Source organism: Theobroma cacao, chromosome 1, assembly GCF_000208745.1.
Source record: "Theobroma cacao cultivar B97-61/B2 chromosome 1, Criollo_cocoa_genome_V2, whole genome shotgun sequence".
In the NCBI taxonomy this organism is placed as follows: Eukaryota; Viridiplantae; Streptophyta; class Magnoliopsida; order Malvales; family Malvaceae; genus Theobroma; species Theobroma cacao.
The window spans coordinates 27,697,358-27,841,536 of NC_030850.1; the positions used below are offsets into that span (position 1 = coordinate 27,697,358).

The 144,179-nt window shown below is 34.1% G+C and overlaps 10 protein-coding genes and 1 pseudogene across 13 annotated transcripts; 7 read left to right on the plus strand and 4 right to left on the minus strand.

Moving 5' to 3' along the window:
• On the plus strand, positions 31,538 to 37,222 carry LOC18613167 (CDT1-like protein a, chloroplastic). 2 transcript variants are annotated; one of them, XM_018114129.1, is made up of 7 exons: positions 31,551 to 32,511; positions 32,606 to 32,725; positions 32,830 to 33,064; positions 34,687 to 35,538; positions 36,350 to 36,551; positions 36,649 to 36,739; positions 36,980 to 37,222. In XM_018114129.1, exons 1-7 carry the CDS (start codon positions 32,219 to 32,221, stop codon positions 37,035 to 37,037), a joined length of 1,851 nt encoding a protein of 616 aa, XP_017969618.1. In that variant the 5' UTR covers positions 31,551 to 32,218; the 3' UTR covers positions 37,038 to 37,222. The 2 variants fall into 2 exon arrangements, with proteins under 2 accessions (XP_017969619.1, XP_017969618.1); XM_018114130.1 differs by lacking the exons at positions 36,350 to 36,551; positions 36,649 to 36,739; positions 36,980 to 37,222 and adding an exon at positions 35,856 to 36,329 and having other exon boundaries at positions 31,538 to 32,511.
• On the minus strand, positions 37,294 to 39,611 carry LOC18613169 (WAT1-related protein At2g39510). Its single transcript, XM_018114131.1, has 7 exons — positions 39,048 to 39,611; positions 38,862 to 38,924; positions 38,633 to 38,749; positions 38,294 to 38,525; positions 37,964 to 38,125; positions 37,718 to 37,869; positions 37,294 to 37,636 (listed from the first exon to the last, which is right to left on the minus strand). Exons 1-7 carry the CDS (start codon positions 39,242 to 39,244, stop codon positions 37,471 to 37,473), a joined length of 1,089 nt encoding a protein of 362 aa, XP_017969620.1. The 5' UTR covers positions 39,245 to 39,611; the 3' UTR covers positions 37,294 to 37,470.
• On the minus strand, positions 40,442 to 42,456 carry LOC18613170 (WAT1-related protein At1g43650). The gene is made up of 7 exons (XM_018121221.1): positions 42,136 to 42,456; positions 41,925 to 41,987; positions 41,685 to 41,801; positions 41,360 to 41,591; positions 40,991 to 41,152; positions 40,742 to 40,893; positions 40,442 to 40,651 (listed from the first exon to the last, which is right to left on the minus strand). Exons 1-7 carry the CDS (start codon positions 42,330 to 42,332, stop codon positions 40,486 to 40,488), a joined length of 1,089 nt encoding a protein of 362 aa, XP_017976710.1. The 5' UTR covers positions 42,333 to 42,456; the 3' UTR covers positions 40,442 to 40,485.
• LOC18613171 lies at positions 58,402 to 70,852 on the minus strand (annotated as a pseudogene).
• On the plus strand, positions 78,605 to 79,429 carry LOC108663555. Its single transcript, XM_018128558.1, has one exon. The coding sequence runs from the start codon at positions 79,310 to 79,312 to the stop codon at positions 79,412 to 79,414; it is 105 nt and encodes a 34-aa protein (XP_017984047.1). The 5' UTR covers positions 78,605 to 79,309; the 3' UTR covers positions 79,415 to 79,429.
• Positions 79,524 to 85,830, plus strand: LOC18613174 (transcription factor bHLH155). 3 transcript variants are annotated; one of them, XM_007050274.2, is made up of 12 exons: positions 79,524 to 79,660; positions 80,318 to 80,488; positions 80,787 to 80,871; positions 80,979 to 81,020; positions 81,525 to 81,584; positions 82,282 to 82,401; positions 82,565 to 83,447; positions 83,535 to 83,740; positions 83,827 to 83,928; positions 84,324 to 84,464; positions 84,791 to 84,916; positions 85,511 to 85,830. In XM_007050274.2, the coding sequence occupies exons 1-12, from the start codon at positions 79,551 to 79,553 to the stop codon at positions 85,589 to 85,591; spliced, it is 2,127 nt and encodes a 708-aa protein (XP_007050336.2). In that variant the 5' UTR covers positions 79,524 to 79,550; the 3' UTR covers positions 85,592 to 85,830. The 3 variants fall into 3 exon arrangements, with proteins under 3 accessions (XP_007050336.2, XP_007050338.2, XP_017984028.1); XM_007050276.2 differs by having other exon boundaries at positions 82,565 to 83,740; XM_018128539.1 differs by lacking the exons at positions 84,324 to 84,464; positions 84,791 to 84,916; positions 85,511 to 85,830 and having other exon boundaries at positions 82,565 to 83,740; positions 83,832 to 83,919.
• On the minus strand, positions 86,019 to 87,930 carry LOC18613175 (1-aminocyclopropane-1-carboxylate oxidase homolog 1). Its single transcript, XM_018128548.1, has 3 exons — positions 86,875 to 87,930; positions 86,474 to 86,795; positions 86,019 to 86,361 (listed from the first exon to the last, which is right to left on the minus strand). The coding sequence occupies exons 1-3, from the start codon at positions 87,399 to 87,401 to the stop codon at positions 86,110 to 86,112; spliced, it is 1,101 nt and encodes a 366-aa protein (XP_017984037.1). The 5' UTR covers positions 87,402 to 87,930; the 3' UTR covers positions 86,019 to 86,109.
• Positions 91,783 to 92,851, plus strand: LOC108661409 (uncharacterized mitochondrial protein AtMg00810-like). The gene is made up of 3 exons (XM_018118007.1): positions 91,783 to 91,846; positions 92,236 to 92,588; positions 92,681 to 92,851. The coding sequence occupies exons 1-3, from the start codon at positions 91,783 to 91,785 to the stop codon at positions 92,849 to 92,851; spliced, it is 588 nt and encodes a 195-aa protein (XP_017973496.1).
• Positions 116,292 to 119,050, plus strand: LOC18613176 (pentatricopeptide repeat-containing protein At1g06145). The gene has a single exon (XM_007050279.2). It carries the CDS (start codon positions 116,296 to 116,298, stop codon positions 118,096 to 118,098), a length of 1,803 nt encoding a protein of 600 aa, XP_007050341.2. The 5' UTR covers positions 116,292 to 116,295; the 3' UTR covers positions 118,099 to 119,050.
• Positions 121,593 to 126,740, plus strand: LOC18613178. Its single transcript, XM_007050281.2, has 8 exons — positions 121,593 to 121,803; positions 122,069 to 122,383; positions 122,594 to 122,793; positions 122,893 to 123,243; positions 123,426 to 123,626; positions 123,780 to 123,850; positions 125,749 to 125,888; positions 126,190 to 126,740. The coding sequence occupies exons 1-8, from the start codon at positions 121,608 to 121,610 to the stop codon at positions 126,531 to 126,533; spliced, it is 1,818 nt and encodes a 605-aa protein (XP_007050343.2). The 5' UTR covers positions 121,593 to 121,607; the 3' UTR covers positions 126,534 to 126,740.
• On the plus strand, positions 138,015 to 138,961 carry LOC18613179 (LOB domain-containing protein 29). The gene is made up of 2 exons (XM_018118013.1): positions 138,015 to 138,419; positions 138,536 to 138,961. Exons 1-2 carry the CDS (start codon positions 138,141 to 138,143, stop codon positions 138,959 to 138,961), a joined length of 705 nt encoding a protein of 234 aa, XP_017973502.1. The 5' UTR covers positions 138,015 to 138,140.

A 144,179-nucleotide genomic window follows, 5' to 3' on the forward strand; every position in this document is an offset into this window, starting at 1 on the left:
TTAAATTTGATGATATGGTAATGACAATGTGACATTTCACAAATGATGTAATAGTAGTGCCATCATGACATGAACAAACACTAACATTGATCTTAAAAGTGCAGACGTGGAATTATCCAATATGAACTAATAGTTTTAAATAGGATTGATAAAGAAACAAATCAAAAATATGAATAGGTTTCTAGGATTTAGGAAAAAAGTGTTGTGAGGTAACGAAGAATTGAATTTATGTGCTCCATAATTTAAAGTTGTGAAATAGATAAAAAAAATGCCACATCATCATTAATAGATTATCATATTCATTACCACATCATAAAGAAAATACCATGTCAGCATAAATAACAAAAAAATTTAATATTGTTAGCAATTGTATTGACATTGTCAATTTTAAAAAAAATAAAGATTCAATTTTTATTATATAGGAAATATTTTTACTAATTTGTTAGAGTATAGAGATTACTTACATAATTTAACTATTCAAGAATTTAATGAGGAGGCTTTGGCTTCTTTTTATATTTTTTCTTCCTAGAAATAAATGAGGGAAACGGAGATGTGAAAGTGAATAATACCTCTTTTCTTGGGTTTTTAGATTAAGTACTCAATTTAAATACCTAAGCAGAAGGAATTTTGTTTTGGTTTTATTAACATTAGTCTATATTTTAATGAAAAACTTTTCATCCAAAATTTTTCATTATTTTTTTGGTTAAAAATTTTAGCTTGGGTCGTAATTAACCAATTGGTAATATGACCAAGTATCATAGAATTCACAACAAGCCTTTCATAAGATATTTGGGAAGTCTCTATTTTGTTCAGCCTAATATTCTTAACTCTCTTTGTTGGGTCGTGGATTATACCTTTTTGGTTTAATAATTTTTGCCTATCATTTGCGTTAACATTTAACGTGATTATGTGACACTTTTTTCATTAGTTGATGTCCATTTCCATATAATTTCATATCTCGAATAATTCACTTGATTTGGTAAAAATATTTTAGTGGGTTTGTGAATTTTTCATTTTGTTATTGCAAGTATAATTTTTTAGAAATTATTATTCTATCTATCGAGTTTTTAAATTCTATAAATCGGACATGTCTATGTAATTATTTTATTAATTTTTAAATATAAAATAATGTGATATATGATAATTTTTCAATTTTATATGTGAAATTTAAAAATTCTGTCATTAGTATATAAGATAATTTTCCTTTCAAGTATTAAAAATTTTTCAATTTAATATTCACGATAAAAGTGTAGAAAATATACCATACATGTTTTCCAATCTACCTTTGCTTAGATACATACTTTAATTAATTTTTTAAACAATTATATTAGACATAAAAAATCATTCTTTTTTTTGAAAAAAAATGAAAAACAAACCTAAAAATATGAAATGGAAAATGAATAATATTTAAAAAGAAAAAAAGTTAGATGTTTTAAATTTATAATAAATAGAAAATACTCATGTTAAGCAATGATATTTATCATGATATTTTTAAGTGTTCGATTGAGGTGTATTTTGTAAAATTTTTTCAACATTTGATATTAAAAGTTGTGAATTTATGCTAAGAATGTGAATAATATTACATACTATAGCAAAAAATTAAATATCATATATGCATCTCTAATTTCTATTAGGATGAGCCTTGCAGCTAATTGAGATTAGTTAAGGCTTAATTCCAATCATGCAACAATATCATTTATGTTGAATGATTAGAGGTTTTCCTCCATTAATAAGATGTTAATTATAAAAGGTTGTAAGTCTAATTGGATGAAGTCCATGAGATTAATATGCCTTGCAAGGGAACTATAATGGGTTGCAGTTACAAGATCCTTATGCATCAAAGCATAATCTCTAAATATTCTTGGTCGATGTATCATTGAAACTGGACATCAATGATACCTAGAGACTGTACATTCTATGTTTTTTACTTGGGAAGGAAGCAACCAATCTCATAGATTAAAGTATAGAGATACTTGAAACTAGAATGTAATTGCTTGCCAAAGAGAGCAAGTTCACTAAACATTACCCGCCATGAGAAGTGCATTTGGTATTTCACTTAAGTGTCTATGCAATACTTCTCATGCCTCAGTTGTGTAAATACTGTCACGACTCGGAACTCCCATCGAGCCCGTGACAACCGTCGCGACGTCTCGATCGACATTCATTATCCGGAATGTCAACCGGAACCCTGCAAGGCTTTAATATCAACTTCTCATTTCCCCTGTGGGTAACTGTTTCCAAATATCACATTCTAAAAGATTTTAAACTGTTTCCAACTTAAACAAATAAAATAATAATTTTTGTCTCACAAGGGTATTTTGGTCATTTATCCCAAAAATCTCAAAATCATCTAAAAATATAGTATGTAAGTGGAAAACACATATTTCATAATCAAAAAAAATTTTGGATGTCTAAAACATTCGTTTAAAATGGAATTATGACTGTTATAATAAAATAAAAATATTAAATAAAATATTCAATTTTCACATAAAACGATATTTTAAGAACATTGCATAAATAATTTTTATACCGTAAAAGCAAAATAAATTCTTACATATCGTAATACAGATAACCAAAGTATAGAATTTAATTTACAGTGACACGTGAGCCCACGAATTACCAAAAGTATCAAAAGAAATGAACCTACAGTCTTTGGATGTGGCAAGTTCAACTGTAATCCTCGTCGATATTAGTTATCTACAATCTATTCTGAGCCTGAAATGGGTGTAAATGAGGGTGGTGAGATTATAAAATCCCAGTGAGTAAACAAACATCACTCAAAATATCTAAAGTCGAGTAAAATGAGACTATTAAAACATTTCATCAAACTGTAATTTATCATCTTTCAACTTATTTCAACCAAATGAAATCAATTTATTTAAAGCAAGTAATCAGTATGGCTTATGAATTTCTTAAAAAGCTTGGCTCATGCCAAAAATTATTATCATACTCAGTTATCTGGGATACCTTGGCCAAGGGCTATCCCAACTAAGTCCGCCAAGGCTATTAGAAAGTTATGTTTTTATTTTGAAAACATAGCCATTCCTTGGCGTTGGCCGAGTTCCCCTTCACGTGGTGGTTTGGCGTGAAGTGAACTTTAAAGTTATACCTCGGGAGTTACCCTACTTGCCTCTCCAACCGAGGTAAAAATATAACAAGATTCTGTGCCCCTCTAATAGGCTAGTTCATAGAACCCAGCCCACTGCAGCAGGTCAAACCCACCATACAATAAAATTTTGACAGCATGACAGGGCTAATATATTACTACCCAACCTGCAAGGGTAAAATAAAGCAATTCATACAATTCATAAAAAACACAGCCCAGCTAGTCATGCCAATACAATAACATAAGCCATTAATTCAATTTTAAATTTACAACATATCAGTGGTCTCCAATTACTCTATTTTCAAAATCGTTATTTCGTTTCAAGACAATTTATAAAATATTTTCATTTAAACTTATTTTGTTTACAAAACATAAAAATTTACCATTTGAACTCATTTTCATAAAATTCACCAAAACCGAATAAAAACATACTTTAGATAATTAAAATGATGGTAAGGTTACTCACCGTGTCTAGAGTGAGGATTTTCGAAATACTCAGACTATTGGTCCTCGGGTGCAATTCCCTTGCCTTTATCGGAGGACTCACCACCTTGACACAGTACAAAATCGAGAAATTCACCACATTGGTACTAAATTGAAATTAAACTAATTTAGACTACTAATGCTTGATATGGAATGCAAAAATGTCTAAATTTTTGCCTAAATGCGGTGTTAGCCTATTTCGGTCTTTTACCCGATAAATCGATATACGCGTCCGTTTAAACTCCAAATTAATTTTTTTCAGTTTCTATACCTCAATTGCACCCAAATTGACTTAATGTCCCTCAGTGTGGTGCAAATTATCAGTCCCGATAGCAAATTACGAAAATACCCCTAGTGGGTAAAAATTCATATTTTTGCTCCGAAAATTTCCATTATTTTTCTAGGCTCATAATTCATCATTATTCATCATAATTCCTCAAATAAACATCAAGATCAGCAGCCAATATTCCCCTAGAAAATTCGGCATAATGGGTTTCAATGGGAGAAAATTATTTCTCTAGCTTATTTTTGCTATATTTCAATATAACCTAACTAAAATCACTTAATTCAATTAAAATCAACCAAAACTCAAGCTCAAAACTCATCCATGGAGGTTTGGCCAGCATGGGTGTCCATACCCACTTTCTAATTTTGCATGGAAATGAGAAAAAAATGCATGGGTAGTGAAAATCACAAGGAAAATCAATGAAATTTACCTTTTCAATGCTTGATTTCTTGATTTCTCTTGATTTTTCCCAAATTTTCAGGTAGGATTCTTTTTTGTTTTTTTCCCCCTTTTCTCCCCTGGTTTGGACAGCTGAAGAAGATGAGAATTCTGGAATTTTTACCTTTTTAAAGGCTAAAATAATATAATATTATTTTATTTATTTTTTTAATGTTTTATTAATTCCTTAAATTCTAGCCATCCATTTGTTTCCAAATTTTCACCATACACTTGTCCCACATATCCATAGCTTAGATACAATTCTCAGACTTATCCAAAGGCTTGGTGGAGTAATTTTTGAAATTTACACTTTTACCCCCGTAAAAGTCAAAAATTACATTTTTGCCTCAAAAACTGAAAAATTGCCCATAGACATATTTTTCACCCCTTATACTCATGCCATTCTCCAATTTGTCAAATTTGATCTAAATTCTCTCAAAATCTCAAATTTTATCTGCGGGTGGCAAAATTACGATTTTGTCCCTACACTCTAGAAATCACCGGAATTAAACTTTTTCACTGCCAAACCCTCAAATTATACTCCAATACTCAAATAATACTCCAATAAGTCAAATGGGGCCAAAAAAATAAAAAAATTATTTTCTAAAAATTCTCATTGTGTCCCTAGGTGACAAATGACCATTTTGCCCCTAGATAGTAAAAATTTCGGTTTGACTCCAAATTGATCCTCGAACTCCAAATCACCATATTAAACCATTCTGGGACTTTAATATTCTTAATTTCATTTTAAATTCTCTATTTGATCTAGTTCGAGGCTTAAATTAACTTAATTGTACCATTTGGTACATTGTCGTCTTTTAACGATTTTTCTTTCGGGACTTTCCAAGTATGCAAGCATATTGTCAATCATATGAATGACATGGAAAGTATTTTATAAGGTCGGGCTTGACAAATACTCCCTAGACTTGAGACATCGGGTTGTTTTATGTGTGGAATGCTATGCTTTAATTTCATCCATACGGCTGCTTAACCAAGGATGCCAAAATAGGATGCTTTTGAGTATAGCATCAAGCATGTGAAGGCAAATGAGTGGCCAATAAAGGAATCATCACCCAAAGTGATTTAGGGGACATATCCTAACAATTCTTGGTTGATATTAGTTTATTGAAGTCCTTGGCCAAGGCAACTTAAAGATTATAAAAAGAGTTTCATAAGTCTTCATAAAACTAATGATCTAACTATAGGAAAGAATATGGAGATCAATAAGAGTAGACACTGCACCATGCTCTTATCATCTCTTGGATATATGATGAGGGAATGAATTACACTGATAGACTGTACATTGAAAGGTTGTCAAAGAATCCTCTAACTCTTCTAACAATTTAGTGGCCATGATGCATTGCTAGATGCCAATCTTGGTCTATGAAATTGAATTAATTGATTAATAGTACAATTTAATTCCATTGCCAACTTGTTAGGAACTTAATGGGTCATACACAAAAGTTGACCTATGAACTAAATTGGGAGTGTGATGATTTAAGTTAGACTTAAATCATACTTTAGGTTTTAACTTCTAAGGACTTAATTAAAATATTTAATTAAGATTAAGGTTAATATTATAATATTTATAATATTAGAACCTTAATTGCAAACGTGACAAAAGGAAATTAATTTGATTTTAATTTCCAATGACTAAATTAAAATGGTTTAATTAAGTGTTGGGCCAATATTATAATGGATTATAATATTGGGCGCTTAGTTGCAATTATGGATGTTGTTTAACCTAGGTATATATATCACCTTTAACTACTCACATATGACTATGAAAATCTAGTTGTCAAAAACAACCAAAAATTATCTAGCCTTCTATTGTGGTTAAGAGAAAAATCTTGTGATGAATTTCTCTAGAGTGATCTGGCTTATAGTTTGTGTGAAGAAAAGGACAATTGTTGTCCACTCTGCTAGCACAGAGAGTAGTTAAAAGCTCCTACCTTGTTGAAGGTTCAAGTGCAATTGTGTGGATACCATTGGAGGCTAAACGCTTGGGTGGCTTGGGTTTTTCCTCCCTTTGTGATGTAAACGGGCTTGAGTCGAAATAAGAGTAGTGTCGTATTTTCTTTCAATCAAAAGGATTTGCCATCGTGATTATGACATCACTTGGCTAGGTAATATTTTTTTTACTCCTCTTAAATTTTGTTTGTATTAAAACAACCAAGGTGATCCATGGGTGGTGGCATGGCATGGTATGTTTAAATTTTATTTTCCGCTACGTATGATAATTGTTATCTCTGATTTTCATGCCATTCCAACAGTTTCATCCTACCGATTAACATTTTGCACTTGTATAAAGATAATTTGTTACAAAAGTCTATAATATTATTGTCAAATGCTTCTTTATTCCTTTCAACAACATTTATCTAAATTGTATTGATTTTAATTTGACATAAATTGAACTACATGAGACTAGGAGCAACTAAGGATGACAAGGAAAGTCAAAACGACCTAGAGGCATCTCATGCCACGTTGGAAGTTGTTAGTGTAATAATCTCAAAGTGTATAATTCTAAGAGGAGGTGAATTGGAATGTTTTAAATATTTTGAAAATTTTCATTTCAATTTCAAGAAAGAAAATAAGGTTTCTTCAAGTCAAATCCCCTTTTTGTGAATACACAAGATGATTGATTTCTTTTCTAATAAAAGGAGTTAGAAACACAAATAAGATTAAATGAGTGAGAGAGAAAAATCAACGTAATGAGTTTTATAGAAGTTCGTCCTATTTACCTACGCCTTCTCTCTTATATTCACTAAAGAGTTTAAAATCCATTATTTAGAAGAAAATTCAAAACAATGCCTTTTGTGGATCAAGCATAGCCTTTCAATACAATGCCTTATTATGGTATGACCACTCTACCTTTTATCTTGGTTAAGGTATAAGCATTCAAAAACTACTTTTTTAATTGGTTAAGGTATAACTACTCAAGTGAATACAATGAGAGAAATATAAATGTAGCTAGAATGCCTCTTAAAGGTTGAGTAACAAGTTAAGTACAATGTTTGGTGAGGAAAAGAACAAGCAATGAAGGCTCAATAAATGATACAATAGAAGACTTAAATGCTAGAAGAAGAGTGCAAAGAGTATTGAATGATTTTAGCTGAATTCTTCTTTTTAGAGTTGTGTTTCAAAGTCTTCCAACCTTCATAAATGTTGTGGGAGTCAAATTTATAGTTGTTGAAGCTTTAGAGGTGGTTGGAGGTGCATTAAATGTGAAAATAGTTGTTCAGCACATTGTTCCAAGCTCTAACAGTCATCATTTATTGATAGATTTCTTAATCTATCGATAGATTACCTTTAATAATTTTCAAATTCATGCCCATTTATTGATAGATGTAAGTATCTATTGATAGATTCAACTCAGGATCATTTTAAAGTATATTTGGGTGGCTAATTATCGATAGATGCTGTGCATTTATCAATAAATGCAAGTCAGGGTGGTTTTAAGCTGTCCTCAAGTGCTTGTCTATCGATAGATACCGTGTATCTATCGATAGATTCAAGTCACAGTCCTTTTATATTGTTCACGGTTGATTACGGTTGATTATCTATCGATAAATGCCTCTATCAATAGAGTCAAGTCGCAGTCCTTTTATATTGTTCACAATTGACTATCTATAGATAGATGCCGCACATTTATCGATAGACGTTCATAGTCTCTGATGTCCAAGTGCTAAAACAGCTAACTATCGATAGATTTTCTTCATTTATCTATAGATGACCTTATCTATCGATAGATGAAGAATATCTATCAATAGATTGAGAGTAGTTTTAAATTTAAAGAGGCTTTTTGCTTGTTTTTCATTTAAAGCACTTAGCTTTTTCATTAAACTTTTTTCAAGGACTATTTGGACTTGTTTGAACATCTAAAACAATTTTGATCACTTGTTTGTCAAATCAAAACTTAAAGTCAAATGAAACGTTAAATTTACAATTTTTCCTTTTTTGATGTGACAAAATAGTTACGCAAAATTTGTTTTGTTTCTTTGAAAATCTCCTCCTGATTTTATGTGCTAAGGTGTTGAAAAATTACTCCCTCTGAAACCTTGCATTTAAAAACTTTTGTTTGTGGAGATCAAATACAAATTTTAACTTATTCTCCCTTTTCTTGTTATATTAAAGATTAAGTGTTGTGAACTAGAAAGAGATGGAAAAACACCGTAAATGGAAAAGTGGATAAATGTAAAGCAGTAATTAGTGAAATATATTGAGCATAGCATCCATGTAAACATTAAAGAGTTTAAAATAGCCACAATCTAAACATATCCAAAATGACAGAAAAACAATAAACAAATAGCCAAATACATATATGAAAAACAAATTAAGTATATCCAAAATTACATGATGCATGAAAATGAGATGCACATGTAGCCATTCGACTAAGCAGTTCAAGATGGAGGCGAAAAGATGTTTCTCGTGAGAACTCATTGTGGCGGTGGAAATCGAGAACGGAACTCATCCTTCAAGTCTTGTTGGCATTACAATATCTCACGATTTTTCACCTCTCAGACATCCATACACACAGTTAACCTAGAGTCCATTGTTTCCATATAGGAGAAAAGTCTAGTGAAGGCTTGCTCAACATTGAAGGCGGTGGACATAGGTGCACTAGGTTGGGCACTAGATGAGCCATTGGGATATGCTTTTGGCTCACCTTCATGCCCTTCATTTCCTTCATGACCTTCTCTATCAAAAATCGAAAGATTGACTATCCCCTTTCTCACTTAAGTGCCATTCTTGAACTCAAAACCCATCTTTTTAATGGTGTGCTCATCAATAGGATTGAATAAGGCATGGGTTTTGGGTGGATCATAATGGGTGTCAACAATGAAGTAGCCAATAATCTCATTAACCAACATGCCGTAAAGTAGGTTTTTAATGCCTCTTTGTATGGTGCGAAGCATGTCATCCATGATAAATTTGGCCATATCAATGCAGCAGTTGAATTTGATATTAAAAAGGAACTAAAGATCCTCTTAGGTGACAATGGAGTAGTTTGAGTCGTGAGGGCAGATGGTGTGGGTCAGGATAAAGTGTAAGACTTGCTCGAAGAAACATAACTTTGTACAACTAGAGTCACCTTTTTCATTTGGTGGAGGATAGAAGAATGAAGAATAGAGGTTACCGTCATAAAAAACATACCGAAGATCATCTTGACGGGTGTGAATGTGAAGGATTCGATCAATGAGAACACGAGTGACAAGAAAATGTTTTTCAATGACATGAGTGACAAACCTATTATCATGCTTTACTAGTTCACCCGGTTTTGGGTCAGGGAATTTTTGGGTGGCATTGAAGTAAAAGACTCGAACTAAGTTCTCATAGTATATCTTATTCAGTTTCAGATAATGGGTTTATCCTAAATATTCGAAGTTAGCAAGGTAAATAAAACTAATGGACTCTAAGTAATCAAAATCAATGATGTGTCCGAGTATTACCTTATATTTGGCAAAATTGTCATTGAATTTTTGAGCATGCGATGGATGAGTGAAATTTTGTAGGAAAAAACTCTCATTTGAAGTGGAGGATGTCCCAATACCACCACAGTTGCTTAAACTTCGGTGAGCAGTCACTTTTTACGTTTGGATCTTTGACTCATTTTGGGATTTTGTGAGATAGAGAGGATTTGAGTGATTTAGTTAAAAAAGATTTAGTGGAAATGTCAAGGGAGATGAGGGAACGGAGTTAATTAGAGAACTTTCGTCCAAAACACACAACGAAACTCAAGAATTTGGAGAAAAGGGACTTAGGGTTTTAGGGAATCCAAACTCAAGGTTGTAGGAAATTTTGGAGTGTTTTTGAGAGAAAGTTTAGGTGTTAGATGTCAAAAATCAAGAAAAAAACATGGTAATCGACACAGAAATGGAAAATTTTACAAAAAGGTTGAGAGGATTTAGGAGGGAGAGTGGGGTGGGAGTCATGTGTTTGAGAGGAATAAAGCGTTAGGTATGTTTAAAACAGTGCATCTATCAATAGATTGTAACGTCTATCGATGGATCACATGTAATCATTTAACCGCGAGTAGCAATCTATCGATAAATCGCGGTATCTATCGATAGATTTTTCATGTAGGCATTATTTTTGGTCACGTTTCCTCATCTATCAATAGATGTAGTCGTGCTGACTTAGTGTTGGTGACAATAACCCATCTATTGATAGATAGTGGGATCTATCGATATATTATGCCTAGTTATTTTTTTGGAGCCTACATCTGCCGATAGATAGTGTGAATCTATCGATAGATTATGCATGAAATGGTTAATGTTGGCCTTGGCAAGTAATTAATCGATAAATAATGGTAATCTATCGATAAATGTTTTATGTGGCCTCTAAAAAATAGAGTTTGACTTTCAAAATCGTGCAAAAAGGTCTAAAATTGAATTTTTGATCAAGAATAAGTTCAAAAATATGATAGAAACACTTCAAACATCATTTTGGACTAATGCAAATGCTACTTTTAGAATCAAAAACTTGGATTTTGTAAAAAAAATATGATCTCTTCAAATTTTGTGAGGTACTTCTTGAATTGGATGGCTATGCATGTGTATGCAAGATTGAGTGAAATGCATGAACATACATCTTACTATGAAATCAATCATTTGGCATAATTGTCATCTACATCATCACAAAGTCAAGAAATTTCTAAGTAAGTAAGTGGACTTCTTTAATTTAAATTGTTCACATCAAGGTTCACCAAGAGCATCCAATTTTCATCATCTAATTCATCTAAGGTGGGTTCATGATACCTAATTCACTTTTTTATTTTGCAAAATTGTTCTTTATTAAGAGATTTAGTGAAAATATCAGCTAATTGGTCTTTGGTACCAATATATTCAAGAATAATGTCATCTTTTTTAACATAGTCTTTAATAAAATGATGCTTTATTTCTTTATGTTTAGTTCGAAAGTGATGGATGTGGTTTTTTGTGAGATTTATGGCACTAGTATGATCACATTTAATAAGAATTTTTTTATACCTAGTCCATAATTGTTGTCGATTTTTCACACGCAAATATACATATCGAACAAGTAATATAGACAGTAAGTCCAGAATTGTATCCCAGAAAAATTTGTTCCTAAATTTTCATTAAGTACTAAAATTATGATAAACTAATCTTATTCAACTATTAAAGTTTTTAAAAAATTAATTAAAACTAAATTAAAGCAAACAACAAATTATTTAATAGAAACTAAATTTTAAATTAAGAAAGGTAATAGATTAAAACCTAGGATTATGGGTTTATTCAACTTTTTATCTAATATCAGCTTTTTCTATTATTTACATTCATGGGTGGTTTTACTAACTTAAAATCCAAAGCTATATACAAGTCTCCATTGAGATGCTTGCACAAATACCTAACTTAATTGGGTCACTATATGTCTATCGTAATAAACTAAATAAGGTTTTTTTTTAATTAAGGAAATGGGGATTCGAACCCTACTCTTTAGGCAAGGGATCATGCATCAACTGATGAGTCAAATGCTCAGATGCAATCAATTAAATAAAGTTCATTAAGCTAATGTTCTAACTTGGCTATGTATAGCAATTGACATATGTCTAGCCAAATCGTGAATTAGATCACCTAAGTGACATGAACATACACTATTCAAATCTTAGTCTAATTTAAAATCTCTATGTCGAGTCTCAATTAGATTCATAAATCAGTTAATTGTTGGCCAGGCAATCATAAACATTAAGAACATATTTGAATAAGAAAAATTATACCCATTCTAGCAAATAAAAGAGAAACTAATATTCAAACTATATGTTGAAATCTACTACAATCCTAGAAAAATAGTTTAGCTCATAATATTTAATAAATACTTCATCCAAAGAAAATTAGTCATCAATCCAAGTCAAAGAAAATAAGTGAAACACAAAAGTAGAGAAAGAAAACTAATAGTTGAAGCTTTGTGCTCTTGATTCTCTCTCAAATTCTCTTGCTTTCTTGCTTTGTTTTTGGCTCTTTTTCTCTAGAGAAATTGCTTGTTGCCTCCTCTAAAAACCTTTAAAAAAGGCCCTTTAAATAACCTCCAAAAGCACTACCTTCCAAAATCCTATAAGATTGATAATTCTATTTTATAGAATTATTTTAGTCCAATTTTGTTATTAAATATTAGCTAAGTCTTTAATTTTTAATTTAAATTTAGTCATTTTTAGTTGTTTTTATAATTATTTAATTTTTATTATGTTATTTTAATTTTATGTTTATTCCCTTTAATTTGGTCATTATTTATTACTTTTTATGTTTTGCTAAAATTAAGAGAATTGGATTTAATTTTGGAAAGTAAGGTGTTGAAAGATCTAGAAATTTGCTTGCATATGCTTTAGTATTTTGCTCATAACTCTTGCTATAGAACTCTAAATGATGCGATTCTTAGACCATTGAAAAGTTAAGGGATAGAACTACAACTTTGATAAGATTACTTTGCCCAGTTCTACATCGAAATAGAGAAAATCGTGTTAAAAAATGACAAGGCGTATTGCAATAAGAATATGAATTTTAAAAGATGATATTTGAGTTTTTGGGCCTTTCATTAGACTTTTAGGCCCAATTAGAAAAAGTAGGTTAATTTAGGGGATTTTAGGTTAAGTTCGTTAGTATAAATAGGATATTTTTATGAGACATTGGGGAGACAACCCTAAAAGATTTAATAAGCTAGAAGTTGAGGTTGAAACTTGGAGAGCAAGGCTGCAAATATTTGTTTTGTTTTTTTTCCTTAGCTTTTATTTTTTTGTTGTTACTCTTAATGGTTAAACTTCACATATTTTTTTTTATCTTTACAATTATGTGTAGCTAATTTTCTTTTTTTAGGATTACAATTGAACTCACATGTAATCTAAATTTTTAATCTCTTTCTTACTTATGTTTAATGGGATTTGAATTGTTTATTCCAATTTGTTCTAGATACTTTTAATTGCCTGATGACCAATTAAATTGATTTAGGAACCTAAACAAATTTGGAAAAAAGAGTTTAGTGTAGACTAAAATTGGGATAGCATATGATCATATTAATTGCTTTGCGTATAGGATAGGGATATACTTATTGGCCATATGCAGCCAAATTAGAGTATGAACTTAATGAGTCAATTTTAACTTCAATTCACATAGAGATATAGTGCTTGATTAAAATAGATATTTTTATAAGACAAGTCGAGAGATTTTTATAAATAATTGAGGATTTTAAGTTAGCAATTCAACCCATTGAAATAAGTTAAGGAAGAGAGGTATGATTTAGATGAAGTGTGAGAGATACTGTAATCCTAGGCTTGTTTGATTTGCTTTTTACTCAATTATCTTGCTGCTTTAATATTTAATTAAATTAGTTTTAGTTGAGTAATTTGTAGTTTAATTAGAATTTAGATTTTAATTATTTGAATAAAACTAAATTGTTCTAATTTTAGTATTTAGTAAAATTTTATATTAATTCTCTGTAGGATCGATACTCTGCTTGCTTATATACTATCTATTCAACACGTATACTTGTGTAGTAGAATTTTAACTAATGAAGATCTTTATTTTTGGAAAAACTCCTTGAGAGCTATGGCTTTCACTTATTTTGCCTTGTTTTCTTAGCTTTTGGTACAGTACTTCAACTTAAACAAGGATTTTGACCATCTTCCAGTTAGAATTGGGCAAAGTTGTAGCCCTTCCTCTTAACTTTCTAGTGGTTCAACAATCACTTCATTTGGAGTTCTGTAGAGAGAGCTACGGTCAAAATATCGCAACATATTTAGAAAATTCTGCATTTAATCATCCTTGCTCGGTTCACCTCTATGAAGTTTTATGCACTTGCAAACCTTCAAAACAAAGGCTAAATTAGTGATGGATCAAATTAGGACTTTTAACATAAAAATGAGCTAAAATTACTAAAATTAAAATATTCTAACATGTATTAAAATTTAATAATGAAAAGTATAAAAACTACTTAAAATTACTTAAAAATACAAGGACTTAGCTATTTTTAATAATCAAAGTGTGGCAAAATAACTCTATATCATAGAGTTATCAATAATCTTTTAATTGTTGCTTCATCCATAACACTTGAGCATAACAATTCCTAACAGCCACATATTTAGCTTCGGTAGTGGATTGAGTTACATTATTTTGTTTCTTTGAAAACCAAAAGATCAACATGCTACCTAAAAATTGGCATGTACCGAATGTGCTCTTCTTATTTATTTTGCATCCACCAAAGTCGGCATTCAAATATTGGTGGAGATCGAAAGTGGAACTTCTTGGATACCATATTCTTAAACTAGCTATGTCTTTTAAGTACCTTAAGATTCTTTTAACAACACTTAAATAAGGCTCTCTAATAGATGATTAAAACTTAGCACATAAACTTATACTAAAGTTTATGTCTGGTCTACGAACGATGAGATAAATAAGGAACCAATCATAAATCTATAGAGCTTTTGATCAATGGGCATAGCTTTTCCTCATTGTCAAGCATTGTTGAAGTGCTCAGTGGTGTGTGGTGTGTTCTTGTGCCTTTCATACCAAACTTTTTGAGCATGTCTTTTGTATACATGGCTCGACTTTTCAATGTGCCATCTTCTTTTGTTTGATTTACTATCCAAGAAAATACTTTAGCTCACCCATCATGCTCATCTCAAATTATCCTTGCATAGTCTTAGCAAACTATTGACAAAGAAGCTTATTAGTAGCACAAAATTAATTAAGTTCTTGGAAATTAAAATCAAAATTAATTTCCTTTATATTTTGCAATCAAAGCCTTATAATTATAACTATTTATAATTATACCCGAAACTTAATTAAACTCTTTTAATTAGGTTTTTAGAAGTTAATTACCTAGCATGTGATTTAAGTCTAACTTAAATATCACTCTTCCAATTTTACTCAAAAGCAATCATTGTGGGTGACCCATTATGTAAAACCCGACCTTATAAAATACTATTCATGACATACATGTGATGATAGCATGATTGCATGCTAGGAGAGTCCCGAAAAATTTACAAAAGTCGGTATTGTACCTAGAGGTACAACAAAGTTTATTTAATCCTCGAACTAGATCAAATAGGAATTTTAAGGTGAGATTAAGAGTTTCACAGTTCATGGATGACTTAAAATGGTAATTTGGAGTTTGAGGATCAATTTGGAGTCAAATCGGAATTTTCACTAACTAGGGGCAAAATGGTCATTTGCCACCTGGGGACAAAATGGGAATTTTAGAAAAGATTTTTTTGACCCCATTTGACTTATTAGAGTATAATTTGACTTATTGAAGTATGATTTGAGGTTTAGAAGTGAAAAATTTTAATTTCGGTATAATTTGGAGTATAGGGGTAAAATGGTAATTTTGCCACCTCAGGGGCAAAATTGTAATTTTCCACCACCAGGATATTTTTTCCAGCACATGGTCTTCCTTTGTCTTCATCTTTGACCCTTGACTAAACATGTGGTGGAGATAAAATGTTTAAATTTTTAAAATTTTAAAAACGGGCCAATGACATGATGCCATGTGTCATGCCTTTATTAATTTATTATTTTCCTTTTTAAAAGGCACAAAATCAGCCCATCTTCCACCCCATGGCCGGCCAAACCAGCAAGAAGAGAGAGAAAACAAAAACAAAACCCTAGAGAGAGAAAATCAAAGAAAAAGTGTGAATTTTCAAGGAAATTAAGTGAAAAAGGTGAGTTTTTTCTATTAAGCTTGAGTTTTCTTATTCCCAAGCATTTCTCTTTATTTTCCATGATTAAATTACATGTTTTCATGATGAATTCAATTCTGAAAAAATGGGTTAGGAGAGAGAAAGTTGTTGGATTTATTTGATTTTAATTTATGTTAGTGTTTTTAGTTAGTTTAGCATATTTAGAAACAAAACAACAAGAAAAGAATTTATTTTCTCCCCCAACCATTAATGGCTGAATTTACCATGTAGTGAGTGAGGATGAGTTTGATTTTATTCTAGGAGAATTGGTTAAGGAATAATGAATTATGAGCCTAGAAAAATAATGGGAATTTTCGGAGCAAAAATACGAATTTTTACCCACTAGGGGTATTTTCGTAATTTGTTATTGGGACTGATAATTTGCACCACACTGAGGGACATTAAGTTAATTTGGGTGCAATTGAGGTATAGAAACTGAAAAGAATTAAATTGGAGTTTAAACGGACCCGTTAGGAATTTAATCGGGTGATAAGACGAATTAGGCCAATACCGGGTTTAGATAGTTACCAGTGCATTTTTGCATTCCATATCATGCATTGGTAGTCTAAATTAGTTTAATTTTGATTTAGTACCAACTTGGTGAAACTCTCGATTTTGTACTGTGTCAAGGTGGTGAGTCCTCCGATAAAGGCAAGGAAATTGCATCCGAGGACCAGTAGACAGAGTGCTTCGAAAGTCTGCATTCTAGACATTGTGAGTAAACTTACTGTCATTTTAATTATCTAGGGTGGTTTTTAGATGCTTTCATGAATTCTATGGAAAAAGGAATTTAAAAAGATAAATTTTCATGTTTTATGAATAAATGAGTTTCAATGAAATTAAATTATAAATTGTTTTGAAATTAATAGTGATTTTGAAAAATAGAGTACACGGAGACTGTTAATTGTGGCAATTTGATTGTTTAAATTAACTGGCTTATGATAAATCGAGCATGATTGGCTAGTTGGCAATTGTATTGAAATGCGAATTGTTTGGTTACCTTGAAAAACTACGAATTACAAAATTGCCATATCATGTTATTGAGTTTTATTATATGGTGGATTATATATTAATTAATCACTGCAGTAGGGGGTTTCTGTGGACCAGCCTTTTAGAGGGGCACGGTAAACCCCATTATATTCTTACCTCGAACGGAGAGGCGCGTAGGGTATCTCCTGGGGTAAAGTTTAGGGTTCACTTCACGCTAAACCACCACGTGAGGGGGAACTCAGCCAACGCCAAGGAACGGCTATGTTTTCAAAACAAAAACATGATTTATGTGAAATGTGAATTTTAATAGCCTTGGCGGTCTCGGTAGGATGCCTCGGCCAAGGTGTCCCCGAGAATGGATTTATGGCACAAGCCTAGATTTTTATGAGATTCATAAGCCTCTTTACGTGTTTTGAACAAAATGTGTTCTAATGCTATAACCCAGTTTATGATGATTTACTTTATTGTCTCCATGTACTCAACTCTAGATGTTTATGATGATGTTTGTTTACTCATTGGGATTTTATAATCTCACCACCCTCCTTTCCACCCATTTCAGGTTCAGTATAGACTGTAGATAGCTGATCTCATCGAGGACTACAGTGGGATCTGCATTTTCCAAACCGTAGGTTCACAGTCCTCTTTACTTTTGTTTATTCGGGGGCACTCTTGTTATTGTAAATTAAATTAAATATTTTGGCTTACTGTATTTAAGTATGTATAAATTTATTTAGCTTTTACGTTATAAAAATTATTCACGTATAACTCTATAAATATTGTTTTATAAGAAAATAGAATATTTTACTTAATATTTCTTTTATTTTCTTATTATATTCAAATAACCATAATTTCGTTTTAAATGAAGATTTTAGACTTTTAAACTCATTTTGAATATGAATTGTGTGTTTTGTACTTGTATATTACGTTTTAGCCAGTTTTAAAATTTTTGAGAAAAATGACCAAAATACCCTTGTGAGACGAAAAATTAATATTTTATTTGTTTAAAGTTGGAAACAGCTTAAAATATTTTAGAACACGATATTTGACAATGGTTGCTCACAAGGGAATAAAGAAACTGATAGTAAAGCCTTGCGGGGTTTCGGGTTGACATTTCGGGCAATAAGTGTCTACCGGGACACCGCGGCGATTGTCACGGGCTCGAGGGGAGTACCGGGTCGTGACACATTAGGTTTCTAACATGTTGGCAATGAAATTGATTAATGACTCAATTAATTAATATAAATTTCAATCAATTAATTTATAATCAATTTCATAGACCAATATTGGCATCTAGCAATACATCATGGCCACCCAATTGTAAGGAAAGTGATAACTCTATGATATAGAGTTATTTGAGCATAATTTCGATAATAATTTAGTTTAGTTTTTGTAGTAATGTATAGAAATTAGTAGATTTTATTTAATTATTTTAAATTAGTTATTTAGGTGAGTCAATCTAATTTTAGTTAATTTTATACTTAATTTGGTGTTAATGTGGTTAAGATAGGTTGTTATTAATTTATTTGTGCTTTTGTAGGTGTTTGAAAGAAGAATTTTAGTAAAAGAATGAGAGCAATTTTGAGGTGCAGACTAGCACTATATATGTTTTGGTATTTTGGCCATAACTTTCTCTACAAAGCTCTAAATGAAGCGATTCTTAGACCATTGGAAAGATAAGAGAAAAATATACAACTTTAATGTTTACCACTTCACCTATTTCAGCGTTTAGCATGGTCAAAAAATCTTATCAAAGTTGACGCACTACAGTAGTCCTAGAGCAATTACGATTTCTGTTAATTAATTTGGCAAAGCTGTGACTTACATAGTCTGATAAAGAAATCCCAGCTGAAATTGACTTATTTCTTCACCAAACTTGGTCTAACTTCAAAGCTTATAAAAATAATCTTTCGGAGGACTTGAGAGAAGGGAACGAGGAAAAAAACACCAGATCGAAAGTTGAGAGTCGAGCCACAAAGTCATTGAAGCTGAGAAGATTTTGAAGGATTCAAGAAGACTTGGAAGATCAAGATTATAGTTCTTGAGTTTATTCTTTTTTATTATTCTTTATTTTCTTAGTTTGATTTTAATGTTTAAATTTTATTCAATGATGATGTATGACTTGATGGAGAACTAAATTTTTAATCTAAGATTATAATTGAACTCAATATATAGTCTAAATTATTTATCTCTCTTTTACTTATGTTTGATGGTTTTAAGTTGTTTATTTTATTTTCTTCTTAATGCTTCTAATTGCCTGGCCACCAATTAGATTGAATTGAAAACCTAAGTTAAACCTTGACGAAGGAGATTTAGGTAGACCTTGAATAGAATAACATATGATCGAATACACTTAGTTGATTAGGTGATTTGATTTGCATATAGGGTAGACATACACTTATAAGCCATACATAGCCAAAATTATAGCACAAACTTAATGAATCTTTCTTCAATTTAATTTGCATAGACATAGAGTAAATTAATTGGGGAGGTATTTTTATGAGAAACTCAATAGAAACTTGTAAATAATTTAGGACTATAGGTTAGCAATTTGATCCATTAAACTAAGTTAAGAGAGAGAGACAATAATTAGATAAAGTATTGAGGGATATCATAACCTTGAATAGAAAGTCAAAGGGTTCTTTGATAACCTTTTAATGTGTAGTCTATCAGTGTAATTCATTCCCTCATCATATATCCCGAAGATAATAAGAGCTTGGTACAATGTCTACTCTTATTAACCTCCATATTTTTTCCTACAGTTATAACATTAGCTTTATAGAAACTTATGAAATATTTTTGTAATCTCTATGTCGCCTTCACTAAGGACTTCAATAAGCTAATGTTAACCAAGAACTGATTGTTTTCTTACCATTAGATAGCTAGGCTCACCTTCTTCAACAATTTGTTTAATTTGTTGCTTTTCTTTTTGTGTTGCTTCACCATTCACTTTAGATCCTTCAATACGAAGATCAAGTTCCTTAATTTATTCTTAGATGATACCTAAATCATCATCATAATTTTCCTTTCTAGGAAGAGAGTTAGCTTCATCAAATAAAACATGAATAGATTCTTTAATAATCAATGTCCTCTTATTCAACACTTTATAAGTTTTAGAAGTCAAAGTGTATCCTAGAAAGATTCCTTCATCACTTTTAGCATCAAATTTTTCAAGGTTGTCTTTCCCTTTGTTTAATACATAGCGTTTACAACCAAATGGATGAAAGTAAGCAATGCTAGGTTTTTTTCCTTTGTAAAATTCATGGGGAGTTTTCTTTAATGTTGGTTTAACCATTATCTTATTTACAAGATAACATAAAGTATCAATGGCCTCAGCCCAAAAGTACTTAGGTAAATTGTTCTCAGATAGCATGGTTCTAGCCATATCTTCTAAAGTCCTATTTTTTCTTTCCATTACTCCATTTTGTTGTGGAGTCCTAGGAGTTGAAAATTATGGCTATACCCATTTTCATCACAAAGTTGCTTAAAACCTAGGTTCTCAAATTCTTTTCCATGGTCACTCCTAACATTTATTATTTTATACCCCTTTCTTATTATCAACTCTTTTGCAAAAAGAAATAAAGATTTTTAAAGTTTCATCTTTGTGAGAAAGAAAGAAAATCCAAGAAAACCTAGTATAGTCATCCATAATTACTAAACCATAATTCTTTCCACCTAAGCTAATGGTCTTAGTTGGTCCAAAAAGATCTATGTAAAATAATTGTAAGGCTATAATAGTAGTTACATCTTTTTTGGATTTAAATGAACTTCTCCTATGTTTGCCTTTAGCACCAGCATCACGAAATTTGTCATTTTCAAAGTTTAGTTTAGGAAGCCATATTACAAGATTTAGAGATAATAGTTTTGAAATTGTGTTCATGCTAGCATGTCTTATTTTCCTATGCCATAACCAACCATCTTCATTATTTTTAGCGATGAAACATACATTGTTAAAAGATAACTCATCTAAGAAAACAACATATGTATTACTTTGTCTATAACCAACAAAGAGAGTTTCATTGGTTTTCATATTAACAACATGACAAGTCAATGATTTAAATATTACTCTAAGACCCTTGTCACAAATTTGACAACACTAAGGAAGTTATGCTTAAGACTATTTACAAATAAAGTTGACTAACACTTGTGAAGTCTTTTCCTAATGCCTTCAATCCTCCAACAATGTTTGTGAATATCTTATACATTTTGTTTATAGTCTCACTTTCTTTCATTCTAAATAACTCATAGTCATGTGTGAGAAGTCTTATATTGGATTCCTTAACTTGGTTTGCTCCCTCATAGATTGTTTTTCAAGTATCCCAAATTTGTTTTGCAATCCCACACATAGATACTCTATTGAACTCACTAGCATTAAGAGAGCAAAAAAAGGTATTAAAAGCTTTGCAATTTGTTTGTATCAACTTCTTTTCCTTGTCATCCCACTTTTTCCTAGTTGTAGCAATTGTTTTTTCATCTACTTCCTTAATGGGGACATGAGGACGATCTAAAATCATATTACAAGCATCAAGATCTACTGATTAAATAAACATCTTCATTTTTTCTTCCAATAAGGATAATTCATACTTGAAAAGAATGGAGATTATTGAGTTGAGTGTCCTTCACCAAGAATAGCTAAGGTGGATTCCATCTTGAAATGTTGAGCTTTGCTTTTAGATCACTCAAAGTTGTTTAACTTGCAAGATTGAGCCCTAACTATGATACCAATTTTTAGTGCAATAAGCTCAAGGTGTATATTTCCAAGAGAGGGTAAATTGGAATATTTTAAATATATTGAAATTTTTCTTTTCAATTTCAAGAAAATAAGGTTCCTTCAAGTCAAATCCCCTTTTCATGAATAAACAAGATAATTGATTTCTTATCTAATAAAAAGAGTTAGAAACACAAATAAGATTGAATGAGTGAGAAAGAAAAATCAACACAATGATTTTTATAGTGGTTTGGTCTCCTTGCCTACGTCTTTTCACTTAGATTTACTAAGGAGTTTACAATCCACTATTTAGAAGAAAATTTAATACAATGCCTTTTGTGGATCAAGCACAACCTTTCAACACAATGCCTTTTTATGGTTAAAGCACAACCACTCTACCTCTTATCTTGGTTAAGGTATAACCACTCAAAAACTATTTTTTTAATTGGTTAAGCTATAACCACTCATGTGAATACAATGAGAGAAATGTAAGTGTAGCTAGAATGCCTCTTAAAGGCTAAGTAACAAGTTAAGTACAATGTTTGGTGAGGAAAAGAACAAGCAATGAAGGCTCAATAAATGATACAATAAAAAACTTAAATGCTAGAAGAATAGTATAAAGAGTTTTGAATGACTTTAGCTAAATTTTTCTTTTTTAGAGTTGTGTTTCAATTTTCCAACTTTCATAAACATTGTGGAAGCTTGAATTTATAGTTACTAAAGCTTCAAAAGTGGTTAGGGGTATATTAAATGTGAAAATAGCCCTTCAACACATTGTTCTAGGCTCCCACGGTCATTATCTATCGATAGATTTCTCGATCTATCTATAGATTGCCTTCAATAATTTTCAAATTCGCACCTATCTATCAATAGATATAAGTATCTATTGATAGATTCAACTTAGGATCATTTTAAAGTATCTTCGAGTGGTTATTTATTAATAGATGTTGTGCATCTATTGATAGATGCAAGTTAGGGTTTTTTTTATCTGTCCTTGGGTGCCTATCAATCGATAGATACTGTGTGTTTATTGATATATTCAAGTCACAGTCCTTCTATATTGTTCACGGTTGACTATTTATCGATAAATGATGCACATCTATCAATAGATGTTCATAGTCTTTGATGTTCAAGTGCTAAAACAACCAATTATCGATAGATTTTCTTCATATATCGATAGATGAGCTTATCCATTGACAGATAAAGAACATTTATCAATTGATTAAAAGCGGCTTTTAAATTTAAATAGGCCTTTTACTTGTTTTCTATTTAAAGCATTTAGCTCTTTCATTAAACCTTTTTCAAGGATTGTTTAGATTTGTTTGGATATTTGAAAAATAATTTTGATCACTTGCTTGTCAAATTAAAACTTAAAGTCAAATGAAGCGTTAAATTTAATAAAAGCTATATTTTTTCTCTTTTTCCCTTATTGACAATGGCAGTAAAAAAACATAATCTCCAAGTAATTGTACAAAGGCACCACTTTTGTGGCTTAATAGGCATGACCATGAGGATGAAATGCAAACTTCAATATTTTTCTATATCATATAAATGTGGATACAAATAAAAGGCTCATGTCAATGGATAACTCGAATTTATTGGGAATGTTTAATAAAAACCCATTTCAATTTTTTCTCCAGTTTACTATTTAGTTTGTTTGGTCAATAATTATAGAGTAAAGAGAAATCACAAATCTAATTTTATTGACAATTTAATCGATGAAAATCAAGAATTTTTTTAAATAACTTTTCTAGACCTGTTTTTTATCACTTTGACAAAAAATAAAAAAATTTTAAAAACTTTCCTTGAGTTTTTCAACCACTCTGATGAAAACCAAGAAATTTTTTTAAAAACTTTCCTTATTATTATTCTCTTTTAAAACGTTTCTAACAATAATAATAAATTACATTTTTTTAATTTTTATTGTTTCTAAGAATTTTAAAATAATTTCATTGGTTTAAATATGTACAAAAATAAATAAATAAATGAAAAGAAAAATATTTTTATTTATTCTTATTATTCATAGAATTTTTTAAAAAAATAATTTTTTTACAAATTTAAATGTGAATGAAAGAAAGAAATTTAATACATGAATTTAAGAAAAAAATCAATTTAAAGAACTTCAAAAGAAAAACAAAGAAAAATGACCTTGATAAGTTTAAAACCCAAATTAGAGAGGGCTTAATGCTTTTGGGCTAGAGTGGTTATAAATATGGGTCAAGTCAGTCGGATCTGACTCAAAAACATTTTTGCTTTCCTTCCTTTGATTGAAACGGCGTCGTTTTGATACTCCAAAGTAATCCTCAAAACAACGTTTTTCATTGGTCTATAAAAGTAACCAAAATCTTATATATATATATATATATATCTTATTTTTCTTTTTCCCTCTCTCTTTCTAGGTTTCCTTCCTTTTTTTTACCCAGAGCCCAGCATGGGACCATCACTGGCTGCCATTCACTGATTTCGAACTTTGCCCCAAATGCACCCATTTTTGCATGTGCTCATTAAGGTTGCTATTTCTTGTTTGAAAGGTCCTTGTTATGGCTGTAAAAGGTGGTCATGATGCAATATTGGAAAATGGGGTGATCGTAAGCAGACTTTCTGTTGAGGCTATGCAAATCCTTGAGAACAAGATTCGTGCATTATTCTTAAGGTCTAGAAGAAACCAAATGAGGGGGCTTTATCGATGTGTAGCTGGTTTAGGTGACTTGATTGGTTATATTTTTACTGAACTAGTTCAAAATTAAGTGCGAGTGATAGGCACATGGTGAGAAATATTTTTGCTGCTTAATATTGGAGTGTGGAGTCTAATGGAGGTGGAGCATCAAATAAAAGACAAATATTGCCATGTAATCTAGCTGAGTTGGCTACAATAGAGGTGGGTGGATTTTCTCGATGCATCCATTGATTATGTACTTATCCTCATTTCTATTTCTTACAAGAGTGTTATGCTACAAGTAAAGGTAATGGAATGTATCAAGTAGTTGCTTCTTAGGCCTATTGAAGCTCTGTTTACTACAGCTTGTTTCTCAACATCATGTAACATGCTTGTTTCAAGGGTTTGATGTTAATCTCCGCTAGGCATTGCTTCAATTGACATTTCACCAACTTGCTTGTTTTAAGAAGGGTGATCGCTTTGCTATAGGGCTTATTTTCTGCTTTGATGGAGATGGAGTTAATTGACTCTTATATATGGTATTATAGGAAAAGTTATAGTTAATGAGCTTTTTTCTACAGTCTCAAGATCGTCTTGATAAACAGGATCCAAGAATAAATCTAGAATTGTTCAAGACTTGAGTAAAGTGTTGTAGAGAAAAACAAAAGAAAAAAGGTCAAGTCAAGAAGGAAGAAAGATGGACAAAGCCATACACAACGCATTGTTTAATAGAGCATCACTTGTATGCAGTGTTTTGTTTAAAGAAATCCAACCTCAAGCCTACACACATGAAACACATTGTTTCATTTATGTTAAGTTTAAAAGTTAGTTAGTGTAGTTAGTTAATTGTATAAATTAAAATAGTTAGTCTTCTATTCTTATTAATTACACATTGCCATATGTATATAAGACAATGTACAAATCATTTTTTTTTGTAATGAATTCTTCTGACACTTAATTAGAATTCCCTCAACTGCCTTAGCCTTTTCCCTGTTTTTTATATCGTCATGGTACCAAAATAGTACGACTGAGGACTAGATGAATAGGGCTTTGCTAGCAAAATCTTTGGACTGATTGGTGTTGAATTCATAGATTAGTAAGTATACCAATTTTCTTCCCATATTTCATTTACTTGTTTATTAGTTGAGAAAATGTCTGAATCAAGTGAATCCATCATTAGAAACACTACACTTACTCCATAACTCACATCACAAATTTCACCAGCTAAGGATCCCTAATCACTATATTACTCATCACATTGACCATTTTGGTTCAATGGTTATAAACCCCAAACTCACCACAAATAATTATGTTGCCTGGAGTCGATCTTTCTTACTAGCTTTATCAATCAAGAACAAGGTTGGATTCATAAATGGCTCCATTCTTAAACCTTCGATCATTGATGATCTGTATCTTGCTTAAAACAAATGTAATAAACTCATAGTAGCTTGGTTATTACACTTCATCTTCCAACCAATAGCCTTTAGCATCTTCTTTATGGATTTTGCTACTAAGATTTGGAATACCCTGTAATTGAACTATGCCCAAACTGATGATATCTGTGTTTGTAATCTTCAATACGCACTTGGAAGTGTAACTTAAGGAACCAAAATAGTATATGCCTATTTTGTAAAGCTAAAAAGTATATGGGAAGAACTAAAAAACTACAGTCCTCTGCCACATTACGAGTATGGAAAATGCAATGCCAGTTGCTTTAAGAAATTCTCTTATCAATACTAGAAAGATATGGTATTTTGGTTCCTCAATGGTTTAAATGAATCCTTCTCAACCATTAGGTCACAAATTATTCTAATGGATCCAATACCAATACTAGATAAGGTTTATAGTATGGTACTAAGAGAGTAGTCACATAAAAATATGTTCCTGCAATCCTAACCTTTCCTTGAGTCTTCAGTAATGCTAGCTGCTATTGATGTTAAGAGAAAGTCAAAGAAAGATCTTACTTGTACTCACTATGGGAAGAAAGGACATGTAAAGGAAATGTGCTATAGGATAATTGGTTTTTCAGAGGATTTAACATTCACTTAAAGAAAGCCTCATGTGAAGAAAGGGGCAACTACAAACAATGTCACTACAGTAGTTGAGACACAGTCAAATGACAATTAAGCCAATCATGTGGAAGAGATAGGAGGTTCTAGTTCCATGTCTTAGATGATAATGCTTAAGCAATAGGTTAATAGGTTAATGGATCTCTTAAATGAGAATGGCTTAATCACCAATGATGGTAAGAGCAACCTTGTAAACACTCAACCCAACAAACACTCACTTGTCAATTCTGCCTTTGCAAGTATAATTTCCAATTACCCATGCTTCAATACACATAATAATTTGCCAATTAAATTCAAGCATGTTAACACTGTCATGATTAAACAAAGACATTGGATCATGGACTCTTATGCAACAAATCATATAGCCTATTCTTTAGACAAATTTGTTCAAGCTAACCATATAAATAATTACTTTGTTCAACTGCTAAATGATAGAAAAACATTAGTCTTTCATATAGGCACAATTAAAATAAACTCTTCATTGGTTCCATATGATGTCCTGTGTGTCCCAAGCTTTAAATTCAATATGATATCAGTAGGTAAGCTTACTTGCACCAAGAAGAATTGTATGCTATTTACTGACTCACATTGTATTATCTAGGACATTCTCTCTTGGATAGTGATTTGGGTTGCTAAAGCTTCTTCAAGGTAATATTTGATGCAAGACAATAAGGATGAGCAAGATATGTCTAGATTTTGTTATGATAAAATTGTAAAGTTTCCTTTAGTTTTTTCCGTTAATTCCTGTAAACCAAAAAACAAAAACAAAGGTTTTGATATTCGGCACTTTAGGTTAGGCCATGGACCTTTAGAAAGGATTAATGTAATCCACCAACATTATCCAATTTTTGACTATTTAAATGAATTAATATGTGAAATCTGCCCTTTGGCAAAACAATAAAAGCTTCATTTTCTTGTTCATGTTCAAAGTGCAAATGTTCCTTTTTAATTAATTCATGTTAACATTTGGGGACTTTATGAAGTCCCAACTTTGTTAGAACAAAGATATTTTCTAACTATTGCGGATGACTTCTCTCAATTCAGTTGGATTTTCTTAATGAGAAATAAGCTTGAGGTCTCAACTATTATTCGTTCTTTTGATACATATGTACAAAAATAGTTTAATGGCTTAATTAAGGGCATAAGATCAGATAATGAGAATGAGTTTAGACTTATAATTTTTTCATCAAAACTGGAATTATTCATCAACTATCTTGTGTAGATAACCCTCAGCAGAATGGTGTTGTTGAGAGAAAACACTAACATATTTTAGTGGTTGCAAGAGCCTTAATACATCAGTTATGTATCCCTCTTCACTTCTGGGGAGATACAGTCCTCACTACAGTTCACATAACTAATAGGGTACCTAGCAAGTAATTCATAACAAGTCACAATTTGAATTGTTACATAGAAAACCACCATCATATGACCATTTTAACGTCTTTAGATGTTTATGCTTTGTTTCCACAACACAAAATAGAAAGAAATTGGATTTAAAAGCAAGCAAATATATTTTTGGGTTATCCAAATAATGTCAAAAGCTATAGGGTATATGATCTTTGTGCACAAAAGGTCCTGATATCAAGGAACATTGTTTTTCATGAGCATGTGTTTTCATCAAACAACAATATGCAATCTGATGCATTTTATCAAACACATAGTCTGCATAATGAATACATGGAAGATTTTGATGTTAATCACCATATCAACCTTACTAATAGCACACAACACCTGAATTGCATTCCTTTAAACCTTTTTCATCATCTAAACCATTTTCTCCATTGAATTCAAATAACATTTCCCTCAATTCACCCTCAATTGACAACATACTACTTACTGCAGACAGTCTTAATGTTGATATAAGCACTTCTCAAGAAGTAAAGGTATCAACCAGAAGAAGCATAAGACAAAGACAACCCTCTAAGTACCTTAATGCATATTATGTTGACATACCTTCACAATCTAATTCTGTCACCTTTCATCCAATAACCAAGCACCTATCAACTAAACAACTCTCACTTGCACACAAGACATTTACCATTGCTTTATCCCATGTTCATGAGCCATATCATCAAGCTATAAATTATTCTCATTAGAGAGAAGCTAGGGACTAAGAACTAAAAGCTTTGCAAGACAATGGCACATGGACCATAGTACCTCTGGCTTTAAATTCACATGTAATTGGCTAAAGTGGGTGTATAAGATCAAGTTGAAGGCAAACGGTGAAATTGAAAGATATGAGGCAAGATTTGTTGCGAAAGGGTACAATCAAGTAGCAAGTTTTGACTACTAAAAGACTTTTAGTCCTGTAAGAAAACAATCCACTGTTAAAGTGTTTTTTACTCTAGTTGCAACCAATGGTTGGTCTTTGTCACAATTAGATATTAAAAATGCCTTCCTTAATGGTCATTCAGATGAAGAAGTTTATATGGAGATTTCACAGGGTTATGTTATCTAGGGGGAATGTCCAAAAAAATCTAAACTTGTCTACAAACTAAAAAAATCCTTATATGGTTTAAAGTAGGCTTCTAGACAATGGAATGCCAAACTTACTGCTTCACTCTTGTAGTTTGGATTCTCTCAATCATTAGCAGATCATTCTTTATTTACTATGAAGACTCTTACTAGAAATTTCATTACTCTCATTGTGTATATGGATGACATGTTAATTGGGAGTACATCTACTAATGTTGCAACAAAAGTAAAAGAGTTTTTAAACTCAAAATTCAAGCTCAAGGACCTTGGAGATGTCAGATACTTCCTTGGACTTGAAATCATTGACATACTAGAAAGAATCTCTATAAGTCAAAGAAAGTACACTTTAGATCTTCTTGAAGATCATAGGATGTTGGGAGCTTAACCTATAAGCACTCCCATTGACTACAATCATAAATAGCAAAAAGCACGAGATAGAGAATTATTGAAGGATCCAACAAGCTATAGACAACTCATAGGTATACTGCTATATCTCACCTTTAGCAGGCTTGATATATTTTATGCAATGCATACATTATCACAATTTATGGATAGACCTAGTCAGATGCATTTGATGGCAGCTCACAAAGTATTGAAGTATTTGAAAAATGCTCCTTGACAAGGAATTTTGATGAAAAGAAAATCAAATCTCAAAATCACAACTTACTCAGACAGCGATGGCAAATGCCCTTACAGCAGGAAGTCAATCACAAGATATGGTGTGTTTATTGGAGACACTCTTGTCAACTGGAAATCTAAAAAGCAAGCTATTGTAGCTCACAATTTTGCTGAGGCGGAGTATCGTTCCATGGCATCCACCTGTTGTGAACTAATGTGGCTTAAGCACTTGTTGACTGATTTTGGGATAGATCATGACGGTCCTATAGACTTGTATTTAGACAATCAATCTGCTATCCATATCAATAAAAATTCGGTGTTTCATGAAAGAACAAAACACTTCGAGATGGACCATCACTTCATTCGAAAAAAGGTGTCAGCAGGTATAATTAAACCTTTTTACATATCCATTAACTTGCAAGTAGCTAATATTTTTACCAAAGCTTTATTACCAAAACAAATTCATAAGCTACTGGGCAAGATAAGTGTTCATGATATTCACACCTCCTCTTGAGGGGGAGTGATAAACAGGATCCAAGAATAAGTCCATAATTGTTCAAGGTTTGAGTAGAGTGCTGTAGAGAAGAACAACAGAAGGAAGCTCAAGTCAGGAAGGAAGAAAGCTGGACAAAGCCGTACACAATGGACCATTTAAGAGAGCATCACTTGTACGCAGTGTTTTGTTTAAAGAAATCCAACCTCAAGCCAATATGCATGAAACACACCGTTTCATTTATGTTAAGTTTAAAAGTTAGTGTAGTTAGTTAACTGTATAAATTAAAATAGTTAGTTTTTTGTTTTTATTAATTACACATTGCCCTATGTATATAAGATAATGTACAAATCATTTTTCAGTAATGAATTTTTTTAACACGTGATCATAATTCCCTTAGCTGACTTAACCTTTTCCCTCTTTTTCATATCTATCACGCCTCTTGATCTCCTTTTAAATATTTATTAGAATTGTTGGATTATTTCATTGATAAATGTTGTACATTGCTCCAATATTATATTGGCCTTGACTGTGAATGATATTAGTGGGAAATTACATGAGGATGTCCAAGCTATTTCAAGGAGTCTGACTATAACTTCTTCTTAGTGGTGGAATGTCATGAAATAGCTGTTGTAACTGTTGACCTTGATGTAAAGGAAAATCTTGCTAGGGAAGCCTTCAATTTCCTAAGCTAAGCAAAGTTCTAAAATCTATTGATTTAAGAACCATTTGTTTGAGGACTTGAGGTGAGCTTATCATTCAATTAAGAGGCTAGAATAAGCTCTTTTAATGAGATATTACTTAAATAAATATAATTTTTTAATTTTTATTGTATCTTAAAATTTTGAAATAATTTCATTGGTTTAAATACGTACACAAATAAATAAAAAGAAAAAAGATTATTTTTAATTTTTCTTATTATTCAAAGAATTTTTAAAAAAATGTATTTTTTTCATATTTAAAATGTTTCTGAAAGAAAGAAATTAAATACATAAATGGAAAAAAAATAAAGTTAAAGAACTCTAAAAACTAGAGAAAAATGGGTAAAAGAAAACATACCTTAATGAGTTTGAAAACCCAAATCAGAGAGGGCCCAATGCTATTGGGCTTGAGTGGTGTAGGAACACGGATCGGGTCGGTCGGATCCGGCTCAAAACTACTTTTTCTTCCTTCCTTTCTTCGAAACAGTGTCGTTTTGATGTTCAGAAGTGACCCTCAAAACGGCGTCGTGTTCTTGGTGTATAAAAGTAACCAAAATCTCTTTTTTTCTTATTTTTCTTCTTCCGTCTCTAAGTTTCCCTCCCCTGTTTCTGCCCAGATCCCAGCGCTGACTATCACTGGCCGCCGTTCATCGGTGCCGAATTTTGCCAAGAGTGCACCTCCTCATTCCTTTCGAGCCGCTCATCACTCTAATCGGACAAAAGCGGTTCGGATTTCCCAAAAAAACTAGAAAAGAAATCCAAAAAAAACCGTATTTTTTTTTGACTGATTTTTCTTTTTTCTTTTCCTTTTCCTTTTCTGGAGAAGGGGTTGTTTTTGAGTTTATCCCCTTTTTCCATTTTTCTTTTCAGTCATTACTTTTTGTTTTGTATTTTTCGTATTTTTAGTTTCTATTTTATTATTTTTTGTACCGGGACCTCATCTGAAAGTATGGATTGAAGTGTGGCTTGATCTTGAAATTAACATGCAGTCAACTAAAGCATCAAATTTCATAAGACAGTTGTGCTCAGCTGCACTTGTAACTTGTCAACAGCCAACCTCAGCATCTCTCCTACAATATCTCTCATGTGTCGGACGAATCCACCTTTTGCAATTTCATTTTTCCAACAGTTATGGCCCCGGTCGACAGAGTTAAGGGGAAGGGAAAGGGAAAGGGCATAGCAGAACAGGTCAAAAAGAGCGAAGGGAAAAGTCGAAAAAACCCTTGACATCAGGTTAGGTTAGATTGGACACACAACAAGCAGTAACCGTTTACGCCACTGTCCAAACAAGCCTTAAAGAAATTCCGCGGGACGCAACGGACCAATTTGGCGGGAATACGCGTGTCAAGCATCGATAGCAGTTCCAGCTCAGATTTCCCGCCAGAAAAACCCTCCTATATACTTCCCCCTCAATCCGCCCCAAACCTTCCCTCATTTCCACTCCTCCGCCCACCCACTCCTTCTTCTTGCTCCACCTCCTCCTGTTTCCCTTGTATTTCTCTGTAAGCGATGAGCTCCTCCGATTCTCTCAAATCGACCCCTCTGAAATCCAAAAAATCTCTAAACCTAGCCTGCGAATCTCCCGTTTCAAAAACCCCAGAAAAGCACGCCTCCCTCGTCCCCAACCGTGCTCGTAACCGTGGCGTCGCCCTCTCCATCAAGGAGATCCGGCAAGTGGCCCAGACCCGGGCCAAACCTCCGACCGACCAGATCAAATCGGCTCGGAAACAGATCTTATCCTGGCCCACTGAGTCTCCGGCACCCAAAACCTCCGGTGACCGTCCCGATAAACTCCCTGAAAAGTAAGTCCCATTTCTTCTTAACCTAATTTCTTTTATTCTTTTTATTTCATTTGAGAAAATGGTTATTCTTATTGATTGAATACTTGTTGGACAGGTACGAGATATTGTGTGAGTTTTTCGATAGCTTGGACTCTGCAATCCGGCTGATAAAATTGAAGGGGTCAATGCCAACTTTTACTAATATCAGCCCCAAAATAGAGTGTTTGACCGAGAGGTAACTTCACTTAATCTTGTCAAGTAGTGCTAATTCATGGGTTTTTTCTGTGTCATTTGGTTTATTTACTTCTATACGTTTGGTGGTTTTATGTTGATTTACAGGAGGTTTTCATTCGGTCACTTGGCTCAATTGAAGCATATATTACCAGAGGTGATTGAGATAAAGAGAATGCTGATCTTTGATGAGAGGACTAGTTGTATGAAACCAGATCTCCACATTAGCATCATTGTGGATGCGATTGACTGTGGGGACAAGTCAAAATCAGGAACTAAGAATCTAAATGTTAGGAGGGTTTTTCGAGCTCGGCTTGCGGATTTTCTCAAGGCTCATCCTGAGGTATTCATTTCTGTTTAGTAATTTTGGTTGTGCATCTCGTTGCTCTGTTACAGATTAATAATCGTTTATTAATGTTGTACTTTTGTCTGCATGAGCATATGCAAAACGCTTATGAAAAACTTAGCAACATGACAACCTGCAAGCCATTAGCTTCAACTTATTAGCATCAAACAGTTGCCTTTGTTAATAACGCAGCAAAGGTCCTATAGCGTCAAAGTAAGATAAACACTGTATATTTACTATTCACTATTCACATTCACACAATCATTGCAACTGGCATCTACCTAGATCTAAAATCTAATGGATATTTAACACAGCCATGAATTGTGGACAGGCATCCCCATTGAAGGGAGCATATTATGTGTATACATAACATAAAGGCAGTATTTGGGATGGGGTGATCACCTCAAAATCCATGGCGATCTGTACCTTATGATTAGATCACCTTGTTTGGTAGGAACTTGGTGATCCTATATGACAGCAATGTTAGATCACTGAGGGTGATTAGATCACTAACTTGAGAGGTAATTTATTTCCCATCCAAAAGGGTGGGGAAATCTTTTCACCTAGGTTTATGTGCACGATTTTAACCTTTTTAACATGAGCATAAAAAACTTGCTTCCTACCAAATTAAAAAAAAATTTACACATATAATACTAAGTTTTTACTTTTTCAAGTATTCTTTGTAGCAACTACAAGGATAGTACATAGTTTTCCACATTTTCTTTGATTATGTATATAATCTTTGTTTATTCACTATTATCTTGATAAATTAAATACATTTTCCATTCAAAGGTTTTTCATCTAATTTAAAAGATTAGAAGTTAGCTTATCAAAAATAAATATATTTCTCATATTTCTTTATTGATTCAATTAATTAACTTATTTAAGAAATAAAATATTAATATTTCACAACTTGTTATGTTAATATAACATTAAAATTATGAGTAATTTTTAACTTTTAGAACATGGTTATTTACTTATTTTGGTACTTATTACAAAATGATATTTGATTTTTGCATGATACCAAATATGGTGATTTATAATCCCTAGTAATTAATGATTACTAACTAGAATCATACCAAACATGGTTATCTTAAATTATTGATAATGGCAGTACCATAGTAATAAGACCACCCCTTTGATTAGATCACTGTGATCTTGAAAAGTATGCTGTTCCCTTGTACAAATATGGATCAGTCAAAGAATTTCGTCTGTTTGGTTTCTTCATCTACCCCCAAACACCACCAAAATAGTCCAATATAATCTACTATAAGGCAGAAAGGACTTGTCTCAAACCTATCAGATGCCCAAAAGTTGTAGATGCTTCTTTCCCACATGTTTAAAATGGGCACACAAATGCAACCTGGCAGGAAACACGTCTTTTTTTGTTATGCATGTTTATATACCAATTGGCTATGTTGAAACATTTGGAGCATTACTTTTGGTTTTAGTTTTGAAATTTCTAGTCGACTTTAACCTTTTTTTATGTGGGAATTGAGTTGTAACTTTTAAGCTTGAAGTTTTCTAGCTATAAAATAAAGTTATGAAGCTCTAAAAAACTAGCGATATAAAGCTGTTCAAGTATCATGTTGTGTTGAATTTAGTTATGGTGTTTTCAGGGTGATGACATTCCAGAAGATGACCTACCAGAGCCGTTCAATCGTTTAAAGCAGAATCTGCGATTGAACATGATCAAAGGACCTATATCATTTTCATCTGATGAGTCATCAACTGATTCACTTACAGAGCAGCAATCATTGACAGGACAAGGTGAAGTTATTCAAGAGGAAACTCGACCACAGCCATCCAATCACTCAGATTCCAATTCAAAATTGTCTATGGAGACATTAGCTGATGTAGTTAATGAGCAGCAACCTGTGGTGGCATCTCATGTATCTCAATCATTTCGAAAGCACTTTTCCCAGAAAGTCACAAGCAAAGCTCAGGAGGCTGTCCAAAAATGTTCAAAGGTTTCCCTTCAGTCTTCAAATTTTCAAGTTCTAGACATATGTGCTGACGGATTTGCCTTCAGTGATGAAACTAGCTCTGCTTCAACTCGATCCCCAACTAAATTGTTATCTGAACCAACTACCAGGGAGATGAGTCATAAAACTTGCCTACCTGCAACTCCAGTTAAAGAGATAAATCCCTTGGAAGCTGAAGATGGGTCCCCTACAAAAGCTGGCACTATTCTGTCCACTCCTGCAAAACTAGCTTCAACTCCTGCTAGGCTGATGACTGCCACCCCTACTCTACAGCCAAGGAAGAGATGTTACATGAGCCCAGATGAGGTTTCTTCCAGTTCATCAAACAAGTTAGTTAGGCGGCCACCACGTACTAGGTCCTTGAAATTTGACACTCCTGTGAAGGAAGAGAATATTGTTGATGAAGTACAGGAGATGGCAGGCAAACCACTTGATGATGACGAAGATAATGCTCTTTCAATTCTGCCTGAGAGCCTTCTGCATTCAGTAAGCCCGCTACAAATTCTCTTGGCTATCATCGTTTTTAGAGCTTGAATTCCATCTGCATGCTTGACTAACTAGTCCAAAATATTAGTCACCTAATGTTAACTTACCCACACAAACATTATTTTTCTCTTTTCTAGTTGTTATCCAGTAGATTTCTTTTTATCATTTAGCATGACATCTAGTTGGAAGTGAACATTGAATTGTGCATGGAGCAGTAAGGGTTAGGATTTGATTGCATGAGTGCATGGATGGCAGATCCCGAGGCATTTTGGTCATTTATTTGATTCAGCACCTGCTGCATGTTCTCTGACTCTCAGGTGGATTCTCTTGTCACTACATGATTTCCTTATTGCATGTTGTGAATGGATGACGAGTGGCTTCTACGTCTGTAGCCATCATCAGATTGGTATCAAGGACCTTTTGACAGATTGGTGCTGGGTTTGTGGTTATGCAGTACTTTAAATTGAATATTGTGTTATGTGGCTGGTAACATTATGTCTGATGCAGTACTTTAATAGTGGTCTGTGTTATGCAGCCAATATTCCTCTATCATCAGATGGGTTTGAGTCCTGTTGGTTGTGTCCTGTTTTCTTTACTATGCTGTGTATGAGGCTGAGTGATGCTGTGTAATATCAGTCATGTTAGGCGTTTGAATGCTTAGTTAGAATGTGACCAGTTTAGACAGGTCCACTATGGATCTGTTCTGTATGCTCTCTTGTTTTGACCAAAATTGTATCCACTTAGGATGATCAACAAAATTCTAATTTGATGGAGCCAAGAAAAAAAATGTAACCATTTGTTATCTTTGCAGATAAGGGAGAAAGAGAGGAAAGCGATTGAGGAGCGAGATCCAGCAATCTCGCGAGCAAAGAGGCGACAACAGATGATTGCCTGCCTACCTAAGCTCTTCAACATGATTCACTATCTATTTCAGTCAATAAAGCGCTCTGTTATTACCAAAGAGGAGCTTATGCACAAAATAATTGCTGGCCATTGTGAAATTGTTGATAGAGGTAAGCCTTGATCCTAAACAGTAAATAGTTAGTACCTCATGGTATTTGTTTGGTTTAGGAAAGCATTAGCTCAGCTAAATCTTTAACTGTTTCACAGGAGAAGTTGAAGAGCAGCTAAAACTATTGCTAGAGCTAGCTCCGGAATGGATATCTGAAAAGCAGGCCTCTGCTGGGGATTTACTTGTTTGGTGAGTCTAACATGGTTGATACTTGATATTGGCACTTTTTCCCCCATTTGGCATGGTCATGATTGCAGATGAATGTGCACATATTTTATTACGAAATTTAAAAAAAGTGGGTATTTTGTAAGACATTTAGAAAAATGATAACATATGTTTGTATGTTTATTAGATAAATCATAAAGTATGTTTGTATGTTTTAGAAAATGCTTCTAACTGATGGACTTGTCTATCTTAATTTATTTTCAGCATCAATAAAGTGTCAAGCCCAGAGTCAATACGAGTGCGGCTTCAAGAAGCAAAATGAATGGGAGGATTAGTGCTTAGTTCCATTAAATTATTCAAGAAATCATATTGACAGCTGGAGTTCAAGTTTCAGTCTAAATTCAGCTTTTTGTAAATTTTTGGTACAAGGCTGTTTTATGTATGACCATACTTAGGTAACAGATGTAGGAAGGTAAGATGAAATCTACTATTGAGTTTGATTCACCATGTCAATACAAGTGATTGTTATTGACTCTGTGTTTAAAGTTGCCAAAAGAAAAATGAATCATTCCAGAGCCTGCCAAATTATTTGAGATGATTTATTAAGCATGCAACAACAGATCAACGTAAATGAGTTTTTGATACTGATCTATATGTGCTTGTGGCTACTGTGTTAAAAACAAATCAACTTCGGAATAGAATAGGACAAATTATTTAGCCAATCCTACACTGCCTGCAGCTCTTTGATGTTTCCTTCAAGGTACCTCCTTTTCTCCTGATGTTAGGTCCTCCTTGTCGGTTCCCTCTAGCCCATGACAATGTGAAGAAGGTTGCTCTTGGGTATTGATGTAAGCCTGATCTCGATCCTTCCCCCACAAAAGCAAGTACAAACCAATGATAACGAGGACTCCTCCCAGTATCCTGAATGATAAAACAAAAATTAAAGAGCATCCAAGGGATTGTGTGGTGCTTCTGTAATTACGAAATGCACCATGGCTTTACCTGCCCACGTATAGTTTTTCACCAAGAACAAAGTATGCTGAAATAGCCACCATAACTGTTGCTAGGGGAGAAAACATGGAGACAAAGACTGGCCCTTTCTCTTTCATGCACCAAAACTGAATGAAGATAAAAATACCAGAGCATACTATTCCCTGGCATTCAATTTCATCCTACCAGGCTCAGAACAATGTTTTGAACAAATATATAACATGTTTAAACTGTTCTAACAGCCATGAGATTGCTTACAGAATATGTAATGGTCCAGAAACGAATACTGAACATATTGATCGACCATGCTTTTGGTTTGTGCTGTAAGAACACAGCAAAGACGGCTGATTGTCCGCCTCCAATACAGTTCATCCATGCTGTCAGCGACAGTTGCGCAGGATATTTCTTCAAAGTAACTGCCTACAAGGTCCACATGCATTTGCAATGCCTTCAATTCAGGAGAATTTCCACAATCATCTTTTACTTTTAGAGATTATATCCTTTGTGACTTCTTTTTGTCTAGTAATACTGCATGTTTCTTTTACAGTTAACACAACTCAACTATGTGATTTTCGTTGAAGTAACTACCTGCATAATGAACCATAGAGCCCATGATGTGCAACTAGCAATAGTAAGGATTGATCCTTTCACCAAGTTCTCATGAACAGAAGGAAGTCTTTCCATGTGAATTGGAGCAGTCGACAAGCTGTGAACTGCAGGTCCTTTGTACAAAGTGATGATCGTGACACCTGCCAAGGATGTTAAGGTTCCAAGGATTTTAGCTATCCCACGAGGGCTCCTGACATTAACAACCTCCATCCTGGGCCAAGTAGGTGAAGCAAATTGATTGTTCATGAAATCTCTTATCCAATTATAATATTTGAAGTATAGATTTCTGTGCTATGTGCCATGGAGTCTTATCCCTACCTGAGTATGACGGCTACTACAAAGGTTAAGATAGAAACGGTGTTGAACACAGATGCAACGAATGTTGGAGAAGTGTATCTCAAGCTTGCATAGTACATGTTCATGGTGAAGCCCACTCTGTTTTTCCATTTAAGAAAATCTGTAAGTGCTTTTAACTTTTATGATGCAAATTAAACTTTGGAACTTATTTGCATGTTAAGAGCAGAAGATTATTTATGGCCTACTCAACCCTATGAGGGAAAGCAAAAATAACTCCAAAAACATTGCGACTGTCATCTTTGGCCTTGATTTTCTGCACAAACATAACATAAAACATCAACCTTGCTATATTAGTAAAGCTAAAGACTTTTTGATTTTATGGCGCATAAGTATAGCCAGGTAGAAAGTTGATGAGTAGTATCAATTTGTACCAAACCTTTCAAGGAAATAGGCAAAAGGAGACATCAGCAAGCCAGCAAGGATATACCGATAAGTTACATAGACATGAGGATTCAGCCCTTGATTGAAGGAAGCTTCCACGAAGAAATATAGAATTGTGTAACCTATCTGAGCTAGAACCATACTCAGATGTGGCTTATATCTTGCCAGAGGCACCTTGAATGCCCATGCCATATTGTGTGTATGGTGAAACCTCTTTGCTTCCTGTTTGCTTATAAACGGAACAGAAAACCCATCTATTCGGATTTCCTGCAGATACGATTTTGCTGTTTGATAGGCTGCTTCGTTCTCTCTGGTCCTTTTGTGAGCTCTCTTCGATGCTCTCTTGCTTTGTTGTCTGATTTTTGTGGCAGTAATTTTTTGTGTTAGGCTGCCATGCTTTTGAGCAATTGGCTCGTTTCTGCTTGGCTTTGTTTTATTAGGTTCTTTGCTCTATGGGGCTACAAATTTCTTTTTGAGTAGCAGGTTCTGGTGGGTAATTGTACTGTCTGCTTCACCCTCACGAACCTTTAGGTCATGAGAGTCTCTTGTGAAAGCTTGAGACTCGAAACGGCATGCTAGTGATGAGAATAATAAAAATTTACCTTTAAAAAAAAATAAAATGCATGTTGAGCATCATATTCTCTATGGAAATTCTGATGTTCAAAATTAACAGTAGAGTGCAAAAAGGTTATAGAATGGAGAAAATTAATAGAGCATAAATCATTCAGGATTTTTCTTACTATTTAGCTACGTACCCAACTTATAGGTCTCATTCTTTGCCCTTCCCAATATTGTCTAAACTTTTTCATTGCAATATTCGGGGATTAGAATCTGGCTGCAAGGAATGATAGTACTTAACAACTTTTGCAAAAGGCATAAAAGCTTAAACCACCATTAATGTTTTCCCCATTCTTTCCATTATCATCAGAGAAATTAAGTGACACTCTTTCTTGGATTTAATACCTAATAAATGCCATTGAAATCAAACCTGGGACAGGTATATAGCATATTAGCATCTGTCGTGATTATGAGCACTAATATGTCATCTTGTCCAGTGAATATTGTAATGCTAGAATAATACAGAAAAGAAAAAGGAATTGAATAATTTAAGCAAGTTGGAGCAATACGCAAGTAACGATCAACATTGGTTTTCTTTTTTCTTCTTCTTCTTCTCCTCCATTCTATTTTAGCAGAAATTGATTCTGTTGTGATTTAGTACCAAGTTGTGAAATGAGATGAAAAGTAAACCAAATGGAGGAAAGTAAAGCAATCACCCGAAAACAACAATACAATTGTTATGTCCACATGTGAAGATAATGAAAATACTTCATATAATCAAAACAATTAAATTTACGAAGATTGTTGCCCTCAACCTCGTGAAATCTTAAAGTCTTTTTTCTATGGCATTTTGATCTTTTCTCTATAAGTCTCCTTCATGCTCCCTCCTTTTCTGCTGAAGCTACCTCCTCCTCGTCTGTGACCTTTATAACATCACAATGCGAAGAAGATTGCTTTTGGCTCTTGGTGTAACACTGATCTCTTTCCTTGCCCCACAATAGCAAGTATAAACCAATGATAACCGTGACTCCACCCAGTACACTGCACGGTTCAAATAAAACGAAGAATCCATTGCAGTGTGATTATAGTGCTTTGTCAAGTTTGAAATGAAATATGTATTTTACTTCTTACCTGCCTGTATGTAGTTTCTCACCGAAAACAAAGTATGCTAGAACTGCCACCGTAACTGTTTGAAGAGGATTAAACACGGTTGCAAAAACTGGCCCTTTCTCCTTCACGCACCACAACTGAAGGAAGACGATGAACCCGGTGCCAACAATTCCCTGGCGTTCATTTTCATCCTACCAGACTTAGACATGATTCTGAAACAAATAGGTAACATATTTAAACTGTTCTAATTATGGCTATGAAATTACTTACAGAATATATAATGGCCCAGAAATTGATACTGAACATAGTGATCGACCATGCTGCCGGTTTGTGCTGTAAGAACACTGCAAAGACAGCAGATTGTGCTCCCCCGAGACAGTCTATCCATGCTGTTAGAGACAGTTGTGCCGGATATTTCTTCAAAGCAAATGCCTACAAGGTTACATGCTTTTAAAATATTGTTAAGAATTTCAGAGTTAGCTATCACAATCATCCTTTAGTTTTTAGAGAATATAACCTTAGAGACATTCTTTTTACTTAGTAATACAATGTAAGGAAATACCATCTCCTTTGGTTTAGGGGGGGGGGGGGGGGGGGGGGTTGCAAAAACCAATTAAAATTTAGTTATCCATTAATTACCTGCATAATGTACCATGAAGACCATGTCATGCAGCTAGCAATAGTAAGGATTGACCCTTTCACCCAGTTCTCACGAATAGAAAGTACCCTTTTAATATGAATTGGAGCATCCCGCAAGCTTTGTAGTGCAGGTCCTTTGTACAAAGTGATGGTCGTGACCCCTGCCAAGGATATTAAGGTTCCAAGTATTTTAGCTATCCCACGAGGGCTCTTTACATCAACAACCTCCAGCCTGCACCAAAGAGCATGAAGAAGATTGATCATGAAATCGCCTTTTTAATCTTTAAATAAGAGAAGTCATCAATTATTGATTCCTAGCCTACACCTGAACAAGATGGCAATTACAAAAGTCAAAGACGGAACATTGTTGGACGCTGCTGTAACGAATGTTGGAGAAGTGCATCTCATACTTGCAAACAACATGTTAAAGCTTAAAGCAATCCTGTTTTTGCATCAAGGGGAAAAGTAGGAAGAAAAGTTGTGTTTAAGTATGAACAAAATAATCTTTGAATTTCTTACGCATTAATTATATAGAAGTGAAAGAGTAGTTATGAATATTGTCTACCCTAAGAGAGAAACCGAAAACAACTCCAAAAACAATCGTAATGTCAGCTTTGGCCTCGATTTTCTGCACGAAAAAGTAAAATCAATTAGGCAGTGAACCTTTCCATTCTAATTAGTCTGTTAGTCATCAAGCGAATAGTTTAAACTAGTGTGTTTTCTTGTAGTTAAAGGGGTACAATAGGTGGAAGTCGATAAGTTATTGTTTATCCGACCTTTCAAGAAAATAGGCAAAAGGAAACATCAGCAAACCAGCTAGGCTAAGTCGATAAGTGACATAGACATATGGATTTAGCCCTTGATTGAAGGCAGCTTCTGTAATGAAAAACAAAAACGCTGAACAGATCTGGGCTAGAACCATGCTTAGATGGGGTTTAAATCTTGCAAAAGTAGCCTTCAATGCGCATGCCATATCTCTTGCTCGTATAACGGTAGTGTTTCTGCCTCTTTCTGTTCGCTTATTGATGGAGCAGGAAATGATATAGAACAAAGAAAAAATGGAATTGCAGAAAAGCAAAGAGTCTCTGTTATGTCTCTGTTATGAGAACAAAGAGCAGGGACAAGCAAGGGAAGAAAAGTAGTCAGATGGAAACAAGGTTTTCATACATACTTCTGAAACATATATGTTAACACTCGTAAAAGCATTAAGACAAGTGTTCAATACAAAGCTTACTTTGGCATGCAAGTCAACACGTCGTACACACAACCGCTTAAATTTGTTAATTCTAAGTACAACGAAGCTACCTGAATTAAAGTAAAAACACATGTTATTCAAGGCGAGTATCATCTTAACTGGAAATGCAGTCACACTGTTATTGAAATGATATCAGAGTTCTGGCTTTGATGTTGTAAGCATCACGTTCTCCATGAAAGTAGGTTTTGGTTAATGGCAGCAGCAGAAACATAGAAAGGTGAAAATCAATGGAGTATCCTTGTTATAATAACTGAGATTTGTATCATTTTAGCTACCCTTGTTATTACTCTTTTGTCTGGTACAAGTAGCTTTACTAATATTATCAAACCTTTTTCATTATAATTTTTCAATGGGGAAAAGATTTTGGGCAACACTTCTTCTCTTTCCCATTACACCATAGTGAAAACCCTGTCAAAAACATGAGAGAATGTGACTTGTCTCTCCTTGAATTTCAATACCTAAATTCTATTATACAAAACAAAGTAAAAACTGTTACATCCGGATTAGTCTCAAGAAAATTAGCATCTGTCATATTGATTTATAGGCACAAATGTCATCTTGCAAAGTGATCAACTGTTGTGATGTTAGGAATAATTCGGAATGCAAAGCAATTCTTTTTGTGGGTTTTCCACTATCTATTATTTTCAAACATCTAAAGAAAATGAATTGACGGATTTTGCAAGTTGGAGCACTACTTCGTAAGTTAAATATTAATATTCTTCTAGTGGTTACTCTTTTTGGAGTAGAAAAAGGTGTTGAGACCATCTAGCAGCTCTCAATCATTGCTTTCACAGTAATTAGCATTTTGAAAAGCTATGTTTGTCATATTTTTTCTTCAAGAAAAGACAAGAAATCTGAGTGTAAAACATATGTGATAATGTGGCCAATTCAACCTCTGTGATATAAAAATGGGTAATACTGTTGAAGCATGATATCAAATCTGGCAAATCAGAATAGCGTAGTTTTGGAGAGAAGAAACAACCGTTTGAAGAAGAAGGAAGTTGATGTAGACGTTAAAACGGGGAGTTTTACCTTACCAATCTGTTGCTTCTAAACGACTTATTGTAGTACCGTTTTAGTTAACTAGTGTTTTTGTATTAGGCAAAACATCACTATAGTAGTGTTAGTATAAGCCCTACAAGCCAATCTGTGGTTGTATGAGAATTGCAATTTTGAGATATTCATGTATGACATTTTGTTATTCATAATAACATTGAGATAGTTCTTTATCCGTAAGTTTGTAATTTAATTACTTTTTGTTTTTATGTAGATAAAGCCCATGGAACTATATATGCCTTGCAAAGGAATTGTGTTGGGATACAATTATGAGATCCTTATGCATTAAAACATTATTCCCAAAAGTTCTTGATCATTGTATTATTGAGACAGGGCATCAATAATGCTCAAATATTGGCACATGTTATGTTCCTTACTTGTGAAGTAAGCAATCGTTCTCATAGGTTGAAATATAAAAATACTTAGAACTAGCATATGGGTGCTTGCCGTGGGAGAGCAAGTTCACTGAACATGACCCGCCATGAGAAGTGCATTTGGTACCTCACTCAAGTGTCTACACAATACTTCTCATGTGTCTATACAATACTTCTCATGTGTCAATTGTGTAACTACTCCCTAGACTTGAGACACATGGTTGTCTTGTATGTGAAATACTATGATTTGATTTCATCCTTATGGGTGCCTAATCAAGGATGCCAAAACAAGATGTTTTTGAGTATACTATGAAGCATATGAAGGCAAATGAGTGGTCTAGATAGGAATCATCACCCCAAGTGATTCGAGGGAAAATATGTCATTAGTTCTTGGTTGACATTAGCTTAATCAAATCCTTGGCCAAGGTGATTAGAAGTTTATGAAATGAGTTTCATAAGTCTTCATAAAGCTAATGATCTAACTACAAGAACAAATATGGAGATCAATAAGAGTAAGCACTGCACTAAGCTCTTATTATCTTTGGGATATATGATGAAGGAATGAATTACACTGAAAAACTGTACACTGAAAGGTTGTCAAAAAATCCTTTGACTCTTCTAACAATTGGGTGGCTATGATGTATTGCTAGATGCCAATCATGGTCTATGGAATTGAATTAGTTAATTTAAAATTGAATATGATTCATTTAAATTAATTAATTAATAATATTATAATTCAATTCCATTGCCAACATGTTAGGAACTTAATGGGTCACACACAAAGGTTGTAATTTAGATAAATTGAGAGTGTGATGATTTAAGTTAGACTTAAAATAAATTCTAGGTTTTAACTACTAAGGACCTAATTAAAAGAGTTTAATTAGATATTGGTTAAATATTATAATTATTATAATATTAAGGACTTATTTTTTAAATTTTAATAAGTTAAACCTAGATATAAATATCACGTTATAACCACTCTTTTTTTCTAAGAGAGGAGAAGGAAACAAAAAAAAAAAATTTCTCTTTAGTGTTGCCACTCTTGAGAAGTTTATTTTTTTTTTATTTTGAAAAACTTCTCCTTTGATTCTTTGCTACAAATCAAAGAAGAAAATAGGACAAATCGTTGTCCACTTGTTAGCACAAGCCCGTGGCATAAAGCTCTCTCCTTGATAAGGATCCGTTGCAATCGTGTGTGCATCATTGGAGGCTAAGCGATTGAGTGGCTGGGATTCTTTCACACCAAAGGTGTTCATGTTTTATCACCAAAAGGAATCAATTTGATTAGGATATCACTTGGAAAGGTACATTCTTTGTCTGATTTTATGTGGTACATAACTTTGCATTAAACAACCAAAGTGATCCAAAGGTAGGAGGCATGATTTTTTTTATTTCAATTTTTTTTCTATTCCGCTGCGTTGATGCTCTAATCATGCCATTCCTAGCAGTGGTATCAGAGTCTCCCTTGGCTATGTCTTGTTGTTGTTAATACTATGTTCAACATAGATGTGAAAATTCGAGTATCAAATGGTGAGTTCATATTTACATAATTCTGTTTTGAAATTGTTTGATATTTCTGAACAGTTTTATTTTGTAAATATTATATTCTTATTAATGAACATTAAACAAGTTTTAATGTCAAGAATTTGCATATTAAAGTTTGCATAAGATGCACAAAAATCAGCAAAGGAATTCGGGTTCGTGGAGGAATGGAGATATGGGTATTAAGGGCAGATTTTGATTCTGTCCAAGTTTAGTTTTTGCGTCATTTCAGCAAGCAAATGAGTCCTAAAAATTCTCAAAATTTGTAGAAATGATGTTAAGTTGATATCCTTTGAAAATGTTTCAAATGTGGCTGAAAACCAATACCACAAAGTGTGCATGAAGCCTTGAAACCATGACTAGTCGCTGCTGCCAACAGCAGACTTTAGGTCACGGTTTTGCTTGTTTTCAGCAGGCAGAAGGCATCCAAAATTGATGCTAATGATGATGAAAGAGGTTTCATACCTTAGCTAATTGGAGGATTATGATAAGGATAAAATCCCAAATTTTATGCCACTTTAATGACCAAGAAACGTGGTCAATAAAATTGCTGCAAGCAGTTTTTTGAATGCCACGGTTTTAGCATTTTGAATTGCCTTATCAATTGATGGAAGTAGTTCCATAAAATCATCATATCAAAATGGATTTTGAAAGTTTCCACAAAATAAGGAATTTGATTCCTACAAAATATGGAAATTATTTTAATCAATTGATAAATTAAAATAATTTGACATATTAAATTTAGGAATTGGTTTCTTAATTTTATTGAAGTCAAAATTATTTTAAAATCTTCCATAAATTAAGGAATTAGATTCCTATATATTATGGGAGTCTAAGAATAAATAGGCAATTTAAAATCAGAGGAATATCTCCATAATATTAGCTATGGAATTCGGATTTGACAATTGGATAAATGAAGATTTTATTGTCTTAAAATTACCAAATGAGATTAGGTGATCTAAGACATAAAATCTTTAATATCTGATTGGTGAAAGATAACCTTAAATATTTTAACAAAGCAAATTAAAATTGTTTTAATTTGTAATAAATCCTATCCTAATAAGATTAGAATATGGATAAAGGTTATTTATATTCATTAGTAAGGACTTCTATATATGGAAATTGTTTCTTTATATATGGAAAGAAATTGATACCCAAAAATTTGAAATTAAGTTAATTCAAAAGTTGAATTTAACTAATTTCAAATAAATCATGTGATTAACAATTTGAACAAGACATAGATTTAATTTTATGTTCATGTGGATGAATGAATATGGATGATTATGGACTAGGCCTAATTTGATTGTGGATGTATGGTTAAATTTTATCATGATATTTATTTATTAAATAGAGTCTATGCACCTTGCCTTTCTCTCGATTTTCTGGAATTGTAAAATTCTTTTCTCACTTAACTCCCCTCGAATGTACCACGAGGTTTCTTTACAAAAATGTAATTAGTTACATATAAGTGTAGAATTAGGATTGGTTTAGGAGTTATTTTACAATTCGAATATGAAGACCTAAAGGAGTCGTGAAGATACAAGGAGGAAGATTACAATATGTTGTATGTTATCCCTTAGGTTTGACCAATCTAATTTCCTTCGATGGCTCAAGAAAATTAGTATAGATAAAGTCCATAATCATCCATAGTAGTATGCATGGGATAGATTTATTTATGCAATTAATAAATACTTTGCATGCAAAGATGAGACCTTAACTAAGTTAAAAATAAGAAATCACTCGATAAATATTGAGTCACATGCCATGCATGATTAAGTTGCCTTCCACCATATAGCAAGATAACATGGCTGCTCTTTTAATCGAAGACTTGTTGAGCACACTCAAAGTCACTTTTATACGAGTATGTTTGAGCTATTGGTGGGTCTTACTCAACTAGTTTCATAAAATTCAGGTGCTTGGAAACTTGATTGTTATGGAAACTAAAGGTAATGGCTAGGCGAAACATATATGATATGTTTCGGCAATGTGTTGTCACCTAGCTGATCTAGGAGTTGTATAGAGATACAATTGGTAAGCTCAGTTACCTACCCAATCCAACTATCATGGTTTGTTGAGCACACTCAAGGTCATGATTAGAATGGAGAAAGATCTTAGCCCACTAAGAGAATCCTTGTAGAGATCTCTCGAGGTGATATGAAGGGTTATCATCTTGAAGAAATTAGTGGGAGCAATCAATTTAAGATTTATTATCTCATCTTAATTGATTATAATACATGATCACTCATAAACGTTCTTTAAATGTCTAGGTTGTTAGAATGCGAATACACATTACTTTGCGTGGCATACTTGATGTCATCATGAAATTTGGGCCAAAATGTTTGGACTGGTATATCAAGTTGAGAAATGTTCTCAAATATCTATTTAGAATAGATGTTATTAAGGAATATATCCTTGCCTTCTTGACAAGGTCAAAGAATGAGAAACTTGTAGAAGTTTCACCTTTGACCATGTATATGATTGAAGTAAATCTGTCTACTATTGATCCATCATCATGGGTATTAAATACTGGATGTGGGTCACACTTATGTAATGACATGAAGGTGCTGGAAATGAGTAAAAGATTAACGAAGGGAGAGGTGGTCCTAAGAGTAGGAAATGGAGCAAAAGTTGCTGCATCGGTTGTGGGGACATTTACCATACCTTTACCTTCTAGGTTGATCTTGGAATTAAGAGACTGCTACTATGTTCCTTCCATATCTCGAAATATCATATCTGTGTCATACTTGGCATTATATGATGATATGAAATTTTGCATTAAGGGCAATTGTGTTCTTTCTCGAAGAGAGAGATGCATTATGGTGCAAGGACACATTCAAATGGTCTCTATATTCTTGATCCTAAGATACCCATACTCAATATAGAGGTCAAGAAAGCAAAGAAATATGATTCAAAACTATCTTACATCTGGCACTGTAGGCTTGGACACATCAATGAGACTTGCTTAACCAAGTTACACAAACAAGGTTACATCGATCCATTTAATTATGAATTTTATGGAACATGTGAGTGTTGTCTCCTTGGTAAGATGACCAAGTCACCTTTCACCAAGAAGAGTGAACAAGCTAGGGTGTTACTAAGACTTGTACATTCAAATGTATGTGGTCCTATGAATACAAGTGCTAGAGGAGGATACTCCTACTTCATCACTTTCACAGATAACCATTCTTGCTATGGTGTTGTATATTTGATGAAATATAAATCTGAATCTTTTGACAAGTTCAAAGAATACATAGCGGAGGTTGAGAAACAAACTGGGAAGAGTATTCTCACTCTTAGATCTGATCGAGGAGGAGAATATCTTAGCTAAAAGTTTCAGGATTATCTGAAAGAGAATGGAATTCTTGCACAATGGACTCCTCCAGGGATTCCACAGCACAATGGGGTGTTTAAGAGAAGGAATCGAACATTATTGGACATGATTCGATCCATGATGAGTCATGTAGATCTTCCTATATCTTTTTGGGGATATGCCCTAGAAACTGCTGCTCACATATTGAACCAGGTTCCTACCAAATCAGTTGATAAGACACCATATAAGATATGAAGTGGGAAAAAGCCTAACTTATCTTATTCTAGGATTTATGGATGTACTGCTTATGTGAAGCGTATAATGTTTGATAAGCTAGAAGCGAGATTAGACAAATGTAAATTTGTGGGATATCCTAAAAAAACACACAGATATTATTTCTACAATGCCACTGAGCAAAAGATGTTTGTCTCAAGGCATGCCACTTTCCTTGAGAAAGAGTTCTTAAATGAAAGGGCTAGTGGGAGTAAAGTTGTACTCGAAGAAGTTCGAGACCCACAAATTGACATTCCATTGGAACTTGGACCTGAGATTGTGACATCTGATATACAACCACAATCTCTAGAGGCACAACCACTCAAAAGGTCTAGTAGAATACTTCAAGCTCTAAAGAGATATGGATTTCTCTTGGAAAGGGACGCATTGCCCATAAATGATGAGCCTACAACTTATGAGGAGGCGATGTTGGACATTGATTCTAAGAAATAGCTAGAAGCCATGAAACCTGAAATGGATGCCATGGATACTAACCAAGTATGGACTTTGGTGGATCCACCTGAAGGGATAAAACCCATTGGGTGCAAATGGGTCTTTAAGAGAAAGACTAATGTAGATGGCAAGGTGCAAACCTTTAAAGCTAGACTGGTAGCAAAAGGTTACAAACAAAGACAAGGTATTGACTTTGAAGAAACCTTTTCACTAGTTGCTATGCTTAAATCCATTAGGATTTTGCTTGCAATTGCTGCATACCATGATTATGAAATATGGCAAATGGATGTAAAAACTACATTCCTTAATGGAAATTTGCAAGAGGAAGTATACATGACACAACCTGAAGGTTTTATATCCAATGCTAATGCTAATAAGGTGTGCAAGCTTCAAAAGTCCATTTATGGACTTAAGCAAGCTTCTCGGAGTTGGAATATCCATTTTGATGAAGTTGTAAAAGGGTTTGACTTCATAAAAAATGAGGATGAACCATGTGTCTATAAAAAGGTTAGTGAGAGTGCCATAATTTTTCTAGTGCTATATGTTGATGACATATTGCTCATAGGAAATGATATACCATTGCTGCAATCTACAAAAATTTGGCTGTCTAAACAATTCTCCATGAAGGATTTGGGAGAAGCAACTTACATTCTAGGAATAAATATCTATAGAGATGGATCTAAAAGGTTGCTAGGTCTTTCTCAATCCACATACATAGACAAGGTGCTAAAGAGGTTTAGCATGATGGAGTCCAATAAGGGACACTTGCCTATGTCACAAGGCATCTACCTCTCCAAGGACACGTGTCCAAAGAATCAAGAAGAGAAAGATCGCATGGATAAGATCCCATATGCTTCAACAATAGGATCTATCATGTATGCGATGCTTTGCACTAAACCATATGTATCTTACGCTCTGAGTGTCACGAGTAGATACCAAGCTAATCTTGGTGAAAGTCACTAGATAATTGTGAAAAATTTCTTGAAGTACTTACGAAGAACTAAGGATGTATTTCTGGTTTATGGAAGAGGTGAACTCCAAGTTAGGGGCTATACGGATGCAAGCTTTCAAACTGACAAAGATGATAGCAAGTCGCAAAGTGGATATGTGTTCCAAATCAATGGAGGTGCAATGAGCTGAAAAAGTTCCAAACAAGAGACGACTGCAGATTCTACAACTGAGGCCGAATACATCTCTGCGTTTAAGCCAGTGAAAGAGGCAATTTAGATTAAGAAGTTCATTACTGAACTAGATGTGGTTCCTAACATTGTTGATCCAATACCTTTGTATTGTGATAACAATGGAGCCATTGCACAAGCAAAGGAACCAAGGTCTCATCAGAAATCCAAACATGTATTGCGGCGTTACCATGTGATCAGGGAAATCATTAGAAGAGAAAACATTTGCATAAAGCGTATACCCACTGAGGATAATATTGCTGATCCTCTCACTAAAGCACTATCCCAGCAAAAGCATAATCGTCATGTTGAGAACATTGGTATTAGATACATAGATGATTGGCTTTAGTGCTAGTGGGAGATTGTTAGAATAAACTCTACAAGCCAATCTGTGGTTGTATGGGAATTACAATTTTGAGATATTTATGTATGACATTTTATTATTCATAATAACATTGAGGTAGTTCTTTATCCATAAGTTTGTAATTTAATTACTTTTTGTTCTTATATAGATAAAGCTCATGGAAGTATATATGCCTTGCAAAGAAATTTTATTGGGATACAATTATGAGATCCTTATGCATTAAAGCATTGTTCCTAAAAGTTTCTGATCATTGTATTATTGAGACAAGGCATCGACAATGCTCAAAGATTGACACATGTTATGTTCCTTACTTGTGAAGTAAGCAATCGTTCTTATAGGTTGAAGTATAGAGATACTTGAAACTAGCATGTGGGAGTTTGCCGTGGGAGAACGAGTTCGCTGAACATGACCCACCATGAGAAGTGCATTTGGTACCTCACTCAAGTGTCTATGCAATACTTCTCATGTGTCAATGTGTAACTACTCCCTAAACTTGAGACATCAAGTTGTCTTGTATGTGGAGTACTATGCTTTAATTTCATCCTTATGGGTGCCTAATCAATGATGCCAAAATATGATGTTTTTTAGTATAGTATGAATCATATGAAGGCAAATGAGTGGTCAAGATAGGAATCATCACCCCAAGTGATTCGAGGGGAAATATCTCATTAGTTCTTGGTTGACATTAGCCTAATCAAATCCTTGGCCAAGGTGATTAGGAGATTATGAAATGAGTTTCATAAGTCTCCATAAAGTTAATGATTTAACTGCAAGAACAAATATGGAGATCAATAAGAGTAGGTGCTGCACCGAGCTCTTATCATCTTCGGGATATATGATGAGGGAATGAATTATACTGAAAAATTGTACGTTGAAAGGTTGTCAAAGAATCATTTGACTCTCCTAACAATTGGGTGGCCATGATGCATTGCTAGATGACAATCATGGTCTATGGAATTGAATTACTTAATTTAAAATTGAATATGATTCATTTAAATTAATTAATTAATAATATTATAATTCAAATCTATTGCCAACATGTTAGGAACCTAATAAGTCACACACAAAGGTTGCAATTTGGATTAAATTAAGAGTGTGATGATTTAAGTTAGACTTAAATCAAATTCTAAGTTTTAACTACTAAAGACCTAATTAAAAGAGTTTAATTAGATATTGGTTAAGTATTATAATTGTTATAATATTAAGGACTTATTTTGCAAATTTTAATAAGTTAAACCTAGATATAAATATCACGTTATAGCCACTCTTTTTTTTAAGAGAGGAGAAGGAAACAAAAAAAAAAGATTTTTCTCTTGAGTGCTACCACTCTTGAAAAGTTTATATTTTTTATTTTGAAAAACTTCTCCTTTGATTCTTTGCTGAAAATCAAAGAAGAAAAGAGGACAAATCGTTGTCCACTTGCTAGCACAAGCTCGTGGCATAAAGCTCTCTCCTTGAGAAGGATCTGTTGTAATCGTGTGTGCATCATTAGAGGCCAAGCGATTGAGTGGCTGAGATTCTTTCACAGCAAAAGTATTCATGTTTTATCATCAAAAGGAATCCATTTGATTACGATATCACTTGGAAAGGTACATTCTTTTTCTGATTTTATGTCGTACATAACTTTGCATTAAACAACCAAGGTGATCCAAGGGTAAAAGGCATGATTTTTTTATTTTAATTTTTTTTATTCCTCTGTGTTGATGCTCTAATCATGTCGTTCCTAGCAAGTAGGTCATTTTGTCATGGTATGTTATTTTGTTTCTTTAAATGCTTGTTGTTGCTGTCGTTTTACTTTCTTCAAGGCTTAGCAGCCATTTTGTTTTTCTATTTTTACTATCCGTTGTATTGCACAAAAATCCAAGCTTGTTTTCTGTGCTTTGTGGTTCTTGATCCTAAATTCCCCGTGTGGGTATTCCAGAGGCTAAAATGAAGCTTTGGTGATTCTTGTTTTCAATGCTTAATATATAACCTTTATATGAAATAAAAATTTTGTGAGCTTTTACTACCCAAAAATCTATTATTTTCTTTCCTCGGTTCATATCTATTTTTAAAGATTTCTAGATTTTGAGAAATCACTTTTCAGCTAAAAACTAAAATGGTATCAAAGCAAACTTCTTGAGGGACTTGTGACTTGTCAATATCTTTTGAATCTTTTCCGAATCGTCCATATTTTTAGTTCAAATGGCAATTGCAGGCTTCAACACCTTAACACCTCCCATTTTTCAGGTATGAACTATCCATTCAAGGAAGTCAAAATGAGAGCTTATTCGAAGGCTTTTGATCTTTAGATAGTGGTTGAAATAGGTGGAGAACCTCCTGTCTAAAGGCATGCCAATCCAACTTTGGCACAAATTAAACAGCACGGTCAAGAAGTTGCCAAACGTTATAAGGCATTTTCTTACCTTCATTTGCTGTGTTAGAAGCTATCTTTGCTAGGATAATGAATTATGATGATCCTAAGCAGGTATGGGACACGTTAAAAGAAGAGTTTCAAGGGAGTGATGGAACTAGGCAGATGTTGATTTTGAATTTGTCTAAACAATTTGAAATGTTAAGAATGATTGAGGAAGAGAATACCCAAGATTCCTCTGATAAGGTGATGAAAATGGTAAATCAGTTGAGACTTTTTCGTGAAGATGTTACTGATCGAAGGGTTGTGAACAAAATTTTAGTAAGTTTACAAGAGAAATTCAAAGCAAGATCTCATCACTAAAAGATTGAAAAGATCTTACTAGAATTTCAACTACAGAGTTAATAAATGCTTTCTTGGCCCAAGAGTTGAGGAGAGCTTTCAAATTAGAAGACCTTGTTGAAAATGCTTTGGTTACTAAAACCAAAAGCTTAAAAGTCAAGGGTGAAGGATCAAGAAAGCATGAAGGTAGGAGAAGTACGACTGGTGATGGTAAGCAAGGAAAGTAGAAGGATAAGTTTCCCTCATGCCCCTATTGTAAAAAGAAAAATCACACTCCCTAATAATGCTAGTATAGGCCCAACATGAAGTGTAAAGCCTGTGACCAACTTGTTCATGTTGAAAATGTTTGCGAAGTAAAGAAAATATGTGGTGAAGTCAAAGCTGCAATGGCAAAGTAGACTTAAGAAGCTGAAGAACTATTGTTTATGGCTAAAATGGGAATTGATTCATATATGAAGAATGCGTGGTTATTGGATAGTGCATGTTTTTAACTCTCACTGGTAATGAAGAGTTGTTTTTAGATCTTGACAAAAAGCTTCATAGCTCGAATTAAAATTAAAAATGATGTATTAGAAAATTGTTGGCAAAAGAACTGTTGCAGTTGAAACAGTCTCAAGCATTAAATATATTACTAATGTTTTTTATGTACTAGAAGATGATCAAAACCTACTTAGTGTTGGTCAATTAGCTAAAAAACATTATGCATTATTGTTTAAAGGTGAGTTATGCACTATATTTTGACCTTGCTGGAGTTGAGATATTGACTGTTGAAATGAAAAACAAGTGTTACCCTTTAAACTTAATGAAAATTGAGCATAAAGTTTTTATTAGTGAAGATGATGTTTTTGAACTATGGCATAAGAGGCTAGGTCATGTCATTACAAATCATTAAATAAGATAGTTACTGATGAATTAATTGAAAGCTTACCTGATATTAATAGAATAGAAAAATTGTGTCAAGTGTGTTAATTCGGAAAGCAAAGTGAAAGACTTTTTCTAAAACAAAGGAGCTGGTATGCAAAACAAAAACATGAGCTTCTACATACTAACTTATGTGGACCTATGAAAACACTTCACTAAATCACAATAAATACTATATTGTGTTTATTAATGATCTGACTAAGTTTAGTTGGGTATATTTTCTGAAACAGAAATCAGAAACGTTAAGTAAGTTCATAAGGTTCAAGGCATCAGCTGAAACTCATTCTAAAAGAAAAATCAAGACTTTGAGGACCGATAATGGTTTAGAGTATACTGCTGCTGAATTTGAGGACTTGTTGGCCAAACTACATGTCAAGCATCAACTCACAATAACATATTACTCTCATCAGAATGGGGTTTTAGAGAGAAATAACAAAACCTTGGTTGAATGGCAAGCTGTGTCTAATGTTTCAAAAGAATATGCCAAAGGTATCTTAGGCAAAAGCTGTTAACACGGCTAATTATATTATGAATTTGACCCGTACAAGAGCTTTGTCAAACAAAACATCCTATGAGATGTGGTTTGAACACAAACCAAATGTTTCACATATTAAAACTTTTTGTTCTGTGCGTTGTGGAAAGATATCATATCAAAAAAGGTATAAATTTGACCCAATGTCTGTTTTGGCTATTCATATTGGCTGTAGTGATCTTTCTAAAGGTTACAGACTCTATGATGTGGAGTCAAAAAAGGTCTTCATTAGTAGGGATGTCAAATTTGATGAAGGGCAAAAATGGAACAAGAATAATGGAACTATGGAAAATTTTGAAAGTGTGTTTCCTAGTACTAATGAATAGCTACAAGGTAAATTTTTCTTAGTCAGTTAACTTGAAGGATGAGAGTTTGGCAGTTAGGGGCACAAGGTCATTGTAAGACATTTGCAACAGATAGAGCTTGGCAATTACAAATCCTATAAGTTTTGTAGAAGCTCAAACTGATGCAAATTGGAAGGTAGCAATTGATGTAAAGATAACTATGATTTTGAAAAATGTGGAACTTCGGTACTAGTTGATAAACCAAGCAATCAAAATGTGATTGGGTTAAGTGGATCTACAAAACCACATTAAATCTAGATGGCATAATCAATAAATACAAGTCTAGGTTAGTTGTGAAAGGGTATGCACATACTTATGGCATTGATTTTTTTTTTTTGAAACTTTTGCTCCTTTTGCTAGGCATGACACTATTAGACTATCGACTGCTTTATTAGCTAAAGAAGGCTAGAAAATATTTCATTTGGATGTGAAGTTAGATTTTCTAAATGGCATTCTAAATGAAGATATATATTACACAACTTGAAAAGTATGGAAATAAAGTATGCAAGCTTGTTAAAGCTTTATATGGTCTCAAACAACCTCTGAGAGCTTGGTATGAAAGATTTGATGATTATTTTAGAGGTCAAGGGTTCAACAGAAGCATAACTAAACCTACTATTTATGTGAAAAGCTCTAATGAATCAGTTATGCTGATTGTTGCTTTGTATGTGGATGATTTGTTGATTACAGAGCTAGATATTGAATATCTGAAAAAGTTTAAGGCATAAAAGATGTTTGCATTTGAAATGACAGACTTCGGTTTAATGTCATACTTTCTTGGAATGGAAGGTCAACAAAATTTTGGACAAATTTTCTTGCATCAATCTAAATATGCAAAAGATCTATTTAAGAAGTTTAACATGAGTGCTTGTAAACCAGTACTTACTCCACTTATTATAAGTTGTAATTTGAGTAAAAATGATGATTAAGAAAAGGTAGATGGTCCTACTTACAGAAGTATGATAGGACCATTGTTGCATTTATCAACTACAAGACCTTTTCTAATGTATGCTACAAGTCTACTGTCTAGGTTTATGCAAACTCCATCATTGTTGCAATTTAAAGTTGCAAAGAGAATTCTTAGATATGTGAGAGGGACTGTTGATTTTGGTTAAAAATACTTGAAGAATGATAGTGGTGAACTTCAAGGTATTAGTGATAGTGATTGGACAAGGTTCATTGATGACTCTAAGAGCACTGGTGGTTTTTGTTTCTCATTGGGAAATGTTGTTTTCTCATGGAATTCGAAGAAGCAAGAGATTACGGCTCAATCTTTAGCTAAGTTGAGTGCATTGCCATATCTGTAGTAGCAAACCATGTTCAATGGTTAAGAAAGATACTGTTGGATCTTAGATTCAATCAAGAGAAAGGTATTGTATTACATGTGGACAATAAATTTGTAATTTCCATAGCAAAAAACCCAATTCACCATGGGCGTAGAAAGCATATTAAAGAGAAGTATCTTGCACTCAAAGATGTAATTAAGGGGCAAGAGATTGAGCTTAGGTACTACCATACAAATGTCTAGTTAGCAAATATCATTACAAAAGCCTTGAGCACATAGAGGTTTGAAACCTTGAGATCTGGCTTGGGTATTCACTAGATAATCGATCACAGGGGTGTGTTAAAACATGATCTCAAATCTAGTAAATCAAAATAGCAAAGTTTTAGAGGAAGGAAGCAATCGTTTGAAGAAGAAGGAAGCTAATGCATATGTCAAAATGGGGAGTTTTTAACCTTTATTAATCTGTTGCCTCTATACTACTTGTTTTTGTACCGTTTTAGTTAAGTAATGTTTTTTTGTAAGGCAAAACGTCACCATAGTAGGTCATTTTATCATGGTATGTTATTTTGTTTCTTTAAACGCTTGTTATTATTGTCATTTTACTTTCTTCAAAGCTTAACAACTACTTTGTTTTTCTGTTTTTACTATTCGATGTATTGCACAAAAATCCAAGCTCGTTTTTTGTGTTTTGTGGTTCTTGATACTACATTCCCGTGTGGGTATTCCCATGGCTAAAATGAAGCTTTGGTGATTTCTTGTTTTAATGTTTATTATATAAGCTTTATATGAAATAAAAATTGTGTGAGCTTTCAGTACCCTAAAAATCTATTATTTTCTTTTTTCAGTTCATCTCTGTTCTTCAAATTTCCAGATTTCTGTAAATCATTTTTTATCTTAAAACTCAACAAAAACATATTTCTTTGGTTTCCAATATAAATTGCACATTCCAAATCAAAAATTATAATTTACATAATTACAAGTGAGGTAGTCTCGGATAAGCGATTGTATTAAGTCTTAGAGCCAATCCAGTATAGGCTTAAGTTATGTAGAAACCTCCTTGTTTGTTTGCTATGGCCAAAGATATAAAAAGACAACTTTCGCCTTGTGGATGCTATCTTTAATGGACTCTTTACTTAGCTAAGGGTCCAAAAAATGAAATAAAAGAGACCGACTTTGGATGAATGAGTGTGTGGTTTAAGTTGATCCATCATGTCAGTAGAACAACTTTCTTTAACTTGCTTATGCTTCTCTAGTTATGTTTACGGTTAGATATGTGAATTCGTTATTTGTACAAATTACTTCACATGTTTTATTAGCATGCAACATCCACATTAACAATTAGAGACAAACATAGCTATTACATTTTATTACTCTTTTGGCTACTCTTCGAAGCTATTAAAAGTAAATCAAGTTTGTTTGCTATGGCATTTCTTCCTCTATTATGTTCTTTTATTTTTCCTTCATGGTTCCTCTTTTTTGGCTAAAGCTACCTCTTCCTTGTTGGCTACCTTTATCTCATCACAATGTGAAAAAGATTGCTCTTGGCTCTTGATGTAAGAAACATCTCTTTCCTTGCCCCATAATAGCAAGTATAAACCAATGATAACAAGGACTCCACCTAGTATGCTGAATGGTCAAGTAAAATATAAAAGGGATCAATAACTTTGTATAATTTATAGTTCTTTAACAAGCTCAAAATGAACATTGAATTTTACATTTTACCTGCTTGTGTATAGTTTTTCACCAAGAACAAAGCATGCTAAAACCAACACCATAATTGTTTGAAGAGAATTAAACATGGCCACAAAGACTGGTCCTTTCTCTTTCATGCACCAAAATTGAAGGAAGATAAAAACACTGGAGCATATTCCCTGGCATTCAATTTCATCCCACTAAGTTCATGACATGATTGTGAACAAATACATTTAAATTGTTTTAAGAACCATGAAATTACTTACAGAATATGTAATGGACCAGGAATTAACACCTAACATTTTGATTGACCATGTTGATGGCTTGTGTTGCAAGAACACTGCAAAGTCAACCGATTGTGCTCCCCCAATACAGTTCATCCATGCTGCTAGTGACACTTGTGCAGGATATTTCTACAAAGTAATTGCCTAAAAGGTTTATAGCCTTTAAAATAATGCCTTAAACTTTTCAGAGATGTTATTTCACCTTAATCTTTTGGTTTTTAGAGAGTATATCCTTAATGACATTGTTTTTACTAAGTGTTGAAAATTGATCCCTCAATCTGGTATTTGAAGCAAGGAGTTCTTAATGGGAACAAACAACTTTGAAGGAGGAAGAGGAAAGACTTCGAAAAAGCAAAATGTTAGCATTTCAACTTTACTAAATCCAAGAATGTTGAAACACATGATTTACATGTTGTTCAAATTACGTTGCTTGTTCTTTTATTATATAAGACTTGTTTATGTGTCATTTAGGTGTCTTAGGTCCTAAACGAGCTTCTTAGGTTGCCGTTTTGTGTGTTTAAAAGCTTTAAGTCATATTTTTTTTTCTTGTTGTTATAGTCGTTGCTTTGAATTGTGTTTTATGCCAAGATTTATGCGTTTGGCCAGCAAGTTTGCTTTTGGTTTTCACATTCTTGAGGATACATCTCATGCTCGAGTTAGTTTTTATTTTTCTTGTTATGTAGATATGCTAGAAGCTCAATGGAAATTTTTTTTAATGCCTTTATCTTTAGATTAAATTTTTTTCTCTTTCCTCTCTTTCTCCATTTTTCTCTTCTATTTCTTACTTATTCATCACACTTTTTGGAAATTTCTTACAAAACTCAGCATGGTATTAGAGTGATTTTCTTAAGGGCGTTGTGACTCAATTATTGTTTTGATTCTTCTTCAAATCAGGAGTTAAATTAAGTTAAGAATGGCAACAGTTGGTTTTAGTGTTGCAACTCCTCCCATGTTCTCTGGTGCTAATTATCCCTCTTGAGCAGTCAAGATGCGATCATACCTTAAGGCGTTTGATATTTGGGATAATATTGAAATTGGAAAGCTACTTGTGCAAAGGCATGGCAACCCCACATTAACTCAAATTAAATAGCATAATGAGGTGGTTGCAAAGTGCTACAAGGCCCTCATCTGCTTGCAATCAGTTGTGTCAGACACAATTTTTACCAAAATCATGAATTATGAAGAACCCAAACAAGTCTAAGATAGTTTGAAGGAAGAATATTAAGGTAGTGATTGAACTAGGAAAATACGAGTGCTGAATCTTGCCAAGCAGTTTGAATTTATGAGGATGAAGAAAGATGAAAGCATCTAGGTTTACATAGACAAAATGATGAGTTTTTAAATCAACTAAGGATTTTGGGGAGTGCTTAACAAAACATTAGTAAGTCTTCTTGAGAGATTTGACTCAAAAATATCATCTTTGGAATACTCAAAAAATCTAACCAAGATCTCTGTAAATGAATTGGTTAGTGCTTTACTTGTTCAAAAGCAAAGGAGGGCTCTCAAGTGTGAAGATACTAGTGAAAATGCTTGGTTGCAAAAACCAAAGGCTTAAGTATCAAGTGTGAAAGCTTAAAGAAACATGGAAGCAAAGGTAGTAAAACTGGTGAAGGGAAGCAGGGGAAGAAACAAGATAATTATCCTCCTTGCCTTCATTGTAAAATGAAAGACCATACTCCTAAGTGTTGCTGGTACAGGCTAAATGTGAAATGTAGAGCCTGCAACCAATTTGGACATGTGAAGGAGATATGCAAGGCTAAGAAACTGGAGACTGAAAGCAAAACAGTAGTAGTAGAAGAAGATATGACGTTGGATAAGCTACTGTTTATGGCAAAGCTTGATGATCAGTCAGTTGAGAATAATACATGGCTAATTAACAATGGCTGCTCGAACCACCTAACAGGTAATGAAAGTTTATTCACAAAATTGAATAGAAATTTTAGAGTTAGGATGAAAATAGAAAATGGTGTGTTTCTAAAGATCCTTGGAATTGGAACATTAGCTGTTAATACTCCTACTGGTATGAAATTTATTACTGATGTGCATTATATACTTGAGGCTACTAAGTGTAAGCTAGTTAGATGAGAACCATTATGCTTTGTTGTTCAAAAACTAGTGTACTATCTTTAGTCCTAATAGTTTTAAGCTAATGACTGTTAAAATGAGGAACAAGTGTTATCCCTTGAATTTGCTGGAAACAAAACATAAGGCTTTTGTCAGTGAAGAAGATGTATCTGATGCTTGGCATAGGAGGTTAGGGCACAGGAACTTTGGTTTATTAATAAAGATGTCTTATGGTGATGTTATTAAAAGACTTACTACAATAGTAAAAACAGACAAGGTTTATGAAGCTTGTCAATATGGTAAACAAAGTAAGAAATCAACTCCTAAAGAGAAAAGCTGGAAAGCAAAGCCAAAATTAGAGTTAGTGCACATTGATATCAATTGTTTGATGAGAACTCTGTCTTTAAATGGCAGTAAGCTTTTCATAATATTCATAAATGACTTCACACAGTTTTGTTGGATTTTTTTTCATTAAACATATATTTGAAGCATTGAAGAACTTCATTAAGTTTAGAGCCCTGGTTGAGAACTATATAAAGCTGAAAATCAAAACACTAAGGATTGACAATGGTGAAGAATATACCTCTGCTGATTTTGAGAAGTATCTTGAAGGTTTGAGGGTGAAACATCAACATACAATTCCTTATAACGTTCACCAAATGGCACTGTAGAAAGAAAAAATAGGACATTGATGGAAATGGCCAGATGTATGCTTTTCAGATGAAGTTGCTTAAGAGATTTTGAATAAGGTTTAGTCAAGAATGCTGGCATCAAAAACATCAAATGAACTCTGGTATGGACATAAGCCTTCAGTTTATCACTTTGAAACCTATGGTTGTGCTTGTTTTGCAAAGGTTGCAGATGATATAAGAACTAAACTAGATGCCAAATCATAAATAGCTATTCATTTGACCTATAGTGATGTTTCCAAAGGTTATAGGCTTTTTGATGTCACTTTTGGAAAGGTTTTCATATGTAGGTTTTGATGAAAGACAATATTGAAATTGGGAAAATAATACTGCTAAAGCTATCAAGAAAGTGAAAACACTACAAAAAAATAAGCTTTACCTATGAGATCAATTCTATTGATAATAATCCATCGATAATTATTGACAGGAGAAAAATATACAGAATACCGGATTATCGACGAAAAATTCCAACAAAACTCAATCCATTGGTAATTCGTTGGTAATATAATGGCATGCACGAATAGCAAAATGGAACAAAGTTTATCGGCGGAATTATTTTGTCATTAATATTTTACCAATAGAATTTACCAACCATTTTATCGACGGACTAAATGGTCGGTAATTTAGTGAGACATTGATAACATTACTGATGGATTTAATGGCGAAAACTTCATCGGTATTATTTTTTTTATTTACCAATAAAATATTTCGTTGGTGATTTTATCGATAATTAATAATTAAAATTCGCAAGTAAGAGTTTTCCCCCATTTATCCCTATTTTAGTTATCGACGAAATCCTCCATTCGTGAGTAAAATAAAAATCCCCACATGGGATTTTTCTCCTAATTTTTTCCTTTTCTCTTCTCTCCCTTCTGCTCTATCTTCACTATCCTGCTACCCTACTGTTCGCCCCACTTGAGTGCGTCTTTTGCCGACGACCAATGTGTAGCACCCTGTATTTTGATTTGGTGGCTAATAAAGTTTACGGATGCTAATTGAGGTTGATTACTGAGTTAAAAGGGTAATTCATAAGTGAACCTGTGAAATCTCGATCTCCATAGGCACATAACTAGAAGTAGACGCGATAATGTGGACCAGGGGTAATTTCGTAATTTCTCTTGGTGAGCTCCTACAAGTGGGTTTTTAATGCTATTAAGGTCTAAATAGGCCTAAGGAATGAATGAATGATGTTTATGATGGTAAATAAATGAGAACGATAAAAATAATGATAATTTTCATGATAGGGGCAAAATGGTCATTTTGCATCTCACTTAAAAAGTCTTACTTCCATCTTCCTCTCACTAGCTTGACATGCAGAGAAAGAGAGAGAGTGAGTGATTTCCCTTGTTAGTCTGAAGAACTTTTGAAATGGAATTCAACTACAAAAAAACCACCAAGGTGAGTAATGAATTAGGTTTAATTTTCAAGTTGTTGATAATGGTTGATTATTAGAGTGATGAGTGAATCTATTGTTGATGTTGTTAATCACTTTTAAAGTGACTAGGGTAGAGTAAACAAATGGCCACTTAATGCTATTGTGTGTATGGGTTCCAACAAGGCCTCACATGTCCATTTGAAGCATTAGTTGAGGCTAGAGTCAAGCAAAAGAATCAACAAGACCGGTGAGTGAACTTGCATCAAAGTGTTTTTGGGAAATACATATGTGTTGGGATGAAGCATTTAAATGATTTTACTTGGTTTTCATTAAATTATGCATGGGAACAAGCCCTTGATAAAATGTTTTGAAGTTGTGAAAATGTGAAATATGTAAAAAGATAAATCCATGTGCTCCTATAGTATATTGGTATGTATATATATGAATATGTGTTGTGCATTGATGAATAATGTGCGTGATAATGATGACCCCGCTATGTGCCATGTGGGATATCACATGAGTTGATGATGACCCGGCTATGTGCGAGTAGGAGTGCGCATAAGTTGATGATGACCTAGCTATGTGAGAGTAGGAATACGCATAAGCCAATGATGACCCGGCTATGTGCAAGTAGCAAGTGTGCATAAGCTGATGATAATGACTCGGCTATGACAATGAATGATGTTGGGTGGTGTACGTGTTTATGTATTTTTATATATGTATATGTGATAGAAAGTTTATGATTATAATATGTGATTGAAATGAATAATGAGAAACTTGATTATTGTCAATGTGTTCATTTTGATGTGCAATATGGTCGGAATGAATTTTGTGGCATGTGAAAATCCCTTAATTTATCATTTGCCCTTAATCTCGCTGCAGTGAGAATGCATTCTTGCTACCGCGAGAAACTCTCGGGTGGTGGGGGCACAAACCAGCCCTGTTTCTCACTACAGCGAAAAAGAATTCTTGCTGCAGTAAGGAATTTCGCTGTAGCGTAAATGGATTCTCCCTGCAGCGAGAAACTCTTGGGTAGACCAAANACTTCTCACTGCAACGAGAAACATTCTGTTTTGGCAGCTAGCAACTCGCTGCAATGAGATTTATTTTCGCTACAGCGAGAAACTCTCGGGTTTTAATGTAGTGCTTTCAATTTGATGAAGATTTTGACCACCTTTTCGTCCGAATTGGGAAAAGTAATAAACATCAAAGTTGTAGCCTTGCCTCTTAGCTTTCTAATGGTCCAAAAATCAGGTCAATTGGACTTTTTTAGGGGGAGACATGCTAGAAAAACTGAAACACATGCAAACTAACACTATTTCTCGCTACAGTGAGAAACTTTCTGTTTCGGCCTCCTGAATCTCGCTGCAGCGAGAACAAACTTCACTACAGTGAGAAACTTGCTGCCATGGTTGCTACCTTGCTTGATTTTGACATATTTTTCACCCATTTAACTTCATGGATTGATCTTGGGTTTTTGCAACACCATGAGGTTATTAATCAAAGTTTGAAATGAGGGGTTTTTAGTAAGAAACTAAATCAATTGCATTGTTTTTGAAACAAGTGCATCACGATTTCCAAATTCTTCCTATTGATTGCTTGTTCCCTTCTTATGTTCACTCACTGAGTTTTATACTCACGTTTTTAAACTTTATGTTTTCAGATTTGGAGGCAGTTGGGACCTAGATTGAGTCGCACACATATGCTCACCTTCTTGGTAGGTACTATGGCATCTCAGTAGTTGTACCCTCACCCATGGTCACTCCGTTGACGGTCAAGAGTCGTATGCTTGTGTATACATATAAGTAATGTAGACCACTCAGATTCATGTTACAAAAATCAAATATGTATAATTGATTACTGATGCCATTATAGGCTAGCAAACGAGTAACATTATTTTAACATAATACGAATGTGAATATTGGGTTGCTATAAAAGGTTACTAAAATAGTTATAGTGGAGAATTACAATATGTAGTTTTAAAAATGATGGTGGAGAATGATGATCGGAATTACATAAAGAGGCTTGCTTGAGCTTAGTGGGCTATGCCCATTAGGCCTATTCGCTTGTCATGGCCCGAAATTTGGGTTGTGACACAATGCCTCATGCCAACCACCGCCCAGCCCTCCCACTTTTGAGTCCCTTTCCTCACACTTCTCCCGCTTCTCCAATCACCCCTTTCCATTTGAGTCTCTTGATTTTGCTTTGGCTAATGGTGCATTTGTGTTGCCTAAAAGGTAAGGTTTTCTTGCTTTTAATTTACTATACATTGGGCTTTAGATTTTGTTATTATATTTGGGAATAATCTCGTTGGTAGATTTTGTTGATATTTAGGATTTAAGTTTGCTTGTTTTTTTGAGATTGTTGCTGGCATTTTGGTTGCTCAGAGTGTTGATTCATGGTTGTTGTTTATATTTTGGGAATAATGTGTGGATTCATGGTTGGATTGACTGATTGCTGATATTTTGTATTGATTCTAGTTGTTTATGTAATTCATTGTTGCTAATATTTTAATGTGTTGGTTCATGGACGCTGGCATTTTAGCTGTTGAATATGTTGATTCATGGGCATAAGTAAACATTTATGGATTTGTAGGCATAAAATCTTTTAAATTTTTAGTGATTAAGAAAATTAGTAAGGCTATATTAAATATAAATTTAATAATAAAGAAAATTAGTAATTAAGCAATCAAGAAAATTAGTAAATACCTTAAAATTTATAATTATTTAAATTAAGTAAGGTTTTATTAAATATATGAAAGAATTTAACTAATCAAATTAAAAATGTTTTAGTAATTAAGGAATTAGTTAAATTAGTTATTAAAAATAAATTAAATAAGTAATATAAGATAATATTTTATTTAATTAAATTAATTAAGGGTTTAGGGACTTAATCACACAGTTAATTAATTATGAATAATCATGTATTGATAATTAAGAAATTAATTAAATTAGTTAATTTAGTACAATTTAGGGTGTATTTAAAATAATTATGGATTTATTAAATTAATTACATGTTTAGTAATTAAGCAATTAATTGAATTAGTAATATTATTTCATTTCAAAAATATTTAAATAAATTAAGATGTTAATTAATGAGTTAATTAAATAATTTATTTAATTAAGTAATGTAATGTGTTATAAGTAATTAAGCAATTACTTAAATTTGTAATATTATAAATAAATAATTAAACTAATGAAATGAAAAAAAATGTTTGAGTACTTAAGCAATTAACTAAATTAGTAATATTATTTAATTTTAAAAATATTTAAAATAAATTAAGGTGTTAATGAGTTAATTAACCAATTGTGAAGAATCTTGAATTACTAATTAATCAATTAATTAAATTATTAAATTTAGCAAAATTTAAAATTGTTTAAATTAATTAATGTTTTATTAAATAAAATAAATAATTAAATTAGTCAAATGAAAAAATTTTAGTTCTACTTAAGCAATTAACTACATTAGTAATATTATTTAATTTTAAACATATTTAAATAAATTAAGGTGTTTAGTGAGTTAATTTAATAATTTATTTAAGGCTTAGGGTTTAATGAAACATGTTATAATTAGTAATTAAGTAATAAATTAAATAAGTAATATTATATAATATTATATTTATTTGATATATTCCTTTGACCTTTGATAGATTAAATTTCTGTAGACGAAATGGGTGGTCACATGAATTGGTTTGCAACTGAAAATTCTGTGATACATATGAGTTAAAACTTCTTTATTTTCTCAAATTGAAATTTAGATTAACAACTTAAGTTTTGGTTTTAATATTTGAGAAGTATGTGGCCTGCAAAAGCTAAAGTTATGGCTTCCTACCATGGCCAAAGATCAGATGCTCATAACAGCCTCAACTTTAGGTCCAAAAAACCTCGTCGGTTCAAGATAATTCTCAAAAATGCTGTTTAGCAAAGAAAACTGGTGAGATATCTTTTCTCAATTATAAAACATAAGTTTGAATGTGATTCTAAAGTCTGCTACATGGAAGATATTCTTGGCATACAACAGCCTTCAAAATCACATTCAAAATTATGTTTTATAATTAATTAAGAAAAGATTACTCACCAATTTTTCATGATCAATAACATTTTTTAAAATTATTTTAAAGAAATGAGGTTTTTTGGACATAAAGTTGAGACTGCTATGATCATATCTCTGGCCACTGTAGGAAGTCATAGCTTTAACTTTTGTACACAACTTCTCCAATATTAAATCTATAGTTTAGATTGTTAATTTAAGTTTTAATTTGAGAAAAAAATAATTTACCGATGGAATTTTGTTCGAAAAATATCGATAGAAATTAGTGACAGAACTTTTCAATTACTGACTAAAAAATCAGTTAATGGAATGGACTCTTTTGCCAACGAAATTACTGACAAAAAATTTGGTTGGTAAATTACCAATGAAATTTTCTATTATTGATGGATTTGCTTTTACCGACGACGGTATCTACAATCAAATATCGACAAAAATTTTTGTCGGTAATGTAAGATACCGACGGAATCATAACCATTAACAATGAATAATTTTGTCGATAATACCTTGTTTTCTGGTAGTGAAATTCTTGTTGAAAATGCACAATTTGATGATTTTGAGACTATTGACAATGAAGATGAAGCCTTGGTTGTAAGAGGAGCAAGGTCCCTGCAAGATATTTACAGCAGATGTAACTTAGCAATGGCTGAACCTACTTGCTACACAGATGCTTACTTGGATAGAAATTAGAAAGAAGCTATGAATGCTAAAATCAAAACGATAGAGAAAAATGGCACTTGGATCATTATTGATAAGCCTAAAAATCAAAATATAATATGTGTCAAATGAATATTTAGGATCACATTGAATCCGAATGGCTCAATGAACAGGCACAAGGCCAAATTAGTGGTGAAAGGGTATGCTCAAGCATATGGAATAGATTATTTTGACACGTCTACACCTATAGCAAGGTATGATACTATTAGAATGCTTGTTGCACTATTTGCAAAAAAAAGGGTGGAGGGTATATCACTTGGATATCAAGTCTGCATTTCTTAATGGCTACTTGAATGAAGACATATACATCGAACAGCCTGAAGGTTATGAAGAGAAAGGCTTTGAAGGCAAGGTATGTAAGTTAATTAAAACCTTGTATGGTCGCAGGTAGGCTCTTAGAGCCTAGTATGAACGAATGGACAATCATTTAAAGAGTCAAGGATTTGATAAAAGTATCATTGAGTCAACCTTATATGTGAAAAAGTCAAATGAATCTGTTGTGTTTATAGTTGCTCTATATGTTAATAATTTATTAGTTGCAGGACCTGAGAATGATTACTTGGAAGGTTTCAAAAGTCAGATGAAGACTGATTTTGAAATGACTGACTTGGGATAAATGGTTTACTTTCTGGGAATGGAATTTGTTCAAATTAATAGTCAAATTCTTGTGCATTAGACCAAGTATGCTAAGGATTTGTTCAAGTTCAACATGGAATCTTGCAAGCCTGTGCATATGCCACTATCAACTGGTGATAAGTTGTGCAAACTTGATGGAGTAGTAAAAGCAAATGGCTTAGTTTTCAGGAGTTTGATTGGTTCATTGTTGTATTTGTCAACTACAAGGCTTGATATCATGTTTCCTACCAGCTTGTTATCTAGATTTATGCAGACACCCTGAAAGATGCATTTTAAAGCTGTTAAACAAATACTAAGATATGTCAAAGGTACTGTGAATTTTGGCATTCATTTCTGTAAGTCGGATAGTGGAAAGCTTCAAGGATATGCAGATAGTGACTGGGCAAGCTCATTAGATGATTCAAAGAACACATGAGGTTTTTGCTTCTCGTTTGGTAGTGGAATTTTCTCATGGAATTCAAAAAAACAAGAAGTGGTGACACAATCTTCCACAGAAGCTGAATACATTGCTACTTCAGCTGCTGCAAATCACATCCAGTGGCTTAGGAAGATTTTATCAGACTTGAGATTTCATCAGACTAAATGTATTATCTTTAATGTTGATAACAAATTTGCTATTGCTATTGCAAAAAACCCTGTGCAACATGGTCAAACCAAGCACATGAGGGCTCTGAGAGAATTAGTGAAGAACAATGAGATTGACCTCCAATACTGTCCAAAAGATGAGCAACTAGCAGATATCTTCACTAAAGGTTTATGCAAAGATAGATGTGAATTTTTGAGATCATGCTTAGGTGATTACCAGATCAGCGATCATGGGGTGTCTTGAAAAGTGATCCCTAAATCTAGTAATCGAGCAGGGAGCTTTTGGTGGGAACAAACAACTTTGAAGGAAGAATAAAGACTTTCAAGGAATAAAACGTTAGCGTTTCAACTTTACCACATCCAAGAATGCTGAAACGCATGCTTTACATGTCGTTCAGATTACCCTAGTTGTTCTTTTATTATATATGACCTGTTTGTACGTCGTTTAGGTGCCTTGGGTCCTAAACGACCTTCTTAGGTTGCCGTTTTCGCGTCTTCAAAGGCTTTAAGTCACATTTATTTCTTTGCATAGTATTCTATGCCAGGATTTCTGTGCTTTGCCGGCAAGTTTGTTTTTGGTTTTGACATTCTCAAGGCTACCTCACACGCTCGAGTTAGTTTTTATTTTTCTTGTGATGTATATATGGTGGAAGCTTAATGGACAATTTTTTTGATGCCTTCATTTTCAAATTAAATATTTTTTTCTTTCCTCTCTTTCTCCATTTTTTTCCTCTGTTTCTTAGTTATTCATCACACTTTTTGGAAATTTCTCACAAAACTTAACAGTACTAAAATTTTACAATAAACATAACTATCTGATCTTTATTCCCAAAAAAAAAAAAAACAGGAAAGGTTAGTTACTTGTTACCTGCAGAATGTACCATATAGCCCATGATATGCAGCTAGCAACAGTAAGGATCGATCCTTTCACCCAGTTCTCATGAACAGAAAGTCTTTTTATGTGAATTGAAGCACCCCACAAGCTCTGCACTGCAGGTCCTTTGTACAAAGTGATGGTCGTTACCCCTGCCAAGGATTTTAGCTATCCCACGAGGGTTCTTTACATCAACAACCTCCATCCTGCACCAAGAACATGAAGAAGATTGTTTATAAAATCTCGCAAACTGTTGATAAGATTTAAAGAAAAGAGATAGTGCATATGGAGTCTTAGTCTCTACCTGAGCATGATTGCAATTAAAAAAGTCCAGGAAGGAACAGTGTTGAAAATAGATGCAACGAATGCTGGAGAAGTGTATTTCAAACTTGGAAAATACATGTTAAGGGTTACGCAGATTCTGTTTTTACATCAACAGGATGAAACAAGGAGAAAAATTAGGAATCCTTCTACATTTATGATTTAAAATCTTCCAACATAATTGGCATTAGATGGAAGTGGAGGAGTTACTCTACCCTATGAGAGAAAGCAAACAGAACTCCAAAAACAGTGCTAATGTCAACTTTGGCCTTGATTTTCTGCACGGAAAGAAAACATCAAGCAGACATATGTGAAACTAGTCATAATTTTTTTTACACTATAAAGTCTTCGAACACATAGTTTAAATAGGTGTGTCCTTGTACTTGAAGGTACAATGAGGTGGAAGCCGATAAGCGCTTGTATAACCTACCTTTCAAGAAAATAGGCAAAAGGAAACATCAGGCAGCCAGCTAGGCAAAATCTATACGAGACATAGATATGTGGATTCAGCCCTTGACTGAAGGCAGCTTCAGTAATGAAATACACAATCGCATAACAAATCTGAGATAGAAGCATGCATAAATGGGGCTTATATCTTGCGAAAGTTGGCTTGAATGCGCATGCCATATCCCTTGCTTTGTGCAATGATAGTCCTTTCGCCTCTATCTGTTTTCTTGTAGATGGTCCTGCAGGAAACGCACCTATAATAATGGAGTTATAAAAGTGTTCTTTACAACCAAAGAAATATGCTTACGTCTTTAAGTATCGCGTTCTCCTTGAGATTCTGATTGGGAAAGGGCTGCAAATAGAATGGAAAGTGCATGTCTTTGTTAAAACAACAGATATCTGTATCATTTTAGCTACCTTTCTTATGAGCTATTACTCTTTCTTTGCTTTGTAGAGGCAGCTTTCTTTCTGAATATATATTGTCAAATCTTTCTCATTACAGTTTAATTCAGGTGTGGAATGTCATGTTCTTCCCATTCCTACAGTAGAGAAAGATAAGCAATCACAATCATGAGAGATTGTGACTTCTGCTTGATTTTGACAACATTATAATTTTGTTATACAAAACAAAGTAAAAATGGGTACAGCAGGATTACTGTCGAGTAAAAGGGACACACAGCATATTAGCATCTGTCAAAGTGAAGTTTGCACTGCTGCAATAGTGATGAATGTAGTACTTCGTACAGGAATTGCTTTGGTGGGTTCTGATTACCAAATATCTTCAGATATTTAAAGCCAAAGAATTGAATAATTTTGCAAGTTGGAGCACCACTTTAAGTAGTGCTTACTTGATTTTCAATATTCTTCTTGTTGCCTTTTGTTTTTTCTTCCCCTCCATCCTTTTGGAGTAGACAAATGGGATTGAGACCATCTTGCTGCTTTCAGTCACTTGCATTTGACTGTGTTAGCAATTTAAAATAGTTCATCTTTTGATAGGTGCATAATGTTTCTCATTTTTCATTGAAGAAAAAGACAAGGTGTTCTTTTTAAATTTTAATTAAAAATTAGAAAATAAAAAAAAATAAAGTGACATTCTTTTAAACACATGACACATTGTGATTAAGTATTTTTCGACACATCACTCGTTTAATTAACGAAATTAAAAAACAAAATTCGAATATATAATTATAAATTTGTTCTTCAAATTAGTAGCAAAAGTTAAAATACCAAATGTGTAATCACTTCTATAATTATAAAATTTATTTTTAACTGTTTTAATAATAATAAAAAAGGAAAAAAACAGAGGGTGTATGAGGCAAACAAATGGATACAGATTATAGAATCAACAAGTATTAAAGGACCAATGAAGTAGGCCATAACTTTGTTTCTTCAGATTGGTTGGCATCTAAACCTTTTTCCCCCGATAAAAATTGACGTCTACATCATCCACGTTGTTGAAAGAATCGCCTTCCTCTGTCTCCAGCGACTCTAAACATATGGTGCATTGGTATTTCGTGTATACCTCTCCATTTCTACCAAAAAACGAAATCTCTTAATGCTTTACTCAAGATTAAAACAATAATTATTGTCATGGTTAGTTTAAGTAAAATGGTGAATGTGCATTCTGTTGGCTTAAAAATAAAACTTTGGTGCTAATGCTGCTACTGCTGTTTCCTGAACTAGGTTAAGCAGCTCTTTCCAACCAATGATGAAGATTCTTATAGTCCATGATTCTACACGGAACTTGACTGCTTTGAAACTTATTATTCCAAAATGTTGAAGAGAATCAAAAGTTGGCTAACATGTGTTTAAAAGGGTATGATAGTGATTTTTTGCACTAATCTCTGTGAGACGACAAATTATTTATTGCTAAATATTGGAGAGCAGCCCGATGTGGTCTTGAAATTGTCTCCCATGCATAGAAGATACCAAGGATACTGGTACAAAAAGGGTGGGCGAAGGACTTTAAGAGCCAAAAGGAGGAAATGAGGCGAAGGGAACTTTTGGAATTTAGAACTCCGCAACACCCTTCTTTGGGAACCAACAACTGGGGTGGTGCTTCTCCTTTGTTAGCAAGGGATATACCAAAGGAGTCACTTGAGCAAAGGTACACAAGGCTAAATTCTATTCGCACTCGAGATGAGATCTTTCCAACCGATGGTGATTTCAACCACATTTCTCATCATAATCATGCACCCAAACACGAAGAAGCCCCTAAACCAAGCCGCAGAAGCAGAGGATTCCTATCAAAGCTAATTTTGCTGCGGAAAGAGACGGTTACCTTGGGTACAAATTCAAGGAGAAAGAGATGGCTCCCGAGATGGGATCCTAGAAATAGATGGCCACAAGGTTGGGGCTAATAATTCAGTTTGACGTAGGCAACAGGCCACTTACCATGATAAATTCTATCCAAGTGAGCCTTGATATGTTTAAGCTATGGCAGGTGTGGAGGGTAGTCTTAAATGGCCATGGCATAAGATCATCCGTGGCCTTAAATCTATATGCATTGGACTACATGTTAAGCTCTGTTCTGTTGAAGTACTGGAATACGTATGTCTGATTGTTTTTACATTTTCTTTTCCCCCATGTGGAAGTACTACAACTGATGATTGAATCAAGAAGCAGTTTGCTATTTACATATAGGATGTCATGCAATTTGACAGCCTGAAATGCTGTCGGTGTAAGCTGGTGCATACATATAATCGTGTTGAGGAGGTTATGTTAATTCCAAAGGCAATGAATGAGTCCCTAAAACACTAGAATTCGATCATACAATCTGCTTATCGGAGCTGAAGGCTCTGCTAATGTATCAACTATAGCATCTTGCTGCTCTTGCACTGCATAAACCTCCATGCAATCAGCTCAAATTCACAACCACTGAAACTATTTTCTTTTCTTTGAAACTAAACTGCACATTCTTGCTGGCAATACTTATCTGCTTTAGCTACAAAAATGTTCGACTTAAAGCAAATCCCACAAATAGATACAGTCCAGATCATAAACTAATAATTTCTGATGGTGAATATTCCTATTGATATGATCCTCCTGCCTTTGGTCTCCTTTCGGAGTACCCAAATGAATGTTGGGGCCTAAAATCCATATCCCCTAGAAGAAATCAAATTGTTTTGACTATCCCTAACTAAATAAATCATCTTCTTTCTCCTAAGTATGAGTCTGAAATATTATTTTCCATTTACCTACAAAGTACTGAAAATTATTTTTAACAACTGACGAGATTATTGAATTCTGGATTCAGACTTGAACCAATACATTGTTATAAATTGATGATGAACCAAGCCCAGTTCAATTCCTGAACAAAAATCTTTTCTTGCGGTGCGCGGGCCCCTTAGGTAACCCTAAGGCCCTAAAAACGATGAAGTTAACCTCATTAGCCTCCTTCGTTATGGGCTTTCAAGTTTATGGGGGGATGGGCTATGGCTGACAAGGAACCCTCAACTTTGGTGCACTATTTCCTTCTACTCTCCGCTTTCCTTGTCTCCACTTTTTCCATGCTAAACAAGAATCTACAAGTGTATTCATTGTTTGTACACTATTTGAAAAATTGAAATGTCCCGGTTATTCAACAACTTAGAGATCGAATCCTAATTTCACAAGGGCCTTACCTACATATGAAAGCCCAACCCTTCAACTTTCCCTTAGAACGAAGTCAAAGAAGGAAATGATTTGAACTCAAAGATGATCTAAAGGGAATAAAATGGTGGACTTTTGTAGTCAAGATGTCTGGTTTGCTCGAGATGCAAATGTGAACTGACAACGGAGTGTACAAAGTGCATTTGATTCGCCTATGTAACCCTTTAAAAAGGTCCGCTCACTTTTCCCCCACTAGATTATTAGGTCATTGCTTATGTAAGACTTTCCTGCCAAAGCAGCCTCGATTTCCAAAGCAAGTTCCTAATGTCACTGCTGCAATTTCAAAGCATCCATTGTCACTTTGCTTGCAGATTATCATCAGCTATGGCAAAGCTAAGAGTGCCAACCACAGGTTTTGACAAGGACAACAGCTGCTAGCTTCATTCATCCTTCACTTACTATTGGACACATAAAAGCATTAGTTAACTATAGCAATTTCAGCCTGCATAGTGCTTTTGCAATCCAAAGAATTTCTTAGCGTCTATATGAACCAATGCTTAGCATGGTAAACCACCAATTGCTCGTTTATAGGATTTTTTTTTCTTGAGATGTCAGTTCATACTTGAGACAACGGAAAAAACACTGGAGTGTACTATTAAACTCTTTAGCTTTGCGTTATTTTAATAATAAGTTTATAATTTGACCAAGTCCAAGCTTTGTTTTGGTAGGAGGTGCAGCAGCAGGCCGTGGTTCATGCCAGTGCAATTGGTCCTATCTATTGTTGCTAGGCCTACTGATGAATCAGTTTGAGTGGAAGTGGTTTGGGCAGAAACCTTTACTAGCGGCCTTGTCTCCAAGAGGGAACAAAATTATTCATTCTGTTTTTGTTGTTGCGAAGGAATAAACTGATCCCATTAGGACTTCTTTTCTCTTCATTATTCCCTTGTATTTTATGCCCATTTCCTGTCTGCACAACTGACTCGTCTTATCATTTGGAGGGACAGGGATGGTTAAATATGATAATATAGTACTAGTAAATGAAAAGACATTGTACAAGTGCAAGAAAAATGTTACTATTATCAGATGAGTGTTGCTGGCTCTTCTGAAATGGCAGTTGATTATTCTGCAAGCGTAGAATACCTGAGGTACCCCAACAACTTGCAGTTTGGTTTGATGTGGAAAGTTTCCTACCAAAGGGTGAACATGATTCATTCTGATAAAGAAAAGCATACAACAGTCTCAGTTAAGAGAAATGAAGAAAAAAAAAAACAAAAGAACCAAACCTATATATGAGACAAATAACCCGATTTTATTCAGGTTATTCATCTTTTAAAGTGTCAAGGGATATGTATGTAGAATGACAAATGCCACTAAGACCACCTTATCTTCCAAGTGTACTTTCACATGGGATTAAGCACCTAATCTTACCAAAAATATATATTACAAGTGGTTTCCAAGCATCTTGTACCTTCCATGGTGGGTAGGAAATCAACTTTTCAGAAAAACAAAGTTAGTTTTATTCTGTAAATATAATCATCTTTGACTTTTTCTACCCAATCCTACCATTCTGTATCACATGATAGACGACTATACTGATATGTGAACGAAAGGGTTCCCTTTCCTTTGCCTGACTTTTTTACCTTCCCTATACTACTTTTTATCTTTCAATCATTGTAGTGTAGTAAAAACCTTGTGGCTTAAAGATGAACTGCATTCCAAAATAACATAAAAGGAAGTTAGTTTACTGCTAGTCTTAACTTTGATTACACTTCCTCTTACGTTAAGTAATGCATTTTAATCGAAAGATGAGCTATTAGTTGATCCGTTTATCACTACGTGACTTTGCTTGTAAAATTCAGTTCAATCACACCAATCATTATCCTGCATAAACTATATATATATACATATTATACTAATACCAAAAGAGATCTTAATCACAAATGCTAATCATCATTAGATTCCCCATTCATAGATTTATTGGGCCACCACGAGTCATAAACCGAGTTCATTTGAGAGTGAGTTGAAAAGCTAGAGAAAAATTGCAGCCTTTTTGGCACCAACTATATATCTCTTGAATATATATTTGAATTTAGAATGTAGATATATATATATATATATATTTACTTATCTTTTGGTTTTATCATAAAAAATTTGTGGGAACCAATAGGTTACTTGAACCCCACATCCAAAACTTAAGTAACACTGAGTTTGAAAGAAAGGTGATGATACTTGAGAAAGTAGGTAAAAACTCAAGTCCTAAACCGAGTTATCTCTTGTGCATGCTAAAGCAAACTTTTTAGGTAAAGCTTTTGTGTGTTTGTTGCATGCTCTGAATCCTAACAAGGATACTATCTGTTCAGGTAATGGCAACTAGGGTCACCCAGAAATCATCTGTAAACATTGGGTTTCGAATGGTCTTCCATTTTCACGCCCATCTATATTGACCTGAGAGAGGGGATCAAACCGCCACTCATGACCCTAGAGACTAATGAGTCAGCCTCCTAGATTACATGTTAGTAAAAAGCTAAGCTACAAAATCTAGTTGGATGATTATGGTTTCCCAACCCTCTTCCAAGAAAGAAAAGAGCGAGAATAACTATAGATGATAGAAATGATAAAAGGCAGCCCTGGAATCCATAGCTATCCAAATTGGAAAATTCATTTTAAAGGAAATTAAATAATTGTCACACCAATCTTTTTCCTCTTTACGTTTTAATTTGCACCATTACATAGCACTTACCTCATACGGGAAGGAATGAGAGAGAGAGGTGTAATGGGTTTATTCAATTAGGAGATTAGAAGTAATCAAGTTTTTCAGAGACTGGGGGAATAAAGATGGAGAAGGCCATCATTCTCCTTTGTCTCTTTGCATTCATGATCTTACTCATTTTCTTTCACTATTCTTTCCTACATGAGAAAATGACCCATCATTCCTATATCACTATTCATGCATAAGCCCAGTTGACTCCATTTTCTATAGATTAACATCAAAAAGCCTGGCAGACATTAATTCATCATGCACCAAAAATCAACACCGTCCAAAAGCATTTTTCAATATTTTAATTGGCATTTAAGTAGAATAAGCAACGATAAATCAGGGTCAAATTTTTGCATCATGTTCTCGATAACTTAATGTTTTGACCAAAAACTTTTGGATGATAGCAACAATACCTAATGGTCAGCAATTTCTCTCTCTTTCTGTCAATTGTAAATCAAGTTATTCATAGCCATGGCCAATAATTATAAATGATCAATAATTGAGGAAATCTCTTACTTAGCATTTTTTTTAATTACCTATATATCATCTAAGTTATAGAAACTGAAATAATCTCCTCCCTGGCTTCACGTGCTAATTTAGTCTGTCTACCTTATGTTATGTTGATCATATTTAATTTTAGTGCACATAGAAATGAAAATGAATATTATATATTTAATTAAAACCAAAAGAAAACACCATTAGAATGCTAGTTTATTATTGACAAAAGGGAATTCTTTCTATTATTATTATAAGTTTGTAATAATGCCATGCATAAAAAAAATATATAGAAATGAACAAAATCATGATTACGCCTGTTAATACAGCCGGTAAACTAGGTGAAATCTCTTGAATTACTTCCGACAAATTGCATCTTTTAGCCTAAAGCAACAATGCTTGGTGATTATTTTCGATGATATTGATCACATAATCATTCTCCTTTTAACCTTCATTTGTATTTTTGTTCTTCATGGTGAGTAAGTTTTGGCCTGACTCTCTTATTTAATGTCACGAAACGGGAAATAATGAGCTTAAAAATAGGAAGAAAATGATTAGAAATCAATGGCAATAATCACTAAAGATGGCCACTGCAAAACCATATCATGGGATCCGGAGAATGATGTTGAGTTGGTGTGGTGCAAGGGGCTCAAAAACTAATGAACATGTCATGAGAACAACGTTTGAACCCAAGAAAAAACTCTTTCAAGCATACTATCACGATTGAGTTGTTCCACATCTCCAGATGTGAACACAGTATCACAACCCAGACTAACCAACTACACTACATTAAAGTCATAATACTTGAAAAGATCAAAAAATTTAAATAAATTGTTATTCTTTTGTTGTAGTTTATTAAATTTATATATTTTTATTTTGAATCAAAACTCGAAAAATACAAGATAGATAGATAGAGAAGGATATAGCATGAATAGTGAGAAACAGATGAAAGCAAAGGTGTCACAGGTTTTGGGCAATAGAATGATAGTTGAGAAAAGAAAAGAAAAGAATGGAATGAAAAGATAAGATGCAAAATCCTCTAAGGGGACATCATTTTGTTGGCCATAAAATGACACTAGTTAGAAAGTGTACTCAATTACCCCATTTGGTTTGGTTTTCCCCATTTCACATCTCTACATCTACACTACATGCATACATAGTCCCTCCTCCCCTCCCCCGTACCAATACCAATTTCTTCTTTCACACCAAAACAAAAGCATTAACTGTTTTAACCCAGTGGAGGGCCCTAAAATGCGCCTGGTGCGTGCAGGTCAGGTGCAGCTTATAAAGTTACGCCGCGCCCGGTTTCGTCGAGGAAGCTGCTGATCTATTAACAAGTAAAGGCGGTAGAAAGCCAAATAAACATGTCCACAAATGTAGCACACGCCTTGGAATTCGACTTCCTTGAAAGCTGCTCTTTTCAGCCTTGATCCTCTTCTTCTTCCTCCTTTCTACTACAATTATCATTTGTTGATCCTCGCTATTTTTCTTTTGGAAAAAGAAAAGGCAAAATTGATCTCCAACGAGTTCAACGATCCATGTCGTCGGATATAAGCTAAACCTTTCTGCACAATCTTCCTTTCTCTTCAACGACTCAAAACTAAGTTGTTTTCATTCTTTGTTGCGAGAACAAAAAATATGGTGGCTAAATGCAGCAACTTTAACGGAGTGTACTGCGACGAGAGTTTCGTGACTGATCTCGCCAGTTCGATCTTGTAATCGGCATCTGCGGCGAATCTTTTAAAAGATCGTTCCTTCTTTTTGGCTTCCTTTTCTTGTTTGCCGAAGAGGGAATGGGAACGGATAGTCTGTTACTGGCAACGGTGGGACCGCCGATAAAACCACGAGCGGGGTTGAGGAGAAAACAGGCTGGAAGAGGCTCTTACAGAGGAAGCTAGGGGCCTTATTGCAAACAAATAAAGACTTAGTTTGGGGGGTGATTTTGATTGAAATTTTGCTGTTTTTGGGTGGAGTGGCGTGGGGGGGCATTTTTGAACAAAATAAAAAGTTGGGTTTTTTTGACGAGAGATAGAGATGGCTAGCAGTACAAGTAGCAGTGGTTTGCACCAGATACTGAGAAGTCTCTGTCTCAATACGGAGTGGAAGTACGCCGTTTTCTGGAAGCTTAAGCATCGAGCTCGAATGTAAGTAAACTTCCGTCTTTCCATCTTTTCTGGTTTTTTTTTTTTTTTAAGTTGATCATTGTATTTGTTTAATTTTTTAATTTGCAGTGTGCTTGTTTTTAGTATAGATTACGAAAAAGCTTGTGAACATATCATCGCGTTGCTTGAGGTCACCTAGTTCGGAGTTTGGGTGCATCAGCATCTAATTATTTGGACTTTATGATCTAAAGTGAATAAGGTTTTGGTTAATTTTAGTATTCCAGGTATAGTTGTCATGTTCTGAAATAGGTTGGAATGGCTTCGACCCCTGGAATTGGCATAGGATATAATTCACACCCTTTATTTTCTTCCCATCTACCCTTTTTAGTATTTATTCGCAGGCTGCCGCTTTGAGTTCCTGAAATTAGCATACTTTTTTTTTAGTTTTTTTAAATACTTTTTCTTTATAAATGAAAAAGACCAAAAATGGGCCAATACTACTTGATTAGTTCAAGGATCCTTTTTTTGTCAATGATGTTAAATTTTTTTGGAAATATTGATACTGAGATTATCAGAAGAGAGTATAAGTAATAGTGACTCTGTACTACCTTTAATTGTGTGGGATAGTATGCTGGCCTTTGGTGAAAATAACTTGCTGCGTTTGCTTGATTGTCATTCTGGTTGTTGAACTTACTGCAGGGTGCTGACTTGGGAGGATGCGTACTATGACAATCATGACCAACATGATCCTTCGGAGAATAATTGTTTCCATCATACACTAGACAACTTGCAGAGTGGATATTGTTCACATGATCCCCTTGGTTTAGCTGTGGCAAAGATGTCTTATCATGTATATTCTCTAGGGGAAGGGTATGGCTCAATATTCTTCAGTTTTTGTATGTTTTTGCATTTTTACTGCAGTAGTTAAAAAATTATGATCCAGGATGGAAGGGTTTGAAGTTGGGGTCATGTTACCCCCTTCAGTCTTTTTGCATTTTCTTCTGCTTAAGTCTGCACTCATCAAATAATTTCAAGTTCCAAAACTCTGTTTAATTCTAATTATGATTCTGGTTATGAATAATCAAATTTCTGAATTGGAAAAGAAGTGGTTAATCAAGCATGTAGCTTATCCAACAATTCCTATGAGTATTTATCCCTTGTTTTACAGGATTGTTGGACAGGTGGCAGTTTCTGGAAAGCATCAGTGGATATTTGCCGATAAGCATGTGAACAGCTCCTGCTCATTGTTTGAGGTGAGGAACTTTACCAAGCAATGATAGCAAACATACTGTTTCACAGTTGATTTTTGTTTCCATTATTCTCATACTAATTTTTCTGTCTTAATTGGGTTGAATTTCAGTTCTGTGATGGTTGGCAAAGTCAATTTGCAGCAGGGATCAGGGTATGCATGCATTTTTCCACCTCTAAATATCTCTAGTGCAACGTATTTTAGTTGTGATGATAACCATGGTTCAACGCACGGAAGTCAAAAATTGATTATGTTTCTTGGTCAAAGGTCAAACCTTTTTGGTAGAGCTTGTACTTTTTTTTTTATAAAATTAGGGGATGGGGGAATTCGATCCCTACTCTTTAGGTAGGGGGATTCAAACCCCGCTTTCAGGTAGGGGGATCATGTACTAACAAATGAGTCAAATGATCGGGTGTTGGTCGAGCTTGTACTTTGAATGAAGGCATTTTGTTGTCCTTCACTTACACAGGGCTAGTTTATTTGACGTCAGCATAAAGTGAATATAAGTTTTACTTTTCTTTATTTGTCTCCTGGACAGTTTGGAAGTAGATGCACTTCATAATGTTGTCTAAACCTATTTTTTACCTAGAGTTTCTTTTCCTTTATTATATATATGGTTATTCTGTTAATAGAAGTACTTTTCATATCTCCTTGTAGACCATTGTTGTTGTTGCTGTTGTTCAACATGGAGTTGTGCAGCTTGGCTCCTTAAATAAAGTAAGATGAGTTCCAATTGTTTTGGTGCATTTCTACTTTATGGATGCTTGTCAATGTATTTACTTTGAGTTGATGTTTGTGCAACTTTATTTGGGGTTCTGGAATGGATATATTTAACCTTCTAAGGTTCTTGTTTTATGTGAATGTATTGGGCTTGTTTGAAAGATGTTATCTACTTTTGAAGCAGCATCAATAAAGTAGTTGGATTTTTTTTTTTTAAAGTAAGTAGTTGGTTTTTGAAAATATTAATTCTTGTGTGGCTTTGTCCTTGTAATTTTGATACATTTTCTGCAGTATTTCTGTTACCGGTTGAATTCTTTTATTTCTCTGAATTCTCAACTCTAGACGTTTATTTTGGATGGAATACACTGAAAATTATGGATTAGAAATATTCATGATTTAATTTGTTAAAGGCATTTTTAACATGGTAAAGAGTTATTAAGTCATGTCTTAATAAGGCAGCATTTTTATAATTTAATTTCAATTATTTGGTTTGAGACATTTCATATGCTTCAGGTATTTAATTAGGCTCTAGTAGATTTTCCACTTGATTATATGTAATACTCCCAATTATGAAGCCTTCTCCAGATTTGACATTTATTATCATTGGTAATAGTGTGTTGTTACTTGCTGTAGTTTTTAAAGCTCATTGTCTATACTGCATTTATGTCTAGTTTTATTTATTTGAATGGAGCAGGTATTTGAGGATGTGAAGCTAGTAAGTCACATCAGAGATGTTTTTTTTGCTCTTCAAGATTCTTCTGTAGGGCATATTGCCAGTCCAATAGAATGTAGCATGAAGAGTTCATTATTTCAGGTATAACTCTCTTTCTCTCTCTGTGTGTGCATGTCAGCATGTGTGTATCCACCTCACACAAAATTACATGTGTACGTATTAATGAGGCCTTGTTGTAATTTTCCTCTCTTTGGCCCAAAAATATATTTTATGGTAATCATGTTTCTGTATCTTCATTTTGCAGCTAGATTTACCTACAAAACTTTTAGATTCAGATGGTATTCCTTTAGATAAAACTGTAGACGAGCAAGGGCCAGATGCTTTGTTGCCTGAGTTTTCACATCCCAGGAAGTACAGTGATAGATTGTTTGTTCTTCCACTGTCCAATAATCATCCCAAAGGGGCAGTGGAAGTGGAAAATAAGCATGAAGGACTTGAACTATCCTCAGCAAGAAATGATGAGAGTGCTAAGTTACTGACACCAAGATCCAATGTTTCCAATTTGGAGCATCAAAATCAGTTAGGGAGGATTTTGATAAACAATGGGGTATGGAAAGGGGAGAATAGTGGATGGAAAAATTCAAGTTTGGTACCAGAAAATGTTTATGCTAACAATCCTGTTGGTGGCAGGGAACGGTATGGAGTTGATCATGCATACTTCTCCTCAAACTTCCTTAACTCTGCACATAGTGATACGGTTAAGTCAAGTAGTTTGAGTTCTTATCCAAATGAGGTGTTGGATATACCTGAATCTTCAGACATGAAATTTCAAAAAGACTTAAAGAAGTTGGGGAAGCAAAATGAGATAAGTCACTTGGACCCGATGAACACTTCCTTAAAGTTTTCTGTTGGCTGTGAGCTTTATGAAGCACTGGGACCAGCTTTTATCAGAAAGAGTATCTATGCTGATTGGCAGGCAGAGAATATGGAGGCTGGAGGTAATATCGAAATGCCAGAGGGAATGAGCAGCAGCCAGTTGACTTTTGAATCTGGTTCAGAGAATCTCCTAGAAGCAGTAGTGGCAAATGTTTGCCATAGTGGGAGTGATATCAAAGCTGAAAGATCATCTTGCAGATCAGCACCATCATTGTTGACAACTGGAAATACACCAGAGCCTTCAAGCCAAAGTAAGCATACTATTAATTCATCAGGTTATTCAATTAACCAGTCCTCTCTTGTGGAAGATAACACACAGCACTGCCTGAATTCATCAGAGTTATGTGGTGCAATGTCTTCCAAAGGATTTTCTTCAACTTGCCCCAGCAATTGCAGTGAGCAGTTTGAGAGGTCTTCAGAGCCTGCTAAGAACAACAAAAAGAGGGCTAGACCTGGTGAAAATCCCAGGCCTAGGCCAAGGGACAGACAACTCATTCAAGATCGTATTAAGGAGCTAAGGGAGCTTGTGCCCAACGGAGCAAAGGTAAGTTTCTTGCGGTAGGATTCTGATGGTTACTGTTTCTGTCCTTATATATGTCAATCTGCTAAAATTTGAAGAAAAATCTTCAGTGCAGTATTGATTCATTGCTGGAGCGCACAATCAAGCACATGGTCTTTCTGCAAGGCATCACTAAGCATGCGGACAAGCTCAGTAAATGTGCTGAATCAAAGGTAAAGGCCCAGGCAGTTTTCTAGTAAATAATCTTTCTTTTTTTGGCTCAGTAAATTCGATACTGAGAGGATCTCCATGATATGTTCAAGTGTTGGGGCATATGAATTAAATGATCTCATTTAAGTTTTATTGGAATTTTCTTTATTGGGGTTGCACTTGTGAGGCTTGTCGACATATTTGTATAGATTGTTGTCATTTGTCATGAAACGGCAACATAATTACTGAGCAGTAGCTGATATCAAGTGGTCACAATTTTTCAAGCCCCTATTACTGCAAAAAATGTTTGAATTTACTGTTGATGTAGAATTAGGTGGACATAGTGGAAACACTGACCAATGGTGAGAGCGTACCACGTTTTGTTCTGTCAGTTTATGTCTTATTGCTGAATTTTTAGATTCATCACAAGGGAGCTGGCATGCTTGGATCATCCAATTATGAACAAGGTTCAAGCTGGGCAGTGGAAGTGGGAAGCCATCTAAAAGTTTGCTCAATAGTAGTGGAGAATACAAACAAAAATGGGCAGATGCTTGTAGAGGTGTGTACAGATTCTGTGTAGGTTCATGAGAATTGTTCCTGTTGATATCATTATAGTTTTTGTTTGCTAAGTTTAGGATTTCATTGGAAGGTTGCCTCCTTAGTGTAGGTCTGATTAGGTAGTTTTTTACATTATTTCACTGCTATCAAAAATATAAAATATGTTAGAAATTAAAAAGAATTAAGCATATAAGAAATGGGAAAATCTGAAAATATGACAACCAAGGATCATGTTAGCTTTAATACAGTCAAAGTTTTGACTTTACATTTGACTCTTTGATTTTGGTTTCCTCTTGGTGTTAAAAGTATTTTAGTTGATCCGTGCAGATGTTGTGTGAGGAGTGTAGTCATTTTCTTGAAATAGCAGAGGCGATCAGAAGCTTGGGCCTGACAATCTTAAAAGGGGTTACAGAAGCACATGGTGAGAAGACTTGGATATGTTTTGTGGTTGAGGTAGTATTTCTTCTCCATGATGAATTATATGGCATATTAAGCAATAAATCCACATATGAGTTATTGCCCTTTTGTAGTACCATTTTGACATCTCAATTTTCATCTTTAATAGTTAGTATTGGCTAGCCACAATATTAAAGCATTTCTTGCTAATTTGTAAGTTTTCAAAGTTTCATTACCCACATGCTGGATGCTGAAGATTAATGTCGAAATTGCATGCACTGATGGAAGCAATTATGTCAACAAAAAAACTACATAACAAGGGGACATGTTCAACATCTTGTGAAGTGTTGTGTCATTGTTGTCTTTGCATTTTGAGCAAAAAACAATTGTCTTTGCATTTGAGGCTGTAATCCGTGTGTACCATCAGTTAAGTGCCTGCCCAAAACATACTCATAGGATGCCAATAGAAAATGCCAATGTTTTTCTTTTGATATGTATGAAATTTATACATTGAGTCGATTATAAGCCATACCTCCTAAACCCCATGCATGTATGAATTCCATTTTTAAGTGCCAAATAATTCAATTTTTTAATCCTCTTTGAACGTTGTTTCTTTTTTCTATACTAATTTCCCATTCTGAACCATTGCAGGGACAGAACAATAGAGTTATGCATAGAATGGATATCTTATGGTCACTTGTCCAAATTTTGCAATCCCAGGCTACAAACTAGCAGCAATGGCTTGTCACCTCTTGCAAGCAGTCATTTTGGCTCCTATGTAAAATATTGTGAGTGGTTTGTGATTTTGATTGGCTGAATGGTTTTCGCTTCTTGTCTTTGTCTCCCTGTCCCCTAAAAAATATTTAAGGTAGGGGAAACGGAGACAAAGCATTGCTTAAGAAACATTTTGTGAAGAGTATGTTGCTTCTGTTCTTCATAGTGTGTGGGAAATACCATCTATTGTTTTCTTCCCTCCTTTCCCAGTTTACATTAGACATCATGAGTTATTTGTAAGTGGTGATAATATTCCAATCTGGGTTGCCTTGGTTGGATATTTTCCATCTGAAACTGCTACAAACTTTGGTTCTCTACTTATTAACATGTATAGTTTAACATTTGCCATTAAAGGCGCCATTGCACATGAGAAAGAAAAAATTGGACATCAAAAAACATTATTAGCTAAATTACAGACTACTTTTATATTAATGCTTCTCAAAATAATGATCTTGTAATATCATTGCATCATAAGGTTATTGCAATTTAAAATGAGGAAGGCTTGAGTTTCCATCCAGACCTTTGGACCTGAAATAGGCCATATATTCAGTGACATGAGTTTCTCGGTATATAGGTGGATTATTTTCTGTCAGAAGCTCTTTTATTGGTGCATATGGTTTAAACTTATTTGCTGTGCTTGGATAGAAAAAGCACGCGACTGATGCCCTCGGTACTTGTCCTGCTAGCACCCTGTGCTCCACACTTCTGAATTTGCCATTTGTGATGAGCTAGTAAAAGGAGAAAAGAGAACCCTAAATTGTCATTCTAGTCTAGGGGAAAAAAATTTGCTTGCATCTCTGTCATGTATAAAAATCAAATGTCGTGATAATAAGACTATACCTGAATGAAGTCGCCAATGTTTATTACAAAAGCGCCTGGTAGAGAAGGAACATCAACCCAGTTATTTTGATGAAAAACTTGGAGCCCTCTGACATTTTCTTGAAGGAGAATGGTCAGGAAAGATGGGTCTGAATGCTTGGTAGCACCCAGCGTTAAGTCTGGCTCAGGGCAAGCTGGGTAGTAGTGGCACACCAGTGACTCAGTTTCCATGCATCCTGTGCTGGCAAGGTAGTCACTATGAAGCCCCAAAGCCTCTGATAGCAGTTCGGATAGTGTCTTTCTAAGCTTCATCATGTGTTTTATGTATTCACTTACAGCTTCCCTGCGAAAGTTTATTCAAAAATTTTCAGTTTGCATCTATACTTACACTCTTGGTTCTTAAATTGCATTTTTCATAATACCTGCACACTGGTGGAAAAAATTCGGGGTCTAGTTGGCCATCATGGAAATCAAAAGCTATTGAATCCCTCCAACTTGCAGCTCCTTTGTTTACAAGGAGATTTCCATTGCAGAAATACCTAACAGGTTGCTTATAATCCCGGGAGTACCATTCCATCTTCACTTCCTTTGGTTGCTCATGGAATTGGCGTACGCCTTCCAGCATGTTATCCATAATGCAAAGAGGAACTCCATGGTTAACCACTTGAAAAAAACCCCATGTTTCTGATGCGGCCACAATTCCATCCAATATCTCCTTCCGTCGGCTACCTTGAAAGCCTTCCATATCTATCACTGGAACTCGGAAACAAACTGTACTGGGACCACTAGCATTTGGTTTTTGCAGGTTTTCCAGGGGATGGATGAAGAACTTGGGAATCTTGATAGCGCCAGAGTCGACAAGTCCTTTAACCCCGGCTTTAGTTTCATCGAAGTCTTGCACTTCCTTTGCTCTGTCATAACTTGAACCCTCTTCAGAAATCACTTCCATGTCAACAAATGTCAGCCGGAAATTACTTAGTGCAACCAAAGCGCAAATTTTAGCTATTGGTTGTGACCATTTAGGCAGGAAAAAAGAGTGCAAAGATGCTTATTTGAATGAATTGAATGGCGTTTAAAAGAGTACTTGGTTGTGACTTGTGACCATTCATGCATGGAAAGGGTACAAAGATGCCTGGTTGAATGAATGACTAACTGAAAATGGTTAGAACAAATTCCTTTGAGCTTTGATATAGTATTATATAAAGAAAATGTAGCAAGGAAATGTGTAGTTGAAAAAGACCAAACTCAGCACGATGCCAAAAGGCTCCTTGAAAATCACCGTCTTGATACGTTACTACACAGCTTTCATAGGCACAGATTAAACAAATATCTTTTCCTCAGATTGTATGGCCTTTTCATGTATCACGACTATACCCAAAGCAGAAACACTTTCCTTAGCCAGGGAAAAGACGAAACAGGGAAGATGAAGGAGAAAATGGCATTTTTATCTTGATGGGGAAATATTCTTCAAAATCCAGCCAGGCATAATGTATAGTCGAACATGATTGTACAAGCAAACAATTTTTTTACACAAATTGACATAGGCCTCAGCAAGTGAGCATCTTACAGAAAAGATAAGATAAATAAAAAGATAAGGAGGGAGAATAGTCCAAGCTTGACTTACTATTGGGAATTGATATAAAATTTGTTTCAAGGCAGGCATATAAAATCGATGGCATTCAAGATACTATGGTGGATGAGTTGAGTGCCAAACGACATTATAGGCTAAAGCCTAAATGAGTTGAATTTAGCCTTTTGTGGTTGGAAGTGGGAATAAATGTTCTGAAGATCAGTAGCACAAAATAATAATTAAGTAGCTCTTTCAAAAAAAATAATAATAATTAAGTAGCAGCTGTAAGTTTTTATTGGTTTAATTTCAGTTTACAAAGTATTCCATTCCCTTTTCCTTTCTTAATTGTTCATGTCTGTTTCACCGACCATAAATTGTTTAGAGGTTCATAGTTTTTGCTTACAAATTGAAAATAGGAACATATATATATATGGGTAGTTACTTAGGAGAAATATATGTTAAAGCAGCAATAAAAAGCTTGACAAGTTGAGGGCTACATAGCACCATCCACCTGGATAAATCAAAGCCAACAAAACAAAGTTAAGTGGAGTAGTGTATAAAAATAAAATACAAAGACCTTCTTCACATCAATATGACTACAAAAGGGTCAACAATTACATCAGATCATAAGTTGCTTTTGCTTTTAGCTCAAAATCGAACAAATTTGCGTTCTTTAATTTTGTGCTATTATGTAGTTTATTAAATCATAGAGAACAACATGAACTCCCTCTCTTCTCCATTACATCATAGGAGTAATGGTGAATCTGTTGAAAGATGGCTTCATCTTGCTCCAAGCTGATTCAAAGGCTAAAGGTTATAGGAAAGTCATAGTTGTAGAAAAAAGAATGGTTGATGTCGGTTGATCCTTATCAGTTTTATGTGTTATCCTTTTTGTTTATCAGCAATAGTTTTTCTTTCAAATGCTGTGTCGTTTTACTTGTACAGACGTTAGCCTTGTGTGGTTGTCTCTCTATGCACTATTCTTTTAGATGTTTCTAGAGAACCAAGTGTCCTTAGCTGGCTATCTATTTTGTCTCTTATGTAACCACCTATAAATACCATTTTTTTCTCTTTGTTAAATGGAGGGTGTGTGCAGCACACTGTTTTGTGCTCATCAAGAATTTTTCTCTTTCTTCTTCCTCGATAAGAATTTTCTCAGCTTCTCTGTTTTTTAGCTCATTCATTTTTTCAGATTTCTTAGTCAATCAACATGGTATCAGAGCTCTGCAACGGGTCTTAAGGGGCTGTTTACTTCTTTTTCTCATCATCATCCTTCAAGTTTGATCATCTTTTTTTTGAGTGGTTTAGTGTTCATGGCTGCTGCGAGTTTCAGCACCTTTGCTCCACCAGTCTTTGCTGGTGAAAATTATGTTATTTGGTAAGTGAAGATGAGGTTGTATCTGAAGGCTTATTGTCTTTAAGAGGTTGTGGAGATTGGTGAGGAGCCTATTCAATGTCATGCTAACCCTATTCTTGCTCAGATTCGACAGTTTAAAGAGGACAAAGCTAAAAGTTACAAAGCTCTGTCCAGTTTGCATTCATCTGTTTCTGATGAAATTTTCTCTAGGATTATGCATTTAGATAGTCCTAAGGAGGTATGGTATCATTTGAAGGATGAGTTTTTTGGTAGTGATAGGACTAGGTGTATTCAGTCTTTGAATTTGTCTAGACAGTTTGAAATGTTAAGGATGAAAGATGATGAGAATATTAGGGAGTTCTCTAGAAGAATGATGAGTATTGTGAATTAGTTGAAGTTGTTGGGAAAGGCTGTTACAAAGGAGAAGTTGGTGCACAAGATACTAGTGAGTCTCCTAGAAAAATATGAATCCAAAATTTCTTCCTTAGAAGATTCTAGGGATATTACTCAGATGACTATGAAAGAACTGGTAAATGTTCTAGAGGGTCTGGAGCAAAGAGGAGCATTTAGGCAAAGAGGTATAGTTGATAGTGCCTTGGTAGCTCAGACTAAAAATCTCAAAGTAAACAGTAGCAATACAAAAAAGAGTGAAGTTAATAGGAAGGATAAGGATAAGAAAGAAGCTGATGGTAAACTTGGAAAACAGAAGCAAAAGTATCAACCTTGTCCACATTGCAAGAAAACCACTCACTCTGTAAAATTTTGTTGGTACAAACCAAATGTGAAATGTAGGTCTTGTAACCAATTTGGACATGTTGAAAAGGTCTGTAAAAATAAAAAGAGTTAAGTCCGAAGAGAAGGTTGCAGTGGCTGAGCAAGTTGAAGAACCTGAGGAGGTGTTATTCATGACTAGAAAAGTGGGAGGTTCATTTAAAAAGAACTTGTGGCTGTTAGATAATGCATGTTCAAATCATTTAACTAGGGATGAGAGTCAATTTTCTGTCTTGGATAGGAGCTACAGGTCCAGAGTTGAAATTGGCAATGGAACTTTCTTAAAGATACTTGGATTAGGGACTATTATCGTAGAACTCAGTCTGACATCAAGTATATTTCAAATGTCTTTTTTGTTCCTGAAGCTAATCAAAATCTGCTTAGTGTTGACAGCTTACTGAGAGTCACTATGCTCTCTTTTTCAAAGATAAATGCTACATAGTGTTTGATCCTAAAGGTGATGAACTGTTCACAGTGGAGATGAAGAATAGATGCTATCCGATTGATTAGAAGCATACAGAACAGAAGGCCTCTATCAGTACTGTTGATGAGTCAGAACTGTGGCATAGGAGGTTAGGGCATGTGCACTACAAATCTTTGCAGGATATGGCTACACAAGAGATGGTTGAAGGATTGCCTAAGATCATTAAGCCTGAGTATGTGTGCAGCATTTGCTAGTTTGGAAAACAAAGCAGAACTTCATTTCCAAAAAACAGGAAGTGGAAGGTTACTGAGAAGTTACAGTTGGTCCACACTAACCTAAGAGGACCTATGGAGATTGTCTTCCTTGGTGGCAGCAGGCACTACCTAGTGTTTATTGATGATATGTCTAGATACTGCTGGATATATTTTCTTAAAGTTAAGTTTGATGCATTAATGAATTTTATTAAGTTCAGAAGTTTGGTTGAGAATCAGGTTAACACTACCATTAAAACACTTAGAAGTGATAATGGGAAGGAATTCATAGTTATTGAATTTGAGAAGTTGTTAACTCATCTTGGTATCACTTATCAGCTTACAGCAACCTATAGTCCTCAGCAAAATGGAGTTTTTGAAAGGAAAAATAGGACACTCTTGGAGATGGCAAGGTGCTGGTTGTTTCAAAAGGATATTCCCAAGCTATTTTGGGCAGAAGCTGTTAATACAGCAAATTATTTATTGAACAGAACCAAGACCAGGTCAGTATCAAGTAAAACTCCTTTTGAGTATTGGTTTGGTTACAAACCGTCAGTAACACACTTGAATATCTTTGGTAGCATTTGCTATGTAAAGATTCCAGATAAGAAGAGGTCAAAGCTTGATGAGAAGAGTGCTGTGACAATCTTCATTGGATTTAGTGAGGTTACAAAAGAATATAAGCTGTATGATGTGAAAACTAAGAAGATATTGGTCAATAGAGACACCAAGTTTGATGAGTTTTCAAAATGGAATTGGGAGAAATCAGTGATTGAAAGTGCTGATCGATTAAAATCAGTTTATGAAGATGAGTAGGATGAGACAGATATTGAGGATGAGAGCCTTGCAATCAGAAGAACTAGATCCTTGCAAGATATATATGCAAGGTGTAATGTTGCTATCACAAAACCGAAATGCTATAATGAAGCTATTAAAGATGTTAGATGGGTGCAAGCAATGGAACAAGAGATGCAAATGATTGACAAAAATGGGACTTGGATACTGGTTGACAAACCAGAAGGTAAGCACATTATTAGAGTTAAGTGGATATATAAGACCAAACTAAATGTTGATGGATCAGTTACAAACTTAAAGCAAGGCTGGTGGCTAAAGGCTATTCTCAAATTTATGGTATAGACTATTAGGAGACTTTTGCTCCAGTTTCTAGATAGGACACTGTCAGGATGCTCACTGCCTTAGTTGCTAGAGAGGGTTGGAAAATATTCCACCTTGATGTGAAGTCAGCTTTTTTGAATGGTCACCTTATTGAGGATATCTACATTCAGCAACCTGAGGGTTTCATTAAACCTGGAAATGAAGAGAAAGTTTGTAAGCTTGTAAAAGCATTATATGGTTTGAAGTAGGCTCCTAGAGCCTAGTATGCTCAAATTGATTCTTTCTTACTTGTAGAAAGGTTTTTGAGGAGTGCTAATGAACCTACGTTGTATGTCTACAAATCAAGTGAACTGGTTAGAGTGATAATCTCATTATACGTGGATGACCTTTTGATTACTAGTGTTGATGACAATATTCTGTCAGATTGCAAGACAAAATTGATGAGGGAGTTTGAAATGTCTGACTTGGGGGAGATGCATTATTTCTTGGGACTGCAGTTTATTCAAAGTGCAGATTCAATTTGTATTCATCAGAAGAAATATGCTACTAAATTGTTGAAGAGGTTTCACATGGAGAATTGTAAGTCTGTTGAGACTCCTCTCACTTCCAACAGTAAGCTGAGTAAAGATGATGGAACTCCTAAGGCTGTAAGCTCGAATTACAGAAGTATCATAGGGAGTCTACTGTACTTGACTGCATCAAGACTGAACTTAATCTATCTTGCAAGTTTGTTGTCTAGATTTATGCAAAACCTTCTCATAACCACTACTTGGCAGCAAAGAGAGTCCTGCGGTATATTAAAGGGACAGTAGATTATGGTTTGAGATTTGAGAAGGACAAGAGCAGTGAATTGGTTGGTTTCTGTGACAATGATTGGGCAGTGAGTTTGGACGACTCTAAAAGCACATGAGGCTATTGTTTTTCATTTGGAAGTGCTGTTTTCTCTTGGAACTCTAAGAAACAGGAGGTGGTTGCAAATCCTCAGCTGAAGCAAAGTATATCTCTACTGCATCAACTGCAAATCAAGGCATCTGGATCAGGAAAATGTTAGAAGATTTGGGGTTCAAGTAGAAATTAGGAACACCATTGATGATACACAATCAATCAGCAATATCTATTACTAAGAATCCAGTACATCATGGAAGGACAAAGCACATAAAAGTGAAGTTTCACTTTATCCGGGATGCTGTTAAAAAAGAGGAAATTGCTATTCTACACTGTGGTACCTTTGAGTAGGTGGCTGATATATTTACAAAGTGCTTGAATAAGGAGAAATTTGTTTATCTTAAAGAACTATTGGGAGTTAGCAAGATTAAAACCAAAAAGGTGTGTTGAAAAATGGCTTCATCTTGCTGCCAAGCTGATTCAAAGGCTGAAGGTTATAGGAAAGTCATAGTTGCAAAAAAAAGAATGGTTGATGTCGGTTGATCCTTATCAGTTTTATGTGTTATCCTTTTTGTTTATCAACAATATTTTTTCTTTCAAATGCTGTGTCGTTTTACTTGTGCAGATGTTAGGTTTGTGCGGTTGTCTCTCTATGCACTATTCTTTTAGATGTTTCTAGGGAACCAGGTGCCCTTAGCTAGCTGTCTATTTTGTCTCTTATGTAACCACCTAAAAATACCATTCTTTCTCTTTGTTAAGTGGAGAGTGTGTGCAGCACACTGTTTTGTGCTCATCAAGAATTTTTCTCTTTCTTGTTCCTCGATAAGAATTTTCTAAGCTTCTCTGTTTTTTAGCTTTTTCATTTTTCCAGATTTCTTAGTCAATCAACAGAATCCTATGTGCCTGGTCCCTGTAACATATTGGAAATGAGTCAAATCTACCAAAAATGGATCCCAGTAAGCTTTCCATGTAAATGTACATTTTGTGTCAAAAATAAGACAAAAATATTTTGAAGATAAATAACAATTTAATTAATTACAATTTCTACAAACTCTTTAAAATGAATCACTTTATGAGTCTTCATGACTTGATCTTGAATAAACATAAATGATCTGAATTAAAAAAAATTAAAAAAATAATTTCTTAAAAAAACTTAAAACCTAATATTTACTTTTTTTAAAATTTCTTTACTTCTTCAAAATTTGATTCGTGAGACTTTAGAAATGTTTTGAGTTTCAAAATCTTCTTCTTTTGACTTGTGCCTTTTGTACTTCTATAGACTTTATGCTTCTGTTCTTCTTTCTTTGACTTAATTATAAGTTCGAACCCTAGAGAGATTTTGGTTCTCAAGAATCTTTCTCCTTGGATTTGTTTGTTGAAACTCTAGAGATTTTGTTCTCTGGTATTTTTTTTGACTTGTGGGTTGGAACTCTAGAGACACTTGATTCTTTGAAATCATCTTCCTTGAATTTGTTTGTTGAAAGTCTAGAGACTTTGTTCTTTACATTTTCTTCAAATCTTCTTTCTTGGACTATTAGAATTCTAGAGTCTTTGTCCTTCACATCTTCTTTCTTGGACTTATGAGAGTTTTCGAAACTATTATTCAAAATCTTATTCTTCCTAATTGTATGTCAAATATTTTGAAGGAGCATTTTATTTATACTATTAGATGAGAGAAATCAATGAAAATTTAATCTTTTTGATCATCAAAAGAATCGAGACCTTTACTGACAAATTGAAAATCCGTTGGTAAATGAAATTACTAACGAAACACTGACAAAAAATTTCGTCAATATTTGGTAGGCAATGTCGGTAAAAGTGATTCTGTCAATACATGAATTTTTCATCAATAAATATTGATGGAATATTTTGTCGGTATTGTTAGTGGATAAAATGTTAAAATCGTTAACGGTCGATATCAGATGATGTTAGTCAATAAATTTCATTAGCATTGTTTCGATGCACTTGTCAATGGGTAAATTCTGTCAAAATTGCTCCAACAGACTTGATGATGGAACTGAGAGCTTCGAATTGTGTCAAATTCCATCGATAATGCCCTCTAATCTGTCAATAGTGAGGTTGGTCCGTTGGTAATTCTATCGATAATGAGGTTCATTCTATTAGTAATTTCGTTGGTGATGATGTCAATTATGAAAAGTTTTTTTTTTCAAAAATTTAAATTAATTGGTTCCTGTTGTCATTTTAAAAGAAAAAAATACAAATGTTAAATAATTTAAAATATTACAAATATATACAAAAATATTTTTATTAATAAAACTAAGAATGCAAATTGTATTAAGTTTATATAATCATTAAAAAAATATTTTTGATGATCCTAAGTGGAACAGTATAGCAAATACAATAGACAAAGTCAAATGTTGAGATATGGTTGCAAGGTGGTTGAAAAGAATACCCAATCATCATTAATAGTGACATGGTAATGATGATTTTTCCCTTATTTTTCTTGCTTGGTGACATGTTATCCAAGATTTCAATAAAGGTATTATCATTCTTTTTTGTTGTTGCTCTTTGATATTCTCCATTAAATTTAAAACTTCCAAACAATAAAAACTTATAGACTAGAAGACTCCATTGGATTTTCCTGTTTATCATTTACTTATTCCATTGTTATGTATCTTAAAGCTTTTTTATGAATTTTCAATTTCAATGGAGAAAATCCTAGATTTTGACTTTAAAATTTCGACATGGATCTTTTTGGCCAAACTTTTTGAATTTTGGTGGAATGTTGTGCAATGTCTTTATTTAGTTCAATTGATTTGTATACCAATTTGCATCATGCTTTTTTTTGTATCCAATCCTTTTTAGAAGTACGTAACATTAAGATCAAAATTATTAGCTTGTTGAGAGAAAAAATCATCATATTCAACCAAAGGTCCTTCTAATGGTTTTACAAATCCTTTCAATGAAAGTTTATAAACTTTTGACTCTTTTTAGATAATGAGTGGAAGAGTCAATTTCTTTAAACCTTAAATAATTCCATCATCTCCCTCAATAGATGAAGAAAATTTCTTTCCATTTTGCTTTGATGATTTTCCTTTAATGTTGTTATTAACTCAATTATAATGAATAATCTAAGAAGGGGGTGAATTAAATTTCTAAAAATCTTCTTGACAATTTTAACTTTCAAACAAAATATATCAAATATGAAGATAATAACAATTTGATAAAAATTTAATTGAAAAATAAATGCAATAAGAATATAGAGTAAAAAGTAAAGAGAATTACAAACGCAATTTATCGAGGTTCAACTCTTCCTCTTAGAGCCTATGTCCTCTACCTTTGCTTGCTAAGAAGTTCAAATGATTATTCAATTCAACTAATACAAATATCTTTGGAACGCTAAGGTATAACCTTTTTATATTTCAAAAGCTTAGATAGAACCTTTAACATTACCTTTTGAAGGTTAAGGTATAATTAAGCTACCTAGCTCTCAAGGATTTGTGTGTTGACTCAATCTATACAAGCAAGAAAACCTCTAGTAGGTAGATATTACTTAGTGAGTGCAAAACAATATCAAAATGGTTACAATGACAGCTCAACTGCTATGAAAAACTTAAAAAAATGTGAGAAGCGTTTGTTTTAAATGTGTATACTGTTTATGCTCATTTTCTATTATGAAAAAATCCAAAATTGGTCTATTTATGCTTGCAATTCCCATTTGACTCGTTCCATATCATTAACTAAGAAAAAAACCATTGCCTAGTTAAAGTTCTACTTTCATTGCCATTAAAGGATACCTTGTATTGATCCTTTTTTAATGAATTGATCTTTGCATTTGAAATTCAAAATCTTGTAAGAGGGGGATCTATAACACTTGTACCGTAGTTACATGCTTGAGAAAGACCTCCAGGGTGATAAGGTCAATTGAGTTTGAATGAGATGCTTTTGAGCATCGAAAGGTGTAAGGAGTATTTTTGAAAAAGATCAAATAATATTATCTCGATTGATTGTTGTCAAATTTTGGCTATGAATGTGATGTGCATGATTACTATAAGTGGGAGAGTGAAAATATGCATATGAGATGCATTGTAATGCATACATATTAAAAGAGTACGATTCAATGTGATAATAGCTTAAATGTGTGTGTGTGTGTGTGTGTGTGTGTGTGTATTATTATTATTATTATTATTATTATTATTATTATTATTATTAGTTATTAGTTAGNATTATTATTATTATTATTATTATTATTATTATTATTATTATTATGTATTAGTGGCATGCATAATGGATATTTTGCAAGTGCATAGGTAAAGGAAGAAAAAAAAAGATAATTGAAGTAAAGAGAATGGTTGAAGGACCTAATTGAAATAAAGAAAAGTTGGAGGACTTAAGGAAAAATGAGAGAAATGCATGTGAAATGCAAGTGGAATGCTAATGAAATGTAAATGGAGTGAATTGTAAGTGAAATGTACATGAAAAGAAGTGTAATTATGAGTTGACATTTGATGTGATGTAAAGAAAAATATGTAATCATGGCACTTGATTTGATTCAATAAGAAAATGAAATAAAGAAATTAGAATTATGAAATTGTGGGGAACTTTGGGTAATCCGCCAATGCATGAAAGAGGAAGGTATAAAAGGCCATTTCAAGCTTATTTTTAATAGTGTTTCGCCCATTTTGAGAAAAAAAAAAAAGAGTGGAGCCTTTATTAAGCTCCCGTCTGAGAAAAGAGAAAGCATTTAGTAAAAAGAGAAAAACAAGCTTGGCTTGATTTTATGAGCTTTTGGAGTACCTATGAGCTTTCTCTTCTCTTCCTTTGCCATATTCTTCACATTTTACTTTCAGTAAAGCTATATACATTCAAGGAACTCGAGAATAGCTATAGAAGTAAGGTAGTTTTACTTGAAAACTTGTGATATATTGACGTTTATTTAAGACAAATTGAGGTAATCATGGTTTGATACGAGTTTATGAATTTTGATTGAAACGATTGATTGAGAAATTGCTTTTATATAATTATGGCAGTGAGTTGAGTTGGATAAATGGTGCATGCAACCATGGAATGGTTAAGCTCACTTGAGTATAAATAATTGGTGAAGAAAAATCCCACCAAACTAAGGTGAGTGGGGTTATAATTTGAATATTGAGGTTAATGCATGTAATGCATAATGCATGTAAATGCCCTACCATGGAACATGATTAGGTGATATAGTTTCCTAAATGGATTATGCCTAGGTCAATGAGTTAATTGTGTTGTGCTTTATGAGTAGTACTGTTTGATATTAAGCAAGCTACATAGTGGTGATTATGCTTGGTTGTTTTTTGTGTTGAGAATTAAGGCCTATGGAGCCCATTGTTTTGTTGATTTCGATTTTGTGAGCATAAATGCTTTTATGTCTTGATAATTTCTTGAGTATTGATATGCTATGTTTGGTGTCACCTTTTGCCAGAAAGTGGAAATACGTTGATATAGTATCACCTTTTGTCGGAAAGTGAAAATACGTTGGTATAGTATCACCTTTGATGGGGAAGTAGAAATATGTCGATACGGTATCACCCTTGGTGGGGGAATGGAAATACACCAGTATTTATGGGAGTTCGCCTAATGAATGCATTATGGGTGATGATTTGGATACTGAATGTGTCTTTATGATTCTATTCGATGAGTATATTTTGGATGATGATGTTAACACTGTATGTGTTTCTGGGAGTTTGCCCAATGAGTGCATTTCGGGTGATGATGTTAACACTATATGTGTTTTTGGGAGTTCACCTGATAAAAAAAAATTTGGGTGATGATTTGGACACAAAATGTGTCTGTGATTCCATCCGATGAGTATTCCGAACAATAATATGAATCGTCATATATGTGTCTGTTAATATGGCATATCTTGTGATATTTAACTGGATATTAAAATACTTCTATAATGCTTGCTTGTTTTCTGCCCACTCATTGAGTTTATAGAAACTTTCCCCCAATGTTTGTTACCATGCGTAAAAATGTAGTTTATGGGCTTCCCATATGGGAAACGAGTGGCTAGCGTTATTTGATAGATCGACTCTTTTGGCATCTGATAGGAATCCTGAACTACGAGTTTACTCTGTTCGTCTTGAGCTTGAGTCTAGTTTGGTATTAACGTTAGTTGTTATGAGTTGATGGTGTTCGTGATGCCTCCATTATGTACAAACCTTCTCTTTGAATTAGTACGGGTTTGGACCTATTATGTTAGCTAATATATGGCTTTTGTGATTAGTATTGGTATGTACTCTTGATGAATAAAATGTAAAGGCAACTTGTAAAGGTTTTATTGAACTTATGATATGAAATGCACTACTTTGGGTTGTAAACTTCTGGAAATGTCATTTGGTCTGCTTAATCTATGTGAGGCTAGCTCAAGACTTGTCGGCCTTGCTTGCAGGACTTATGCACTGGTAGCAATCCTTGAGTTTAGGTTGTCACAAATTTGGTATCAAAGCCCTAGGTTAGAGTGTCCTAGGATTTCTTGTGTTTGTCAACGGAGTGTCGGGATTAGTGTAGTGTCTTGTCTTTGGATTGTGACGGTTGCACAAGTTGAGGACGAGAAGCTACATGAATTCTCATGTTATTAACAAGCCAACCTACTTTGAGTTTTGTGTTTGAGTTTGATTAGTGTTGTTACTGTTCGGGTAAGGATGCCACCTCGAGGCACAAGCCATCATTAAATTGATACTGGGGCAAGACACTCATAATGGAATGTTAACATGCAAACATGCCCTTACAACTAGAATTCATGGTGAATGAGATAGAACTAGTAAGTCCGTTAGAATTGGATTATTTGTTAGAGTAATAGTTTTAACCTTTGTTAATAAATTGAAATATTGGAATTACACTAAGGTAAGTGGATTGTGTTGATCGTATAAACGAGATACATCTGATTTGTTTGAGTGCTAGATTGGGCACGAGGAAATATGCTTGAGACAAAAAAGGTAATGATTCAGTTGGTATGCCATGGTAACATGCATTTTCTAGATTTTGGACTTAGTCATTAACGATAATGTTGTAAGTTACCTTAATGTGATTTTGTATTTGACCTTGCAACCACAAAGACGGTGGTGTAATAGATAAGTAAAATGTTCACCTTACTGGCATAATTGATTGAGGATTGATAAGTAAATCCAGAATCTTGGTACTAAGATAAGTATGATTTGATGTTTATATGCATAAGAGTTGTTTAGAGGCCACTGCCTAACAATGCTTGTATTGAATATTATAATAGTGGTACATGATCGTTTAGTGGCAAAACATGCTTGGAAAGTTAGTTTTGGCATACAATATAAATGTTGGATAGGTACATCCAAGTTAATATTTTGAGTATGTACTTGCAATGAAAGTTAGTTTTGCAAATTGTGATTTCCATGGTTATGGAATAATTGAAGCATAGCTAATGAGTAAGCATGTTTTTGGAATTGTACAATTGTGAGTCCACATGTAAATGTATGAAAAAGAGACATCCTATAAAAAGACTTATTTTGATTAATGGTTAAATGTCTAGAGGCATGTATATAAGGTATGATATGGAAGGCCTAAAGGCATATAAGTACATTAATGAGGTTAGTAAGTTAACTAATGGGGGAGATATGGATGCCGTTACGACGAGCATAAAGAATTTAAGGCTAATCAAGGTTAACAAGCTAAATTAGTCCAGTATGGTCCAGATAAAAGACAAGGGCACCTTGAGAGATTTGATATTAATGTCTATTAAGATAAATAAGCTAAAATGCTATTAAGCATGATTTAATTTGTTAAAGTTATAAGTGGCTTTGAAAGTAAACCTTTGATCATTTAAAATCCTTAAGTGGATATCAGTTAAAAATGTGAACCACAGAATGACGGTTTGATGAATAGTTACCCTCGGATTAAATGGCTTGATTAAAGTTTAAATTGTACTTGTTATTATCAATAACTGGCGTACTTGAAGATGATTATAAAATTGGGATACCATGACTTTAATTTTTATGGCTCAAATCTGAAGTATGTTTAGAAATCCCCTGGTTTAGTGGCTACGGTTTAAATGAGTTTATCTCAAGGTAAAGTATTGACAATATGACTGTAAGCATAATCTTGTGCCTTAAGTTTAGATCCCACCGCTACGAATTAAGTGTTGACCCTATGGGAAAGATGATTACATACGACACAAGTTTTGTAGAGTGGAGATTCCTACCTTGTGATTCTATTGTTCCGTCAGTGACTTTAACACTGAACATGTTTGTCTTGGTGAAAGAAATATTTGTTATTATCTTAGGAGGATCACTTTTTTGTATTTTTTTTATGGCCATTTTTATTTTGGATAAGCTTCCCGGGATCAGCTTTGTTCAGTCATTCTAATTTAATATATTGGATATGAGCCTAGATAATGAGGCTGGTTACCAAAGTGAAATATATATTTAACATGAGCCTAATTGAGAGGCCAAATTCTGATAGCCATGAGTGGTTTATGCATGCACTGGATTTAGTGATATTGTCGAGATTCTGGTAAACTTGATCTAAAAAGTTGAAGGAACAAACACTCTGGATTCATGGCATGTTTGTTATGGAAATGTTGATCTGAGGCGATGATTTTCTTACCATTATGTAGACCCAATGATATTCTGGCCCTGATATGCCTTTAGATGTAGGGCATAAAACTGTGAAAAGTGCTTTTCCCACATGTTTTATTTTAATCTAAGTAGTTATTGAGAAAGAGTTCCTGTTAAGGAAGGCAAAAGTTGGATTGTGATCCACTTGTACTTGGTGTTATGATCTGATGGATTGAATAAGTTGCAAAGGCAACTAGATAAATTAGAGTCGTAATAATATATGACATTCTCGGGCATTTGAAGAGGATGCCTATTAGCTTTGTTGTTCTACGCCGCATAAGCTATTGGGCATTATTACTTTGTAATGAGAATGCTAGCTAAGTAATGTCAGTTTTTAGGACACTTGGTGTCTAAGGATGGTGCTAATTGGTGATTGACAGTTGTATAAGAATATAATGTCGAGATCAGCTTTATGCATGCCCCATATGGTGGTGAGCATGACCCGATTAACTGTAAGAAGGTGGAGTCTTGAACTTGATTTGTTGGTTATTCTATATTGTATATTGGCATGAAAGTTCATATGTAGCTAATTATAATCCCGTCTGATGACTGTGATTTTGAATTAGTTTGTGTAGTTTATCATTCTGTTAATGGCAACGGCACAAGATGATGGTTATGATATTTCATCGATGGCTACAGCTTTAGACAATGACATGAGTATTTCGTCAGTGGCTATGACACTGGACGATGACATGAGTATTCTGTTAGTGGCTACTGCACTGAATGATGACATGAGTATTCCATCGATGCCTTTGGCACCAGATGAGTTAGTTATGATTTGTTGACTTACAAATAAGCCATAATTATGATTTGTTGATTTTGATGTATTTCTGTTACATTTTATTTTCTGTTTATGAGCTCTATCTCAATAATTTTCAAAGTTAGTATGCTATGTTTAGATCTGATTTGTTGTGCTTGACAAAGCCTCATAGGCTTAGCACTTGAATTAGCTTAACGATAAGCTTCCACACTTCTGTTATATACTCATATAATTCTTTTTTTTTTCAATTAAAGTTTTGCCATTGGCATAGCTAAATTCTAAATTTGGTATATTTAATTTAGCTTGAGAGGCTCGACACATGAACTAGCATAAGGGTAAGCTAGAATCTATTAGACCATCATGAAGTATATGAATAAAAGGCAAGCCATGGATTTAAGTTCCTAAGTGCCAATGGAATAAAATGTGTCAATTCTGGTATAGCTCCAATTGAGAGCTTCTATATATGGAGATTTGGAAAAAGAAAATTAGAGCCTTATGCATGAAGGCAAAGCATCTGGATTTGTTTGGCATGTGCCCCATGATTGGGAGTGATTAGCTATGGATTGATTTTTTAAGGTAAATAAGCTAGAAGATACTAGCTTTGGAAAGCCATAGTGGATGATTCTCTATTTTTAAAGAGCATCTAAGAAAAGATATGTATCTAGTTTCAATTTTAAATTGATGAATTGATGTGGCCTTGAGAATTGACATTTGAGATGGCTTTGAGGAAATTTTTGCTCAACCAAAAGTGGGAATTCATTAATTCAGGAAGTTAAGTATATAAAGATCAAACAAAATGGCTATTCGCCATTACATACATCCACTATTTTAAAATACCACAGAAAGGAATAAAATTGTAGTATAGTATGAATATAAAATTAAAATATTTCTAAAAGTGTCTCATGACTAAAACATTAAACATATGAGTTTAATGGTTGCCACCATGTTGAAATCATGGACTTCACATCAATATCATACTTTGCTAACACATTTCCAAAAATATTCTCTTCCTACCAAAGGCAATGCCTTGAAAAGTTGTCCTAGTTGTTGGAGATTTTAGTTACTAGGAGTAAGACTATCACTACCTTGTAAAATTACATTATCTTACTTTCGCATTACCAAAAAATTATTGACTTACACATCATTCTGTTGTAGAATTACATTATCTTGTGCACTGCTTGCAATTATGCACCTAAGAGACCACACTCAAATCTTGTGTCAAGCATTGAAAATTGCACAACTAATCAAGATAATCAAAATTAGAACCAATAGTAGTGAAGAGGGTAAAGGATGGTGGGTAGCCAAGTTCAACTATTGATTCATAATTTTGACCAAACAAAAGAAAATATGAAATAGCTGAGTAAATATTAGTTGTAACACCACCTTTCAGTGTTAAACAATAGTGGTGTTTCTCTTATAACCTCTTTTCACAAATGTGGTCAAGTTTGGTCAAAATTAACTCTTTAAAGCAATTCAGGATAAAGCCTAGGTTCATGCCATGCTCTAAACATCTTGGGCCTCACTCTGAATTGTTGGCTCCATTAGTTTTTGATGATAATAAAACATTCCCATTTATTTGTTTAATTCCTTTATTTGAGTGTGCAGGAAATTAATATATGAAATTAATTTTTTAAATCTTCAAAGAGTATTTTTAAAAGAAAAAAAGGGATAAAATCAACAAGATGTAACTTAATAACAAGGAGGAAGCTTATTGGTGAAACAAAGAAGAACATTGGTTGACCAAATTTCAAATTAGAGAAATGACGAGCTGAAGAGTTTGAGAAACAGAACCAACTTAGTCAACCAAGTCAGTCGACTAAGTGCCCTATGCCAGAATCTGCAAACCAGAAACAGAATCAACTTAGTCAACCAAGTTAATCGACTAAGAGCTCTTTGTTTGTAATTTGAACCATAGCACTACAAGATAGATTAACGGCTAGAACTCATCCTCAACTATTTTCAACGAATATAAACTGTCAAATTGCCATCAGAGTTGCAACTCCAAGTATAAAATGGTATTCCAATAATGAGAAACAAGTTCTTTTGAAGTCTTGAATGAGATTTGAGCTATAGAAAGTTAAAAAATCAAAAAAGCTTCACTGCACTTGTCTGTACTTTAACGCCTACAATTTGCATCTGTAATTAGCACTCAATCCTGTATCAATCAAATCATCCAATTATCATAGGTACTTTCTTTTACCACTTCTTCTTGTATACTTAGAGTGAGGGAGTCACTCTAAGGGGTTGTTCAAGCTTGGGAAAGCTTGAATGCTATAGGTTGTGGTTGAGCCTGGAAAACCACTTTGGATTTTAGTTTAGCTCGGGAAAAACTAGTGTAAAGGTTGTGGCTGAACCTACGAAAAGCCATTGTAAAAGCTTGGTGGGAGCTTGTGAATTCCACTATTTTAGTGATTTGGTTTGGAAAATCCTTGGTTGGATAATCAAGGTAGTGGATGTAGGTCTTGGACCGAACCACTATAAATTGTTGTCCATTGTCTACTCTGTTTTTATTTTCTTTGTTTTGAAAATTAGTTCCACACCTTGTCAAGAGCCAAATTGTGCTAATCACCCCCCCTCTAGCACATATCAACGAGACCAACAATTGGTATCAGAGTGAGTTCTCTATTTTTAAGGCTTAATATCCTTTGAGAAGATCCAAATGGCTCAACAAAAAACCATAGTTGCTGAGGGACAATCAACAAACAGACCACCTCTATTTGATGGCTTTAATTACTCTTACTGGAGTATTAGAATGTTAATCTATATTAGAGCTATAGATTATGAAATGTGGGATGTCATAACTGATGGACCCTTTATGCCCTCAACCGTGAATGTAGTAACAAATGAGTTGATGCCCAAGCCAAGGTCTGAATGGACTGAGGTTGAAACTAAGAAAGTTCAAATAAACTTTAAGGCCATCAACACATTACATTATGCCTTGACCCCATTGAATTTAACAAAGTCTCAAGCTGTATAACAGCTAAACAAGTGTGGGAAAAACTTAGAATAATCCATGAAGGGACTTCTAAAGTAAACGAGTCCAAAATTGCTCTCTTAACACATAGTTATGAAATGTTCAAAATGGAGCCTAGTGAAGACATCACCGACATGTTTGATAGGTTTACAAATATTACAAATAAATTAAGTCAGCTAGGCAAACCTATCCCTGAACATGAATTAGTTAAGAGACTGCTTAGATACCTACCAAAATCCTAGAAACCAAAAGTGACTGCCATTAGAGAGGTTAAAAATCTGAACATCATCACTCTCGATGAGATATGTGGTTCTTTTCTCACTCATGAGCTAGCGCTTAAGAAAGAAAAAGAAGAAGACTGAAGGGAAGCAATGAGAAAGAAAAAGAGCATTGCACTTAAAGCCAACATTCTTAAAAAAGAGCTGGAAGAGCTTTCTTGTGATGATGATGAAGATTTAGCTCTAGTTGCAAGAAAATTCAGAAAACTAATGAGCAGAAGAAATTGAAGGCTAACTAGAAGAGGTTTTAGGAAAGATCAAGGTGCTTCATGGAAAATAAAGAACAAAAATGACTCCAACAAAAAAGAGAAGATGATTTGCTACAAATGCAAGAGACCTGGTCACTTCAAGTCCGAGTGTCCATTGCTAAAAGATGAAACTCCCAAGAAAAATAAGAGATCCAAAAAAGCAATGGTGGTTACTGCATGGTCGGACAGTGACACATCAAGCTCTGAAACTGATGATGAAAAATCTAAAAAAAGAGCAAACATTTGTTTAATGGCACAAGAGAATGAAACAGAAGTACCCTCATCCCCTTGCATTAATTCTTATGATGATTTACAGGATGAATATGAATGTCTTTATGATGAATTTGAAAAACTTTTTTCAAAATACAAATCATTGAAGAAAAAGGTTGCATTACTTGAAAATGATTTGGAACAGATCAAACAAGAGTTCACCCCTGTTTTTAAGCAAAGAAATATTTCGCAAGTTGAGTTAGAACACTCAAAAACAGACTTTGAGTTTTTAAAACAAGAGCTAGAAAAGAAGTCTGAAGCCTTGCAAATAACTCTTGATGAAAACACAACTCTTAAATGTTTGAAAAATGGATCTTCAAAAAGATATGCATACCACAATAAATATTCAGCTAAAGCATTACCTAGATGTTATAATTGTGGTAAACATGGTCATTTGTCATATGACTATTTTAAGAAAAGAAAAGTGCAGAAAGTTAAGAAAATTTTGGTTCCTAAGGGATCCTTTGCTGCAACTAACACTCAAGAACCCATCAAAGTGTGGGTACCTATAAAGAAAAACTAAAATTCTATTTTGTAGGTTGAGCTGGACTTAAAAGAGACATGTTCAAGAGCTCAACTCAAAAAAAAAACAGCCTTGGTACTTGGATAGTGGCTGTTCACGGCACATGACAAGACATGAAATGTTGTTTGCTCAATTGGATAAGAGAAAGGGAGGAACCGTATCCTTTGGAAATGATTCAAAAGGCAAAATCCATGGTATAGGTACGGTTGGTAAGAGTTTCCAAACTCAAATTTGTCATGTGTTGTTTGTTAAAGGCTTAAAGCATAATATACTAAGTATTAGTCAATTATGTGATAAAGGATTTAAAGTATGTTTTAATTCAACTAAGTGTGAAGTGATTAATATAAGTACAAATAAAATCTCATTTATAGGAAAAAGGTTGAAGAACATGTGTGTAATTTTTCTTAAAGATCTTGATGTGAATAGTGAAGTATGTGTTATTGCAAATGCTGAGAATGATAGCTGGTTATGGCATAAGAGATTAGGACATGTGAGCATGTATACTATGTCTAAATTAATAAAGAAAAATCTTGTTGCTGGACTGTCGAAATTGAAATTTGAAAAAGATAGGATATGTGATGCTTGCCAATTAGGAAAACAAATTAGAACATTCTTTAAGACTAAGAAAATAATGTCAACATCTATACCTCTTGAATTGTTGCACATTGATCTATTTGGTCCAATAAGCACAACTAGCTTATGAGGTAAATCTTATAGCCTTATAATAGTTGATGACTATTCTAGATATACTTGGGTATCCTTCCTTGCTCATAAGAATGATGCTTTACAAGCATTCTTAAGTTATTGTAAGAAAGTAGAAAATGAAAAAGGACTAGCCATAGTTAGCATAAGGAGTGATCATGGAGGAGAATTTGAGAATGATAAGTTTGAAAAATTTTGCAATGAAAAAGGGTTGGATCACAATTTTTCTGCACCTAGAACACCCTAGCAAAATGGAGTTGTAGAGAGGAAAAACAAAATATTAAAAGAAATGGCTAGGACCATGTTATGTGAGAACAACCTACCTAAATATCTTTGGGCTGAGGCAGTAAATACAACGGCTTATATTTTTAATAGAGTCTCAATAAGACCCTTGATTTCAAAGACTCCATATGAAATTTACAAAGGTAGAAAATCAAATATTTCTCACCTTAGGAGTTTTGGTTGTAAATGCTTTATATTGAACAATGGAAAACAGCCCCTAGGGAAGTTTGATGCAAAGAGTGATAAAACAATATTTTTAGGATATGCATTAAACTCAAATGCCTATAAAGTTTTTAACAAAAAGACCCTAACCGTTGAAGAATCAGTTCATGTAGTTTTTGATGAGTCAAATGCATTACAAAAAGAAGTTCATGATGATGATGATGATATAGAAGTCCTAGAAAAACAAATGGAGAAAATGAGCTTAGAGAACAATAAAAATAATGAAGAAAGCTCATCTAGAAGAGAAAATGAAACTCCATTTCTAGGAAATCTGTAAAAAGCAAAAAACCAGCATGATGATCTACCAAGGAGTTAGAGATTTGTAAGAGATCACCCACAAGACCAAATAATAGGTGACATTTCATAAAGAGTTAGAACTAGAAAAACAACTAGAGAAACTTGTGAATTTTCAGCTTTTATATCTCAAATTGAACCGAAAAACTTTAAAAAAGCTGAAAATGAGGAAAGTTGGATAATGGCCATGCAAGAAGAACTTGATCAATTCACTAGGAATCATGTATGGTCATTGGTACCTAGACCTTCAAATCATCCTATTGTTGGTACTAAATGGGTATTTAGAAATAAAGTAGATGAGCAAGGAAATATAGTTAGAAACAAAGCTAGGATGGTAGCAAAAGGATAAAACCAAGAAAAAGGAATAGATTATGATGAAACCTTTGCTTCCGTAGCTAGGATTGAGGCCATAAGGTTGTTGCTAGCTTTTGCATGCTTCATGAATTTTAAGTTGTACCAAATGGATGTAAAAAGTGCATTCTTAAATGGATTAATTCAAGAGGAAGTTTTTGTAGAACAACTACCTGGTTTTGAAGATTTTGAAAAATCTAATCATGTTTTTAAGCTTCACAAAACATTGTATGGATTGAAACAAGCTCCTAGAGCTTGGTATGGGAGGCTTTCAAAATTTCTAGTTGAAAAATGATATGATAAAGGCAGCATCGATACTACATTGTTCACTAAAAGATATCTAAATGATTTAATTGTTGTGCAAATATATGTGGATGATATTATATTTGGTGCAACTAATGAAGCTTTATGCAAGAACTTTGTAAAGGAAATGCAGGGTGAATTTGAGATGAGCATGATGGGAGAGTTGAAGTACTTCCTTGGTCTTCAAATCAAACAAAGTGAGGAAGGAATCTTCATCGATCAAGAAAGATATACTTGTGATATGCTCAAGAAATTCGATATACTAAAGCTGAAATCAATTTCCACACCAATGAGTCCATCCACCAAACTCGATTTAGATGAAAAAGGTAAAGATGTAGATCAAAAGCTCTATAGAGGTATGATCGGCTCTCTTCTTTACTTAACAACAAGTTGACCAAATATTCAGTTTTGTGTGTGCTTGTGTGCTAGATTTCAGTCATAGCCTAAAGAATCACACCTAATAGAATTTTTAGATACCTCATAAACACTCAAGAACTAGGAATATGGTATTCTAAAAACTCAACACTTAACTTAGTTGGATATTCAGATGTTGACTTTGCTGGCAGCAAAACTGATAGGAAAAGTACTAGTGGAACATGCCAATTTTTAGGAAGGATGCTTGTGTCTTGGTCCAGCAAGAAGCAAAACTCAGTAGCATTATCTACAGCAAAGGCTAAATATGTTTCATTAGGTAGTTGCTGTGCACAAATCCTTTGGATCAAGCAATAATTAAAAGACTATGGAATAATTATGCATAATGTACCAATATACTGTGATAACACAAATGTAATCAATATATCAAAAAATCCTATGCAACATTCTAGGACAAAGCACATTGAAATTATACACCATTTTATTAGAGACCATGTAGTGAAAAATGACATTAAAATAGAATTTGTGAATACTCTACATCAATTAACAGACATTCTTACCAAACCATTGAGTGAAGATAGATTTTGTGAGATTAGAAGAAATTTGGAGATGGTTAATGTGAAGGAATTATAAGAAAATCTTTGGCTCTCACAGTGAAAACAGAATGCATTCAGTCGACTAAGGAATTCTTAGTCAACTGAGAGTAGTCTGACATCTTTCAATAACAAGACTCAGTGAATTTAAAAAAATAAGAGTAAATTGTGGTAAAAATTTGATTTACCGGGTGTAAAGAGAAATAAAGCAAAGCTACCAAAGGTAAATAATCAAAATTTTAGAGGGAGATTTAAAAATATGAAGAAATAGACGTAGGGCAGTTCTTAAAGGAAGATGAGAAGTTTTCTGAGCAATAACTACTGCCAACCTCTTCTTCCCTCTCCTCTGTAACCCGTTGCTCTACAAACAAAAACCTAAATCTTCCTAGTTGCCTCTAAAACCGACTAAGACCTTCAAAAATTTCTAGAACCAAAATGGCTAGAACATCTCAAAGTAAAGAAGTATCAGAGAAGAAGAAAGGAAAAAGGCCAATGGAGGAAGAAATTGGAACAGAAAGTCAGAAGAAGAAACAGAAAATCATGCCTGCTTCACTGAAGGAAATGGCCAAGAAACCAAGAGAAAAAAGCAGAAAAAATACAAGAAGAAATATACAAAACCCTCACTCTAGAAAGGTATCAATTCATCTTCTTCTTCAAAATTTAGAAATAAGCTGTATGAGTATAGATTCAAGAATATAGAAAATGCACCAATCTCCTATGAAAAGTTTATTGATTGAAAGAGTTTTAAGTAAAATGTAAAAATCCAGACCAGTCTATTTGAGTACTTTGATGAGCTTAAACCTAATAGTTACAACACCTTTAAGAATAGGTCATATAGTCCAAGTCTGGTTAAAGAATTTTACTCTAGCATTGCTCTAAAAGAAAAGGAATTAATAGATTCTGATGACTATGTAGAAGATGGCTTTAATGTCTATCTAAATGGAAAAGAGTTTGTTGTGACTACTGGAGATTTAGGAAACCTGTTGGAAATAGAGAGTGAAATAGGTGAATTTGAACTTCCAGAAAAATATGATCCATCATCACTGTGGGAGATCATCACTGGAAGGAAAGAAAAATACTCATCTAAAAGTAATTCAGGTCGATAATCAATCCACAAATTAGGATACTGCATTACTTTATAGCAGCAAATATTCAAGGGAGAAGTGGAAGTCTTAGCTACATCAGCCTTCAGGATCTTTGGTTGATGGAGCATGCTTTTAATGGAGTGTCTCTAAATCTGGGGAGATTTATGATTGAGAAAATAAGAAGTGCCTGCAGACTTGATAAGGTCAATCTGTCATATGGGAATGTGATTACATCCCTTGTGCAGAAGAAATGAATATGGGTTAAACGGTAAGATATAGACTTGGTGAAAACCAGAAACCAAGCCATTTATTATGGTAGCTTAGTTAAGATGGGGCATGTGCTCGATGGAGAGAAGTTTATCAAAAACTCCAAAACTGGCCCAAGAAAAAATCACAATCTGCTTGCTCAACTTGAAGAAGCTCCTTTCAGATTTTTGAATGAGATGATTTTTAATTTGCTTATGAGGATTGATGGTAAGCTGACTGACCAAGGAGTGAAGCTACATAAAATGGAAGATAAAATCACTGAGTTGAAAAACAAGCTGAAGGAGAAAGAAAACATGGCGTCTAAACCTGTGGCTGCAGATAGTTCTGCCACATCTAGCACTGCACCTGCACAGCAAGGTGCTGAAGGTTCAGCAAAGCCAGCAGAGAAGTTTGCAAGTTCTGGCACTCAAGCTGAAGGCTTTATCTACAAGTCTACCAGTCCTGTTTTGCAAACTAAGGACTCCCCACAAAGAGTTGAACAACTAGCCAAATCACCCTCCCCTGAACCTCTAAGCAAAAATGACTCAGAACAAGGGATTGAAGTAGTTGGTGCAGAAATTGAGAAACATCATGCCTCTTCTCCAAATTCAGAGGAAGTTTCCATTATGGACATTTTTCATCAAATGGTCAAAGAGGAACAAGTTGAAAAAGACACTGTCAAAACAGTAACTCAAAAGGATGGTGCAAATGTAAGAAAAAGAAAGAAACCTGCTTCAACTCCCAAACTAAAGGAAAAAACAAGGAAACTAGAAGCCACCACAGCACCACCAACTAAAGCAAAACAACCAACCAAAGGAAGGAAGACTATGGCAACCAAGACAACTTTTCTCAAAAGAAAAAAGTCTTCCAGATTGGCAAAGAAGTCCAAACCAATTTCAGCCTCTTCTCCTCACAGTCCAGTTCATGTTTCAAACAAATCTTTTCTAGAATCCTCTTTTAGAATGTCATCTCCTCTTCGAGAACCCTCTCTGTTTCCTCTTAACCCTTTTTATGGAACTGAATCTTCACCCTCTGCTTCATCCGATAAGTAGAATCCCCCTCCTTTGATGCCGACAAAAAGGGGGAGTAGTATGGTACTAGGGGAGCAAGAACCAGAGAATAATGTTTAAAAAATAAAAAAAATGTTAGGGTAGAAGAACCAAGAACCTAGGAAAGGAAAGAAAGTAGAACCAAGGGTGCATGAAATTAGAGAAAGAGGAGATAGGAAGCAAAACTAGTTCAAGGACATTTTCGAATTTTGTGCCTTTGTGGCAAGGGTGCATCAACTGTTATTTGTGCCTTTGTGGCACTTAAACACTCAACTCTAATTTTGTTATTTATGTGGATGTATGTGAAACATGAATGCTGATATGTTTATGATATTTAACTGCTGTAAACTAAAGTCTGCTGATGTTTTGATATGTTGACTATCATAAACAAAATCTGCTGCTAATATGCTGATATGGATTTACATGCTGATAGATGATGTTTATATAATGTCTTATGAGAATAAGTTATAGATGAAGCATATAGCATATCAATTGAAACATGAATAATGTATACAAAATCTGAAATCAATAAGCTGATTGATAGCTGCTGGAACTTTGCTAAAAATTTAACAACACTTAGTGCTAAAAATTTAATGACAAATTTGTTAATACTTACTTGCTGCAAATCACTCTACATTGATGCACATATGTATACTCTAAATGTACAATGTCATTTTCTATTTGACAAGAATAAAATTGGCTGAAACAAAATAAGAAAAATATGCACACATTAAGAGGGAGCTTATACTTAGGGAAAGCAATCCTTAATTCTTGCAGAAAACTAAAAAGAATTTAAAATGACACTATACTGTTAATCAATGAGTGTTTTGTCATCATAAAAAATGGGGAGATTGTTGGCTCCATTAGTTTTTGATGATAATAAAACATTCCTATTTATTTGTGTCTAATTCCTTTATTTGAGTGTGCAAGAAATTAATATATGAAATTAATTTCTTAAATCTTCAAAGAGTATTTTGAAAGAAAAAGAAGGATAAAATCAACAAAATGTAACTGAATAACAATGAGGAAGCTTATTTGTGAAACAAAGAAGAACATTGATTAACCAAATTTCAAATTGGAGAAATGACAGGCTGAAGAGTTTGAAAAACAGAACCAACTTAGTCAACCAAGTCAGTCGACTAAGTGTCCTCTACCAGAATCTGTAAACCAGAAATAAAATCAACTTAGTCAACCAAGTTAGTCGACTAAGAACTTTCTGTCTGCAATTTGAACCAGAGCACTACAAGACAGATTAATGATTAGAACTCATCTTCAATTGTTTCCAACAGATATAAATTGCCAAACTGCCATCAGAGTTGCATCTCCAAGTATAAAAGGGTCTTCCAACAATGAGAAACAAGTTCTTTTGAAGCCTTGAATGAGATTTGAGCTATAGAAAGTTGAAAAACCAGAAAAGCTTCATTGCACTTGTCTAAACTTTAACGCTTACTCTTTGCATCTGTGATTAGCACTCAATCTTGTACAAATCAGATCATCCAATGATCATAGGTACTTTCTTTTACCATTTCTTCTTGTATACTTAGAGTGAGAGAGTCACTCTAAGGGGTTGTTTAAGCTTGGAAAAGCTTGAATGTTATAGGTTGTGGTTGAGCCTTGGAAAACCACTTTGGGTTTTAGTTTAGCCCGGGAAAAACTAGTGTAAAGGTTGTGGCTGAGCCTGTGAAAAGCCACTGTAAAAGCTTGGTGGAAGCTTGTGAATTTCACTATTTTAGTGATTTGGTTTGGAAAATACTTGGTTGGATAATCAAGGTAGTGGATGTAGGTCTTGGACTGAACCACTATAAATTGCTATCCATTGTTTACTCTGTTTTTATTTTCTTTGTTCTGAAAATTAGTTCCACACCTTGTCAAGAGCCAAATTGTGCTAATCACCCCCCCTCTAGCATATATCAACGGGACCAACATGAATCACATCATTACTGTTGGAGATGTCTTTATTTGACAGTGAAACACCAGCCATTAGGTTATCCGGATTGTTTGGGAGGAATCTATAGAACATGCTTTGGATTTATTTCTTTCATAATTTCTTAAACTCCTTTGACCTCATGATCCATTCAAACTCCTCACTAGAGTGCAATCACCATCATGTACATTTAAATGGTCACTTTCATCTTCGATTCCCTTATCATCTTGCAAGCTCTCTTCATGAGAATTAAGGTTGCCTGAAAGTTGGTTGTGGGATGGAAAAACTTTTTATTGCTAAAATTGGCTAGAGCTACTTTGGATTTGCTCACTCAGGTTGATTGGTGTGTTTGGCTTTTGGTTTGATAGGTAGGAGTGGCGATTGTGTCACGGCTTAAAGGAGCCAAGTTGTAGCAAAAACCCTTAGGTTGTAGAATTTTTTGTTGCTTTAGTTGGGGGATTTTTTATTGTTGAGATTTTACTGTTAAGTTAAATTTTCATGGACTTCATCTTTATAAACTTTAGATGTTTGAGAGTTTAAGTGTTCATCATTCTTTGGTGCAAGATGGGCTTAAATTGAACTTGGTAAGTCTAGTTGTCTTAGCACTCCTATATTTGATTCAATCAACCTTTTGGATAGCCCAACACTGTTTTCATTCATTAGAGACCTCTATTCATCTAGGCTTGAGGTGTTTGAGCCCATTGAATTATAATTGGTGGGTTCTGATGAGTGGGCTATATCCTTTCCTTTATTTAATTTTGATTTTCCTCTTTTCTCAACTATTAGAATAGAACCACCCACCTCCGTTTCTCCATCTTCAAGATGTAGGTTACCCACAGTAGAGGATTTAGACAATGAAGAAAATCACTAAGCCCCTCGTCCCCACATGACTAAACTGAAAAATCGAGGACACTATCCAACTCAAATTCTTGAACATTGACTAAATGCACTTGGTTACCTATTACCAAATGTATAACTTCAATAATTTTGTGCTTTGCATTAGTCATGACCAACATCAAACCTCTTTCAAATGAGTGCATTTTTGTGGTTTCATCCCCTAGATAGACAAACTCACTCCATAGCTTAGCAATATTTTAATATGTCTGCATGTTCCAAGCATGTATAGGAATCATTGAACAAGAGAGCCAGCATCTACGATTGCTGAAGCTAATATTTATGCTCCAAGGTTCAATGTTATCAAACCATTCATCAAGCCATATCTAACCATCTTTCCTTACCTTCAACAAACATCGATTCATTAAGCAAAACTTTTAAAAATTGAGAACTTTTGATTTTCCTTATGCTGACATCAACGTGTCCCTTCTTTTTTTAGCAAAAAAAAACAATAGTTTAAGGCTCTAGGGAATTACAACTAACACCTACCAAACATCTTTTCAACCAGTGCAGAGCTTCATTATTGATGTAGCCATTGCAAAGCTTGTGGCTTTTTATATCTAGTGGCAGTGGAAGGTGGTTCTCCTCCATGCTTCGATTATAGCGTCAACTTTAATGAACGCTTGAAGATATGATCGTTTTGGCATTTTCTATTGTGGCCATTTTATTAAAAGCAGGGGCTTGACTTGTGCTTCTTTGTTTAGTTACCAACCGAGGCCTTAGTTGGTTAACTATCCACTGATCATCTTACCTTTCGAATGAAGTACTTTGGAATTGTGTTTCGCTAGAAAAGCTCCAATGTTTAGATTGAAAAATCAAACTCCATGAAAGTGTTGGATGGCTTTCTGAGCCTTGACCCTTGTTTGGAAGCATACAAAAGCTACATAATAAATCTACTTTTGACTTGAAATCTTTGACCAAATTTCTTATAAAATTGCAAACAGATTAGTCAGTTCATTAGCATCATTGACTACATAAAACTTTAATGTAATTAGTACAAGAAGTAAAAATTTTTGACATTTCAGTGAATAATGACACCACTATACTATATATATATCTGCTTCTGTATGGATGTATGTATATATGTATAATATGATTTGGATTTAGGATATCCTAAAAGTGATATTCAAAATTTACCCGAACCCAAATCGAATGTTAAAAACGTTATCCGAATAAACAAACCCTATGTTATTGAGTTGGGTACCCACGAATACCCATATAACACCAATCCATTTACATCCCTATGCACTTTTCAATTCATTGTCATAGTGGAAAGACCTATACTATTTTATTATTTAATTTGAAAAGAATTAAATTCAAAGTATACTCTAAAATTTTTGTAATTGACTTTTCAATAAATGGAAGCATAATTGTCACATTCTTTGCTAAATAGAATTTGTCATGTTTGTTTGTTGTTTCATGTGATTTAACGTAATGAACAAATCAAATAGTAGTAGACACTCTAGGACCAAATTAGTGAAAAACAAAAGGCAAGTAAAAATGCGAGGGATAATACTATGTTGACCGTAAATTGCCCCACACCCACAGCTAGTCTTGGATTTGCAAGCAGGCCAATGTCCCTCAAGACCATAACTAACCTCAACCGATTATACATACAGCCAAGACCTTTTGTACAACCTCAAACACTATCTCAACAAATCCAAACCATAGTTGATCAAATAAAAAAATGTTCCAACTTAAACCAACTAGAAACAATATATGCCACCATGATCAAAACAAATGCAAACCAAGACTGCTTCTTAACGAACCAATTCGTCAGTGCATGCGCCACTTTTTGCCGTATGGATTATGCAATTTTAGCCTTTACCCAAATGCAAAAACCCAATGTTTTTGTCTATAATGCATTAATTAAAGGCCTTGTGCATTGTCATAACCCGTTCCAAGCTTTAGATTATCACAAACATATGCTGAGAGCTGGAGTTTGGCCCTCAAGTTTCACGTTTTCTTCGTTAGTTAAGGCTTGTGGTTTGGTTTCTGAATTGGGGTTTGGAGAAAGTGTCCATGGCCAAGTTTGGAAACATGGTTTTGAGTCACATGTCTTTGTCCAAACTGCTTTGGTTGATTTTTATGCGAATGTTGGAAAATTTGCTGAATCCAAAAGGGTGTTTGACGAAATGCCCGATAGAGATGTATTTGCATGGACTACGATGGTTTCGGGTTTTTTAAAGGCCGGGGATTTGGTTTCTTCGAGGAGGCTGTTTGATGAGATGCCTGAAAGGAATACCGCCACGTGGAATGCAATGATTGATGGGTATGCAAGAGTAGGGGATGTGGAGTCAGCTGAGTTATTTTTTAATCAAATGCCTGTAAAGGATATCATTTCTTGGACTACTATGATCAACTGTTATTCCAAGAACAAGCAATTCAGAGAAGCATTAGCTGTTTTTGAGGAAATGAGGAGAAATAAGGTTAGTCCAGATGAAGTGACCATGGCAAGTGTTATTTCAGCTTGTGCCCATCTCGGAGCGCTTAATACGGGAAAAGAAATACATCACTATGTGATGCAAAATGGATTTTATCTTGATGTTTATATAGGGTCTGCATTGGTTGATATGTATGCTAAATGTGGAAGTTTAGAGAGGTCACTTTTGGCGTTCTTTAAATTAAGAGAGAAAAATCTGTTTTGTTGGAATTCAGTAATTGAAGGGCTTGCTGTTCATGGTTATGCACAGGAAGCACTGGCAATGTTTGACAGTATGGAGAGGCATCATGTCAAACCAAATGGGGTTACTTTTGTTAGTGTTCTTAGTGCCTGCACTCATGCAGGACTTGTCGAGGTGGGCCGTCAGAGGTTTTTAAGCATGACTCGTGATTATTCAATCCCCCCTGAAGTTGAACATTATGGATGTATGGTTGATCTATTAAGCAAAGCTGGGTTGCTTGAAGATGCACTATTCTTGATAAGAAGCATGAAGTTGGAACCAAATCCTGTTATTTGGGGTGCATTATTAGGTGGGTGTAAGCTTCATAGGAATTTGGAGATTGCTCAGTTTGCTGTGAATGAACTGATGGTTTTGGATCCACACGATAGTGGCTACTACACCCTTTTACTTAACTTGTATGCTGAAGTCAATCGATGGGCCCAGGTTACAAAGATCAGGCAGATGATGAGAGAATTAGGTGTTAAAAAGGGATGTCCTGGATCCAGTTGGATTGAAATGGAGAGCGAAATTCATCAGTTTGCAGCATCTGATAAATCCCACCTGGCTTCAGATGAGATCTACTCGATTCTGGCCGAATTAGATTTACAACTGAAGCTAGCTGGCTATGTTTCTGATGAACTGGGGTCTATATATTAGAAGTTTAATCTTCATGAGAGGAAATGACATCTAAAACAAACTGCAGATTGTGAAAGTTCACATGCCATATGCATATGATTGACGCTTTGCAAAGAAAGGCTCTAAATAGGGCTCTAGTGAAGCAGAGTCAAGCTAGCCGGAAAAAGATGTAGTTGGAAGGGCTTGTGTACTGGTAAGCTCTTGAAAAGACGTAATCAGACTATCCATTTTTGGTTGACTGTTAATAACATATGACTGGTGGAATAACTAAGTACGGTTGATGCTGGGATTTACACATTCCTTTTTCTCCCATAAGCAGTTTCTTGTAGAGAGTAGGAAATGGGATGGAAGGTCAGATTTGGTGCTTGGAATACAATTGAAAACGGAGACCAGAAGATAACGAGCTGATAAATGAGTAAAATGCAGGTCATGCAAATTAAGTCCTCTGCTGGAAGTTAAACCAAAAGATGATTCTGGTGTTCAGAGAGTATGGTCCCTTGGTTAATATCATGAAAAGATGACTGTATAGTTGGATGCTTCACTGAGCTTGGATAAACTGTATCTGCTGGTCATTTTTAAACACCAGACATGAAGAATTGTGGCAGACTTCCTATTTGAGAAACATATAATGAGCCTTGACTGTTTACATGCTTGAAGTAGATCAGACATAAATCCTAGTACTGTTTCCGCGATTTCATCCGCATTGCACCTCTGTATTTGAAAGCATTGCGTTCTTGCTTAGCTGCTTTGCAAAGTGGTAATTCCAAAAGTCAAACTCTCTTGGCTTAGCTTGTTCATTTTTTTTAATTCATAATTCAACTTTAATCAAGTATCATTGAACTTTCAAGATTTTTATAAAATATCATAAGGCCATAACTGTACCTTGCTCGACTGGTAAAATTTTTCCCTTGTTATTATGGGAAGGCTTTGTTTGTGTAAATCTGACTGTTGAAAGTCGCACAATATCATCATATTACAGGACAGCCTTTTTCTTTTTTTTGTACAAAATAAAAGAAACACCTTTATGTATCACATATTGCATCATACCTTGTGTATCACACAAGTAAACGTGGGTAGCTACCATTGCACCACGCAAGAAGACAATAGAAAAAACTTTGGGAAATTCAACGAGGGAGTGCCTACCTCCTTGGAATGAGGGATACACAAGGAAATAACGTGGTGCTTACAAAAGATGTAATGTGTCTTTGAAGCAAATGGTAAATAGTGTTTGATAAAGATTCTAACATGGGCTGAGATTCTTAACCCCGGAAGTCTACTCCTCTCCAATAATTCTATTGTAAAGTTCTTGATCAATCAGTCAATCAAATGGAAACCATCCCTGCAGTGAGTCTACAGCCGTCTAGGTGAAGGTGACTATGCAAAACAATTTAAGGAATTCCTTGAGATGAAGGCTGGAGTGAAAGGGGTTGTAGACTCTGGAGCGACCTAAAATCTTCATCCATCCACCAGAGAACCGACCGAAATCAACATCGGAAGGCGGCAGTGAAAGTTGTCTCCCAGTCCCAATAATCGATTTTGAAGGGTTAGAAAATGGGAAGCGAATGGAGATTGTGAAGGAGATACGTGAAGCAGCATCAACATGGGGCCTCTTCCAAATGGTCGACCGTGGAGTTCCACATGCCACAATGGATAAACTGTTGGATAGCGTGCGTCAGTTTCACTAGCAACCCTTGGAGGTGAAAGAGGAATGGTACTCGGATGATGGAACAAGAAAAGTCAGGGTCTATGGCAATGGATATTTCACTGCATCCAGGGCGGCATATTGGAAGGACACTTTTTATCTTTCTTGAAGCACAACAACTCGAGAAAGAACCAAGTTCCTCAAGTTTGTAGGGAAACTTTCCAGTTAAAACTTAAAAGATATACTAGTATTAATCATGATTAATATTACTAGGAAGATTGTTTTTAATTTCTTTGTTTCCAGAGAGACTGTTAATGAGTACGCCAAGTGTGTGATGCGATGCGACTTAAGGAGACAGTTGCATCTTTCTTCTTTCCAAGTACCGCTAACCAGGCGAAACCATATGGACCAATTAAGGAGCTCCTGTCTGGGAAAGATCCACCCATACACAGGGTAACTAGTGTTGAAGAATATGTAGCTTATCACAGGTCAAAAGGGCCAACCGCATCAGCATCCCTTCCTCATTTCAAGCTCTCGCCATAACTCTTGTCAAGGGAAGGAAAACTATTGGTTTCCTATTCTGTCACTGTTTTGCTTAAATAAGAGGGTTCCGGCTTGTAAATGCTTGGAAACCATCCCTGGTTCGTAACACTTTTAAGTGACATTTGACTTAATTTTGTTTCGCTAAATTTCCAATATGGCAATACCTGATTTCTAAATCCTGGAACCAGAATTTAAGAATTTCTTTTACCCTGCCTGTTACAAGTTTAGGAATCTGAAAAAGAACATTAACTCCTCGTTCTTCATCCTCGACATCATTTCAGAGCAAACATGCATCATCAGGAGCATGTTCATCTCGACTTCCAAAGCAACCTATTGAATAATGAGCTTCTTACAAGGGACTAGAAAGAAAGTGCAGAAGGAAACAAAAATGGGCGGTGATTACATAGTGTAATACATTAGAGTTGAAGATACCATCCATTATTAACAATTTCTCAATCAAATGCAAAGAAACCAGGGGCTAGATGGAAGTAATTGAGGAAATGAAAAACACAAAAAAGACAAGGCCATATTGAACAAGTGTCTGAGGTAAGTGAGAAACACTGTACTGTACCTAAGGTCAGGCTACTTTCACGAACACACAACTGAAAGAAACCCATCATATTGAAACAAATGATGAATCCAACACCCTGATATAACTTGCAATACATGCTGTCCTCTTTTTGAGAAAAACAAAAACCATTTTGCTTTTTGAAGAGAATGATCAGATAGAGCTAATACTAAGATGCCATCATTACGGCTATCAAACCAATAGGGAAACAATATCACAATCATCATTTCATTCTCCCAAAACCATAAGTCCTTCTCAAACGTATATCAATGAAATGGGTAACAAAGTTTTGTTAGGAGATCCAGAAAGCAAGCGGAAAAACCTTACAACCAGAGAGTAAAATAGCAACGTTTCAAAACTGTCAAGAACACCAGCGAATATCGAATGCTTGCATACAAAAAAACAGGGTGGGGGTGGTGAAACCAAAATTTTGCAAAGGTTAAGAGAATGATCAGATAGAGCCAATACATTGTAGTTGCCATCATCACGGCAATCAAACCAATAGGGAAACAATTCAGTTCATCATCTCATTCTCCAAACACCTTAAAATCACACCAAATATGTTACCAGAGCTAAAAACATAAACTAAAAGAAACAACCCAAGTAAAACTACGAACAAAACGGCTTGTTGCGACTTCTTCAGTCTTGGGCATAAAACCCTAGCAACAACGACGAATTTATAGCAAGTGCGTGGAAATAATACCGTGAGACAATCTGGCGGACTTAGATATAGGCCCAAAAGCATAAAAAGCTTATGGCCCAAAACCCACTAATGGAATGACCGTAATACCCTCTTCCGAACAACCTTCGCCTTCACTCTGCCAGAGTTTTCGCCGCCACGGAGAATGGGCCGAGCGCCACGTGTCAGGCTCTTTAAGAACCGCCGCTTATATCTGCTACTTCTACTTTTTCTGTTTTCTTCTGTCTTTGGTAATGGCTAACCAATTTGCCAAACGCTTCTTACGCAATCTCTGTAAGTATTTTGCTTCAGCTCTTTTTTTAATCCACCTCTTTATATTTTTAAGAACTTAAATTTCACGCATTCTCATTTCTAATGCAATTGCTTTTTGGGTTTTTGAATGAAAACCAAACTGTTAGTAAAAATCTGAACTTTTGTGCAGTTTTGATGGCAACAGAGTAAGAATTCTTGAAGCTTTACGAGGAAACATTCAATCTTTCTTGTTTTGGTTTTTTTTTTTTTAATATTGGGTTTTGTTTTTTTGGTGGCTCGGATGCAGACTATACCAACATTTTGATTAAAAGACAGAAACTTTATGGTAGATTTGTGTACGGTATTCTTAACCGGTGTCAGTCACAATGGTCAAAAGCAGACGGAATAAAAGAACTAAATAAAGAGAAAGAGGCAAAAGATGAGGCTCAAGTTTCTTTGAAGCCTGAAGTTAATGAGAAAGCAGGTTATGATACCAGATTATTCAAATATAGTTCCGGTGATGAAGATTATATTGGTGATACCAAGTGGAAATTAGAGCTTGCTTGGCTCACAAAGGCTCTTGAGCCAGCTCTTCAATTGTGTAGGTGGGCTCTGCCAATAGGTCTGTTTTATGTTGATTCATGTCCCATAATCTTGTTAGCTAAATTGATTACCGCGTTTTTTGATTGGAAACTTGAGATCATGAATATACTTATTTAATAACTAGTTATAAAGTTTCATTGCATTTGGAATAGCCATTTGTCACTCTAGTCTTTTCCAATCTGGCTTTGTGGTTAAGAGGGTTTTCTTGAATTTAATTCGTATATTGCAGGAAATGAGTTAGGGGATAAACCCCCGCCTAGCACTCGATCTGTTTCAGAAATTATATCAAGCATTCAGCGTAGTAAAATTGGAATTGAAGGTTGGAGCTTGAGTGATCTTACCATAGGCCTATATCTTATATACCTTCGTCAGGCGTCTTTGAATCCATTTGAGGATGTTAAGGGTGTAAAGATCACATCGGATTCAATTGTAATTACTGAACCCTTGTTTTAAGTGCCTCTGCAAAGAGTTTTTTATTTTTCAGATAGGTATGACAAAGAACCTTATTAAGATGGTTTTGTGATGTAGGTCCAAGATCTGATATACCATATTGAATTAGCAAAAGGATGTTATAAGGATAATGCTGCCATCCTCGCAAGGACCAGCATGCTTAGAGAATGCAATGTTTTGAAATTTGTAAAGAACTCCAGTGTAATGAGGCCTGGTTATTATATAGGAATTGATCCACGAAAGAAACTTGTAATATTTGGAATCCGTGGAACTCATACTGTTTATGACCTTATAACTGATATTGTTTCTTCAAGTGATGGAGAGGTCACATTTGAAGGCTATTCAACTCACTTTGGCACAGCTGAAGCTGCTCGTTGGTTTCTTCACCATGAAATGGGAACGATAAGAAAGTGCTTGGAGAAATATGAGGTGGTTAAATTTTGTTGTGTCTGTTTTGCAATATTTTAATTCTGTTTTAGGCTTTTCTGAATACCCCTACCCCTTCCCCTGCCCTCTTCATTCCTGCCCTGCTCCTCCCCTTCTACTGTACTTGCTAATTTTAAACCCAAAGTTTTGTTTTCATAGTTGTAGTGAGCCTAATTCATTTACAGGGATTTAGGTTAAGGCTGGTGGGGCATTCTCTTGGAGCTGCAACAGCTTCTTTACTAGCAATAATGCTACGTAAAAAGTCACAAATGGAGCTGGGGTTTAGCCCTGACATTGTCTCTGCTGTTGGATATGCAACTCCTCCTTGTGTTTCCAAAGAACTTGCTGAAAATTGCTCTGATTTCGTTACAACTATTGTAATGCAGGTAAGCCCAATTCATCTGCTTATACATTGTAGAAGCTTCTTTTATTGAAAAATGTTCTTCTATCAAATTGGAGTATCCCAGTTTAGTAGTTTTCCTTGTTGTATATCTTTTGACTTCTTTTTCTCAAGGCTTTATGTTTTTCCTTGCATACAGGATGACATTGTGCCTAGACTGAGTACATCATCTCTAGCAAGGCTGAGGAATGAAATTCTTCAAACAGACTGGTAAGCATGCAAATGTTGTCTAATTAACATTTGTATTTTTCTCCTGATGTTTAATTTATGAGACTTGAAACAAAAGAACCTCATGAAAGTAGATGCTTACTTATTGGATAAAAGCATTGTGAGTAGCAGAAATCCTACAAACCCAATTTATCATTGATGTCAGGGGATCATTTTCACAACAAAACAGCTTGCATTTAAATTTCGAACGGCTTGAATATTAGCTAACTTTTAACTCGCTTATTTAGGATTTAAAGTTTTTTCTTTTTTTTTTTTTGTCATTTTGATGATGTTGAAAAGCAAAATCATTTTGTTTTTCTTTTAATTCTCTTCGGATAAACCTTTAATAGCCAACCTAATCCTGGTTCTCTAAAATAATTGATTACCCTTATATGCTTTGCTTTTAATTTTAAATAATTTGTCAGTTTAAAATAACAAAATGTTGCAGTGATGATCATTTTTTAATTGATATGCCCAATTTTTTATGTTTTCTTCCATGTGCCTAATTCCTTGGAATTATATCAATGTCTGAAATATAGGCCAATTGCCTTGTTATGTGAAGGTAATCTGGTTAAGAAAAAGGAAACTTATTATCCTGCTGTTAAATTTTTTTATAACATACATTATGAGTGGTTCAAGTGATGTCAAGAGAAGCAAAATTTATCATTCTTGTTTCTAGAGTTGATTTATGAAAAAAAGGTGGAGAGTGATAGAGAGACTGAAAAGAATAAAAAATCAATATGCAGCTGAAAGGGGCTCGGTCTCATGGTTTCTAAGGCCACGAATTAGAAAGAATGGCTTGTTCTTGGCTATCATTGTTATCCCTACCCAATAAAAATCAATCCTAGCCCTTATAATAAATAATGATTACAATGCGCTGACCAGCTTGCAAAGAATGGAGTCAATTAAGAGGAAAATGTTGCTGTTTTTGAGCTGCCCCTGATTGCATTTTGTTAAATGTTTTAGCTGAGGATTGGTGTTTCTTTTCCTAAGGGCTGATGACCCAGAGGATATTCCCCAACTGTTTTTGCTTTGAATGAATTTTTCTTTTCTGACCAAAAAAGAAACCTAAAAAGACAAAAATCCTTACAAATAAAATCTGCTACAGTATATTGAACCGTGTTGCATTGGTTCTTTGCTATTAAAAGTTCTTTTATAGGTTTTATGAACCATATGAGGGAATTGGGGGCTATTGAACAGTTTGTTTGGCAATATAAGTTGTAATAGAAGTGAAGAGTAAGAGAGAAATTAAGAGAAATGAGTTTGATGCAAATTAAAGTTCTTTCCAAATTTTTGGAGTTAAAAGAAGTGATGCAGTGATTCTATGATGATAGAAGTTTCTATCCACTCAATGTTCATAAACTTGATGCTTATAATTATAGAGCCGCAAAAATTAGAATGATATTCTCATTTCTTTATTTCCAGTTTTGTAGAGCTCTCCTCCTTATGTTATCTAAACAAGAGGATTTGTTGAATATTTTTTATTTCAGTTTCCTCAACAAAAGACACTGTTAACATTAGTGCTTTTATTGAGAAGTGGAGTTTGAGTTCTTAGCCTTTTGTATCTGAGTAAGATCAGGGAACTTTCATGTTCAGAAAGCACTTGTACTGACCGCGTAGGAGTACTTTATGGGGTGAACTTAACCTGTTTGTTTTATCAAGTGTTTTCCAGTTATTCAAAGTTACTGGTTTATTTGTGCATGAATGTAAAATAGTATCTAGAGGAGATGATACAATAAGCTGCATCAAGCAACTGATCGTTTTCTTATATATTTTAATAATTATTATGTCTTGTATAGAAGTGGTTATTCTTTGTCGGTTTTGGTGTTTCAAGCTGGAAATTAGATGCACATGGAAATTGTGACAATGAGAAGTTTAATTTTATTCATCTGTCTTTACAGGATGAGTGTGGTGGAGAAAGCAGACTGGAAAAACTTAATAGATCTGGTTACAAATGCAAAACAGGTTGTATCCTCTGTACAAGATGTAGCTCGGAAACTTGCTGATTATGCAAATTTCAAAAGCAAGAAAGAATCTTCTGGTAAGTGTAGCGCCCATAATCTAGTTGTAGCACCCAACTATAAATTGTATGTTTTGTTACTTTGAAATCTTCCTTATTTGACAACTGCTGTCAATCTGGTAGGTTTTCTAACCTGCTATATGTGCCTTCAATATTGTTATCATAGTTGACTGCATTCTCTTGCCCATACTTCTTTTCATACTTAATAGGTTTCTGGGAAGGTGAGTAGTCACCTTGGAGAAGGCATGTATAAAAGAACAAGCTTTAATTTGCGAAATTTGTGTCTTTCTTTAACATATGCTGTTTCAATCTATTTGAACAGACAGTCCCATCGAAGAGGAATCAACTTCGGTCCTTTTGGCCTCTAAATCGAAAGCAAATAATGTTGCTGAACTTAAAAAAGATGAAGGTGCCCATGCAGTGCCAGAGGAGTTATTTGTTCCAGGGACTGTTTACTATCTGAAGAGGAATGTAGATAATCATGCTGAAAGCAGCAATAACAGGGGCAGGGAATATTTCAGTCTTTGGAGGAGACATCCAGGTGAACATTTCCAGAGGATAGTGCTCTCAAGCAACTTACTCTCTGACCACAGATGTGATAGCCACTATTATGCTTTACGAGATGTTCTGAAAGGTTTGCCTATGTCCCATGATGGAGGCATTTAGATAGGATGATGCTAAAAGTTTTAACTTTAACGTTCTGTAAATTGTTAATAATCATATGTTCATATTGAGGCAGTTCTATGCATTTTTGCAGAGAAAGGTATAGTGCAGGTGCAATTATACCGCTTGTAATGTGTTCATGTTCCTAAATTTGGTAGAACTAAAATCATTATCCAATTGATCTTTAGTAGTGGAAAAACATATTTCTGAGGGAAAATCTAAAAAAAGAATTCTCTTTTTCTGTTTTCTATGAAAATTATTCGAGTCATATGCCCTTACGGAAGGGCGTGCTGCCAAGTGCTTAAATTTCCTCAAATGCGACACCCTTGCTAGTAGCCGTACTGTTTGGCGAAGGGATGGCTACTGCAGGTTGCAACAGCCTGCTCCTCTCTCTTTGCTTCAGGGGATACTGGTTCTTGGAGAAATGCTTTTATAGGTACAATCAAGAAGTTGTAATGTGTGCTTGAAAGCGGGTTTGTGACCTGGCCAATATTTGTTATTGGGGGCTGCCTCTAAGGTTACAACCCCAGTGTATCCCCTGCTTTATCAAAAAGCCCTGCCCTTTCTGCGCTGCAGTGAAGTTGAGAAATTCTTCCAGAAATATCCTAGCAGTTGCGCTCGCCTAGCCTGAAACGAATTCGAATGTTAGCATGGAAATTTCTTTTAAAATGGAACGTAAGCTATCCAATATATGATAGTATATTTCATATATAATGATCACAAGGTTCCCCACCATTCCCTACCTGAAAAAAGGTGTGGCTGAGCAGAAATTGGCGGTAGTCAATTGCACCTTAGGCTATATCCTAGGGTGGTGTAGCATCCAAGGTAAAGTAGAAAACCACGCCTGATACGCATGAATATCTATATAAAAAAAAGCTTGGGTGCAGTAAACAATTTTTGCTTAAAGGACACATTTTCCTCAATGTACCAAACAGTAATTTAAAAAAAAAAAAAGGGCCTGGATAAAAATTTAAGTAGTATTGACTACACTTTTGGAAGCGTCCTATTTGTTCCTTATTGTGAGAAAAGAGACGTTCAACTCCAAACTGGCCCTTCCGCGTTTGTTGCTTGTCTTCATCTTCAAAGAATGACATTTTTCTTCTTACTTGAGTTGGGTCACTTGTTTGCACCCCAACAAAATTTCTGTGCTTTTCTCTGATATTTTTTAGAGCAAATGCTGGATCGACTTTTCTGGACAAAGAGTGAGGATTTGTTATGTGGAAGGAAACGTTAGGGAATCAGACTTGAACATTATTATATCCATATTTTATCATGTTCATTAAGCAACAGGTTTGTCAAGGACTGCACTTTTGGACACATTGCCAACCCATTTCAGAATCATCCCGAAAGTATGTATTATTAACAAAGCATTGGGATAAATTAACTTATATATATATTCTGGTCGGAAGAAAGTTGTGTGTACTTCAAAGGCCAAGATCCAAAGAAAAAATGCTGGAAAATTCATATAAGAAGCAGTGAAGATAAGAGTTGTGGTGGGGCTTTCCATTCTTCATTAGTCAATATACCCAGAAATAATTTCTCAGCTTTGAAGCAAAACCATAACCTGTTTAAATTTTAAAAATGAAACTAGAAACCAACTATTATACACATTCAGACAAAGCTGTAGGACCAGATTTATCCCATTATGACAGGTTACTTTTTTCGGTCAAATAAGTTATTAACTTGTGTCTTAGACTACATCTCATTACCTTCTCCAGGTTGTCTCCACCTGTGATTAACTTTCTTAGCCATAAAGTTTAATCAGTCCATGGTCAAGGCAAAATAAAACCCTCTCCATTAGCTTCCTTGCATAGACATTAGACAATAACAAAACCATCTCTTTCACTTTCAAATTTCTTTCTTTCTTTTTTTCTTCCTTGTGGCTAGCCCCTCTTGCAATGACGATTCGTGGCCCTAACTGTTAAGCTACCTAGAGACTATTGGCCCCTATTTTATGGTTTGGACTTTGAAATCTTGCTCCCTATTCAAAGTACATCCAAAACTTTTATAACACTTGAATGACTTAAACCGGGCCTCCTAATTACACTTTAAAAAGGGAAAGAAAAAAAAAACACAACAAGACTTATATATATAATTGTGAAAATGAAGCTTTCTGCTTGTGTTTCTCAATCATCATGCAACGACATTTTCGTCGCTACTTAAAATGTTTGGGATCGAAATTGATGTTTGAACGTCTAGAGTAAGTCATAACTCACATGAAAGTTAACATCTTGATAACCCCTATTAAATCAAAGCTTTGATAGGGACCTAATCCATGGTGTAGGAATTTAGATCAAATTAATTATATTTAAGCGTGGTTTTTTGTCCGATTCTTGCTATTTTAATAAGAGATGATATATACATATAGAGAGGCCACATTCTCTTAAGACATTATAGGATACAGCTAAAACTTTTTGTATAGGGGCTGTTTCACTTTTTCTGAGGATGCTACCAAATACTTTTGAGCAGCTTGGTTTGGGTTGTAATTATACAGTTCCGACTCCTGCAAAGCTAGCTTCTATGTCGAAAGGAGTCTTTTACTACATTAAGTTTAAGACTCAACATGGCATTCTAGCTTTTTCCATCAACAGAACACCAACTTTAAAAAAAAAAAGAGAGATATTATAAATGTGTTAGATACTCGAGGGAATTTTGTGATTAAATTATGGAAGATAAGGTTTCTATTAATTTTGAGACAAGTATGTAGAAATTAAACACTAATTGGAATAAAGAAACCCTAGTTTTCTTGCAATGCATCCATTAACACGTAGAATGGCCCCATATGCAACGTGTGTGTCGGCTTGACTGGTCTTTACAGGGATGCAAATGTTAGCATCATTCTCCAACATGGTCTTTGTCCATCAACCAAAACTTGCCTTTCCTCCACCAAAGTTTTGCATTGAGAGCTACATAAAACTTACGCTTGTAGTTTTTCTAATATTTTTTTATTTTGTTCCTGTATTGGTCATTTGAAAAATGTTGGTATTCAAACCACTTGTCATTCGGGGAAGACAAGAAGGGATGGATCACTCAATTTTGATTTGAAAGGATAGAGAGAAAATTCAGGGAGCAAAGCGCCGCTCCAAAATCGTGGAAAATTTTCCCAAAACAGTTGAGACATAATAATGCATGGATGTTGCTAATTGTTGGAATAACATTGCAACATTTCAATGCAGCTTAGCCTTTGTATTGTTTGATGAGGCAAAAATAGTTCTAGTCTCGAGTCTTGGCCTCCCACAGAAAATATTTAATGCACCCAAAAAAACAAAACCCTTAATTACTAAGATGACATAGACCTTTGTTGTCTCCATTAAAAGGTTGTAGGTTGGAAAAAGCTCTGAATATAGTAAATAGCAGCCTAATACCTAGTGATTCATTCCTAAAGTTTGAAATGCTTGTTCTGAGTTTTAACTTGACTCGAGGCTGGTGAAGAGATGGATAAAAAGTTATCTATCTTTTTTTCTAATATATATATATATATTCATTTATATAGTATGGAGTTCAAGCTTTTGTTTAATATATTAAATTATTGGGATATATTGTATGCAAAGGTAGAAGATTTTATCAAATAATGAGCACTTATTATTGTCTACTGTTTAATCATTTTTTTAAGTTTAAGCTCACACTACAAATATAATAAAAGAAACATCCTTATCGACACTATTATTACACAGCTTTTTACTTGTGTTTTAAAAATTTTATTATTTAGACAAATTAATATTATAAAAATATCAACAGAAAAAATATTTATTATGTTTTAAGTGTTTTAATTCAAATTTGATTATAAAGTATTTTAATCTTATTTAATCGAGTCATACAATATATAGTTATAGATTACAAAATAGTCATTAACATCTATAATTAATAATGATTACACAATCATTTTAATTATAAACTTTTCACCGCCTTTGCTTCTTCTTATTCTAATCTCCAAGAAATAGCTCTAAGTCACTTCAAATCAAAATATGGAACATTAATTTTACCATACATCATCACATCACCCAAGATTGCAATAAAACAAAATAAAATTCGTACTTAATAATAAAAAAAATCAATAGTAAAACCCAAGAATAATTTAATTAGTTTGAACAGAGCTAGCCTTGCATCTTTCCTGGTTGTTCTTCTAACATTTTGGTTCAATTTGCCAACAAATTCTCTGTGTTTTTTTCTTTCTTAAAATAAATTTGCTTTATGGGGAGGACCCTTAATTTAACGTTAGCGAGTGGAGGTGACGTGAAGAGTGGGGCCCGCACGTGTAAAAAACAGTGCCCTGACTTCCACTCGTGTGGCGTGTCAACGTCAGAATCAACTGATCGAAGTGTGTGTGCTTTTTTTTGTTAAATGTGCACGTGCACCGCAATCCCGAGGAGTTGTAAATTGTAACGGCTTTGCCTTCCCTTTTCTCTCACCTCTTTTCGGCCTTTACATTTTTGTTTGCATTTTATCAATTACTTTTTCAATTGTTTATGCTTTGCAACCCCCCCGCCCCCGCCCTTTTTGTTTATTGTTCCTTAATTCAGTAAATAAATTTGTTTTCTTTGTTTTAATTTCTGTATGGGATTTGACCCTGCTAGCCACCTACACCTAGCACTTTTATTTTTTTTATGCGAAATTTTAATAGACCAATTATGAAAGGGAAAAATAAAGGAAAATATGAATGCTTATGTCACTTTAATTAATTTCAATATGATGATTTTAGATGATGGGTTTAGATAAAAGCAATTTGGATTTAAACAAAATAGCATTTTGCGGAATCAGTTGGCTATTACAATTTTCATGCTTCATAACAATAAAGAAAAAAAATATAGAACCATCTTTTTTAATCATACAATGTGCTTCTCTCAATATGACTAAATTTTCATTTACGCAGAAATTCAAAGGTTAAAAGAAGGAAAGAGCATGAAAGCATAGTTATCATACCCGAAACACCTTGATGATTAGATGAATTGATTTAATTTTTGATACAAATCGTTTTTTCAATTAGATCGTTTTTTATTTAATTAAAATAAATTCATATTGACCCATTAAATTTTTTTTAAAAAAAAGGATGACTGATTGAGTATTTATTGATGCAAATCAATTAAATATGAAATTTTATAAATTATTTTAAAATCATACCTAACTTAATTTTTATTCAATAATTATTCATAAATTTTACTAAAAATGAGATTTTATATTTTAAAAATAATGATTCAAACTCAGTCTTATAAAACATGAAATATATTAACTACATACATAGCCCAATAAAGAAAACATATGTTGGGCAAAGGTTTAGTATTATAAGTAATTTGCTTCTAAGAATTTGAACGACCTTATCACATTCTTGTTATTACTTTTAGGCTGACAAGCATGCATTATAGAGATTCCATTTAATCAGATAGGTGGTAGCAAATAATTGGTTGCAGCAACACTGCCCGAGAAATTAATCATTTCTTTATCTTATATTGCTGCAGAGTTGTTGTCAGATAAAGCAGATATTTAAGGGTTTCTTTTTCACACGGATAGTTGATCGATCAGAAGCTTCTTTGATGGTGAAATCTTTGGTGAAAATATAAAATATTACTACCAAAGTTTAATTAAAGTGTATTGCCAGCTTTGTGTGCTTAATATATTACGCTGCTTACTCTCATTGCTCTTTTATCTTTCTTTTTTCCTCTCAAAGCAAAAGGAGATTGCTCTTTATCAAACCATCGTGTGAGTGTGTGTGTGTGTATCTTTTTCACAATAAAATGTGTAAGTAGACCTCGTAAATATATATGTATATAATTTTGTCGCTTGAATCAATTGATAAGTGTGTTTATTAGACAAGAAGTGATTTTGGATTCTAGTTTTATTAGTGACGATCTCTCTCTTGATTAGCCCTTATCTTGAATTATCTCATTATATGATCTTTGTAAAAAGTTTTTATTGATATTAACAGATTATAGAAAATGATTGGCGAAGTTATATACAAGTAATTAAATCTTTTAATCATTTAGCTAATGTGTTTGCAAAAATGGAAGTAGATTGACTCAATCTGTTCGGTGCGTGTTGCTAGTGATCGGATATATGTAGCAAAAATCGACATTGATATACTTGATATATAGAAGTAATTTGCAGAATGTTTGTGTTTTTGTGGTTTCATGAACAAAGGAGTTAGCGTAATTTATTTTATATTATGGAAGATATTTTCGTATTAAGTGTTGTTTAAAAAAAAAAATTTTCAATTCATTGTTGTGAACTTTGTTGTTGTATAAACTTTTCGTATTAATAAAAATGACTATTTGAAGAAAAGAAAAATATGTTGGTCCTGAAATTCACTAATGAGTAGATGGAGTGATTGAGAAAATAAATGATAATTTGGTGTGTGTAAAAAAGAGTGCAAAATGTATTGGCGAATGTGATGAATCATTTTGCAATAAAAAGGGGAGTTCAACACAGTGCAAAATCAAGGAACAAGATTTGGAATTACGCAGATGCTCTCTTCTCTTCTCCTCTCCTCTCTTGTTTAAAAAAGAAAAGTTGGTGAAGGGTACGGATTTGTGTATGGAACATGGGTCGCACATTGGAAGATGCATGGTGGGGGCATGTACGTGTACGCCACAGACATTCCTCCACGCGGCGTCTCTTTAACTCCTCCCATTTTCCTTTAATATCATTGGCCTTTTTCCCATGGTCTCCCAAGGGAATATACATTTTTTCTGTACCATGCCATGCCATGCCATCAGTGAGTGTTTCATTACAGCTAGCTAGGGAATGTGTTGTTTCGTTATTTTATATATTGAATTTAATTTCATGAGAATTAATTTATATAAACTCAACCAAACAAAATCGAAAAAGTAAATGAAAGATTGGTTTAATATATGCAGAAAATTAGAGGTTAACCAGTGACTTTGGATTATGGAATAATGTACATTATTTAAAGGCTTAATGACATTGTAATCCACCTGACCTGAGATCAGTGTGTTGGAATGACAAGAAGACAGTTGAAAGTAGTGTGGATCGTTTCGATATATATTCTTGATTTCATTGTCTTCGAACAAAGAGGCCGTTCCTCGTAGAACTTTAATGATGAGTACTGATCTTGGTAACCTAAACAAAGCACTGATTAATTAAAGTGCTATGTATTACATGGCAAATGGCAATCCCTTTGAATCATGTGATAGCTCATGGAAAAGAGAAAACCAAGGAAAATTAATTAAGAAACACTTGAATAAAATGTGTATCCCTCAACTTTTGTAGACTGTCGACTACATACATGTCTTTGAATGTGGTACTACTTATAATACTTTCCGACACCCAAACATGGTTCAATGCTAAATGTCTCCATATTTTTAAACACGATGAGATGCAAAGTCGGTAAACAAAAGTAAGTTGGTAAATAACTAACGTTTTAATCACACAAAAGCAAAAAAAAAAAAAAGATTTATATATACAGAGAAGAATTAATAATGCTCATTAAAGACTAGGTCTTGATGATTCCATTTCCAGCGGCCGCCAATTATACAAGTCCTGTTGATTCAGCAAACTTATTAAACTAATGGAATATTCAGGTTTACAAATATTTTCTACTTAATTTATTAAGATATATATATAAATACACCAATTAACACATATAATTTATAGATTATTGTACTTATATTCTATTCAACAGTAATGCCCTTATAGACTTGAGTCGTCATTGGAAAGTAACGTAATATCATCACAAGTTTTTAAGTGTAATAAATGACTACTTACAAAAATTAAAATCAACCAAAATTATATGTCAAATAATATAATTCTCATTAGTTGGAAGGTATAAAATCATTACTTTTCTTCTAAAATGTAAATAAGATAAGGAAGAAAATAATCTGAATGTCTCTTAAATAATTAGTATTTACTAAGAGTAATGCCTATAATTACAACAGCTCTACAAGCAGGCAATGGAAGATGAAGTATTTGGGTTGGCCTGATTATTCTAGAAAGAAATAAAATAAAATAAAAAAGTCTCTTTGAAACCCCAAAAGGGCCTTATGAGGAGGGGATTTCTTTCGATCATTTGCCATTTTAAATACTATAATTTCAAAGCCGTAACAAAATTTACCAACAGATGAGGGGTTTTTTTTGTTGTTTTATTGCTGCTTTTGAGATTAGTTGAACCCTCCTACATTATTGTCTAAAGGAGATTAATATTTTAATAATCCCCATAAAATCAATTAAAACATGCCTTCTTGTCCCCAAGGATAACTCCTCCTTTTTCCTGGTTAAGTGGCCAACAAGTACACATGTCTTAAAAAGCCATTAATTTCCGATGGTGGGATAATGGCTGCCAATCAGGTCGATGCCATGCACAAACCCTTGTCTATACGTCCACTTCTGTTCTCCAATTCTGCTTATTAGATTAGCCTTGTCATAATCCTATCTTATTTTATTAAAATCTTTCCTTCTTTTTTTCTTTTTTTTTTTTGGGGTATTGTGATTGGAAACTTAATTAAGAGTTTGTTTTATGATAGTAGCCCACACCTTTACTGTCAGATATCTTCTTTTTCTTGATAATTTAATTATAAGTGATAGAGTTTAAGTTTCACATGTATATCGAGATATAAATGTCAAATCAATTATTCCAAATATTATTTGATCAAAGAAAAATGCTATATGAAATACTTGATATTTTGGACGATGAAATGAATTCTATTTGTTGACAGGAAATAACTAGTCAATATGTTTCATATTTTAGACAATCAAAGGAACTTTACAACTATTCCTAATTTTAATTAAGTTGGGAGAATAAGAGAGAATAGTTGGGATAATTTCACTTTCAAGTAAAAAACATGGTTTTGGTCTTCAACTTTATGAACATTAATTAGTAACCTTTATAACCTCCGTGACAAGGAAATATATAATCTAAGCAATATTTCAAGCTCATCTCCAAGATTTCTAAAGTCTTAAAAGATGAAAAGCAACAATTTTGTTTTAATGAGGGGTTCACCAAGAAACGACAGACAGAAGAGGGGGTGTGGAATTGAAGATGCCAAGTTGGGGATGGATGTCATTATTAGGGGTTGGGTGTGGGGCCTAAGGTGCACAATTGGGCAAGGTCTACATGTTGTTGCCTATGTGTGACAGGGGAAAGTGATTAATGATTATATATTAAGATTAGTTAATGATGATAATACTGTATTGCTCGACAAGCCCTGACCTGCTATACTTAAACTAATCAAACACTAGAAAGGAGAAAATGAAGCCCCTCTCTCTCCCTCCCTCCTATTCGTTCTTCCCTTCCTCAACTGTTGTATTCCAGTGTCACTATCTTTTGTTTCATTCATTTTTGGAATATATGCTTTCTTTTCCTTTTGCTCTCTCATTATCTGTACTTGACCAGTATTTAAGAAGTAATCCACTATTTCATGTCTGAAATTTACAATATATTTGTCCGTAATCAACAGTATTAACATAATCATGGACTTTTGATTTTTGCCAACAAAGATGGAACAGAACAGATACTATATATATTACTATATATTGTTTAATTTCTTTGTTAATTTTGGTAAAAGAACCCCATATCATACTAGTTTGTGCCACTAGAAATCCACATCAAAACTTAATTGGATGGTAATTTTGACTTCTAAACAAGCATAATTAAAAAAGTTATATATATTATATGATATCTGATCGAATGAATAAATAAGTATATTCATTGTATTATTTTTATTAAATTTAAAATATTTATATGTAAGTAAGTCTTCAAGATTTATCCACGTAAATAAATTCCTAGTATCAAATTAGGAATATATATGATATTTTTAACCATGGGATGTTTCTAATCATAGGAAACACCTAAGTCCATTTTCATGTGGATCATAGCAAAGGAGAGGGACCCTTATTTCAAACCTATAGATTGTAATCATATCTGGAGTAGGAGTAGGAGTAGGAGTAGGGCAGGGACCTCTAATTAATGCCATATATAAAATCTTTCAAATCACCAAAATGAGACAATTCCCTCCTAAGAATTTCTTATTCATTTTGTTTTTGGGATAGGAAAGGAGTGTGACTATATTTAATCTCCAATCAAGTTGATATTTGTGCTACTGTCACCAGCTACCTGATCAACTACCTCTGACTGAACCTTCCTCTGATTGGCATATTTAACTAATGAGCCACTCATGCGTGCTGCAAATTTGAGATCATATTATTAAAAAGTGATCTCCACATGTTAGAAGGGTTCAGTTAAACTGCCAATACCAATTGGTTCTTATTTGTCCTAGATATTGTTTGCCCCATTTTCAATTCTTTTTCTTCCTATGAATTAAATTGTAACCTTTGAGTGTGCACAGTTTACAGTGATAATGGGAATCTGGATAATTCAATTCAAAGCCAGCATGACCATGCTTGAGATCAGAGACGGAGAGTAAAACTAGTATAAAGTTTTAAATCCCAAGACAAGCTTAATTTAGATGAGATCAGGGTTCAGGACCTATATATATATATATATATATATCTCTGTAGCATGCAGAATGTCAGGATAGTTGCTGAAATTGAGTTGTTCTCGATCACATATAACATTCACAGCAATAGCATATATTTTATGGTGTAGACTCAGAGGATAAGCCTCCAGAAGGCCCCCTAAAAACTAAAAAGTTAATACTAAAACAGAATCTTATCCCCCGAATTACGAATTAAAAGAAAAAGAGTTTTCAAATTCGAAACCCAAGTATTTTAATATTGTCAGTAGTATTTGTTTCTGTGACATGGGTATGCTGTTGGCATATTATTAATTTATTGTCCAGTAATTTTCGACCTATTTCATAGCTTAATTAAAGAAATTCAAGCAAGGGAAGAGAAGATGAAGGTCTACAAGTGAAAATAATACACGCAATGAAGTAACAAGTTGGGTGATGGATGGAATGTTTATCTCAATGCTCAATTTAATCGCATCTGACCCATTGCCAGCTCTATCTTTATATACACGACAATTAATCTGAGCTGCTCCTACAATGTGTCTCCCAGTTAAACTTAAAACACCATATAGCTGAAAGGAAAAGTCAAGACGCAAAAACAAACAAATTAAATTACTTGACAAGTTCGTCTACGGTAATTCTCCGCCTGTTGTTATATTTCAAAGGAAACAAATTGAAATCTCTCAGGGAAAACAATTAATGGCAAGTGCTTTAAACTGTATGTTTTCCCCTTTAATTAATTGCTTTTTTAACCTGTTAATTACCCTGGAATGCTTAAATCTTCTTTCACTTATAGGTGATCAGGGTACACCCAACAAAAGCACTTGCAGTTATCAGAGAAGAACCAAACAAAACCATAAAATAACTAGTAATAAATCCGATCATCAATTGCAAAACAAAATGGCTTTGGTTTATGCTAGCTCTTTTGTCGTATAAGGATACGAAATGGAATCTCATTTGAGGGTATAAAAATTGGATGAAAGGGGCGCAAAGAGGGGTTTTAAAAGGAAAAATAAAAATATATGTAGCCCAATAAGGGGACCAAATGTAATAAAGAATTGATTATTAAATGATCCACCTCCCTCTTCCTCTGGTGTTTATAAGCCCCTGGTGGTAATGCTTGCTTAAAGTTCTCTCTAAGAACAGAAGGAAAATAAACCACTAAAATACCCCTCCCAAACAAAACAAAAAAAAGATGACAGGTTCTGGTTCCCCTTGTGGTGCCTGCAAGTTCTTGAGAAGAAAATGTGTTAGAGGCTGTGTTTTCGCACCTTATTTCTGCCATGAACAAGGTGCAACCCATTTTGCAGCCATCCACAAGGTTTTTGGTGCAAGCAATGTCTCAAAGCTGCTTGCTCACCTCCCTGTCAGTGACCGCTGTGAAGCTGCGGTCACAATCTCTTATGAAGCTCAAGCTAGGCTTCAAGACCCCATTTATGGCTGTGTTTCACATATCTTTGCTCTTCAACAGCAGGTTTTGTGACCCCTTTGACCTTGTTTAAGTAAATCGATGATTTGAAACCCTAATTTGCGTTTAGATAGAGATCTGATATCAATCTACCATTGCTTTCTTGGTTTCAAATTCTACAGGTTGTCAATCTACAGGCACAACTTGCTTCCCTTAAGGAACAAGCAGCTCAGAGCATTCTTAATGGCTCTGTTAGTGAAAACCCTAATGGCAAATACTATGGAAAGATTCCTTCTCACCTCCAAGATGTTCAAAGTTGGTTTCACCCAGATAATCCAAGCATGGCACCACAATTTAATCCCAACCTCTCCAATCATCCCAACGCAAATTCGTACTGTGAGACTGGGTTTTTGGATCCAACCTCTTTAGGGAATTATGAAAATTCAGTCATCTCATCAGGAGAAGATGCCTCATTTACCACAACTACTTTCGGGGAGACTCCTCATTCAATGTCTTCCTTTGACATGCAAACAAACAACAGACAATGGACATTCCAGGATGTCGATGATCTTCAATCAATGGCCTTCGGCTATGCTCAACAATCATGAGATGAGGGGATCAAGAGTACTCAGCAAAAGAGATTTATAAACCGGTGAAGACGACATTCGACCTTCCAGTTTTGAATTGATGTTGCATATCTTGAAAACATGCACTTTTGTTGCTATAAATAAAAGCTAGGAACCCTAGGAAATGTTCATACAATCGGAAACCCTAAAATCTACCCTACTATTGTTTTCCATAATCTAGTGCAACCTTGGATATTGATAGAATTATAGTGTATTTCTCTCTCTTACAGAACTGGAGAAATTCTGGTTTTGTTTGAGCTAATTTACCTTGTTTAATGACCTAGTAAGGGCCTCAATTTTTGACCTAATAAATTACAGTTACCTAGATCTTTTTTACACACTTGTCCTTTATGAACCTTCTTATTTGTTGGTTCAGAACAATTTACCAATTGGTCTATTTAATGTATTTGATTCAAGATTAAAGCATTTGATCTAAGTATCCTACACGTTAAAATGTTTATCATTTAGCTTAAGTTTAATTATTTACTCTGTTTATTTGCAAGAAAATCACTGAGGTGCAGAGATATAGGTATTTCTTTTTTTTTTTTTGGGGGGGTCAAATAAAAGAGCTATTTCTTTTGTTGAAGCTATAGACTGAACGGTGCAACTTGACTTGTTTATTACCTCGTGTATACTGTCATATAACTTGGAATTTTTGCAGCTTGATTCTAGTATCAAGGAAATTAAAACTCCCTTTTCCCTTTCAAGAATAGTACTATAGAGCTCAAGAGACAACAAATTTTATCAAAGATTAGAAGGTCTGAAATTGTATTTGTGTTAGGAGAATAAGCATAACGAAATACCTCATTTTCATTAAAATACTCCCGATTATGATCCCAAGAGAAATTTTAGATTATTAATGGAACCTAACTTTGGTCTCCACCCCAGGTTGTTTCACTTTCAATTCTTAATTCCCTGCTTTTCCCAATATTTGATTTGGTGATTCTTAGGAAACATTTCACAATCTGAACACACATTGTTCCCCCCCTCCCAAAGAAAAAAAAAAAGAATGATGATTATAGTTTCTGGTGCATATGCTATATTATCTGAATCTCTTAACTAATGCTTTAAATCTTACTTATGACTCATGACCAATAATATTAGCTTTGTTATACGTGAGGTTGTTTACTCCATATCTTAACCTTTCTGTGTGGATTTACAATATTTATATTGTTTGCAAATGCATTTTTCAGGGCAAAGCAGATTTTTTTGACTTGTCATATGGAATAAATTAAGCAATGAGTGCAATTTATCTGATTCTTCTTCTACTATAGTTTACTTGAAATTTCCTTTCTATCATTATAGCAGGATGAAGAGAGAAGGTAGAAGTGTGAAAAATATCTAAGCTTATTAATTACTTCATGGAATTACTTAAACTTGCAGGTTGCCATACTGACATTTTTGGTGAGTATAGTGTCCCTTGTTGGGGAGAATGCAAAGAAAGTAATTCGCATTCTACCAGAAAGCAGTGTTTGAGTTGAAGGGTGAAGGAATATGAAGACAAATTTCGGTTGTCAAATCATTTAGGAAGTCTCTTGCTAAATGCACTGTAAAGTCCTTATTTCCATATTACTTATCAGGAAAGCATTTGGCCAAAATCAGAGATATGATCAGTCAGTGCAAGTCTGATGTTTACCAAAATTTTGATTATGATGAAATATATGATAAAATGGCTAGAGTATTATACTGCATTTGAATTGCAAATCTTGAACGAAGTAGACCTGACCACTTGTTTTCTTGCTCACCATACACTAAACAACAACCTCATAATTATTAGCAGATCATATATATATCCTTTTGTTTTAATATTTTCCATTTTTGGAAAGCATGACCGGGGCCTATATCATATTTTTGTGTAGATTTTCATTGATAGAATTCAGTGTTCATCAAGATGCTGATGTCATTTTATATATTTATTTTTTCTTCTTAAATGATCTAATTGTAGACACCATTCATATATGTTGTTGAAGAAGCATTGTAGTGACTCAGGATCAATAATTTATATTGTTACCCTTTTAATACAAGGTTCAACTCTCTTGTTGCCACATGATCACAAAGGAAAGGAGCGTTTGCCATTTCTTGGATTGATTTCCTCCTCTTTCTTTTGCAATATTGTTTGAATTGGCTAACACCGCGGAAACAAGAGTAGTACTGATTAGGTATTCAATCAGGTTTCTACAAGCCAAGAGAAGTAGATACATTAACAAAAAATGTCACTACAATTAATTAATTAAGAACCTGGCCTTTCAAGTAGTTCGAAAGGCTTTGTTGAGGGTATGTACAAAACACTGGCAATTTATCTATTTTATCATGCCTGCACCACCCCTTGAGTCCGTATGTTTTTGAGCTCATAACACCAAATTTGACAATGCCAATATGCCTTCTATTTATACTAGAACAGAAACCAAATTTATTGAAATTTGTAAGGGATACCAACTTTTAATTTTAATTTATTAGTCAAACCCGATTTGTATATATAATTGAAATTTCTTTAAAAATTGCATATGCATCAAGTGCATTATGTAATTAAAAAAAAAAGCAATTTTAGGAATTGCATTGCCCAAAACCGCTAGAAAACTATATATTAACTAACTTTGATCTTGTGCAATGCATGAGACATCAACGTATATGAATTTTTAATTTCAAAAAATTATAATTAAAAACACTTTAAAATAGAAATATATAATCATTACGGATATTATTAAATTTTAATATTGCATTACTTTTTTGTATATATTACCTTAGAAATCATAATGAAGTATTCAAAAACATGGGTTAATGTTATTTGGAAAAGCTACTACATATTCTAAGTGAATGATTACTATTTTACTTAAAAAATAAAATCTATTCCTTCTATTAGTGTTTCATTTACAATTGTATAATACAAAAAAAATAAAAAAATGCACATTTACACGAGGGTAACGCATTGCTGCACATATTAACACATCAATATACTTTATCAAGTAATCTTGTACCTTATTATATATATATATATATATATATTTTATGATTTCCGAAAGCTTGCACATGACATCCAGTACAAATATGATTGATCTCCATATTACTTTTGGGTTTCTTTTCCCCCATCTCACAAGAACTGCAGCAGGCCCAACTAAAATTATAACTAGGTAATTAAAGATTGGCCCGTTTCTAAATGGCTTAAAACTATTAATTAATCTGGTTTTGCTACGAAACAGACTCTAAATTGGTCTTAGCAACCTTGTGATTGTCTCAAGCTATGAACTCGTAATTTATCTGAAATGAATTTAAAAACAGCTCTACACCTCCTGAATCCTGATGATTGGATGCCTAGTGCTTATTTCACCTCTAATATAAGTCAGAGGCTGGATGGTCAACTTTCTTTCATTATCCGATCCAAGTTTATTAATTGTTCACAACATGATCATATACTATCTACAAGGAAGCATGATTATATGGAGCTGCTTGTAAAGACAAAACTCTCCAACTGATATCATCCATTACTGGACCCCACAATCAACGGTTATGATTACGCCCACGTGTGTGTGTGTGCAAATTTAGTAGTCAAATTTTGAGTTTGAAAATAGATTCATAACTCCAAGAAGACGTGTATGTGACCCTCGTTGCTTTTCTTATGCTGAGCCCAAACTCCAAACTCCAAACCGTTCCTTTCATTTTTTGTGTTTTGTTTCGAATTGTTTAATCCCCATATAAGACAATCATTCGTGTTTATCTCTAGTATTAAATAAACACGTCATCAACAGTCCCATGTCATGTGAATAAAAATTAAATTTCTAAATCCTCATTATACATCCTTGACCATACCTTAATAATCTACACACTTTTGACAAAGATTGGAGTTGGAAGTGTTTGTCACGGTTCTAACTTTGCCACTTAAATATTTATAACATGGGGTTCCTGTCCTTTAAGAATTAGACTCTGTCAAAGAAACAGACCATACTCTCTTTTTATCTTTTCAACTCTTTTAAGCATATTTTATATGTAATAATTTATATTGTTTCGTACTAAAGTTGTGTTTTTCCTTGTGTTTCTTTAATGTGACAGCTTTTTCCACTTCCTTGAGCTCACATTCAACTAATCATCACTCACCTCCAATTTAATTATTCAGTCTTTGGAATAATTTAACTTTTTCTTAGTGCGAGTAATGGAGTCCAACAAATGCATTCTAGACCTTAATATTCTTGGTTTTTTTTTTTTTCTAACGCAAGAATAGACAAAAGTATGAAAGTGACTACTGCCGCTTGACTGGGTTTGATTAATTAATTAATGGTAAAGATTTTTATGGCAGGGTAATGGGCTCGAAGAGCTTGACATTTGATTAATCCCCCAATGTGTAGCCTGATTGCTCAAATTATTTATTCTCTTACATGCTTTTTATTTTTTATTTTTTTGGGCGTTGTTTTAGGTTTTAAGTTGGTTCAATGACAACTCTGGCAATTATGGCTTCAATGGTAGCAACAACCAAGCAGGATATTGTTGGAAAATGTTACACAACAGAATCTCAAAAGAGGATTAGAAGACCAATTTATTATTGCTAAGTTGTCACAAATAGTATGCTAGTGAAAATAGGGTGATGGAGAATAAGACGGGAACTAGTAGGGGCAGAGTTAGTCAATTTTTGTTGGCGGGTCAAAGACGAAAAAAATAAAAGTTAAAAATTTTTAAAACTAATATGTTGAATTTAACCAACGATCAAAAAATTCATAATAAATAATAATTTTATATAACATGTAAATAAAAAAAAACTTATAATAGTTATCTAAAAAAGTTGTGTTCAACGATGTTAATTAGATTCAAATTTATCAATTATTGACTCTGTAGTAAAAATACTAGCAATGTCTTTTTTAATGTAAACAACTAAATTTTCTGCAAGAAACTAATCATCTATTTTGTTCCGGAGTCTTGTTTTCATAATTTTCGTTGCTAAAAATAATTATATTTATATTTAAACTTAAAAAATAAAACATAAAACTATAATGAATAAAATGTAAATAATTAAATACGAAATATAGAATTTCACATAATAGTTAAATAATATAAATAGAAAAAAGGTAAAAGAAAACTTTACCTCTTCTTAATTTTACACAATAGTGATGGGTGATCTTTGTCTTTCTTTATCCAAACTCACAAGCTCATGAATCTCTTTTGAAGAATAAAGTATGTTTTAATGGTAAGTTACAAGAAAAGAAAAATAAAAATA

Bases quoted from the DNA above. Each gene is read 5' to 3' on its own strand.
- LOC18613167 (XM_018114129.1), top strand. From the start codon at position 32,219: ATGAGCTCCTCCGATTCTCTCAAATCGACCCCTCTGAAATCCAAAAAA. The intron at 33,065-34,686 runs GTATTCATTTCT...TGGTGTTTTCAG, and splicing joins TTCTCAAGGCTCATCCTGAG to GGTGATGACATTCCAGAAGA. The intron at 35,539-36,349 runs GTAAGCCCGCTA...TTATCTTTGCAG, and splicing joins CTGAGAGCCTTCTGCATTCA to ATAAGGGAGAAAGAGAGGAA.
- LOC18613169 (XM_018114131.1), bottom strand. From the start codon at position 39,244: ATGGCATGGGCATTCAAGGTGCCTCTGGCAAGATATAAGCCACATCTG. The intron at 38,526-38,632 runs GTAGGGATAAGA...TACTTGGCCCAG, and splicing joins GTAGTAGCCGTCATACTCAG to GATGGAGGTTGTTAATGTCA. The intron at 38,126-38,293 runs GTAGTTACTTCA...TGGACCTTGTAG, and splicing joins CTCTATGGTTCATTATGCAG to GCAGTTACTTTGAAGAAATA.
- LOC18613170 (XM_018121221.1), bottom strand. From the start codon at position 42,332: ATGGCATGCGCATTGAAGGCTACTTTTGCAAGATTTAAACCCCATCTA. The intron at 41,988-42,135 runs GTCGGATAAACA...TTTTTCGTGCAG, and splicing joins TTTGCCTATTTTCTTGAAAG to AAAATCGAGGCCAAAGCTGA. The intron at 40,894-40,990 runs GTAAGTAATTTC...AATGAACGCCAG, and splicing joins TCTGGGCCATTATATATTCT to GGAATTGTTGGCACCGGGTT.
- LOC108663555 (XM_018128558.1), top strand. From the start codon at position 79,310: ATGGGAACGGATAGTCTGTTACTGGCAACGGTGGGACCGCCGATAAAA.
- LOC18613174 (XM_007050276.2), top strand. From the start codon at position 79,551: ATGGCTAGCAGTACAAGTAGCAGTGGTTTGCACCAGATACTGAGAAGT. The intron at 81,021-81,524 runs GTATGCATGCAT...ATCTCCTTGTAG, and splicing joins AATTTGCAGCAGGGATCAGG to ACCATTGTTGTTGTTGCTGT. The intron at 84,917-85,510 runs GTAGTATTTCTT...GAACCATTGCAG, and splicing joins GGATATGTTTTGTGGTTGAG to GGACAGAACAATAGAGTTAT.
- LOC18613175 (XM_018128548.1), bottom strand. From the start codon at position 87,401: ATGGAAGTGATTTCTGAAGAGGGTTCAAGTTATGACAGAGCAAAGGAA. The intron at 86,796-86,874 runs GTATTATGAAAA...AAACTTTCGCAG, and splicing joins TTTTTTCCACCAGTGTGCAG to GGAAGCTGTAAGTGAATACA. The intron at 86,362-86,473 runs GTATAGTCTTAT...TCCTTTTACTAG, and splicing joins ACATTGGCGACTTCATTCAG to CTCATCACAAATGGCAAATT.
- LOC108661409 (XM_018118007.1), top strand. From the start codon at position 91,783: ATGGAACAAGAGATGCAAATGATTGACAAAAATGGGACTTGGATACTG. The intron at 91,847-92,235 runs GTAAGCACATTA...TCTTACTTGTAG, and splicing joins ACTGGTTGACAAACCAGAAG to AAAGGTTTTTGAGGAGTGCT. The intron at 92,589-92,680 runs GTAAGCTCGAAT...TTTGTTGTCTAG, and splicing joins ATGATGGAACTCCTAAGGCT to ATTTATGCAAAACCTTCTCA.
- LOC18613176 (XM_007050279.2), top strand. From the start codon at position 116,296: ATGTTGACCGTAAATTGCCCCACACCCACAGCTAGTCTTGGATTTGCA.
- LOC18613178 (XM_007050281.2), top strand. From the start codon at position 121,608: ATGACCGTAATACCCTCTTCCGAACAACCTTCGCCTTCACTCTGCCAG. The intron at 122,384-122,593 runs GTCTGTTTTATG...CGTATATTGCAG, and splicing joins TAGGTGGGCTCTGCCAATAG to GAAATGAGTTAGGGGATAAA. The intron at 123,851-125,748 runs GTAAGCATGCAA...CTGTCTTTACAG, and splicing joins GAAATTCTTCAAACAGACTG to GATGAGTGTGGTGGAGAAAG.
- LOC18613179 (XM_018118013.1), top strand. From the start codon at position 138,141: ATGACAGGTTCTGGTTCCCCTTGTGGTGCCTGCAAGTTCTTGAGAAGA. The intron at 138,420-138,535 runs GTTTTGTGACCC...CAAATTCTACAG, and splicing joins TCTTTGCTCTTCAACAGCAG to GTTGTCAATCTACAGGCACA.